Source organism: Callithrix jacchus, chromosome 17 (genome assembly GCF_049354715.1).
Source record: "Callithrix jacchus isolate 240 chromosome 17, calJac240_pri, whole genome shotgun sequence".
NCBI lineage: Eukaryota > Metazoa > Chordata > Mammalia > Primates > Cebidae > Callithrix > Callithrix jacchus.
In genome coordinates, this window is record NC_133518.1 from 81,065,020 (window position 1) to 81,204,081 (window position 139,062).

The 139,062-nt window shown below is 51.1% G+C and overlaps 3 protein-coding genes across 3 annotated transcripts; 1 reads left to right on the forward strand and 2 right to left on the reverse strand.

The window, feature by feature from the left end:
- Positions 1-12,322: 12,322 nt before the first annotated feature.
- On the forward strand, positions 12,323-71,425 carry MUC4 (mucin 4, cell surface associated). The gene is made up of 24 exons (XM_078354845.1): positions 12,323-12,510; positions 41,370-41,522; positions 42,524-42,657; positions 44,921-45,085; positions 47,210-47,365; positions 48,412-48,542; positions 50,141-50,229; positions 51,527-51,706; positions 51,855-51,983; positions 52,692-52,811; positions 53,157-53,365; positions 53,815-53,905; positions 54,554-54,721; positions 55,199-55,300; positions 55,665-55,898; positions 56,946-57,083; positions 59,154-59,335; positions 60,715-60,874; positions 61,784-61,963; positions 62,410-62,483; positions 67,273-67,337; positions 67,421-67,647; positions 69,724-69,886; positions 70,716-71,425. The coding sequence occupies exons 1-24, from the start codon at positions 12,387-12,389 to the stop codon at positions 70,909-70,911; spliced, it is 3,570 nt and encodes a 1,189-aa protein (XP_078210971.1). The 5' UTR covers positions 12,323-12,386; the 3' UTR covers positions 70,912-71,425.
- A 15,971-nt stretch (positions 71,426-87,396) lies between these two features.
- Positions 87,397-97,482, reverse strand: MUC20 (mucin 20, cell surface associated). The gene is made up of 4 exons (XM_035278251.3): positions 97,345-97,482; positions 94,593-95,870; positions 91,259-91,350; positions 87,397-88,080 (listed from the first exon to the last, which is right to left on the reverse strand). Exons 1-4 carry the CDS (start codon positions 97,418-97,420, stop codon positions 88,012-88,014), a joined length of 1,515 nt encoding a protein of 504 aa, XP_035134142.1. The 5' UTR covers positions 97,421-97,482; the 3' UTR covers positions 87,397-88,011.
- Positions 97,483-114,025: 16,543 nt separating this feature from the next.
- Positions 114,026-133,659, reverse strand: LOC103788931 (uncharacterized). The gene is made up of 4 exons (XM_008984120.5): positions 133,580-133,659; positions 116,732-116,866; positions 116,182-116,276; positions 114,026-114,433 (listed from the first exon to the last, which is right to left on the reverse strand). Exons 1-4 carry the CDS (start codon positions 133,629-133,631, stop codon positions 114,356-114,358), a joined length of 360 nt encoding a protein of 119 aa, XP_008982368.1. The 5' UTR covers positions 133,632-133,659; the 3' UTR covers positions 114,026-114,355.
- Between the last annotated feature and the right edge of the window lie 5,403 nt (positions 133,660-139,062).

The window sequence follows — 139,062 nt, forward strand, 5'->3', positions numbered from 1 at the left end:
GGCTACACCTGGGGTAAAGAGGAAAAGCCAGCAGCCTGCGCCCGCTGGGCTGGGTGTGCTGTGGCTCGGATGTTGGGAGACAAGTTTTCATTGGTTTCCCTCATTTCTGCAAGTCTCAGGAGCAGATGCGCTGCCGGCCTTTTGATCTGGACTCTCTGGTCAAGGATGTTTATCTAGTGAAAGGCTTGGCGGACGGCGTCAGTGTCCCCCTCTGGGGCAGAAGGAGATCTGCTTGCTGTTCTATGGAATGAAGACAGCATGTACCACCGGGAGAAAGAAAGGCTGGGCAGGCCCCGCTGAGAGACCTCGGCGAGGCAAACCCACCACGTCATTCAGTCCACGTAGCTGCCTCTGCGTGGCCCCGTGGGGTTTGAGGAGCGAAGGGCACTGATGTGAAGAGGAAGTTCATTCGCACCGAACAGCGCGTGCTGTGAGTCCTGGAGCCCTCGGCTCTGACCCGGGGTCTCTTGTCTTCTGCCAGTGTCCACTCAACCATGGCAGGCTCGCTTGACAGCCTGCAGGTGGGGGAAAGCTCAGGCCTTCCCAGATCTTGATAACAGGAGGTGGACGTGAAGCGATGGTGTTCAGGCTGACCCAGGAGGGAGCTGCGGGGGAGAAGAGGCTGGGCCCCAGGCACCCATGGGTCTGTGCGAGAGAAACCCAGGGCAGGAAGGCGGGTAAGGAAGTCAAGGTTTGCCTGGCTTAGAAACAGCCCTGACAACTCCCCCAGCAAGAGTCTCCTCTTCCCCGAAGAAGGAAACCTCGGGGAGGAATCCCTGGAGCAATGTGAGGAAGGGCCTCCTCCGGGCAAGCAGGTGCCTCCAGGGCTTCCTGAGGGGCAGGTAGGCGACAGCGAGGCTGGCAAGGCAGGGCCAGGGGAAGCTGGAAGTGTCTGGCCAAGGGCCAAGGCTGCTGCTGCAGAAGCCCCCTCTCCTGAGACGAGGACTTGCCCTTCTGGTTCCCACTCACCTCCTTCATTCCCCATGAGCTCAAGGTTCCCCATTTCAAGTAGAAAACAGCTGTCCCCAGAAAACCGCCAAACACGAGAGCCTCTGCACAGCTCCTCCACAGCCCCCACCCAGCACACAAGATGGGGGCCCTGAGCTCTTCTCAGAAACGTTCCTCCTTCCCGAGGCCGCCTCAGCAGCACCTGAACTGCAGCCACGTTCCCAAAGGACTGCAGCCACGTTCCCAAAGGACTGCAGCCACATGCACAAAGGACTGCAGCCACGTTCCCAAAGAACTCCAGCCACGTTCCCAAAGGACTGCAGCCACGTTCCCAAAGGACTGCAGCCACGTTCCCAAAGGACTGCAGCCACGTACACAAAGGACTGCAGCCACGTTCCCAAAGGACTGCAGCCACGTTCCCAAAGGACTGCAGCCACATGCACAAAGGACTCCAGCCACGTTCCCAAAGGACTCCAGCCACGTTCCCAAAGGACTGCAGCCACGTTCCCAAAGAACTCCAGCCACGTTCCCAAAGGACTGCAGCCACGTTCCCAAAGGACTGCAGCCACGTTCCCAAAGGACTGCAGCCACGTACACAAAGGACTGCAGCCACGTTCCCAAAGGACTGCAGCCACGTTCCCAAAGGACTGCAGCCACATGCACAAAGGACTCCAGCCACGTTCCCAAAGGACTCCAGCCACGTTCCCAAAGGACTGCAGCCACGTTCCCAAAGAACTCCAGCCACGTTCCCAAAGGACTGCAGCCACGTTCCCAAAGGACTGCAGCCACATGCACAAAGGACTGCAGCCACATTCCCAAAGGACTGCAGCCACGTACACAAAGGACTGCAGCCACGTTCCCAAAGGACTGCAGCCACGTTCCCAAAGAATTCCAGCCACGTTCCCAAAGGACTGCAGCCAGGTACACAAAGGACTGCAGCCACATACACAAAGGACTGCAGCCACGTTCCCAAAGGACTGCAGCCACGTACACAAAGGACTGCAGCCACGTACACAAAGGACTGCAGCCACATACACAAAGGACTGCAGCCACGTTCCCAAAGGACTGCAGCCACATACACAAAGGACTGCAGCCACGTACACAAAGGACTGCAGCCACGTTCCCAAAGGACTGCAGCCAGGTACACAAAGGACTGCAGCCACATACACAAAGGACTGCAGCCACATACACAAAGGACTGCAGCCACGTTCCCAAAGGACTGCAGCCACATACACAAAGGACTGCAGCCACGTTCCCAAAGGACTGCAGCCACATACACAAAGGACTGCAGCCACGTACACAAAGGACTGCAGCCACGTTCCCAAAGGACTGCAGCCAGGTACACAAAGGACTGCAGCCACATACACAAAGGACTGCAGCCACGTTCCCAAAGGACTGCAGCCACGTACACAAAGGACTCCAGCCACGTTCCCAAAGGACTCCAGCCACATTCCCAAAGGACTGCAGCCACGTTCCCAAAGAACTCCAGCCACGTTCCCAAAGAACTCCAGCCACGTTCCCAAAGGACTGCAGCCACATGCACAAAGGACTGCAGCCACATTCCCAAAGGACTGCAGCCACGTACACAAAGGACTGCAGCCACGTTCCCAAAGGACTGCAGCCACGTTCCCAAAGAATTCCAGCCACGTTCCCAAAGGACTGCAGCCAGGTACACAAAGGACTGCAGCCACATACACAAAGGACTGCAGCCACGTTCCCAAAGGACTGCAGCCACGTACACAAAGGACTGCAGCCACGTTCCCAAAGGACTGCAGCCACGTACACAAAGGACTCCAGCCACGTTCCCAAAGGACTCCAGCCACATTCCCAAAGGACTGCAGCCACGTTCCCAAAGGACTCCAGCCACGTACACAAAGGACCGCAGCCACGTTCCCAAAGGACTGCAGCCACATTCCCAAAGGACTGCAGCCATGTACACAAAGGACTCCAGCCACGTTCCCAAAGGACTGCAGCCACGTACACAAAGAACTCCAGCCACGTTCCCAAAGGACTGAAGCCACGTTCCCAAAGGACTGCAGCCACGTACACAAAGGACTGCAGCCACGTTCCCAAAGGACTCCAGCCACGTTCCCAAAGGACTGCAGCCACGTACACAAAGAACTCCAGACACGTTCCCAAAGGACTCCAGCCACGTTCCCAAAGGACTGCAGCCACGTACACAAAGAACTCCAGCCACGTTCCCAAAGGACTGCAGCCACGTTCCCAAAGGACTGCAGCCACATACACAAAGGACTCCAGCCACGTTCCCAAAGGACTGCAGCCACATACACAAAGGACTCCAGCCACGTTCCCAAAGGACTGCAGCCACATACACAAAGGACTCCAGCCACGTTCCCAAAGGACTCCAGCCACGTTCCCAAAGGACTCCAGCCACGTACACAAAGGACTGCAGCCACGTTCCCAAAGGACTCCAGCCACGTTCCCAAAGGACTGCAGCCACGTACACAAAGGACTCCAGCCACGTACACAAAGGACTGCAGCCACGTTCCCAAAGGACTGAAGCCACCTTCCCAAAGGACTGCAGCCACGTTCCCAAAGGACTCCAGCCAGGTTCCCAAAGAACTCCAGCCACATTCCCAAAGGACTCCAGCCACATTCCCAAAGGACTGCAGCCACGTTCCCAAAGGACTGCAGCCACATACACAAAGGACTCCAGCCACGTACACAAAGGGCTCCAGCCACGTTCCCAAAGGACTCCAGCCACCTTCCCAAAGGACTCCAGCCAGGTTCCCAAAGAACTCCAGCCACGTTCCCAAAGGACTGCAGCCACGTACACAAAAGACTCCAGCCACATTCCCAAAGAATTCCAGCCACGTTCCCAAAGGACTGCAGCCACCTTCCCAAAGGACTCCAGCCAGGTACACAAAGGACTCTAGCCACGTTCCCAAAGGACTCCAGCCACCTTCCCAAAGGACTCTAGCCACGTTCCCAAAGGACTGCAGCCACATACACAAAGGACTCCAGCCACCTTCCCAAAGGACTCCAGCCACGTTCCCAAAGGACTCCAGCCACGTTCCCAAAGGACTCCAGCCACGTTCCCAAAGGACTGCAGCCACATACACAAAGGACTCCAGCCACCTTCCCAAAGGACTCCAGCCACGTTCCCAAAGGACTCCAGCCACGTTCCCAAAGGACTCCAGCCACGTTCCCAAAGGACTGCAGCCACCTTCCCAAAGGACTCCAGCCATGTACACAAAAGACTCCAGCCACGTTCACAAAGGACTCCAGCCACATTCCCAAAGGACCCAACCATGTTCCCAAAGGACTCCAGCCACCTTTCCAAAGGACTCCAGCCACGTTCCCAAAGGACTCCAGCCACCTTTCCAAAGGACTCCAGCCACCTTTCCAAAGGACTCCAGCCACGTTCCCAAAGGACTCCAGCCACCTTCCCAAAGGACTCTAGCCACGTTCCCAAAGGACTCCAGCCAGGTACACAAAGGACTCCAGCCACGTTCCCAAAGGACTCCAGCCACCTTCCCAAAGGACTCTAGCCACGTTCCCAAAGGACTCCAGCCAGGTACACAAAGGACTCCAGCCACGTTCCCAAAGGACTCCAGCCACCTTCCCAAAGGACTCTAGCCACGTTCCCAAAGGACTGCAGCCACATACACAAAGGACTCCAGCCATGTACACAAAAGACTCCAGCCACGTTCGCAAAGGACTCCAGCCACATTCCCAAAGGACCCAACCATGTTCCCAAAGGACTCCAGCCACCTTTCCAAAGGACTCCAGCCACGTTCCCAAAGGACTCCAGCCACCTTTCCAAAGGACTCCAGCCACCTTTCCAAAGGACTCTAGCCATATTCCCAAAGGACTCCAGCCATGTACACAAAGGACTCCAGCCACGTTCCCAAAGGACTGCAGCCACGTTTCCTGGAATTCTGGTGAGTCAGCACCAACACGTGTCACCGTGCTCACAGCGCTATGCAGGTGGCTCATGGAACACGCGCCCTGCCAAAGGGGCCCTGGTTTCGAAGCTTCATTTATTCTTGTTACTGTGCCCTCCATGCCCTGGCCTGGGCTGAGTTCATGGCTGTAGGCTCTTGTCTGCCTCATGGAGGCAGGTGTGGCCCGTGCCATCTGGGCCCTGCGTTTCTGCTTTCTCTACTTTTCTATGGCCCTCCTGGGCTGGGGAGAGGATGGTTTCAGCATGGGCCTGATGAAGCACAGCTGGGGGCTCCTGGGACTGCCCTCTGCCCAGGACAACTATCTTCCCGTTCCCTGGGGGCTCTGCGCTCTCCGTGGTTCCTGAGTTCAGGGTCTGGTCCGCACGCCTGGACCCCGCTGTCCATTTGCTCAGCACTCCCCTCCTGCCCTCCCCACCTCCTCCTTGCCTTCCTCTCCCTCTGTAGGCGTCTGTTGAAAGACCGTACCTCAGGTCCTGAGAAGGATAAAGTCAGTCATTGTGTTTTAAATGCGCTGATCATTTATGTAGAAACACAGACTCACATACAGATAAAAACACGTGAGTTTTAAGTTTTGCCTCCTGCTTCTGCAGAGGGCTGGTGGGGAAAGAAGGAGAGGCTTGAATCGAAGAGCGAGAATTTGGGTTTCCTGTTTCTAATACTTTAGGCAAAGTGCGGTGATCTTTACTGTGACAGCAGAGGGGGTGCGGTGTCTTTCCCACACCAGGTTCCTCTGAAAGCTGGGTTTATAGGCTGAGTGTCAACACCCTGTTTCTTTGGAGAGCCGCACTCAGGCGCCTCTGCTGGTAGGGCCCGCCTCCTGGCAGAGGGGCCAGAATAACTGAGGGTAGGTGGCCTAATTGTCGTCACGTGACCGGGGTTTGGAGGTTAGTGGCCCATACGTGTTAAAGGGCATCAGACATTCAGACTCCCCAGGCAATGATGGCTTATGAATGTTTTCAAAGCATTCTTTTTGAAAGCGAATCTCAGCTTTCAAAAAGCTGTGATTCACACCTGTAATCCCAGCTGTAATCACACTGTAATCGCAGTGGCTCACACCTGTAATCCCAGCACTTTGAGAGGCCAAGGTGGGTGGATCACTTGAGGTCAGGAGTTTGAGACCAGCCTGGCCAACATGGTGAAACCTCATCTCTACTAAAAATGCAAAAATGAGCTGTGTGTGGAGGCACTTGCCTGTAACTTCAGGTACTCGGGAGGCTGAGGCAGGAGAATTGCTTGAACTCAGGAGGCAGAGAGATTGTGCCGCTGCACTCCAGCCTGGGCAACAGAGCAAGACTCTGTGCCAAAAAAATTAAAAATAAATAAATAAATAAACCAGCCTGGGCAACAAAGTGAGATCCTATCTCTATAAGAAATAAAATACTTTTTTTTTTTTAAAAAGTGAATCTTACATTTAGATAAGGCTAATATAGTAACTGTGCTGTATGTAATAAATGCTGATATAACTTCACAATATATTGATCACTAGGTAATGTGTATCATTATTATCACGTGGATATTGGAGCCTACATTGAACTCTTCTCACACAGTCAGCTTGCATGCGGGTCTGCAGGCGTTGACAACCTGGAGAGCTGGTCTAGCTGGGAATACGTGGAAAGCCCTATAACCCAGGACCCCTGCTTCTTTGCCCTGGTGTGTTACGCCCGGCAGTGGGCTGATTCAACCTCATTATTCTTCTGAAAACCGCATTCTCTCAAACACGCTTGTCTCCTCATCTGGTAACCACAGGGCTTGAAGAACTTACCCCCTTGCAGAACTGCTGCATGAAACAACTCATCTGCATGTGAGAAACACCAACTCACCTGACCCAGCCAGTTTGCGAGGACCCTTGAGGGGACAGCAGCCTCCTAAGCCCTGTGGCCAGGCCCAACCCCCTCACCACGTCTCCCTTCCAGAATCAGTGATCTGCCCTTCCATCCAGAACCCCAGACTCTCCTTCCAAATAGTTTCTTTCTCTTCCCATGCCCGCGTTCCCGGGCGGAGGGTGGGGAGGGAAGAACTAACATTTGCTGAGAACCCACGATGCACTAAGCTGATAGGAATGACATCCCCTCTCCCGGCTGTGCAGATGTGGAGACTGAGGCTCAGCTAGGAAGGGCTTCCCCACAGTGACTCCAAAGCTCCTGCTCTTTCCCCAGCACCCACCCTGGCTCCTACAGCGCAGCTGCAGCCCCTCTCACACCGTGCTCCTCCAGCAGGAAACCAGGGGAACAAGGCGAGAGGCTGCCCAAAGGCTCGCCTCCTAGGCCTCACCAGATTCTGGCAGCTTATGCTGTCCCTGGCTTCTTGGATGCAAAGCCGCCTCCGGACCTCGGAGGCTGAGCTTTCATTTCAGTGACAATGTCCATGAAATGGAGCCTTATTCATCATCCTCCTCCTGCCCCCTCCTCCAGCTCCAGGAAGTGTGAGTGAGAAGTGGGGGCGGAGGACTGAGAACATTCCAGGTGCACCTGCGGAAGCAGGTTCAAGGGGGTGGGGCCTGGGAAGAGGTCCCTTTTTCACTAAAGGGAGAGTCTGGCATGGTGCGGGCTGAAGAAGAAGTGTCCAGGTCTAGTTCCTCCCCACCTGGAGGGCACACGGGGGTCACGGGCGGGTGAGGAGCGGGTGGACACACCTGTCTGTGGAATGCTTGAGGTCGAGGTGGGGTACAGTTATTTTTAGATATACTGTCCTCTCTCCCTCCCCTCTCCCACCCTTACCCTCTTCTCTGTTTACAGAAGGAAACTAGGGAGTGTGACGCCTTCCAGTCAGTAGCAAGTTCACCTTCAAGAGTGCAGGACTGAGATCATGGAGGCAGGTGTGGCCAGCACCGCCTGGGACCTGATCTTCTGCCCTCTAGGCAGGGGAGCAGTGGTCTTAACATGGGCCTGATGAGGCACAGCTGGGGGCTCCTGAGGCTGCCATCTGCCCGGCTTCATGACCTAGGGAGTTAGATTGGGGGATAGTCAAGCTGGTCCCTTGGTCACACAGCCTGGCTCCTGACTCAGTGGTGACGAGAGCAGAGATTTGGGGCATTTCCAGGCCAGCCCAGGGTGACATGGGTACACCTGCTGGTTTTCTCAAATGGGTCATCATTCGGCAAGAAGCATCTATTGTAATGACCCATACACCTACCCTTCCCCAAATTTTCTTCAAGGAGGTTGTGCTGGGGTGAATAATTGTCCCCCAAGATTCATGTCCCTCAGACATGATGAGGTTATTAGTTCAGTTAAACTGAGGCAGAGCCTAATCCGGTGACTGGCATCCTTATAAGAGAAGACGGAGACACTCGCACAGGGGAGATGGCCACAAAACATGATGGAGGCAGAGGGGAGACGGCCACGTGACGTGATGGAGGCAGAGGGGAGATGGCCACAAGACGTGATAAAGGCAGAGGGGAGACAGCCACGTGACATGATGGAGGCACAGGGGAGATGGCCACGAGACGTGATGGAGGCAGAGGGGAGACGGCCACATAACATGATGGAGGCGGAGGGGAGATGGCCACGTGACGTGATGGAGGCAGAGGGGAGACGGCCATGTGACATGGTGGAGGCATGGGGAGATGGCCACTTGGCATGATGGAGGCAGAGGGGAGATGGCTACACAATATGATGGAGGCAGAGGGGAGATGGTCTGTTTTCCCACCCACCTGCAGGATCCTTAATCCACCCCTCATTTTTAGGCCACCTGAGTAATTATTCTGTTCTGTTGTGGGCTTTGCCTCCACCATTAGACCATCAACATTAAAAGAGTTAATTGACCACAAGTGTCCAAAAAAGTGCCCAACATCCTGGACAGAGCGAGCTCACGTTCATGGACTTCCGACTGTAGGATAAGGAGGGTCAGAGCCGCCGATCAGAACACAGCTGCCCTGCTTCCACGTCCAGGAAATGAGCATAAACACAGAGGGCACTTTGGGTACAAAGCCTCTCATCTGGGCGTTACCTGTAGCAGGAGTGACCGAGAATAACCATGTCCGAGTTAGTTCAGATACGATGGCAGTCAATGCAATATCACGTGGCCTTTAGAAAAGTGCGAATGAGGCCGGGCGCAGGGCTCACACCTGTAATCCCAGCACTTTGAGGGGCCAAGGCGGGCAGATCACAAGGTCAGGAGTTCGAGACCAGCCTGACCAACATGCTCAAACCCCATCTCTACTAAAAATACAAAAAATTTAGCCAGGTGTGGTGGTGGGTGCCTGTAATCCCACCTACTCGGGAGGCTGAGGCAGGAGAATCACTTGAACCCAGGAGGTGGAGGTTGCAGTGAGCTGAGATCGCGCCACTGCACTCCAGCCTGGGTGACAGAACAGACTCCGTCTCAAAAAAAAAAAAAAAAGAAAAAGAAAGCAGAGCAGCAAGGCAGAGAGGATGTCGTGCGTGCTCAGCCCAGGTGATTGCCCTTCTTTTGCTTTGGGGCCAGGCAGAACAGAGCTGAAATGCCAGCTTTGTGGCTTATTGTGTGGCCCAGAAAACTGTGACCAGGGAGTTAGCATTCTCCAGTTTCCCTAGATCACCCGACCTGCCCGTGACTCAGTGACCACGGGCACACGTGTTCATCTCCTGGAACCTCAGCGTGCTCACAGGTGAGGTGGGCAGTGCTTTGGACTTCACGGGGTCTGGCACATGCACAGGGCCTGGCACTCCAGTGACCAACTTCTTGCTGGGTCACCGACTAGAGAACCCACAGCCTTTTCAGCCCAGACTTAGTAGGTAAATCAGACTTCATAAGCATCCAGCTTCCTGCCCTCTCTCAGCCTAGTTGTTCTAAGTCTGACCAGAGTTAGCTTTATTCACAGCACGAGGCATAAATGATATGGAGGTAACCAATTTTAGGGGACCCAAAAAGCTAGGGACTCCTACTTGGGTAGCTTAGAAAGGGAACCTCTCTTGGAGATCCTGACTTTGCTGCCCCAAATCCAGTGGTCTATTCAAGCCCAGTCCTGGAAGAGCTCATGATCTTATCCTTGCTCCAGTTCACTCACACCCCACATCCACACCAAGCTCTTTCTGCCTCCCATGGAATATAACTTACACCTCATTTCAGATTCATGCCCCCGGCAAAGCCAGCAGTATGTGGGCCTGGGAGGTTTTTCAGCCACATGGAACTAGAGAAGCCATTCATTTTGTCCCCCCATTCACCCCACTCTGTCCCCATCAGATGCCTTGGGAAGGGAGAAGGAAGGACAAATGGGTGTCCTGTGAGCCAACCCAGAGGAAGGAGGAATCATTTATCACAGAGACCGAGACGCATCCTCACTCTGGAAAATGGGCAAGGTGAGGGGAGCTGGAAAGCAGAAGGGAAACGGGCGTGGGCAGGGAAGAGGTGAACAGGAGTGCACACGCCCAGATCTCCAGGACCATGACATGCTCCTAATCGGGATCCTGAAAACTCAGAGGGGATGCAGGAAAGACCTGGGCCTGGAAATTCACTTCCCGACGCCTCCTCTTCCCTGGCTTGCCTCGTTGGTGTCTCCCTTCAGGGACGATGCCGGGGGGGGGGGGGGGGGGGGGCGGCGGGACGGGGGCGGAGGGAGGAACCACATTCCTCCACAGGTGTCCTAGCACTCCCAAAGCACCTCAGCACCTGTAGACTCATTCCCTCCCTACAACCTTTCAGGTAGGCACTATTGTCCCCATTTCACAGATGAACGAGGAAAACTCAGCTCGAAGAGGCTGTGACTTTGTGACTTGACTCAGTGGCAGAGCTGGGATCGAGCCCAGGTTTTGTAACGCCCTCTTGGAGTCTCCGGAGGCCGCTCTGCGCCTCTGGCCTTCCTGGCACTGGAAAGTGCTCAGCTGCCTGTGTTTGGTCAATACAATGCCCAGCTCCCAGTTTGGTCTCACCTGGAATGCTCCTTTCTCCCCTATAGATGGAAAAGTGTCGTTTGAAAGCGTCACCAAACAAAACCTATGGAAAGGTAATGGGGGACCATGAGCGAGAGCTGACAGAAAAATGATCACGAGCTGGGTGTGGTGGCTTACACCTGTAATCCCAGCACTTTGGGAGGGAGGTAGGCAGATTGCGAGGTCAGGAGTTCGAGACCAGTCTGGTCAACATGGTGAAAATACAAAAAAAATTAGCCAGGCACAGTGGCAGGTGCCTGTAAATCCCAGCTACTCGGGAAGCTGAGGCAGGGGAATGGCTTGGACTCCAGAGGCAGAGGTTGCGGTGAGCCAAGGTTGTGCCATTGCACTCCAGCCTCAGCGACAGAGCAAGACTATGTCTCCAAAACAAACCAGGAGCCACGCTGGCCTGGGTCTGCAGACTCCCTTCAGCAGTGCCCTCCTGCTGCCCTGTTCAGGTGCCCACAGGATGCGCCACAGCCCTCTTTACCTTTACAACTTTCTTGCTCCCAGGAAAGAACAGGGTCAGCTCATCCATCAAGAGCTGGAGGGACTGATGGGGACCATGCTCCTCTCCACAGTGTTGGCATTGTTACGGCCCAGGCTTTGACCTTGGGAAGTGGTCACAGGACCTCCACGACCCTTGGAGATGTCACTACAGTGTCCGCTGTGGACTCTCGCTGGACGAAGCTGGCTCCTCCTGGGAATGCAGAAACCCCGAGTGCTCATCCTGGGCTCCATGGTGTCTGGGAGCCTAAGGTCCCTGCTCTGCGACGAGTCACTCCACAGACACCCCACATTCAGGAATCAAGTCTTGAGGAACCAGAAGCAGAAATCACACTGGCAAAGAGGGGTACAGGGGTGTCCTGTTTCCCTTTCAGAGAGCTACACCTTTACGACCCTGCTTGGGGTCCCTGCCCCTCCTTGCCTGTCCTGTGACAGGTCAAATCCGGGTGAGCGGAGCCACTGGGTCTCCAGGAGCAACTCCACTTCCTCATAGGTGACAGCTGCTCCCTCCGCCCACTGCCCAGGCCAGATCCCTCTGGCTACTCTCCCAGAGGGTCCCAGGCTCCCTGCACCCCGGCTTTGGCTCCCTGTCTTGGAAAGAACTCTGCCATTTGGTTGGGGTCGACCATCTGTCTACACTGGGCAGACTTCTAGGCACACCACCCCCTTTGGTGCATTTCCGTTCCTGCCCCTCACCGGCATCGTCCCAGCTTCCCTGTTCCCTGGAGTCTCCTTAAATCTTACTCTTTCCCCCATTCATACACCCCCCAAGGTTGCTCCCTCTAGGGCCCTTTCTTCTCCATTCTCCCCAGCAGCCCAAATGTCTGGTGGGACGGGCAGCCCCTGGGAGGAAGGAGAGGGCCCAAAAATCCAACTAGGAGGGTGTGCCCTGTTCCCGTTCCCCCACGTTTCCTCCTGTCCCTCCCCCACTTGGCTCAGGCTGATGAGGAGCAGAGAAATGGGTGTATTGGTGTTTTCTTTCCTGGTGGGGGAGTGGGGTGGGGCTGAGGAAAGAAAAGGGTGATTGGCGTGGGGCCCCGCCCTCTTTTGTCCTCTTCCCGGGTCCTCTGGCCCCTTCAGGGAAATGCACCTGGTTCTGGCCAGCCGCCGGAGAAGACAGACTCAGTTCTGCTCCTCACACCACAGCTCCTAGGCCATGGGGCTTCCCCAGGGAGCCGGAGGGACTTTTGTTGGAACCAAGAGGGGGTCCTGCTGGAGGAGGGTCCCCTGGGTATCCCTGAGCTGCCTGTGTCTCTGCCTCCTTCCACACATGGTCCTGGGTAAGTGACGGGGAGGCTGGCTGCTGGGACCCTGTGGGGGAGCTGGGGGCTGTCAGAGACAGAGGCCGGGAGAGAGAGAAGAGCGGAAAGGGAGACAGAGAAGAGGAAGAGAAGAGAGAGAGAGATGAATGGGACACGATGGGGAGAAGGGGGAGAGAGACCCAGAGAGGGAGAGAAGAGGAAGAGAGCAGGGAGAGAGAACGAAGAGGGGAGGCTTGGCGCCGGGGCACAAGCCTTTAATCCCAGCACTTCAGGAGGCCAAGGCGGGTGGATCACTTGAGGCCAGGAGTTCAAGACAAGCCTGACCAACATGGTGAAACCCCATCGCTACTAAAAATACAAACATTAGCCAGGTGTGGTGGCGCACACCTGTAGTCCCAGCTACTCAGGAGGCTGAGGCAGAGAATTGCTTGAACCTGGGAGGGAGAGGTTGCGGTGAGCCGAGATGGAGCCACTGCACTCCAGCCTGGTGGCAGAGCAAGACTCCGTCTCAAACAAACAAACAGAGTGAGACTCCATCTCAAATAAATCAATTCAAATAAAAAAGAAGAGGGTGGGGAAGAGGAGGTGTGAATTGGCAGGTACAGGACAAGGTGTGAGCAGAAAGATGAGAATGCTTGAAAGACAGAAGAGAGGACAGAGCCAGAGAGAAGCCCGGCCAGGTCTGGAAGGGTCCCTGGGGGGAGCCCAGGCTTCCTCGTGGAGAGAAAGACAGGCAGAGCTGTAGCAAGAGGAAAAACGGTGCCAAGGAAAACAGGAAAGCTGGTGATGGACCTGGGAGAAAATCTCAGGTAAAGCCGCAGCGCGAGAGGGTGAGGCAAGGGAGAGACAGACGTACCGAAGCACAGAGGAGGTGACCAGGAGATGGCAGAACCGCAGGGAGCGGAGGAGAGAGGCCGCGGCCTGGAGGGCGGTGAGGAGGAGGCAGGGCTGGGAGGCCTGGGGGAGGCTGGCCACAGGCTTCTCACCTCTGAGCCTGGGGTTAGAGCCTCTGCTGGGGTCAGGCCTTGTGTGGGGCTCATAGCCCTGGCCTTGGCCTTGGCCCCCTCCATGCCTTCCATGCAGAGCCAGGGACGGGGGATGCAGGGCCTGCGGGGGACGTTTCCCTCTGGCGCCCCCCAGACCTCCTCCCAGCACTTCTCAGGCTGTCCCTCTGGCTTCAGGATCAAGCTTCCTGCTGTATTTCTGGGTGTCAGAGGCTTCTGGGGAGTGTGTGGGGTCCAGGAGAGCGTGAGGAGTCAGGAGTTAAGTCTCAGCGGCTGGGAAGCCTTTCGCTGAAGGAAAGCAGTTCTTGGGAGCATCTTTGCGGAGTTCCTTGGGAGTGAGTCAGAAGGCGAATGCCCTGTAACGGCCGCAAACGCTGCTGAAACGGACATTCCACCTTGAGGTTTTCCAGGACTCGGCTGAGCTCAAAGGGAACTACCACCACCTCCCTACCCTCCAGCACCCCCACCCCACCCCAGCCACACGCCCCGAGTGAATGCTCACCACATGCTGAGGAGGTGGAGGCCAGAAGGAGCCACCACATGCCCTTGCCCTGCAGTGGATTCCTCCATGGGAATCACGGCTCCCAGAGCAAGGCTGGGGGTTGGGGCACCAGGCAGGCGGCTTGGATGTAGGAGCCCCAGTGCCAAGTCTTTGCCATGAACTGTTCTGGCCCCTGTGACCAGGCCCTGCCCTGAGACTCCCCAGGCCCCCGGTCCCCTGTGCAAAAAGCAGTGGTGAGTCAGGCAAGGTGCCTCACACCTGTGATCCCAGCACTTTGAGAGGCCAAGGCAGCCAGATCCCGATGTCAGGAGTTCAAGACCAGCCTGACCAACAAGGTGAAAACCCGTCTCTACTAAAAATACTAAAAAATTAGCTGGGTGTGGTGGCAGGCACCTGTAATCCCAGCTACTCCGGAAGCTGAGTTAGGAGAATCTCTTGAACCTGGGAGGTGGAGGTTGCAGTGAGCCGTGATCGCACCACTGCACTCCAGCCTGGATGACAGAATGGGATTCCGTCTCCAAAAAAAAAAAAAGGAAAAGCAGTGGTGAATGGGTTGACCTCCTGACCCCTACGTTCTTGAGTTTCAGAATCTGTGATTTTAAGCTGACTCCAAATGTGTTAGGTGCCAGCTGGACACTCAGCCCCATGTGAGGGTCATCAAACTCCACAGGGGCCAGGCAGCAGGGTCTGTCACGAGAAGCCCAGAGGGACAAGTCCTGGGGTAGGGGTAAGACCTGGAGAAGGAGTGAAGGACTCTAAATGTGGAAGGGCATCTCCGTGACAACCCGAAGAAGCTATAGGCACACCCTGGAGTGCGGAGCCCTTCGAGTTAAGGGGACCAAGTGGAGCTGGTCCAGGAGCAGAGGTGGTGTGGCTGGAAGGTGGCATCTACACATCTGACGGGGCATTACCAGAGCATTGGCAGGAAAAGCAGTCACCAAGGGCCAACGGGCAGCCTCCACGCCTCAGGGCAGCTTCTGGGGATGGGCAGCCACCAGCCCCTGCACTTTTGACTCCCTGAGGGGCTGGCAGATGGTCTCCCTGTATTTGTCTCTTTGCAGACTTGCTGGCAGGCTGGGTCACACCGAAGCCCAAGGTCACAGGGAAAGCCCAGGGTGTCCACAGAGCAGCCGCCACAATGAGGGCTTCCTTAAGGAACAGCCCTGGCTCGCAAGGGTTAAAGGATTAGGCGCAGCGGGACAGAGGTGGGCTGGACAAGGACAGACGGAACTTGGTGTCTACTGGTTGCTGGAGGCAGGAATGACTCAGAAGGAAGCTGGGTCGTGATTCCACGCCCCAGGGAAAGGCAGCTGGGTCGAAATAAGCCTTGGTCTCCAATACTATCAGTGGCCCTGTAACCCAGGTGCCACCACCCCTGCAGCCACGGGGAGGTGACAGGCTGGAGCAGGTGCAGGGCAGGGGAGGAGACGCTGGTCACAGCACACCTTGAGGGGAAGGGTCTCTACGGGCTCCTCCTCTGAGAACCCCCAGTCTGTCTGCCAGTCTGGGAGAGGCCACCTCAACTTGCCACCTAGGACACCAAAACTGTCCACAGACCCTTCTGCCCCTCCGGGAAGCCCGCTGTGCTCCAGGACACTGAGAGACAAGAGGTCCTGCTAAGAAAATCAGCCAAATTCCGCCGAGGACCAGCAAGGTGCAAAGTGAGGAGCAGGAGCTGAAACTCAGAGGCCCAGTGTCAGCGGCGCCCTCAGCAGCCGGGGAACCCAGCAGCGGACATCCCTCAGGCTCTTCGTCAGCAATCTCAGCCCAAAAGGAAGGGTGTCATGAGAATGAACGAGGCAGCATCTGGTGTGAAGTAGAAAAGCCATAGGGGGCCAGGCGCGGGGGCTCACGCCTGTAATCTCAGCACTTTGGGAGGCCGAGGCAGGCAAATCACCTGAGGTCAGGAGTTTGAGGCTAGCCTGGCCAATGTGGTGAAACCCGTCTTACTAAAAACACAAAAAAGCTGGGTGTAGTGGCAGGTGCCTGTAATCCCAGCTACTCAGGAGGTTGAGGCAGTAGAAGCACTTGAACCCAGGAGGCAGCGGTTTCGGCCAGCAGAGATGGTGCCACTGCACTCCAGCCTGGGATGAGAGTTAGGAAGGAAGGAAGGAAGGAAAGAAAGGAAAAGAAAAGAAAAGGAAAGAGAAAAGCCAAGGCATACCATAGAGACCTGTTTGAGAGAGAGGCCTGGGCAGATGGGGGAAGGAGAGTGGTGGAACCCTGCTTGGCGTGGGCACTGTGTGGGTGCCGGGTACATTCCTTCATCTAAAGATTCTTGTGCCTCTAAAAAGCCACCCCATGCCTGCTGTGGGTTTGTAAGGGCTGGCTTGGTGTATTCAGAATGTGGCTCACTGCATGAACTGACCCCCGAATGCCAATCTTGGCCATAGAGCAGGGGCTCGCTGCGGCTGATGGCACACTTCACCACTCCCCGCCTGCCAGTCCCTCCACGCCCTTGGTTTCTGGGCTCAGCTTCAGAGACAGAGGCTGGCCTGGCAATGTTTGGTGTGCAAGTGTCTTCATTGCCGAGGCAGGACAAGAAGTGGCTGGCCTTTTACATGTTCAAACGAGTGGTTTCGCCGCTGCGTCTGTTTTCCGGCATCATGGTGCTGTTAAGTGCTTAAAATACACACAGTGTGGCTCCCAGAGCCACTTCTCTGAAGGCCAGGACAGAGACCCGACAGCCTGTCTCTCCCCCTCGTTTCAACCTTCTACCTCAAACATACATCCTTCTATTAGGCTGAGCTCACGCCCCAGCACGTTCCGAGGAAGTCAAAGTGAACTGAATCTGTTGGCACTTAATAGGGGTTTAGTTGTTGTTGTTGCTTGTTTTGGGGTTTGTATGTGTGATTGTTTATTGAGACAGAGTCTCACTCTGTTGCCCAGGCTGGAGTACAGTGGCGTGATCTCGGCTCACTGCAGCCTCCGCCTCCCGGGTTCACGTGACGCTCCTGCCTCGGTCTCCCGAGTAGCTGGGGTTACAGGCACCCACCACCATGCCTGGCTAATTTTTGTATTGTTGGTAGAGATGGGGTTTCACCATGTTGGTCAGGCTGGTCTCAAACTCCTGGCCTCAAGTGATCTGCCCACCTCAGTTCCCAGAGAGCTGGAATGACAGGCGTGGGCCATGGCATCCGGCCCTGCTCCATAGAGGTTTAAATACTTTTCCACCCCTTCCCTTGAGACTCTGAAGAGGCCTCAGGAACAGGCATTTGTGTTGTACGTGAGGCCCTGCCGCGGCAGCCCTGCTCAGAGGAAGGGCACTGGCCTGTGTTGCAGGCAGCTCCGTCCCCACGTGCGCACATTTAAGGACCGAGGACACATCTCCTCTCTGTGTAGATAACCCGACCCTGCCCAGGTTGCACCGCAGGCAGCTCCGTCCCCACGTGTGCACATTTAAGGACCGAGGACACATCTCCTCTCTGTGTAGATAACCCGACCCTGCCCAGGTTGCACCGCAGGCAGCTCCGTCCCCACGTGTGCACATTTAAGGACCGAGGACACATCTCCTCTCTGTGTAGATAACCCAACCCTGCCCAGGTTGCACTGCAGGCAGCTCCGTCCCCACGTGCGCACATTTAAGGACCGAGGACACATCTCCTCTCTGTGTAGATAACCCGACCCTGCCCAGGTTGCACTGCAGGCAGCTCCGTCCCCACGTGTGCACATTTAAGGACCGAGGACACATCTCCTCTCTGTGTAGATAGCCCTACCCCGCCCAGGTTGCACTGCAGGCAGCTCCATCCCCACGTGTGCACATTTAAGGACCGAGGACACATCTCCTCTCTGTGTAGATAACCCGACCCCGCCCAGGTTGCACCGCAGGCAGCTCCGTCCCCACGTGTGCACATTTAAGGACCAAGGAGACATCTCCTCTCTGTGTAGATAGCCCTACCCCGCCCAGGTTGCACCGCAGTTTGGGTTCCAAGAGTCCAGTTGCCAGTGGGTTCGGGGGAATTTGGAACAAGAAAGAGCCTAGACTTTAGAGTTATTCATTTGCTTGCAGAATTTCTACTCATGCCAGCTGCTCTGCACACGAACATGACTAAGTCATGGTTCCTGCTTTTCAAAGCTCTCTAAGTTAAGGGACTTGTTTAAGGTCATAGGACCCATAAGTGAGGCAGCTGGGACTAGAATCCAGGTCTCCTGACTCAGTGCAGCACACAACCTTCCAGCAATCTCCAAACCAGCCCAGCCCACCAGTGGAGGGAAGAACAGAAGCACTCACACACCCTGCTGAGACAGTCATTCATTCATTCCGTCACTCATGCATTCATTCACACATTTATTAACCATTTAGGAAATGCCTACCTTGAGTCCCTGGCATTGTTCTGGGACAGTGCTGAATGTGCACAGTGAAGAATGAAACAGACGTGGCCCAGTCTTTCGGCGCTGAAATCCTGGGGCAGACAGACATTAAGTAATTACAGAAATGTTCCCACCTGCACACGTGGAAAATGCAGCGTGGAAATGCGCAGGAGGTGGAAGCCGCATTTGGACTACAGAGGAGGGGACTGCATGTGCATGGACAAGTCAGGAAGACCTCTGGGAGAGGTGCTGTGTCGGTGAGTGAGGCCTGAGGCTGAGGAGAGCCAGATGGAGAAGGCGCCAGGCCTGAGCAGGCAGAGGAGGAGCACATGGAGAGGCAGGAAAGAGACAGGCAGGTGTGAGATTGTACAGGGCCTTGCAAGCTGTGGAATAGATTACGGATTTTATTCTATTTTATTTGTATTTTTGAGACAGAGTCACTGTGTCACCCAGGCTGGAGTACAGTGGTGTGATCTTGGCTTACTGCAACCTCTGGCTTCCAGGTTCAAGAGGTTCTCCTGCCTCAGCCTCCCAAGTGGCTGGGATTACACGCATGCACCACCATGCTCTGCTAACTTTTGTATTTTTAGTAGAGATGGGGTTTCGCCATGTTGCCCAGGCTGGTCTCGAGCTCCTGACCTCAAGTGATCTGCCCATTTCAGCCTCCCAAAGTGCTGGGCTTACAGGCATGAGCCACTGCAGCTGGCCTAGAGTATGGATTTTGAGTAAAATGGACAGACAAGGCCAGGTGTTGTGGCTCAAGCCTGTAATCCCAGCACTCTGGGAAGCTGAAGTGGGCAGATCATCACTTTAGGTCAGGAGTTCGAGACCAGCCTGGCCAACATGGCGAAACCCCATTTCTACTAAAAATTAAAAAATTAGCCAGGCGTGGTGGTGTATGCCTGTGATCCCAGTTGGAATCAGGCGATTCTCCTGCCTCAGTGTCCCGAGTAGATGGAATTTCAGGCGTGAGCCACCACACCCAGCCTCAGGTTGCCTGTTTCTCCTGTGACTGCCACGGTAGTTCTGGGGCCAGGAGAGGCCAGTGAGATGGCTGTAGCCTGAGAGGTGTAACCAGCACTGTGGCAGATAGCCCAGCTCCTGAGGACAGCCCTAGGCTAGGAGGGTGTGGCCGCCTCAGGCGGGAGCCAGGAGAGACGGGCGCCAACAGCAAGACGCGGAGCCTGGAGATGGAAGTTCTGAGAAGGAGGCACTGGGGGAAGACAGTTGAGGTGGGCTGGTGTGCTGTGGTCAGAGCCGGGTTTTGGCGCTCCTGGCTTGGTGCTGGAGCTTCTGTGGCAATCACCAGAGTGGCTGGGTGCTGCCACCCCAGATCTGACAGAAATGAGGTCAAATGGCCTGTGGGGATATCCATGGCGAGGAAGTGCCTGCTGACAGGCACCCCAGTGTCTGCACACCTCCGGATGGCCACGGCCCGGGTAGGGGGAGTGTTCTCCTCAAGGCCATCTTTATGGTTGGGCGCCTCCCTTGGGCTTACACTGCCCGAGGCGGCCAGGCAAGGGGCCCCAGCAGCCAGGGAGTAATGCCAGGAAAGTGGAACACTGTGGGCAATACAGTCGATGGGTCCCTCACCCCCTGTTCCAGGAAAAACTCAAAATAAACAGACCAGATGCCAGGAACAGACCTCAGCCCACACGCACGCAAAGCCGCAGGCTTCGTGGTTTCCTCAGGGAGTGCCGTCACCCATCTTGGAATGTGTCCCGCCATCACCACTCATGCTGCCACCACTCCTTCTCCCAAGCCAGCAGCACACCTGTCACCTTGTCACACCTGCGGAGTCACCAGAGGGCCACCTGGGGAAAACCATGCCTGCTGTCAGTCATCCTTGACATCCCTGGAGCCCTAAGAGACGTGAGCAGCTGGGGACATCCCTGGAGTCCTAAGCGACGTGAGCAGCTGGGGACATCCCTTGAGCCTTAAGAGACGTGAGCAGCTGGGGACATCCCTGGAGCCCTAAGAGACGTGAGCAGCTGGGACATCCCTGGAGCCCTAAGAGATGTGAGCAGCTGGGGACATCCCTGGAGCCCTAAGAGACATGAGCAGCTGGGACATCCCTGGAGCCCTAAGCGACGTGAGCAGCTGGGGACATCCCTTAAGCCTTAAGAGACGTGAGCAGCTGGGAACATCCCTGGAGCCCTAAGAGACGTGAGAAGCTGGGGACATCCCTTGAGCCTTAAGAGACGTGAGCAGCTGGGACATCCCTGGAGCCCTAAGAGATGTGAGCAGCTGGGGACATCTCCTGCCTGACTCGGTTCGGGAGAGAAAATAACAACCATGATGGGAGGTCTCTGGCTGACGTGAGGCTGAGTCTCGATGGAGAGCTCGAGGACTCAGGTTCGAGGACTGTCTCTACCTCAGTGCCAGCTCCAGCGCTCTCCTCATCCCTGGATGGAGCCTCCTCCTCTGAGGAACATCTTAAAAACTATCCATTTCACTCTGTGTCACACTGTGTCTTCTCACAGTGATCTTGTCACCTTAAGGGGTCAACAGCCTTCACAGCTCTCTCTGACATCATCCCAAAAGGATAAACCAGGAACACTGGCAAGAATATCCCAGTGTGGGCCAGGGGCGGTGGCTCACACCTGTAATCCCAGCACTTTGGGAGGCCGAGGCCGGTGGATCACAAGGTCAGGAGTTCGAGACAAGCCTGGCCAATACGGTGAAACCGTTTCCACGAAAAAAAAAAACATAAAAATTAGCTGGGCTTGGTGGCTGATGCCTGTAGTCCTACCTACTCAGAAGGCTGAGGCAGGAGAATTGCTTGAACCCGGGAGGAGGAGGCTGCAATGAGCTGAGATCACCACACTGCCCTTGGGTGACAGAGTGAGACTCCATCTCAAAAAAAAAAAAAAAAAAAAGAAATCCCAATGTCACAGCATTCACCCCCGAGAATGTGCCTGACCTGGCCTTAGGCTGGGATCCCTCTGCAGGCGGCAGTCCAAGAATTTGGGGTGGGTCAGTCACTATCTCACCACTGTTGCCTCAGCTCTCCATCCCAGCTCGCAGCCTCAGAGCCGAGGCTCTTACCTCAAGCCCCCAGCCCCGCTACTTCCAAGGTGTATAGTATCACTCGGACTCTTCAAATCTCTATTTCCTCACCTGTGAAATGAGACACTATTAACAAGATAAGCTGTAAAGCACCATACGAACATAGCCATGAAGATTTTTATTATTCATAGAGTCACAGTGTGCCTAGGAGGGAAGTAGAAAAGGAATCCCGCGTCTCTGGGTCTGTTCATCTCAAAGTCAGTTGACAGCAACTTGGAGTTAATTAAACTCCGGAGTTTAATTAACAAGGTCCGGTAGGAAGCAGGCGAATTTGTTAACCAAAACCACTAAAGGTGAAGCAGCCAGATTTCTACTGAAAGTAGCAGCTTTAATTTTCAGAGGGGAAAGCACGGGTTTAGAAAGGAGAATCTGGATAAGGAAGTCATGTAAAAATTGGGCTGAGTCTTGTGCCCGCGTGTCTTGTTCTGGTGGCTCTTTCAGGTCCCGGTCCGTCTGGACCTCAGGCTGACATTATTTTGATAATGGCTGGATTTGAATGAGCTGTCTTGAAGCAATTTCTGGAATATTGCAGCTGGATTTCCAGATGTGGCTTGTCTCTTTCAAGATTAGCCCCTGAAACTTTCAGGAAGATACATAATTAGCTCCTTGCATCCAGTTAGATGACTGGAAGGGAGTGTATATGCACAGTGAGAAAAGGGAGGGGCGTGGAGCGTATTTTAAGGCAGAGGAAAAAGGCCTTTGCAGTTGCCTCAAGGTTGTATTTAGAAACCCAAGAGAAAGGGGAAAAGGTTTAAAATGTATGTTGAAGTTAAGCTGCCGGCTACAAAACTGAAGACAATGTCCCCCACAGAAACTGTAGAAACGCCTCAGTGTGGCAGTATCTTGTTGCAGAGCAGACAGACACACTGGAAGGACTCTGCTCAGTCACAACCAGAGGAAGCTCATGCTCACCCAGTGGCCTCCCTCTGAGGACACACACCTCAGGACTCTGACCTCCTGCATCTATGTCACAGTGGCAATGCCAGTCACTCGCCTCCAACGACGAGACCCATGTCCCCAGGACCTACACAGGCACCTTCCAGGGTGGGCAATGCAGGACATTTTCCAAAGTAATTCAAGCTAGGAAGACAACAGCAGAAACTCTCCCTCCTGGTCCCCACGGGGGTGCGATGGAGGCTGAGAGCAGGGGTGTGGAGCCAGAGTCAGCAGGAGCAGTGGAGGCAGCAGCAGTGGTCGGATTGATGGGGAGGATGTGGCAAAGCGAACAAGAGGACGTGATGGGGTAAACACTTGGGAGGAATAGCAACTACTACCAACTACGACACTGGGGACAAGGAGAAAGAAATCGAGGCGGACCCAGAGCTTTCTGGCCTGGATGTCTGGGACTGTTGATGGAACTGACAATAGGAAGGCTGGAGGGCAAGTTTGACGTGGATGTGTTGCATAAGTGAGGCAGGAGATCCTGGAGAGGGGAGTCTGGCATCTGGGTGGGAAGTCAGGAAGAAGTACAGATTTGTAAGGCAGAAGAGTAGGTGCAGTGTGGCCAGAGAGGGAGGGGCGGCAAGAGAGGGAAAGGGCTGGAGGCGACGCCATCTGGGCACGGAGTAGGGAGGGAGGCGGGATGGGGCGTGGAGGGCCAGGGACAGTGGACGGTGGAGCAGGACCCTTTAGCTCAATGAGGAGGAGGCTGGGTGACGGACGGCATGGGGCTGCTGGCCAGGGGGAGAACATTGAGGTGGGCACTCAAACACATCTGTCCAATACATGAATGATGAATGGATGGGGCTGAATTTACAAGACGAGTGGGGACTGGAGAAAATTGTTTTTGCACTTGGGGAGGAGATTCTGGTAGCTCTGAGGAAAACAGCTTGAGCAAAGTGACTGAGGTGGGGCAGAGTGAGCAGTGCGTAGGGAAGAAGAGGCAGTGAGGGGAAGGCCCTTTGTCACCGCACTGGAGGGCAAAACAAAAGACTGGGACAAGGAGGACACAAGACCGACAAGAGACTTGTTTTAGGCCCAGAGACACCTGAACATGTTCACAGTGAAAGAGAAGGAGAAAGGCAGAAAGCACCTGAGACAGACAGAGGCCGAGGAGTGAGCCATCCGGGCAGGAGGGAGCCACAGGGCCCTGGGGAGGGCGTGGAGAAGGTTCTGGACATCGAAGGAGAGGAAGTGGCATAGCTTTGGTCCTTTCAGTGACGTAGAAAATGGAATGTCATGGGGAGAGAGGAGAGACCTGTTTCTCTCCAATACCAACACTTAAATTTCCCAGCTGTCTGCTCTGCAGGTTTAAGCATTTGGCCAGAGTGAGAACAGTAAGTTTCAGTTTTCTGACGGATGGAACCTGAAGGGCCTGGCTTGCATGCTGGTGAAAGTCAAGGTCAGTTCATTCTACCCAACACTTGAGCATCAAGAACAAGGCTATGAATACTTTTTAGAATAAAACTTGCTCGAGGCTCCACATTTCTATGCCTTACAACTTCAGCAAGATGATTTTAGCTTACAAACATTGTTAAGAGTAGATACTATCATTTTATTTTAAGGGCAGTGTTTCTTAACGTGTGATCCATAGACTACCTCTATCAGAATCACTCTGGGCATGTGTTAAAATGCTGTGCACCCTATCTTTTGAGAACCACTTTTATTTTATTTATTTATTTTTTCCAGGCTATTGCCCAGGCTGGTCTCAAATTCCTGGCCTCAAGCCATCCTCCAACCTCCGCCTGTCAGTGCTGGGATTATAGGCGTGAGCTACCATGCCCCGCTGAGAACCACTTTCTTACCAAAAATCATTCGCTATGTTCTCTCCACCCACTAGAATTTCTTTCTTTCTTTTCTTTTTTCCTTTTTTTAGACAGTCTTGCTCTGTCACCCAGGCTGGAGTGCAGTGGTGTGACCTTGGCTCACTGCAAACTCTGCCTCCTGGGATAAGTGATTCTTCTGCCTCAGCCTCCTCCTAAGTAGCTGGGACTACAGGTGCGCACCACACACTAAATTTCATTGCAGAAAGATTGTACCAATGTACAGACCTGCTGGCAGAGTGCAAGGCCGTGCCTGTTGCCCCGTATCCCCTGTCTGTGCACAAAGGGGCATGATCCAGGACAGGCCCCAGCCCTGCGCTGCTGCTCTTTGCTTTGTAGCACCAACTGAAAACCTTGCTAAACACGGCTGTGTCCTGGTAGTCCTCCTTTTAAATCTTTATTTAGAGAACTTGCTCATCTTGAGCCGAGTTGATGAACAGTTTCCTGCTGCCTGGAATAGAAGGGCAATCGAGTCACTTCATGTGGAGGACATAGGTTTATTGTCTAGGGAAGAAGGCACAGTCAAAATCTCTCAATGTGTTGGGCTTGTGAGAAGGAAGAGATTAGTGTTCATGACGACAAACTACGGTTACTGCATTTGTCTTTCACCATATTTAAACAGTAGACCTTAAGCTGCTCCTCCAACGGATTCATCATTCAGCTATTTAGGAAAACAGTTTGCAGATAACTCAATCTACTAAACTTGAGTAGGTTATTCCTAGGTAAGAAACAATGTGTTCAAGTATGACATCGTCTTTCCTCTCTTCCTATTAGCACCCTTTCTTTCTCTTGCCTGATTGCCCTGGCCAGAACTTCCAATACTATGGTCAATAGGAGTGGTAAGAGAGGGCATCCTTGTCTCATGCTGGTTTTCAAAGGGAATGCTTCCAGCTTTTGCCCATTCAGTATGATATTGGCTGTGGGTTTGTCATAAATAGCTCTTATTATTTTGAGGTATGTTCCATCAATACGTAGTTTATTGAGAATTTTTAACATGAAGGGATGCTGAATTTTATCAAAGGCCTTTTCTGCATCTATTGAGATAATCGTGTGGTTTTTGACATTGGTTCTTTTTATGTGATGGATTACATTTATTAATTTGCATATGTTGAGCCAGCCTTGCATCCCAGGGATGAAGCTGACTTGATCGTGGTGGATAAGCTTTTTGATGTGCTGTTGGGTTCAGTTTGCCAGTATTTTACTGAGGATTTTCACATTGATGGTTATCAGGGATATGGACCTGAAGTTCTGTGTGTTTTTTTGTTCTGTCTCTTTCCGATTTTGGTATCAGGATGATGCTGGCCTCATAAAAGGAGTTAGGGAGAAGTCCTTCCTTTTCAATTATTTGGAATAGTTTCTGAAGGAATGGTACCAGCTCCTCTTTGTTCCTCTGGTAGAATTCAGCTGTGAATCTGTTTGGTTCTGGACTCTTTTGGCTGGTAGGCTCTGTATTACTGCCTCAATTTCAGAACTTGTTATTGGTCTATTCAGGGATTTGACTTCTTGGTCTAATCTTGGGAGGGTGTAGGTGTTCAGGAGCTTATCAGTTTCTTCTAGATTTTCTAGTTTATTTGCGTAGAAGTGTTTATAGTATTCTCTGATGGTGGTTTGTATTTCTGTTGGGTCAGTGGTATATCCCCTTTATCATTTTTTATTGTGTCTATTTGAGTCTTCTCTCTTTTCTTCTTTACTAGTCTAGCTAGTGGTCTATTTTATTAATGTTTAAAAAAAACAGCTCCGGGATTTGTTAATTTTTTGAAGGGATTTTCATGTCTCTATCTCCTTAGTTCCATTCTGATCTTAGTTATTTCTTGTCTTCTGCTAGTTTTTGAATTTGTTTGCCCTTCTCTAGTTCTTTTAATTGCAATGTTAGGGTGTCAATTTGAGATCCTTCTAGTTTTCTGATGTGGGCATTTAATGCTATAAATTTCTGTCTAAGCACAGTTTTACCTGTGTCCCATAGATTCTGGTATGTTGCCTCTTTGTTCTCATTGGTTTCAGAGAACTTCTTGATTTCTGCCTTGATTTTATTATTTACCCAGGAGACATTCAGGAACAAGTTGTTCAATTTCCTTGTAGTTGTGTGGTTTTGAGTGAGTTGTTTTTGTTTTTGTTTTGTTTTTGAGACAGGGTCTCACTCTGTCACCAGGCTGGAGTGCAGTGGCACGATATGAGCTCACTGCAACCTCCAACTCCTGGATTCCAGGAGAATCGTTCAAGCGATTCTCCTGCCTCAGCCTCCCGAGTAGATGGGATTACAGGTGCGTGCCACCACAACTGGCTAATTTTTGTATTTTTAGTAAAGATGGGGTTTCACTCTGTTGGCCAGGATGGTCTCAATCTCCTGGCCTCGTGATCCACCCACCTCAACCTCCCAAAGTGTTGGGATTACAGGCGTGAACCACCACACCCAGCCCTTGAGTGAGTTTCTTAATCCTGAGTTCTAATTTGATTGCACTGTGTCTGAGAGACTGTTATGATTTCAGTTCTTTTGCATTTGCTGAGGAGCGTTTTACTTCCAATTATGTGGTTGATTTTGGAGTGAGCGCCAGATGGCACTGAGAAGAATGTATATTCTGTTTTTTTGCGGTGGAGAGTTCTATAGATGTCTATTAGGTCCACTTGATCCAGAACAGAGTTCAAGTCCTGAATATCCTTGTTAATTTTCTGTCTTGTTGATCTAACATTGGCCATGGGGTATTAAAGTCTCTCACTATTATTGTGTGGGAGTCTAAGTATCTTTGTAGGTCTCTGAAAATTTGTTATGTGAATCTGGATGCTCTTGTATTGAGTGCATATATATTTAGGATGGTTAGCTTCTCTTGTTGAATTGATCCCTTTGCCATTATGTAATGCCCTTCTTTGTCTTTTAAAATTTTTGTTGGTTTAAAGTCTGTTTTGTCAGAGACTGGGATTTCAACCCTTTCTTTTTACTGGTTTCTATTTGCTTGAAATTTTCTTCCATTCCTTTATTTTGAATCTACGTGCGTCTTTGCACATGAGATGGGTCTCTTGAATACAGCACATTGATGGGTCTTGATCTTTATCCAGTTTGCCAGTTTGTTTCTTTTAATTGGGGCATTTAGCCCATTTATTAAGGTTAATATTGTTATGTATTAATTTCATCCATCATCATGATGCTAGCTAGTTATTTTGGACACTAGTTGATGCTATTTCTTCTTAATGTCATGGGTCTTTATATTTTCATGTGTTTTGCAGTGACTGGTACCAATTTTTCCTTTCCACATTTAGTGCTTCCTTCAGGAGCGCTTGCAAGGCAGGCTGTTGCTGACAAATTCCCTCAGCATTTGCTTGTCTGGAAGGGATTTTATTTTTCCTTTGCTCATGAAGCTTAGTTTGCCCAGATATGAAATTTTGAGTTGAAAATTCTTTTCTTTCTTTCTTTTTTTTTTTTGAGATAGAGTCTCACTCTGTTACACAGGCAGGAGTGCAATGGCACGATCTCGGGTCACTGCAACCTCCACCTCCCTGGTTCAAGCAATTTTCTGCCTCAGCTTCCCAATTAGCTGGGATTACAGGCACATACCACCACGCCCATAATTTTAGTAGCCAAAATCTACTGAAAATACAAAAATATATAATTTTTTTTTTCTTTGAAACAGAGTCTTGCTTTGTCGCCAGACTGGAGTGCAGTGGCACGATCTCGGCTCACTGGAAACTCCATCTTCCAGATTCAAGCAATTCTCCTGCCTCAGCTTCCCAGGTAGCTGAAACTACAGGTGCATGCCACCACACCCAGCTAATTTTTTGTATTTTTAGTAGAGACGGGGTTTCACCATGTTGGCCAGGATGGTCTTGATCTCTTGACCTCATGATCCACCCGCCTCGGCCTCCCAAAGTGGTGGGATTACAGGCTTGAGCCACTTGCCCGGCCCAATTTTGGTATTTTTTGTAGAGACAGGATTTCATCATATTGGCCAGGCTGGTCTCAAACTCCTGACCTCGTGATCCACCCACCTTGGCCTCCTAATGTGCTGGGATTACAGGTGTGAGCCCCTGTGTCTGACCTGAAAATTATTTTCTTTAAGAATGTTGTGTATTGGCCTCCACTCTGTTCTGGCTTGTAGGGTTTCCTCTGAGAGATCTGCCGTTAGTTTTATGGGCTTCCCTTTGTAGGTGACCTGGCCTTTCTCTCTGGCTGCCATTAACATTTTTTCCTTTATTTCAACCTTGGAGAATCTGATTATGTGTCTTAGGTTGATCTTCTCATGGAGTATCTTAGTGGGGTTCTCTGTATTTCCTGAATTTGAATGTTGGCCTGTCTTGCTGGGTTGAGGAAGTTCTCCTGGATAATATCCTGAAGTGTTTTCCAACTTGGTTCCATTCTCCCTGTCTCTTTCAGATACTCCAATCAGTCATAGGTCTTTTTACATAGTCCCATGTTTCTCAGTGGTTTTATTCATCCTTTTCATTCTTTTTTTCTCTGATCTTATCTGCCTGCCTTATTTCAGCAAGATGGTATTCCATCTCTGATATTCTTTCTTCCACTTGATTGATTTGGCTATTGATACTTGTGTATGCTTCACGAAGCTCTCGTGCTGTTTTTCAGTTCCATTAGGTCATTTATGTTCCTCCATAAACATATTCTAGTTAGCAGTTCCTGTATCCTTTTATCAAGGTTTTTAGCTTCTTTGCACTGGGGTAGAACATTCCCCTTTACCTAAGCAAAATTTGTTATTACCCACCTTCTGAAGCCTACTTCTGTCAGTTCATCCATCTCATCCTCCGTCCAGTTCCGTGCCATTGCTGAGCAGCTGCTGCAACCATTTGGAGGAGAAAGGCACTGCGGCCTGTTGTGTCTTCAGCGTTTGTTGCTGCTGTTGTTGATTCTTTCTCAACTTCATGAGTTTGTCTCATTTAGATCTTTGAGGCTGCTGACCCTTGGATAAGGCTTTTGTGGGGCTTTTTTTTTTTTGTCGATGCTGTCGTCACTGCTTTCTGTTTGTTTTTCTTTCAGTAGTCAGGTCCCTCTTCTGTAGGGCTGCTGCAGTTTACGGGGGTTCACTTCAGGCCCTATTCATCTGGTTCGCTCTCCTGCATCTGAATATGTCACTTGAGGAGGCTGGAAAACAGTAAAGCTGGGTGTCTCCTCCTTCCTCTGGGATCTCTGACCTTGAGGGGCACTGAGCTGATGCCAGTAGAAACACTCCTGTATAGGGTGTCTGACAACTCCTCTTGGGGGCTCTCACCCAGTTGGGTAGCACGGGAAGCAGGACCCATTTAACCATGCGCTTTGGCTGTGCCTTGGTGGAGGGGATGTGCTGTGCTGGAGCCCACTCATCTGGGCTGCCCAGATTCCCTAGAGGTAGCAGGAGGAAAGACTAAATCTGCTGGTCCACAGAGACTGTGACTGTCTTTTTTTTTTTTTTTTTGAGACAGAATTTCACTCTTGTTGCCTAGGCTGGAGTGCTGGAGTGCAATGGTGTGATCTTGGCTCACAACAACCTCTACCTCCTGGGTTCAAGCAATTCTCCTGCCTCGGCCTCCCAAGTAGCTGGGCATGTGCCACTATGCCCGGCTAATTTTTTGTATTTTTAGTAGAGACAGAGCTTCTCCAAGTTGGTCAGGCTGGTCTTGAACTCCTGACCTCAGGTGATCCGCCCGCTTCGACCTCCCAAAGTGCTGGAATTACAGGCGTGAGCACAGCACCCGGCGAGACTGTCTTATTCTTTATTGCAGATTTTTTTCTTCAAGCTTTCCTCCAGGCAAGTCTCTAAACCACTGACGTGGAGCAGGTTTTATTGATCAGGCCTGACCCTGGGGCTCATATAGCAGCCATGTTAACTGGCCACCCTGATGCAGGCTGTGCTATGGGTCTGAATGTTTCCTTCCCTACAGGTGCGATTTAGTCTCCATGGCAGGGACACTGCCTTCATCTTTTTGTACCTCTCAGGGCTATTTTAAGGAGAGGAGTATTTGGCAACTTGAGCAAGAAAGACCGGCTACTTCAAATCACATCAAATATATGAAAACTCAATTTTATTTCTAAATGCCTTGAAAACAGATTGATGACACCTTTTCATTTGAAAAGGACATCCACATTACAGGATTTTAAAAACAACTAATTTATGTCATTGACAAATGTTCTTTTGAGGTCCTGAAGGTGTACAGCAGAGCCCTCAACCAGATGGCTGGTAACTCTGCAGAATATCAACCTTATTTCCACTCTGGGTGTTTTGAATTTGACTAATTGCCAAAAATCTTCTTCTGATTAAGAGTTTTAAGTTTGCCTAGTGTCACCTTGGAGAAAACAGCTCTGTTCAATGAAGGAGCAGTGCCTTGGCCTTGATGTTCATATTCCTTAATGGAATATCACCTCTTGATACAGGGAAAAGAGGTTTTCAATAAATAACAAAATACCACAAAATTGTTGTAGCTGAGTTTATTGTATCATAATAACTGTATAGGAAAAAGTAAGAAATGGCGTTGTTATTGGGCTTTTTCTTTTTTTTGAAACATGACCTGACTTTGTCGCCCAGGCTGGAGTGTAGTAATGTGAACTCAGCTCACTGCATCCTCCACCTCCTGGGCTCAAGGCATCCTCCCACCTCAGCCTCCCTAGTAGCTGGGACCACAGGCACGAACCACTTGTATTTTTTTTTTTTTTTTGGTAGAGTTGGGGTTTCATCATGTTACCTAGGCTAGTCTTGAACTCTGGGACTCAGGCGGTCCACCCACTTCAGCCTCCAAAAGTGCTGAGATTACAGGAATGAGCCACCATACCCAGCCAGCTCTGTTGTTTTTTAATAAACATTTTACTGTTTGTGGACAAACTTCACAAAAAGCTAAAAATTTTTGTAGAAAAACTTTAATACAAACTGCCCAATCTAATGTAAAATATAAAATGAAACTAGATTGTTATCAATGAATCTCTATTGTGCCTATCTCCTTATCAATGTGCCTAGACTCTTGTTCAGACCATCTGGCAAAAGGGCCACCTTTGTTATATCTTCCTGGGCCCCTTCCTCTGTGAAAGAAAAACATTAAAAATTATGCTATGACTGCAAAGACTAGCAATCAAAGCTGAATTCATTATTACTTGGATTTTTTTTTCTTGTAATTGTAAAATAAACTAACATGAAAACATTTTCTGGGCTCTAAAATGTACCGGGGGTCACCATCCCTGTGGCTTCTGGGCCTCGCCATTCCCTCAGCCGTGCTGGCCATGACAAAGTGGGGCACCCTGAGAAGCTGCTCTCCAGTGCTTGTCCTGAGCTCAGCCACCATCCTCCCCATGTGATTTTGAAAACAGAACAGAATTCACTCTCACTTCAGTTAAAAAGAAAAAGGGTTGCGGGAAGAAGTTCTGATTGTAAGTAGAGGGAACCAGCAAGCAACAAAGAGACCTGCAAAGATCATCCACAGGGAAACCAAAATGAAAGAAAAATAATTACATGTGTGAATATAAGGCAGGGACGCTTCTGCCCCACCTCCCCCCACCAAAAATACCATTATTCCAGAGAAGAGGGAGTGTCACTTTCTCTTGAGTCTTCATAAATTCTCTTCCATAATTGGGTGTGCACTCTCCATTACTTTATGCAGAATGAACAGAGCTGTCTGAGCAAACGCCAATAGGATATGGATTCAGGCAGGCAGCACATTCACACAGACAAGCTCGCAGCTTTTCCCTCTCTCTGTCCCGCTGGGGCAGCAATGTTCCTGGGCTTTTCAGGTTGGAAATAGAGAGAGAGGAGGGGGAAAAAGAGAATCACAAGTGAAAACTTTGAGAGGATGGGATTAGGAGATGGGTTGAGAAGAAAAACTGAGAGGAGTGAGTACAACACTAAGGAGAAGAAAAGATGACGATGAAGAAGGAATCAAGCTACTCATCTACTGGGCAGTGTTTGAAAAATATGTGTATAGGACATAAGGGTAATTTCATTTTTTAAATGCATGATACGTGTGTATTTTAGTTAAACATTTTTGTGAGACTGAAACACATGAATCTTGGCTTTTAAGCTTCATAAGGGGAAAGTACAAGGTGCACTCAATCAGTAATTCCATTATATTTCTTCCAGAACAAGCTGGAAATGGTGGCTCATGCCTCTAATCCCAGAACCTTGGGAGGCTGAGGCAGGAGGATTCCTTGAGCCCTGGAGTTCAAGACCAACCTGGGCAACATAACAAGACCTCATCTCTACAATAAAAGGATTAGCTACGCATGCTGGCATATGCTTGTGGTCCTAGCTACTTGGGAGGTTGAATTGTGAGGACTGCTCGAGTCCTATAGGTCAAGGTGCAGTGAGCCCTGAGTACCCCACTGCACTTCAGCCTGGGTGGCAGAGCAAGATCCTATCTCAAAAAACAAAACAAAGCAAAATCTTTGGAGGCAAACATAATGGAGACAGAATGTTGGCATATGTTATTTATTGCAATATTCATTATCAGTACGTGCCTGCAGGCGAAATTCTTAGCTATGTTTAAATAACTAAATGTTTACATTCATCACTTTGTTGCCTGGTGAAACAGAGGGCTTCAGGTAAGAAATAGTTGTGTAATAAACCTTCAGTTTCACTGAGCTTAAACTCATCTCATGAAGTTTTTCTGTCTTCTATTCAAAGGAACGACAGCGCTGCTTCCCTCATCCTTTTCAAGCAGACATAGTTCTACAAAGAGCAATCCTTACGAGACATCTCCTTCCGGTGAAACAACCACCTCATCCCATTCCAATGTGAGAAACACATTCTTGATGACATCACAGGTGCCAAAAATGACAACGCCCACAGACTCCACTCCAGGAAGCACAGAGGAAACATCAACAACTGGAAGTGAAAACACTGCCCTAGTCACCTCAGCAGGCTCGATAACAGCTACACTAGAGGGACAATCAACAGCAACTTCTTTAAGAACCTCTAATCAGGGAATATCAGCTTCATCTCAGAACCACCAGACTCATGGCACGGAGAGCACCAGAGAAGCTCAAACCAGCACCCTCACACAGGGAACTACATCAACTCCTTCCTCTTCCCCAGGTGTACTGAATGTGACAGGCACTGTTCCTCAGGAGACATCCCCTCCGGATGAAATGACCACCTCATTCCCCTTCAGTGTCAGCAACACACTCAAATTGACATCAAAGATTATGACAATGACCACCTTTGCAGAGTCCACTGTTAATAATACTGAGGAGACAATGCCTGTTACCGAAAGTCTTAGGCCAGTCACTTCAGCAGTCTCCATAAAAGGTGAGCCAGAAGGACAATCACCAGAAAATTCCTCAAGATCCACTCTCCAGGACACAAGGGCTTTTTCTCAGAACCGCCAGACTCAGAGCCTGGAGAGCAGCAGAGAATCTCTAACCGCCACCCTCACACAGATGCCCACATCCACTGTTTTTTACTCCCCAGGAGGACATAATGCGACATGGACTGTTCCTCAGGAGACATCTACTCCAGGGGAAACAACCACCTCATCACCCTCCAGTTTCAGCAACGCACCTGTGGTGACATCAAAGGGTACAACAATGACGACCTCCACAGACCCCACCCTTGGAAACACAGGGGAGACATCAACACCGCTTACTGGAAGTCTTATGCCAGTCACCTCAGCAGTCTCAATAACAGCTGGGCCAGAAGGACAATCACCAGCAACTTCCTTAAGGACCTCTACTCAGGACACCTCAGCTTTTTCTCAGAAACACCAGTCTCCGAGCACGGAGACCACTAGAGACGCTCAAAGCAGCACCCTCTCCCAGAGAACCATGTCAACTCTTTCCTCTTCCCCAAGTGTACTGAATGTGACAGACGCTGTTCCTCAGGAGACATCCCCTCCGGATGAAATGACCACCTCATTCCCCTTCAGTGTCAGCAACACACCCATAATGAAATCAAAGACTATAACAGTGACAACCCTCACAGAGTCCACTTCTAATATCACTGAGGAGACATCAACCCCTAGAACTAGAAGTCCCACTCCAGTCCCTTCAGCAGCCTCCATAACAGCTGAGCCAGAGGGACAATGGACAGCGGCTTCCTCGAGGATCTCTATCTGGGACACATCAGCTTCTTCTCAGAACTACCAGACTCAGAGCACAGAGACCACGAGGGAATCTCAAAGGAGCACCCTCACACAGATGATCACATCAACTCCTTCCTCCTCCCCAAGTGCACACAATGTGACAGGGACTGTTTCTCAGGACACATCTCCTCCAGGTGAAACAGCTGCCTCATCCCTCTCTAGTGTCACGAACATACCCGTGATGGTATCAAAGACTATAACAATGGCAGCCTCCACAGACTCCACTCTTGGAAACACAGCAGAGACATCAACTGCACTTCCTGAAAGTCTTATGCCCGTCACCTCAGCCTCCTCAGTAACAGCTGAGCCAGAAGGACAATCCACAGCAATTTCATCAAGGACCTCCACACCGGACACGTCGGCTTCTTCTCGCACGGAGACCACCAGAGAGTCTCAAACCGGCACCCGCCCACAGATGTCCACATCAACTCCTTCCTCCTCCCCGAGTACACACAATGTGACAGGGACTGTTCCTCAGGACACATCTCTTCCAGGTGAAACAGCTGCCTCATTCCTTTCTAGTGTCACGATGACATCAAGGATTATACCAATGACAACCTCCACAGACTCCACTGTTGGAAACGCAGGGGACACAGCAACACCACTTACTGGAAATCTGATGCCCGTCACCTCAGCCTCCTCAGTAACAGCTGAGCCAGAAGGACAATCCACAGCAATTTCATCAAGGACCTCTGCCTCGGACACTACAGGTTTTTCTCAGAACCACCAGAGCCAGAGCATGGAGACCACCATAGCGTCTGATACAGACACCCTCACACAGAGGCCTGTGTTAAGTCTTTCCTCTTCCCCAGGTGTACCCAAGGTGACAGGCACTGTTCCTCAGGAGACAGCCCCTCCAGATGAAATGACCACCTCATTCCCCTCCAGTGTCAGCAACACACTCATGATGACATCAGCAATGCCATCCTCCACAGACTCTACTCTTGGAAGCGCAGAGGAGACATCAACACCTGGAACTAAAATTCCTTCCGCAATCACCTCGCCAGCCTCCGTAACAGCTGAGCCAGAAGGGCCGTCACCAGCAACTGCCACAAGGTTCTCTACCCAGGACCCAGCAGCTTTTTCTCAGAGCCACCAGACTCAGAGCATGGAGTCCACCAGAGACTCTCAAACCAGTGTCCTCACACAGCGAACCACATCAACTCTTTCCCCTTCCCCAAGTGTACTCAATGTGACAGAGAGTGTGTCTTGGGAGACATCCCCTCCAGATGAAATGACCACCTCATCCCCATACGGTGTCACCAACACACCCATGATGACATCAAAGACTATAACAATGACAACATCTACTGAATCCACTCTTGGAAACCCAGAGGAGACATCAACACCTGGAACTAAAAGTTCTACCTCAGTGAGCTTAGCAGTGTCAATAACAGCTGAACCAGAAGGACACTCACAAACAACTTCTTCGAGGACCTCTATCCAGGACACATCAGCTTCCTCTCAGAACCACCAGATTCAGAGCACAGAGACCACTAGAGAGTCTCAAACCAGCACCTTCACACAGATGTCCACATCAACTCTTTCATCCTCCCCAAGTGTACACAATGTGGCCACAACAGTTTCTCAGGACACATTTCCTCCAGATGAAACAACTGCCTCATTCCTCTCTAGTGTCACGGACGCATCCACGGTGACATCAAAGGTTATAACAATGGCAGCCTCCACAGACACCACTCTTGGAAGCACAGCAGAGATATCAACACCACTTACTGGAGATCTTATGCGGGTCACCTCTGCAGCCTCAGTAACAGCTGAACCAGAAGGACAATCATCGGCAACTTTTCCAAGGTCCTCCAGCCAGGACACAACAGCTTTTTCTCAGAACCACCAGACTCAAAGCACGAACACCAGAGACTCTCAAATCAGCACCCTCACAGGAGTGCCAACATCAACTCTTTTAACTTCACCCAGTAGACACACTCTGACAGGAAGATATTCTCAGCAGACATCCCCTCCTGATGAAATGACCACCTCATCCCCCTCCAGTATCACCAACACACTCACGATGACATCAAGGGTTATAGCAAGGACAACCTCCACAGACTCCACTCTTGGAAACACAGGGGAGACATCCGTACCTGTTACAGGAAGTCTTATGCCAGTCACCTCAGTAGCCTCAATAACAGTCGAACCAGAAGGAGAATCCTCTGCAACTTTCTCAAGGACTTCTCAGTACACAACAGCTTTTCCTCAGAACCAGCAGACTCAGAGCGTGGGGACCACCAGAGGACCTCAGATCAACACCCTCACACTGGTTGCATCAACTGTTTTATCCTCACCAAGTGGACTCACTCTGAGTGGAACAGTTTCTCAGGAGACACTCCCTTATGCTGAAACAACCACTTCGTCCCCTTCCAGTGTCAGCAGCGCATTCCTGGTAACATCAGAGGTGTCCCGAATGCCAACCTCCGCAGCTTCTACTCTTGGAAACACAGAGGAGACAGCGCGATCTGTAAGGGGAACGACTTCTGCCATCACTTCTCAAGTTTCAACCAGATGGTGGTCAGACACCCTGTCAACAGCACTCTCCCCGAGTTCTTTACCTCCAAAACTACCCCCAGCTTTCCACACCCACCCGAGTGAGGGTGCAGAGACCACAGGACGGCCTCATGAAAGGAGCTCAGTCTCTCCAGGTGTGTCTCATGAGACGTTTACTCCACATGAAACAACACTGACTTCCAGCGAAGGCCTCACAACTTGGTTACCAAAAGAGCTGCCCTCAACACCAACAAGTGTTGCCACTATGCTGGTCACAGGAAGTCCATCTACGTGGACAACTGGCACTATTCCAGGAGTCCCTTCTGAGGTCTCAACAATAGGGGAACCAGGGCAGCCCACCACACGCCCCTCCCATAGCACAGCTCTCCCAGAAACAACAGGGGCAAGTGCCCAGACACAATGGACACAAGAAATGGGGACCACTGGAGAGGTTCTTGTCCACAGCCCAAGATACAGTGTGACCCAGATGACAAAAGCAGCCACATCGCCCCCTTCCTCACCGATGCTGGATGGACACACACCACCACAAAGTACAACGGCACCGTCAACATATCCTCCAACAACACACCCTGTGAGCACCTCTCCTCGGAGACCGTCGGCTGTTTCCCACAGAGGTCACACTCCAGCCTCGAAGACCACACGAGAATCCCAAACCACGAGGTCCGTCTCCCCCGTGACTGACAGCCTCAAGACAGCCACCACCCCAGCTTCTTCCTTCACAGCCAGCGGACACTCGCCCTCAGAAACTGTTCCTCAGGACGCATCCGCCGTCAGTGCAGCAACAACCTTCACCCCAGCCCCCTCCAGGGACGGTCACAGGCCCCAGGCCCCAGCCACAGCACCGCAGGCAGCACCCGGCAGCCCTGACGCCACCCTGGGGCCCTCAGGAGGCACATCGCTTTCCATCACAGGCACCATTCCTCCGGCCACCTCTGCGGTGTCAACACCAGTGGATGCAGAAGGACGATGGACATCAGCCTCTGCCAGCACGTCACCCAGCACAGCACCCGCTATGACCCAACCCCACCAGGCTCGGGGCACAGAGGCCTCCGGAGAAACACAGACCAGCCAACCGGCCTCCTCAGGGTCAGGCCCCATCCCAGCTGGCACAGCTACCCCTTCCTCATCCAGGACAAGTGGCACAACACCTTCAGGAAGCCACGGAATGTCCACCTCAGGGGAGACCACGCGGTTCTCACCAAGACCCTCCAGGGACACTCACATCCCCCAGTCAACAAGCGAATTGCCGTCCCCCTCAGCCAGTCCGGACGTCACTCGGGCATGCACCATCCTGGCAAGCATGGGAACGGGGTCCCCCTCAGCCAGTCACGGTGCCAGCCCAGCAAGCGCAGGAACGGGGTCCCCCTCAGCCAGTCCTGACGCCACCCCAGCAAGTGCAGGAACGGGGTCCCCCTCAGACAGTCACGGTGCCAGCCCAGCAAGCGCGGGAACAGGGTCCCCCTCAGCCAGTCCTGACGTCACCCGGGCAAGCGCGGGAACGGGGTCCCCCTCAGACAGTCACAGTGCCACCCCAGCAAGCGCGGGAACGGGGTCCCCCTCAGCCAGTCACAGTGCCACCCCGGCAAGCGCGGGAACGGGGTCCCCCTCAGCCAGTCACAGTGCCACCCCGGCAAGCGCGGGAACGGGGTCCCCCTCAGACAGTCCTGACATCACCCTGGCAAGCGCGGGAACGGGGTCCCCCTCAGCCAGTCCTGACGCCACCCCGGCAAGCGCGGGAACGGGGTCCCCCTCAGCCAGTCACAGTGCCACCCCGGCAAGCGCGGGAACGGGGTCCCCCTCAGACAGTCCTGACATCACCCTGGCAAGCGCGGGAACGGGGTCCCCCTCAGACAGTCCTGACGCCACCCTGGCAAGCGCGGGAACGGGGTCCCCCTCAGACAGTCACAGTGCCACCCCGGCAAGCGCGGGAACGGAGTCCCCCTCAGCCAGTCACAGTGCCACCCCGGCAAGCGCGGGAACGGGGTCCCCCTCAGACAGTCCTGACGTCACCCTGGCAAGCGCGGGAACGGGCTCCCCCTCAGCCAGTCCTGATGCCACCCCGGCAAGCGCGGGAACGGGGTCCCCCTCAGACAGTCACAGTGCCACCCCAGCAAGCGCGGGAACGGGGTCCCCCTCAGCCAGTCACAGTGCCACCCCGGCAAGCGCGGGAACGGGGTCCCCCTCAGACAGTCCTGACATCACCCTGGCAAGCGCGGGAACGGGGTCCCCCTCAGACAGTCCTGACGTCACCCTGGCAAGCGCGGGAACGGGGTCCCCCTCAGACAGTCCTGACGCCACCCTGGCAAGCGCGGGAACGGGGTCCCCCTCAGACAGTCACAGTGCCACCCCGGCAAGCGCGGGAACGGGGTCCCCCTCAGACAGTCCTGACGTCACCCTGGCAAGCGCGGGAACGGGGTCCCCCTCAGCCAGTCCTGATGCCACCCCGGCAAGCGTGGGAACGGGGTCCCCCTCAGCCAGTCCTGACTTCACCCCGGCAAGCGTGGGAACGGGGTCCCCCTCAGACAGTCCTGACGCCACCCCGGCAAGCGTGGGAACGGGGTCCCCCTCAGCCAGTCCTGACTTCACCCCGGCAAGCGTGGGAACGGGGTCCCCCTCAGACAGTCCTGACGCCACCCCGGCAAGCGTGGGAACGGGGTCCCCCTCAGACAGTCACGGTGCCACCCCGGCAAGTGCGGGAACGGGGTCCCCCTCAGCCAGTCCTGAAGCCACCCTGGCAAGCGCGGGAACGGGGTCCCCCTCAGACAGTCCTGACGCCACCCCGGCAAGCGTGGGAACGGGGTCCCCCTCAGCCAGTCCTGACTTCACCCCGGCAAGCGTGGGAACGGGGTCCCCCTCAGACAGTCCTGACGCCACCCCGGCAAGCGTGGGAACGGGGTCCCCCTCAGCCAGTCCTGACTTCACCCCGGCAAGCGTGGGAACGGGGTCCCCCTCAGACAGTCCTGACGCCACCCCGGCAAGCGTGGGAACGGGGTCCCCCTCAGACAGTCACGGTGCCACCCCGGCAAGTGCGGGAACGGGGTCCCCCTCAGCCAGTCCTGAAGCCACCCTGGCAAGCGCGGGAACGGGGTCCCCCTCAGCCAGTCCTGACGTCACCCCGGCAAGCGTGGGAACGGGGTCCCCCTCAGACAGTCCTGACGCCACCCCGGCAAGCGTGGGAACGGGGTCCCCCTCAGCCAGTCCTGACTTCACCCCGGCAAGCGTGGGAACGGGGTCCCCCTCAGACAGTCCTGACTTCACCCCGGCAAGCGTGGGAACGGGGTCCCCCTCAGACAGTCCTGACGCCACCCCGGCAAGTGCGGGAACGGGGTCCCCCTCAGCCAGTCCTGAAGCCACCCTGGCAAGCGCGGGAACGGGGTCCCCCTCAGCCAGTCCTGACGTCACCCCGGCAAGCGTGGGAACGGGGTCCCCCTCAGACAGTCACGGTGCCACCCCGGCAAGTGCGGGAACGGGGTCCCCCTCAGCCAGTCCTGACGTCACCCCGGCAAGCGTGGGAACGGGGTCCCCCTCAGCCAGTCCTGACACCACCCCGGCAAGCGTGGGAACGGGGTCCCCCTCAGACAGTCACGGTGCCACCCCGGCAAGTGCGGGAACGGGGTCCCCCTCAGACAGTCCTGACGTCACCCCGGCAAGCGTGGGAACGGGGTCCCCCTCAGCCAGTCCTGACACCACCCCGGCAAGTGCGGGAACGGGGTCCCCCTCAGACAGTCACAGTGCCACCCCGGCAAGCGTGGGAACGGGGTCCCCCTCAGCCAGTCACAGTGCCACCCCGGCAAGCGTGGGAACGGGGTCCCCCTCAGCCAGTCCTGACACCACCCCGGAAAGCGTGGGAACGGGGTCCCCCTCAGACAGTCACCGTGCCAGCCCGGCAAGCGCGGGAACGGAGTCCCCCTCAGCCAGTCCTGCGGCCACTCCCAGCCCCACCGCCCGGTCCACAGGCCACGCGGCCCCTCTTGCTGTCACCAGCACCGCCTCGGCACCCACAGTGTCCTCGGGCGCAGCTCGGAAGACGGAAGCACCTGGTAGCGGCCCCCTTCCTTGCCTTCGTCTCTCCCACTGACCCCCCTAGGTTCAATCCAGCCTGAGTGCTTGCCAGCACTGGTGAATTACCTGGTGGGGCCGGGTTAGGGCCCACAGAGGAGGAGGCGATGGGTGTGGGGGTGACAGGCCACCCTCCTCCCTGCCCCCGTAGAAAACTGCTTCTGTCACAGGCCGGGCATGGTGGCTCACGTCTGTAATCCCAGCACTTTGGGAGGCCAAGGCGGGTGGATCACGAGGTCAGGAGTTCGAGACCAACCTGGCCAACATGGTGAAACCCTGTCTCTACTAAAAATATAAACATTAGCAGGGCGTGGTGGTGGGCGCCTGTAATCCCAGCTACTCGGGAGGCTGAGGCAGGAGAAGCTTGAACCTGGAGGGCAGAGGGTACAGTGAGCGGAGATCGCACCATTGCACTCCAGCCTGGGTGACAGGGCAAGACTCCATCTCAAAGAGAAAAACCTCTTATGTGGAGAGTGCCTTGGACGTGACCAGTAGACAGATGGACAAGGAGGTTTCTAGCTCTCTTCCAGCTCCTGATTTCTCTGAATCTCTCTAACTCTGCTGTTCTACTGTAAGAGCCACCCCTGCCTTCTCTGTTCACATGTCCAGGAATGATGACACCCTCCCTGAAGACCGACACTGGGAGAAGCACGGCCGCATCACTGCCCCCAACAACCTCCCGAACCATCACCTCCGCCATTCCCAACACTTCCACAGACACCCGATCCACAGCTGCCCCCGTCCCCATCCCGTCTGAGAAAGGTGAGTCATGCTGTAGAGGTGTGCCCCATGCCTTTTGAGGGGTGACATAACTAAAGGTTGCTTCTCAGCCTGCTGGCCCATGGTCTCTGCGCTCTTGGGTGGGAAGGGCCTTACCGAGGACAGGGAGACAGCATCAGAGTCGCTGCTGAGGGCTGGCTTTGTGCCTGGAGCTAGAGACAGAGAAATGACCCTAGTGCCATTCAGCAAGGGGCAGATCACTATCTGGTAGAGGCAGTTAGAGGATTAATCCCAGGGCATAAGCACACACAATGGAAAACGCCTCAGGGCAGGGAGGAGGGCGGGAACAGCTGGAAGGAAGGTGTGGAAGGCATGGCAGGTCCTGCATGGGGAGGGGAGCCCCAAAGCATTTGGGGTTGCTGAAAATGAGAAGAAGAGGAGCAAAGTGCGGCTGGCATGCGGGAATCCTGGAGGTAAGGAGCGCCAGGGAGGACTCCTGCATTTTACAAATGGCACCCTGTGGCTGGAGTGGTCAGATTTGCAGGGTGAGGAGGCCAGGAAAGCCTGCGGGATTCCAGGCAGGACCAGGGGAGGGCGCCAAGGAGTCAGCAGCTGTGAGAATTGTTTGGGACAGGGTTTCTCAAACTGGAGCCTAAGGACCTCTAGGGCGGCCTAGGCTAAATTCGAGGGTCTTTAAGTTTCTCTGGAGAAATGCCATCTTAGGAAACAAGTCTCGTTTCCTGAAAAGGACTTGCAGTTTCTCATCTTCACTGTGTTCGGGACTACGGTAAGAGACAGAATCTGACAGCAGGACCTGTTTTTCTCCAAGCTGGGGAAGGATGCCAGGCACAGTGTAGGGAGTAAAATGACGGCGTGCGCTCAACGCGGGTGGAGAGGGAGCAAGAACCCTGGATGGCTGGCTGGCAGGGCCTCTGGGGCCATCGGGGTGGAGAGGGCAGGTGCGGGGCAGCGTGGGGGGGTCTCTGGGATCCCTTCCAGCCCAGGCCCACTTGGACGTCCTGCTCTTCTTTGTCCTGGCCCAGGAGTTTCCCTCCTCCCCTACGGGTCGGGCGCTGGGGACCTGGAGTTCGTCAGGAGGACTGTGGACTTCACCTCCCCACTCTTCAAGCCCCTGACTGGCTTTCCCCTCGGCTCTTCTCTCCGGGATTCTCTCTATGTGAGTTCACTGAGGCCGCACAGCCTGAGCTCCCTGGGCCCGCTTCTCTCTCCAGCTTCAGGATGGAACCCAGGAACTGGGAGTGGAAGCAGCCTTGGCTGGGCCTCTAGTTTCGTTCACCTCCACAGCCTTCTTACTGTCAGGCCTCTGGCCGAGTAACACGGGGAGCCAGGCGAAGGCTGCCCACCTGCAGGCCCGGCCCCCAGCTCACCGCTACTTCTGCGGGGCCTTCTTATGAGTAAAAAGCTAAGCTTGGGAAACTTGACTGTTCCTGTCGTTTCCATGTTCTGTGATTAGTCTCTGGCCCCCGGGTCTCTGTCTCCTGGAGCAGTTGGAAGGGCAGTCCTGGCTCCTGCACCCCACAGGGAGGAGGCTGAGAGGAATACACCATCAGAGGGCGACTCAATGATGGAGAGAGGGCTGCACCCCCCACGCCCCGAGGGATGAGCGATGGAGAGACACTCCACCCCCTGAGTGATGGGGAGAGAGCTCCACCCCCTGAGTGATAGAGAGAGATCTCCACCCACTGAGCAATGGAGAGAGACACTCCACCCCCTGAGTGATGGAGAGAGACACTCCACCCCCTGAGTGATGGAGAGAGATCTCCACCCCCTGAGTGATGGAGAGAGAGCTCCACACCCTGAGTGATGGAGAGAGATCTCCACCCCCTGAGAGATGGAGAGAGATCTCCACCCCGTGAGTGATGGAGAGAGAGCTCCACACCCTGAGAGATGGAGAGAGATCTCCACCCCCTGAGTGATGGAGAGAGACACTCCACCCCCTGAGTGATGGAGAGAGATCTCCACCCCCTGAGTGATGGAGAGAGATCTCCACCCACTGAGCGATGGAGAGAGACACTCCACCCCCTGAGTGATGGAGAGAGACACTCCACCCCCTGAGTGATGGAGAGAGACACTCCACCCCCTGAGTGATGGAGAGAGATCTCCACCCCTTGAGTGATGGAGAGAGATACTCCACCCCCTGAGAGATGGAGAGAGACACTCCACCCCCTGAGAGATGGAGAGAGACACTCCACCCCCTGAGTGATGGAGAGAGATCTCCACCCCCTGAGTGATGGAGAGAGAGCTCCACCCACTGAGAGATGGAGAGAGACACTCCATCCCCGGAGTGTTGGAGAGAGACACTCCATCCCCTGAGTGATGGAAAGAGAGCTCCACCCCCTGAGTGATGGAGAGAGAGAGCTCCACCCCCTGAGCGATGGAGAGAGATCTCCACCCCCTGAGTGATGGAGAGAGACACTCCATCCCCTGAGTGATGGAGAGAGAGGTCCACCCCCTGAGTGATGGAGAGGGATCTCCACCCACTGAGTGATGGAGAGAGAGAGCTCCACCCCCTGAGCAATGGAGAGAGATCTCCACCCCCTGAGTGATGGAGAGAGACACTCCATCCCCTGAGTGATGGAGAGAGAGCTCCACCCACTGAGAGATGGAGAGAGACACTCCATCCCCTGAGTGATGGAGAGAGAGGTCCACCCCCTGAGTGATGGAGAGGGATCTCCACCCACTGAGTGATGGAGAGAGAGAGCTCCACCCCCTGAGCGATTGAGACAGAGATCTCTACCCCCTGAGAGATGGAGAGACATCTCCACCCGCTGAGTGATGGAGAGAGAGAGAGAGATCTCCACCCCCCGAGAGATGGAGAGAGATCTCCACCCCCTGAACAATGGAGAGAAGTCTCCACCCCCTGAGCCATGGAGAGAGAGATCTCCACCCCCTGAGCCATGGAGAGAGAGATCTCCACCCTCTGAGTGATGGAGAGAGAGGTCTCCACCCCCTGAGCAATGGAAACAGAGATCTCCACCCCCTGAGTGATGGAGAGAAGGATTTCCACCCCATGAGTGATGGTGAGAGATCTTCACCCCATGACTGATGGAGAGAGGTTTCTACCCCTGAGAAATGGGGAGGGGGTCTCTACCCCCTGAGCCTCATCTGATGTGTCACAAGCTTCAGGATGGGGCCCAGAGGACTGGCCAAGAGAGGTGTGCCTGTGAGGGGGCTGGTCCACAGCCAGGGGTCTGTACTGAAGCAGGACCAAGCCTACCACCTGAGGACCCAAGGGATGGCCCATACGGAAAGATCTCTCCTGAAATCAGGACATAGGAGATGACTTCCAGGGGTTGTTAGTCTCTAAAGCTCCACCCAGAGAGGTCCCTGGGGGTCGGCTTCTGAGGAGCTGGGCCAAGGCTGGGGCGTTTCCTCCCCACCTCCCTCCCTGAATGCTCACACAAAACCCTTGTGCTCAGTTCACAGACAACGGCCAGATCATCTTCCCAGAGTCAGACTACCAGATTTTCTCCTACCCAAACCCGCTCCCAACAGGCTTCACAGGCTGGGAGACTGTGGCCCTGGTGGCTCCGTTCTGGGATGATGCTGATTTCTCCGACGGTCGAGGGACCGTATTTTACCGGGTGAGCCTCTCAAAGCCTGGCAGTCAGGATCCCCCAGCAGCTGGCAGGGGAGGCAAAGAGCTGTGTGGAAGGCTTTGTCAGAGTTACTGCTGCCACAGCCAGGAGGCTTAAATATGGCTGTGGAAGGAAGCAGGCAAGGGATATCAAGCTGACTCAGGAATACCCCAACCCAATCATGAGAAGACCTGCAGGTGTCGGGGTCGGGGCTAACAGTGCAGCATTTGATTGTGAAATCAGGCTGCAGGGTATTGATCCTAACAGGAGGGAGTCCAGTAGGGCCTGTCCTGGGCTCCTGGACTGGGTTAGTAACGCCAAGCAGGGGAAGCCTGTGACGAAAGCCACTGTGGCAAGCGTGGACTGTGCCCCTGCCACGGGCTCCAAGATGGAGAGAACCGCGTGGACTGTGCCCCTGCCACGGGCTCCAAGATGGAGAGAACCGCGTGGACTGTGCCCCTGCCACGGGCTCCAAGATGGAGAGAACCGCGTGGACTGTGCCCCTGCCACGGGCTCCAAGATGGAGAGAACCACGTGGACTGTGCCCCTGCCACGGGCTCCAAGATGGAGAGAACCGCGTGGACTGTGCCCCTGCCACGGGCTCCAAGATGGAGAGAACCATGTGGACTGTGCCCCTGCCACGGGCTCCAAGATGGAGAGAACCGCGTGGACTGTGCCCCTGCCACGGGCTCCAAGATGGAGAGAACCGCGTGGACTGTGCCCCTGCCACGGGCTCCAAGATGGAGAGAACCGCGTGGACTGTGCCCCTGCCACGGGCTCCAAGATGGAGAGAACCGTGTGGACTGTGCCCCTGCCACGGGCTCCAAGATGGAGAGAACCGCGTGGACTGTGCCCCTGCCACGGGCAGGGCAGTGTAAAGGCTCCAAGATGGAGAGAACCGCGTGGACTGTGCCCCTGCCATGGGCAGGGCAGTGTAAAGGCTCCGAGATGGAGAGAACCGTGTGGACTGTGCCCCTGCCACGGGCTCCAAGATGGAGAGAACCACGTGGACTGTGCCCCTGCCACGGGCTCCAAGATGGAGAGAACCGTGTGGACTGTGCCCCTGCCACGGGCTCCAAGATGGAGAGAACCGCGTGGACTGTGCCCCTGCCACGGGCAGGGCAGTGTAAAGGCTCCAAGATGGAGAGAACCGCGTGGACTGTGCCCCTGCCATGGGCAGGGCAGTGTAAAGGCTCCGAGATGGAGAGAACCGCGTGGACTGTGCCCCTGCCACGGGCTCCAAGATGGAGAGAACCGCGTGGACTGTGCCCCTGCCACGGGCTCCAAGATGGAGAGAACCACGTGGACTGTGCCCCTGCCACGGGCTCCAAGATGGAGAGAACCGTGTGGACTGTGCCCCTGCCACGGGCTCCAAGATGGAGAGAACCGCGTGGACTGTGCCCCTGCCACGGGCAGGGCAGTGTAAAGGCTCCAAGATGGAGAGAACCACGTGGACTGTGCCCCTGCCATGGGCAGGGCAGTGTAAAGGCTCCGAGATGGAGAGAACCGTGTGGACTGTGCCCCTGCCACGGGCTCCAAGATGGAGAGAACCGTGTGGACTGTGCCCCTGCCACGGGCAGAGCAGTGTAAAGGCTCCAAGATGGAGAGAACCACGTGGACTGTGCCCCTGCCACGGGCTCCAAGATGGAGAGAACCGTGTGGACTGTGCCCCTGCCACGGGCTCCAAGATGGAGAGAACCGTGTGGACTATGCCCTTGCCATGGGCAGGGCAGTGTAAAGGCTCCAAGATGGAGAGAACCGCGTGGACTGTGCCCCTGCCGTGGGCTCCAAGATGGAGAGAACCGCGCCTGTCCTCAAGCAGCTCAGATTAGGCATGGGAGGTGAAAGAGGGCCCGAGTGGCTCTGCCCTCTGGGACAGTTTGAGTTCAAGTCCAGAGGTCTTGGATGTCATGGCCAGGACCCTGCATCCCACATGCTGCAGGCCTTCCTGCAGCCCAGGTTTGAATTGAACTTCACTTCAGAAGAGCTCATGGTAAAAACGCAGGCCTGGGACAGGGGAGGGTAGGCCATGTGGGTGGGCTAAAGTGGGCAGGATCCCCAGGCAGAAGGAAGTCCATGGGTGGGAGTGGGACCCTCGTTGGCTTGTTCTCATCAGCTCTCCTTTCCTAGGAATATGAGACGCTCTACGGTGAACACAACCCACTAGTCCTGCAGGCTGAGTCTTGGATTAGAAAGATTACAAACAACGGGGACTACAAGGCCAGGTGGACCCTAAAGGTCACGTGGGTCAGTGCCCACGCCTATCCTGCCCAGTGGAGCCTCGGGGTGAGTAGATCCGTGGACAGCTCCCTGGGAACCATCTGGGAGTCAGACATCCTCAAATTCTAGGCAGAGGCTACTCTTCCGAAGCCCTCTCTGGCTCTAGGAAAGACTGCTAATTACAGCAAGCCCACCCCACCCTGCTTACCGCCACCACTGTTGGCCGAGCACTCACCGTGGCCTGCCTCGGCCCTTTGCCTATTTGACCTCTCAGCAAACCAGGTGTCATTAGGTTGAAACACAGTAGGTGGCATTTCTGTAAGTCAAAAATGTCTGGCTATTGGCAATTTCACGTGGCTCAATCTGGGATTCTTATCCACATTATAGGGTGGAGGCCGACCGTGGTCAGAGAGATTAATAACTTGCTCAGTCACGAAGCAGATGGCAGAGCCAGGCCTGCAGTGGAGGTTCTTCTGACTCCAGCCTCTGGCTCTTAAGCACAAAGCCATTCAGTTTTGACATGGGGCTCCTGGCGCCCTCCCCTCTGTCCTCCCTCTGCGGACCCCGCTCTTGTAGTCACAAAGTTCTTCCTCATGCCTGGCCTAAAGTCACTCATTTCTTCATTCACTCAACAGAAGTTCACCGGTCACCTCCGGCGGACAAGGCGTGTGCCTTCAGCAAACCCCAGTGTCACCTGAGCCAGTCATCCATGCTGTTCAGGTGGAGGGGACAATTTGGGCAATGTCCTTAAATGTCCCCCAGGCAGCTAATTAAGTCCCCTCTCGAGCTCTCTGGTATCTTGGCTCAGCGATCAGGTTCTGGTAGCTTCCTCTTATAAAGACTTATCTAACTGAATTATAACCCAGAACCCTTTATCTCCCCTCCTGGAAGATAGTCACAAAAAGGCAAATACACCGTGGTAAGTGCTTTCCCACCCAGGGTGATGCTGCCCTAGCTGACCAGAAACTTGCCCGCCTTTTGGGGCCCATGCCTTTGCTGTGGGCAGACCTGGAACAGGTGATGTGCACGTCAGAGCAGCGCTGTGGGACGGGTGGGAGGACGTAAGAGAGGAGACCCCGGTCACTCACCGGCATCCCTGTGTTTGCTCCCAGACCAACACCTACCAGGCCATCCTCTCCACGGACGGAAGCAGGTCCTATGCCCTGTTTCTCTACCAGAGCGGTGGGATGCAGTGGGACGCGGCCCGGCACGCAGGCAGCCCGGTGCTCATGGGCTTCTCCAGGTAGGATGGGAGGGGCTGTCCGCACTGAGCAGATGGCAAGAGGGGTGCAGAGCGGGGTTTCACTGCACACACATGCCCATCCTGGGCCGGGCATAAACCCACCTGGCTGATGCTTCTGACTCACTCTGGCTGCTGCTTCACATGAAAAGATCACCCATTTGTCCATCATTCCCTTTCCCATCTGAGTCCCCGTCATTGTAATAATTCCAGAGCTCTGGCTTCCCTGATTTCCGCTGACATCAGCTGGCCTCTCTTAACTTCTCAGATATCACGATAGCAACATGCAAGGCTGATTGCACTAACACTTCGTGGACATTGTTGCATTTGCTTCTCACGACCCCCCATGAGGCAGACACTATTTATTATCCACATTCTACGGATCGGGCCACTGAGCTACAAATAGACTAGCAATTTGCCTCAAGTCCCAGAGCTGGGAAGTGGCAACATGGAGGTTTGAACCCAGACGTCTGAGGCTAGAATCTGCCTTCCTGACTTCCTGAGAATTACTCACTCACCCAGGGGGCACCCGAAAGCTTAAACGAAGCCGGTGGTGAGGGGAGAGAAGAAGCAGGGGGCCGTGGGTGGTTGGAATGTGGATTCCCCTGTCTCGTGGAGGAGGCTCTCTCCGACGTGACGGTGCCCACTTCTGCTCCCTGCTTCTGTTCCCACAGGCTGGTGTGTGGCAGTCGGTGTGAAGGTCACATGTCTCTTGTTCTTGATCATTGCAGCGCATGTTCTTCCCTTACAACAAGTGTGTTCAGGTCACCCCTTTAGTCACACTGCTGTCGCTAGTTTTTGGTGTGCTATGAAGGAGTAAGGAGTGGAAGTGCCCAACTACCTGGGATGTCACATGGTCCACGTACGCCCGAGGAAGGTGCCACGCAGGGGTGCACCATCCCACTTGTGTCAGGGAGGAGGAAAAGCCCAGGCACCCAGGGTGGGGCTGCAGGCAGCCGTTCCGGGCTTTCCTCCTCCCCGAGCCGCGCTCAGACCCCACACCTGCAGACGGTGATGGAGATGGTGCTGGTGGTGGTGGCAGCAGCTGTTGTATTGAGGCCCCACTCAGTTCTGAGCGATTCGCAGGTGTTACTGCATTTAATCCCCACAATACTGCAAGGTAGGTGCTACTGTAATCCCTCTACACGACGTGAAAACTAAGACTCAGAGACGGTCAGTGTGGGGATCAGCAGTTGAATCCATCCCTGTCTAACTCCAGAGACTGGCTCTTAGCATCACAATACACTGTCCCTACAGACTGTCCCTCTCCAATCCCTCTGTTTAAGGGAAACAAACAGAAAGGAGGCCTGAACTCTGTTGTTTCCACACCCATCTCATGACCAAGCTGACCTGCCACTTCCTTGCAGCTGGTGATCAGATGTAGAATCGGTTAGAGCCTCCCACCTCTGCCCATCCATCTTGTCCCCTCTCCTGCTCAGTGCTGGGACTCAACAATGGGGGTCGGATGACCAGCTGACCCACTGACTGCCTAGCTGGTTGGCCAGCTGCTGACCAGCTAGCCGGAGTGAATGGTTGCCTTGCAACCAGGAGGCAAGGGCCTGTTCCTGGCAGAGGCCTGAGCATCTTTCCTTTGCCTGCAGCGGAGATGGCTATTTTGAAAACAGCCCACTGATGTCCCAGCCAGTGTGGGAGAAGTATCGCCCCGACAGGCTCCTGAATTCCAACTTAGGTAAAAGTGCCACCTTATCACACCTGAGCTGGTCTCAAGCCCTGGTTTGTCCTCCAGCCCATATGCCATCACAGTCCTAGAGGGCAGCTCCCGGGCATCACCACCATCTTGAAGGGTGTCCCCCACACAGTCCAACCTCCTACAGGTCTAAGTGGGACATGGCACTGCCCAGGGAGCAGCTGGCATCTTCTGCACCCCTGGACACAGCACAGTCTCAGAGGGGGCTACATCTCCTCCCTCGGATGTACCAACCCAAGAGGGCTCTCGGGGGGCCCAGCTCCTGGAAGTGAGGACAGGGCCTTGTGGGAGGTGGGATGTAAATGGGTAGAATGGCCAGTACTCCCAAGTGTCCTGTCCAGAGCTGGATTAAGAACACAGGGGGATCCCTTAAGAAAATCTACTGCTGGGAATGGACAGTACTCCCAAGTGTCCTGTCCAGAGCTGGAATGAGAACCCAGGGGAGATCCCTTAAGAAAATCTACTGCTGGGCAAGATGGTTCATGCCTGTAATCCCGGCACTTTGGGAGGTCGAGGTGGCAGATCACTTGAGGTCAGGAGTTCGAGACCAGCCTGGGCAACAGGGTGAAACCTGCTAAAAACACACAAATTAGCCAGGCGTTGTGGTGCACACCTGTAATCCCAGCTACTCAGCAGGCTGAGGCAGGACAATCTTTTGAACCTGGGAGAGGAGGTTGCAGTGAGCCGAGATCACATTACTGCACTCCAGCCTGGATGACAGAGCAGGACTCTATCTCAAAAAGAGAGAATCTACCAAGAGTCCAGAGGTCTGACATTCATTATCATCATTGATTGAGCACCTGCCGTGTGGTAGACACTATGCTAACAGCCAGAAACATTTTTAAAAGGAAAAAGACCAACTATGTTTGCTCTCAAAGAGCTTTCATGCAGGTAAAAGGGGCAAACGATGGCACCTGCTCCATGACTCTGTCACGTCCAGCGGCCGCAATGGGAAAGAAATCAGTTTCCAAAATGTGATAGGACAAAGGACATTTTCACCCTGGCAGCAGCCCCGTGAGTTGCGAAGTGTAAATCCACTTCTATTTGTTCTCTGGCAACCACGTCTGGTAATCAGAAACAGGTGCTAAATCAGTGATGGGCACTGGGGGAGGAATCGTTGCCCGTCTGAATTGGGTCCCAACCCTTGAAGGTGTCCAAAGAGGTGAGAAGTGGCACGGGGGTGCATTTGTGAGTTTTCGTTGACCCTAAAGCTAAGACAGGGCCTCCAGCCCCAAGCCCTGGGATAAGCCCTTTTTTCCTCCCCATCCCCCAACCCCAGGCCTCCGAGGGCTGCAGTTCTACAGGCTACACAGGGAAGAAAGGCCCAACTACCGTCTCATGTGCCTGCAGTGGCTGAGGAGCCAGCCTCAGTGGCCCAGCTGGGGTTGGAACCAGGTCTCCTGCCCTTGTTCCTGGCAGCAGGGACGATGGGACTTACGATTCCGACCCGTCAGCATAGGTGACACTTCCTTCCTGTCCCCCACAAGCCCACCCACCATCCTCTCTGCTCATGCCCTCAGCCTCTTCCCAGAAACAACCCCCTGCTTGTTCCCGGCCCACCCCTGGCAGCCCCAGCCTGGGCCTGAGCACGACTGGACTTGTTTCAGGTCGGTGGGCCCCCGGCAGCAGGCAGCTCTGCAGCTTCACCTCCTGGCGAGGAGGCGTGTGCTGCAGCTACGGGCCCTGGGGAGAGCTTCGTGAAGGCTGGCACGTGCAGAGTCCTCGGCAGTTTGGTGGTGAGTCCTCTCAGCCCCACCTTCCCAGCCAAGCAGGGGATCCTCAGGATGAAGCCTCTGTCCTCATTCCCTTCCCAGACCCTTCCCCATCTGGGCCTCCATTTCCTGATCTTGTAAAGTTAGGAAGCTTCCAACATCCTCACCAGCTGACATTCGGGGATGAATGAGCTGAGTGCCTCTTTCCCCATCTCCACCTGGCCCCGTAGCCCCAGGCCAGAGTGGAGTCATCTTTCCAGGCAAGAAGAGAGCACATAGTCTGACCCTGTCCCTGTAGACCCAGATGAGCAGGCTGTTTGGGGGAAGACTGAGAGTCAGCTCCCATAGAGACCCTCCAACAGAGCTGGAGAACACAGGGACGAGGGGTCACGGTGGTCTGTGTCCTCTCGTTCTCTCACCCGTCCCATGGCAGTTTCCACAGTTCCTGGACTGTCAGCCGCACCCTCCCCACTCCCAGCATGTTGAGGGCGGTGGTTCTTGGCTCTCCACCCTCAAGAAAGGAAATGTGCTTAGCTCCTACCATGTGCTCTGCTGCACAGTCCCCCAATGCCTGCAAAAGAGACAGCGCCCTGTCCACCGCACAAGGTCAATGAGAAGGGCCATGCTGCATTCCAAAGCCATGCTCTTCAGCAACACCGTCCTGCCCTGCCACGCTCTCCAGCTGGGATCTCCAGGTCCTCGGCCTCCCCGACTCACTGCTCTTCTCCACAGCCCAGGAACTGGAGCCGCAGAGCTGGTGCTGCCGCTGGAATGACAAGCCCTACCTCTGTGCCCTGTACCAGCAGAGGCGGCCCCGAGTAGGCTGCGCTGCATACAGGCCACCACGGCCCGGTGAGGGTCAGGGCCAGGCTCAGGCAGAGCATCTGGGGAGGGGAGCTTCTGGGCCTCCGGGATGACGTCTGAATGAGGAGTAGGGGCAGAGCTGTGGCCACAAGGGAAAGATGGAGAGGGTGCCAGTGATGGGGCTGATGGCAAATGGAGGCCCTTTGTACCTGGTGCTGGAGAAGGAGTGAGAATGGGGGGCACGAAAGTGCAGGGGCCTTGAGGGGAGGATTCGATGAGAACATCTCCCCAGCTGGAGTCCACCTGGACAAGTGCCCTATCTGACTGCAGTGAGGAATCTCAGCCCAACCCATGGTGTGTCATGCTGATGTGGTATCTCTTTTTTCCTTCCAGCCTGGATGATCGGGGACCCCCACATCACCACCTTAGACGGTGTGAATTACACCTTCAATGGGCTGGGGGACTTCCTGCTGGTCCAGGCCCAGGACGGGAACTCCTCCTTCCAGCTGCAGGGCCGCACCGCCCAGACCGCCTCAGCCCAGGCCACCAACTTCGTTGCCTTTGCTGCTCAGTACCGCTCCAGCAGCCTGGGCCCCGTCACGGTTCGTGAGGGGCACCTGGGACCTCCTGCATTTCACCCACAGGCATTTCACCTTCAGCCGGATATTGAGGCCCAGGAGAAGGAAGAGGAGAAAGAAGGGGAAGCCGGGCAGGAGGGAGGGAGGTCACATTCCACCCTCACAGCTGTCCCCGAGTAAATCCTGGGGGTGGCAGGATGAGGTTTCTGGCACCACGGTTTCCCAGCTGTTTGGTTTCAAAGAAACTACTTAACTTGGTTTCTTCTAGTCGGAATGGGGATAATAACGTTACCTGCCTCACAGGCTGCTGTGGGAGTTGAAGGGGATCATCTGAAAACCAGGCCTGGTGCAGAGCACACAGTGGCTGCAGCCTCCAGCCCCTTCCTCCCAGCCCCAGGCACTCTCCCCTATGCTTTCCTGGGCATCTGCTGCACCTGCGGGTCGGCCTCAGCTCCCCTCCCATCTCCTTGCAGGTTCAGTGGCTCCTTGAGCCTCACGACAGAATCCGTGTTCTGCTTGACAACCAGAATGTGACGTTTGAGCCTGACCACGAAGACGATGGAGGTAGGGTGGGAGCAGGGTTGAGAGGGAGGCTGGGATGTAGGGTGGGAGGGGGGATGGGAGGTAGGGTGGGAGGGGAGCTGGGAGGGAGGCTGGGATGTAGGGTGGGAGGGGAGCTGGGAGGTAGGGTGGGAGGGAGGCTGGGATGTAGGGTGGGAGGGGAGCTGGGAGGTAGGGTGGGAGCGGGGTTGAGAGGGAGGCTGGGATGTAGGGTGGGAGGGGGGATGGGAGGTAGGGTGGGAGGGGGGCTGGGAGGGAGAGCTGGGAGGTAGGGTGGGAGGGGGGCTGGGAGGGAGAGCTGGGAGGTAGGGTGGGAGGGGAGATGGGAGGGAGAGCTGGGAGGTAGGGTGGAAGCGGGGTTGAGAGGGGGGCTGGGAGGTAGGGTGGGAAGGGGGATGGGAGGGCGACTCCGGCGTGGTGGCTGTCCTCTCCCGAGCCCCCCAGAAGCAGCGAGCTGCGCGGGGAGCCGAGTGCGGACAGCCTTTCCTGGGAGTCGGGCCTGAGCTCCGCGGCCTCCCTTCTCCCGCCTCCAGTGCGGAGCCCTCCGGGTGTCAGCCTCGGGGGAGGGAGGTGGTGTGGCCCGGCTGGAAGGTGTCTGGCAGGTCTGCGTGTCGGATCTGGTGTCCTTTCAGCTGCCTCCCTGTGTTCCAGGCCCAGAGACGGTCAGCGCCCCCGGAGTCCTCCTGAGCCACAGCGGCCACGAGGTCTCGGCCAGCTTCGACGGCTCTGCCACGGTCTCGGTGACGGCGCTCTCCAGCATCCTCCACGCCTCCGCCAGCCTCCCGCAGGAGTATTGGAACCTCACCGAGGGCCTCCTGGGTGAGGGCGGCTCAGACCTGCCTCTGTGGCTCTGCGGCAGCAGGAGGTCGATTCCCGAAGGCTTCCCTTTCCCGGCCTCCTCGGAGCAGAACCCTCGGGGCACGGAGCGGGCCTAGGGGAGGGACTTCTCCAGCCTCCGATAAGTCTCCCTTCCTGCCCTCCTCCCGCTCTAAGGGAGCATCAGGGGTGTGCTCCAGGGAGGCGGGGGTGGCGGCCGCTGCCGTCCTTCCTCCTTTCTTCTTGCCTCCCACATCCTTCCTGTCCTCCTGTATCTCTGCCAGTGTTTCCCGCCGACCCTCCCTAAGCAGAGGGGCAGCGCATGAAGGCCCGGTCCTCCGGGTTCCCCTGGAGGCCTGACAGCAGGTGCAAAGGCAGAGGCTGCCAGGTCCTGGCTGCTCCTCCCTGCATCCCCCGATGCTCGAGGGGAAGGGGACAGCCGAATGCCCAGCGTGGCCAACCTCCCACTCTGTCCCTCAGGGATCTGGAATAACAATCCGGAGGACGACTTCAGGATGCCCAATGGCTCCACCATTCCCCCAAGTAGCTCTGAGGCCACGCTTTTCCACTATGGAATGACCTGTGAGTCTGGGCAGAGTCCTGGGGCAGATAGGGCAGATGGGGCAGGCCAGGTAGAGGGGAGCTGGTATGTTTATGTCGTCTCCCTCGGGCCTGTAGGAAGCAGACCATCCTTCGTAAGGTCTGAGGAATCTATGCTATCCTAGGTCTGTCCCCTCCACTGCCATCCCACCTGTATCTCTACCTGGAGGAGAGAAGGGCGGGGTGGAGGGTCCTCTCATTGCAGCATGCGTTTCCAGACTCAAGCTGGAAACTGCTCTGGCTCTGCACTCCCACAGCCCCCCAAAGTGAGGGGTAGGGGTGGACACAGACAACATGAGGCTGAGTGCACACCTGATACACGACCATAGAGCCCTGTGTGTTACAGGGGAGATCAACGGGACAGGCCTCCTTGGCAAGAGGAATGACCAGCTGCCCTCCAACTTCACCCCTGTTTTCTATGACCAACTGCGAACAAACAGCTCCTCGGATCAAGATTTGATCTCCAGCTGCAACGGAGATAGATCCTGCATCTATGACGCCCTGGCCACGCGCAACACAAGCATTGGACATCACACGCTGGCGCTCCATAAAACCTACGAGCGGGTGAACGCCACCTTCAGTAAGTGGCCCAACGCCCCAGGAGGCCTTTTCAGAGCTGGGAGCTGTGAGGAGCAGCCTTCCGTGACCCTGCTGGACCCTGCGCAACTGCATTCACGGAGCAGATTCTTCCTCTGCTCAAATCCTCCACTGACTTCCCGGCTCTCTCCATCCTTACCGTGGCCTTAGGCCTGTTCAGTCTGGTCCCGCCGCTTCTTAGAGGTCTTCTCATGCTATACCCGCTCCCTGCTCCCTCCACTGCAGCCCCGCGGGCCCCTCTGTGTCCTTCAGACACACCAGGCTTCACACATGCTGTTCTCTCGCCTGGACAGTCACATGCTTGCCCCCTCCCCCTCACCTCCTTTATGCCAATGTCCCCTTCCCAGCGAGGCCTCTCTTGGCCACCCTAAAATGTCACATTCGCCCACACTTCCTGTTTGCCTTCCCCACTTCATTCTTCTCACCTTAGCATTTATAGTGACTCAGCATATTTTATACTTTTCACAGGTTTCTCTTTTATTATTCATTAACGACTGTATCCTCACTACGCAGACAGTGCCAGCCGCTTAGCTCAATATTTGTTAAATGCCCGAATGGATGGATGGGTGAACAAACTGTAATGGAAATGCCAGGGCTCCAAGAAACAGACCCATGAAAAGCTTCCCTCCCTCTGTATTTCTGGACAAATGCAATGTCCGTTTAGACATTCCCCTCCAGGTTTTCAGCCCTTTGCCAAAGGCACAACTCTGTGATGATCTAAACAAGCGTGCTCTGTAATTCACTTTTTGCCACACCCGGCATAGCACTGTGTTCAGGAAAGAATATGAAAGGAAACTCTTTTTGAGGAGGTGGGGGAGAGAAAGAGAGCTGAAGATTTGGATAGGTGGGCAGCACAGTCCCAGCCTGCTGTTCATCGGTCTGAGAGCAGGTACCCAGAATAGTTCCTTCTTCCAGAGGTGGGTCCCAGTCCTGGGAATGCCTCACGTATATTGTAGTTGAGAAGGAGAGGAGGCTGATGAAGCAGGAGACTGTCCCACCTCGGAACCCCCATCCCCTCTTTGTCTTTCAGATCAGTACCCACCCTCCATCGAGGGTCGCCATGTGGTTGAAGCCTACAAGGGGCAGACCGTGCTGATTCAGTACACCAGCAATGCTGAGAATGTCACCTTCATGCTCAGAGACAATTGTACTGACTTGAAGCTCTTCGGTAAGAATGTTTGACTGGGGAAAGTGGGGAGGTGGGTAGGGAATGAGGTCGGAATCAAACTTTGGGATTTCTGCATCGCTATACCCAGCAAAACTTCCTGTCACTTGCTCATTTGAATATCCAGGACTGGCATTTCTTTGGAATGATACCTATAACTCAAATAGGTGCCCCCCAAGCCAGGTGCAGTGACTCATGCCTGCAATACCCGCACTTTGGGAGGCTGAGGCAGGTGGATCACCTGAGGTCAGGAGTTTGAGACCAGCCTGGCCAACATAGTGAAACCCTGTCTCTACTAAAAATACAAAAATTAGCCAGACATGGTGGTACATGCCTGTAATCTCAGCTGCCCGGGAGGCTGAGACAGGAGAATCGCTTGAACCTGGGAAGCTGAGGTTATGGTGAGCCAAGATCACGCCATTGCACTCCAGCCTGGGCAACAAGAATGAAACTCCATCTCAAAAAAAAAAAAACAAAAAAACAAAAAAACAAAAAACAGGTGGCCCCCAGTAAGTAGTAATGACAGGCTTATGGTGAATTTGGCCAGATAGGTAGAGTGACTCTGGGCACATAGGACAGATTCAAGGCTGGGCACAGTGGCTCACACCTGTCCTCACACCTAGCACTTTGGGAGGCCACGGTGGGTGGATCACCTGAGGTCAGGAGTTTGAGACCAGCCTGGCCAACATGGTGAAAGCCCTTCTGTACTAAAAATATAAAAGATAGCCAGGCGTAGTGGCAGGCGCCTGTAATCCCAGTTACTTGGGAGGCTGAGGCAAGAGAATCACTTGAGCCCGGGAGGCAGATGTTGCCGTGAGCCGAGATCGAGTCACTGTACTCCAGCCTGAGCAACAGAGCAAGATTCTGTCTCAATAAAAAGGAACTAATTCAGAGATTATTTAATCTCAATCTGATCATATGCAGTCATCTTTAATTATCCTTATGCATTCACCAAATTATTAGAAAATCAAGTGCAACAGTTTAAAATTACCAGTTACAACATTTTTATATCTATTAAAGGAAGGATCTAATGTAGGAAAATTTAAAGAAATATAAAAATACTTTTGTTTACTACCTTTCTTGCTCTTTTTGTCTGTGGTAACCATGTTAACCTAGCTGTGTCTCTCCTCGTCTGGTTTCCTGGATAGGACCCAGTAAGGCGTCACGGGTCCCTCTCTGTAAAGGTGTTAGAGACTCCAAGACCTGCATCCATGATCAGGGCCAAAGGGTCTCAAAGAATAGGGGATGCCGCTCTCTGTCTGTTGCCAGCACTAATTCTGCGGTGGCTGTTCTTGGCTAAACCAAAGCCCCCAGGGAGCGTGTTCTGCGTTCCCTTTGCCTCAGGAGGGTGCCTGAGTTCCTTCCTCTCTGTGTGTCAGAAGGGACTGCTCTGCCTGCATCCCCTTTGCCCCCCGTGTGTCCTCCCAGGTGTAAGACAATGGCACTGGGAGATTTTCTGCTCCACCGGTCCACCCTTGAAGAATGAGGGTCTGGAAATTACATTCATCTGTGACTTCCTTTCAATCTGCTGTTTTAAGGAGACTTTCGTATTTTCTTGAAAAATATAAATTTGATCAGAAGATATATCGCTGGAGGGGCTGTCTGGTCAAAGGTCCAGGAAGTGGGGGTGGGTGAGAAATCAGGGAAAAGTATGGGACTGCCATGAGACTGAAACCAGTTTGACTGGCAGCATAGCCTGGGGAGGTGTCTGGAGGACCCTGGCCTTTATCCTGCATCCCCCAGGAGGTCCCATCCTAGTGCAAGCCCAGGCGGGGCTGCCCTTTGGGGTTTCTTCAGGGGGAAACTGCTTTCCCCTCTGTGGAGTCCCCTGCTACAGTCAGTAAGTTGGGCTGGTGCTACCTCCTTCCAGCTGGGAGTTTGACCAGTATTACCCCCGCATACCAGCCTTGCTCAAAGAAAATGACCAGTGAGATCTGTCTGGGGCAGGGGAGGGTGGTCTGAGAGTGGGGGGGAAGCCCGCATCAGCAATCAGGGTGTTAGATGCCAGGATGCATCAGACCACGGAGCAGAGGAGTCTCCCAGCTCTCAATGATCTCATTTTCCCCCGGGCAGAGAATGGGACATTGCTGTGGACACCCAAGTCACTGAAGCCATTCTCTCTGGAGATTCTAGCAAGAAGTGCCAAGACTGGCTTGTCGTCTGCACTCCAGCCCAGGACCATGGTCTGCTACTGCAGTGCAAAGAGCCAGTGTTTGTACAACCAGACCAGCAGGGTAGGCAGCTCCTCCCTTGAGGTGAGTGTTGGGAGGAGGGTGGTTAGTGTCTGTGCTAAGGGGTGAGGAAATGGGAGTTGAAGGGATGCCGTGTTTCTGCCTCTCCTGGGCGTGTCTGTGTTGGGAGGTGGGTGGAGCTATGGTAGATGAGTGGAGCGGATACCAGTCTTAGGTCATAAACTCACCTGGGAAGAAAGAGAACTTTTTTTTTGAGACAGAGTTTTGGTCTGGTTGCCCAGGCTGGAGTGCAGTGGTGCAATCAGCTCACTGCAACCTCCGCCTCCTGGGTTCAAGCGATTCTCCTGTCTCCCCTCTTGAGTAGCTGAGACTACAGGGCCCGCCACCAGGGAGATTCCCTGAGTCGTTTCAGTAAGGGAGTTAGAAAGGGGAGTCTGGGAGCTTGGTGAACCACGGCCTTTGCTGGGCTGTTGTTCTGGTTGCTGCATTTTCTTACGGTGCTTAGCAGGGAGGCTCTGTCTTCCTGGCTCGGGAGTCAGCAAAGGAGGTCAAAACTTCAGCTTATATGAAATCCAGTTTGCAGGCCACATGGGAGGCTGAGGCAGGCAGATTGCTTGAGCTCAGGACTTCGAGACCAGCCTGGGCAATATGACCAGACCCCATGTCTACTAAAAATCAAAAAATTAGCTGGGCATGGTGGCACGTGCCTGTAATCCCAGCTTTTCGGGAGGCTGAGGCACAAGAATTGCTTTAACTCGGGAGGTGGACGTTGCAGTGAGCCGATATTGAAACACTACACTCCAGCGGGGCAACAGAATGCGACTCTGTCTCATAAAAAAAAAAAGAAAAATACAAAAAGTGGGCATAATAGAGCATGCCTGTAGTCCTGGCCCCTCCCTAGTGGGAGGATGGGAGGCGGGAGGATAGCTTTTGAGCCTGGAGGCGGAGGTTGCAGTGAGCAGAGATCAAGACACTGCACTCCAACCTGGGTGACAGAGTGAGACCCTGTCTCAAAATAAATAAATAAATTAGGAATCCAGTTTTCAAGCAATAGTAGAACATGCATACATACATACACGTACACACTCATTTCATTCATGCATTCAGTCAATCATTCATTCATCCCCTGTCTTACTCTAGAAAGGATTTTAGGCAAGGAGCTAGAATGCGAGAGGGAAGAGGCTGAGCTCCTGGTGCAGGACCAGTCAGGGGGTCAGCATAAACAATGACCCAGGGAGGCCGGATGGGCAGCACTGCCGTGTGGCTTTAAACAGGGCCTTGCAGCCCCCAGGCACGGTCAAGACGGTGCTCAGTAGGTGCTGGAGGAACTAAGACATGACTCGGTCCCCGGGTTCTCAAGCCAGAGGGATCCGTCAGAAACACCCAGAAGCCCTTACTACTTTGGCTTCCTGGCTACCCTGTGATCAGCAACCCTTCTCCAGGTGGCTAGCTGCAAGTGTGACAGGGGCACCTTCGGCCACTACTGCGAGCGCTCTGCGGACGCCTGTGAGGAGCCATGCTTTCCAAATGTCAGCTGCGTTCCTGGGAAGGGCTGCGAGGCCTGCCCTCCAGACCTGACCGGGGATGGGCGGCACTGTGCCGGTGAGCTGGGAACAGGGCCTGGAGGAGGGACATCTGGGGACAGGTGGTAGCTCAAGTGTGGTGACAGCCACAGGTAGTCTCTTTCTCTCCCTTTTCCAGCAAGCCTTAGAATGCTCAGTCTAGGTCAGTATGGGAAATGTAGGTAGGCTTGAAAAGGGGGTGGTAGGTGGTGTGGGGCTGAAGGAAAAGAGGTTGTACAGGCACAGGGGAGGGGATAGCACTCAGCATCCCTGAGACATTAATGGGGAAAACCCCAGGCAAAAGACCGAAGATGATCTGGTGAAAAGAGGAGACTTCAGTGGCCCGCGAACCGGGAAAGCTGGGTCCTCGGGCTCTCTAGGCGTCTTCAGAGACACGGGGCCCAGGTCTCTGCATCTCACAAATCAGGACATTTGTGGGTGCTGGCACAGGGATCCAGCAGTAAAGGTGCCTCATTTTCCCTTTGAGTCCTCCCAGCCATCTGTCCCTCCCGCTGATGAGGGAGGTCACAGGGAGGCCTTTACCAAGCCCCCTAAGGCACCCAAATAAAATCTAGAGATCACTGTGTCTTCAGAGCCAAGGCCAGAGTGGGTGGAACTGCAGCTTCTATAAAGGCAGAAAAGGAGATGGAAGTGAGAGGGGAGAGTATGAGGAAAGCTGGCTGGGGACCCTCATCTGCCAGCCTTCCGGGTCCTTTCTGAAGCAGAGGGTCTGAGAAACACTCCACTCCTGCTGCAGAAGTGGACGAATGCCTGCCTGGCTGAGGAAGGGGTTTCCCTGCAGAAATGCCTGGAAAAGGGGAGAAGGAGTGGCCCACAGCAGAACACTGCGGGAAAGAAACCAGGCCTGTCCCAGAGCAGGTTTCCACCGGCTGCTGGGCTCTCCCTCTGCTGCCTGCTGCTGCTGCTGACCTCCCTGCTCCCTCTGCAGCTCTGGGCAGCTCTTCCCTCTGTCGGAACCAGTCCTGCCCTGTGAATTACTGCTACAATCAAGGCCACTGCTATATCTCTGAGGCTCTGGGCTGCCGGCCCTCGTGCACCTGCCCCCCAGCCTTCACCGATAGCCGCTGCCTCCTGGCTGGAAACAACTTCACTCCGACTGTCCGCCTAGGTACCACCAGATGCCCTGCCACCCTCACCATTGCACTCTTCCCACCTTTGGGGATGATGGGGAAGCTCTGGGACACAGCACAGAGCTCCAGGTTTCTCTGGGATGGGGTAAGGTGTGGGCTGCGGGAGCTGGCGAGGGCAGCTGTCACGGCAAGGACCGTGGGCCTGTGGACCTTCTGAGGAAGGGTGGAGGCAGAGACCTCATGGCTGGCTCAGGGAGAAGACAGTCAGGGAGGCCCTAACCACAACTGAATGAGCACTAGGGTGAGGGTCACTTGTACTGATTTCTTCAGTGACCTTCTGTCACTGTGGAATGGAGTAGTCTCCCTGGGCCGACCCAACAAACTTCTTGGGTAAGTATGGGTAAACCATGGGGTGCTGATGAATTTCCTTCTCCCATCTGTGTAAACCATGGGGTGATGATGAATTTCCTTCTCCCATCTCCAGAACCTCCCTTAAGAGTCATCCAGCTCTTGCTCAGCGAAGAGGAAAATGCCTCCATGGCAGACATCAACGCCTCGGTCAGTGCTGCAGGCTGCACTCTGGGCGGGAAGGAGAGCTTGGGGTTCAGGCTAGGGCTGAGCCATCCCTGGGCATCCCTCATCTTGTCACGCATCTGGATTCAATTATCAGAGGAGGCCGGAGCCTCTTCCATGGGAGGTGCAGGGGGTTAGGAAGTGAGGAAGGCCCAGGACAGAAACCTCAGAAGGGGTTGGAGTCACCAACTCATCATGAGCAGAGGCCAGGGTCCCAGGTCACCCTGGCCTCTCCCTCTAAGAATCTCTCAGGACCTGTACTTATTGGGTGTTATCTGGAAGAAAATAAAGGGCATTTCACCTCCAGGGAGTCTTCCCTGACTTCCCAAAGAGAAATGGGGGCTGCATGTTGGCTCCCATGCCACACCTCAGTCACCTCCAGGGAGTCTTCCCTGACTTCCCAGAGGGAATGAGGACTGCGTCTTGACTCCCATGCCACACCTCAGTCACCTCCAGGGAGTCTTCCCTGACTTCCCAGAGGGAATGAGGACTGCGTCTTGGCTCCCATGCCACACCTCAGTCACCTCCAGGGAGTCTTCCCTGACTTCCCAGAGGGAATGAGGACTGCGTCTTGGCTCCCATGCCACACCTCAGTCACCTCCAGGGAGTCTTCCCTGACTTCCCAAAGAGAACTGGGGGCTCCGTCTTGGCTCCCATGCCACACCTCAGTCACCTCCAGGGAGTCTTCCCTGACTTCCCAGAGGGAATGAGGGCTGCGTCTTGACTCCCATGCCACACCTCAGTCACCTCCAGGGAGTCTTCCCTGACTTCCCAAAGAGAAATGGGGGCTCCGTCTTGGCTCCCATGCCACACCTCAGTCACCTCCAGGGAGTCTTCCCTGACTTCCCAAAGAGAAATGGGGGCTCCGTCTTGGCTCCCATGCCACACCTCAGTCACCTCCAGGGAGTCTTCCCTGACTTCCCAAAGAGAACTGGGGGCTCCGTCTTGGCTCCCATGCCACACCTCAGTCACCTCCAGGGAGTCTTCCCTGACTTCCCAGACGGAATGAGGGCTGCGTCTTGACTCCCATGCCACACCTCAGTCACCTCCAGGGAGTCTTCCCTGACTTCCCAAAGAGAAATGGGGGCTCCGTCTTGGCTCCCATGCCACACCTCAGTCACCTCCAGGGAGTCTTCCCTGACTTCCCAAAGAGAAATGGGGGCTCCGTCTTGGCTCCCATGCCACACCTCAGTCACCTCCAGGGAGTCTTCCCTGACTTCCCAGAGGGAATGAGGGCTGCGTCTTGACTCCCATGCCACACCTCAGTCACCTCCAGGGAGTCTTCCCTGACTTCCCAGAGGGAATGAGGGCTGTGTCTTGACTCCCATGCCACACCTCAGTCACCTCCAGGGAGTCTTCCCTGACTTCCCAAAGAGAAATGGGGGCTGCGTCTTGGCTCCCATGCCACACCTCAGTCACCTCCAGGGAGTCTTCCCTGACTTCCCAGAGGGAATGAGGGCTGCGTCTTGGCTCCCATGCCACACCTCAGTCACCTCCAGGGAGTCTTCCCTGACTTCCCAGAGGGAATGAGGGCTGCGTCTTGACTCCCATGCCACACCTCAGTCACCTCCAGGGAGTCTTCCCTGACTTCCCAGAGGGAATGAGGGCTGCGTCTTGACTCCCATGCCACACCTCAGTCACCTCCAGGGAGTCTTCCCTGACTTCCCAGAGGGAATGAGGGCTGCGTCTTGACTCCCATGCCACACCTCAGTCACCTCCAGGGAGTCTTCCCTGACTTCCCAGAGGGAATGAGGGCTGCGTCTTGACTCCCATGCCACACCTCAGTCACCTCCAGGGAGTCTTCCCTGACTTCCCAGAGGGAATGAGGGCTGCATGTTGGCTCCCATGCCACACCTCAGTCACCTCCAGGGAGTCTTCCCTGACTTCCCAGAGGGAATGAGGGCTGCGTGTTGGCTCTCATGCCACACCTCAGTCACCTCCAGGGAGTCTTCCCTGACTTCCCAGAGGGAATGAGGGCTGCGTGTTGGCTCCCATGCCACACCTCAGTCACCTCCAGGGAGTCTTCCCTGACTTCCCAGAGGGAATGAGGGCTGCGTGTTGGCTCCCGTGCCACACCTCAGTCACCTCCAGGGAGTCTTCCCTGACTTCCCAAAGAGAAATGGGGGCTCCGTCTTGGCTCCCATGCCACACCTCAGTCACCTCCAGGGAGTCTTCCCTGACTTCCCAGAGGGAATGGGGGCTGCGTGTTGGCTCCCATGCCACACCTCAGTCACCTCCAGGGAGTCTTCCCTGACTTCCCAGAGGGAATGAGGACTCCGTCTTGGCTCCCATGCCACACCTCAGTCACCTCCAGGGAGTCTTCCCTGACTTCCCAGAGGGAATGAGGGCTGCGTCTTGGCTCCCATGCCACACCTCAGTCACCTCCAGGGAGTCTTCCCTGACTTCCCAGAGGGAATGAGGACTGCGTCTTGACTCCCATGCCACACCTCAGTCACCTCCAGGGAGTCTTCCCTGACTTCCCAGAGGGAATGAGGGCTGCGTCTTGGCTCCCATGCCACACCTCAGTCACCTCCAGGGAGTCTTCCCTGACTTCCCAGAGGGAATGAGGGCTGCGTCTTGACTCCCATGCCACACCTCAGTCACCTCCAGGGAGTCTTCCCTGACTTCCCAGAGGGAATGAGGGCTGCGTCTTGGCTCCCATGCCACACCTCAGTCACCTCCAGGGAGTCTTCCCTGACTTCCCAGAGGGAATGAGGGCTGCGTCTTGACTCCCATGCCACACCTCAGTCACCTCCAGGGAGTCTTCCCTGACTTCCCAGAGGGAATGAGGGCTGCGTCTTGGCTCCCATGCCACACCTCAGTCACCTCCAGGGAGTCTTCCCTGACTTCCCAGAGGGAATGAGGGCTGCGTCTTGGCTCCCATGCCACACCTCAGTCACCTCCAGGGAGTCTTCCCTGACTTCCCAGAGGGAATGAGGGCTGCGTCTTGACTCCCATGCCACACCTCAGTCACCTCCAGGGAGTCTTCCCTGACTTCCCAGAGGGAATGAGGGCTGCGTCTTGGCTCCCATGCCACACCTCAGTCACCTCCAGGGAGTCTTCCCTGACTTCCCAGAGGGAATGAGGGCTGCGTCTTGGCTCCCATGCCACACCTCAGTCACCTCCAGGGAGTCTTCCCTGACTTCCCAAAGAGAACTGAGGGCTGCGTCTTGGCTCCCATGCCACACCTCAGTCACCTCCAGGGAGTCTTCCCTGACTTCCCAGAGGGAATGAGGGCTGCGTCTTGACTCCCATGCCACACCTCAGTCACCTCCAGGGAGTCTTCCCTGACTTCCCAGAGGGAATGAGGGCTGCGTGTTGGCTCCCATGCCACACCTCAGTCACCTCCAGGGAGTCTTCCCTGACTTCCCAGAGGGAACTGGGGGCTCCGTCTTGGCTCCCATGCCACACCTCAGTCACAGGCAAAGTAGCACAATTGCTGAGTTGTTACAGCTCTAGAATCCTGCACACCCAGATTCAAAACCCCTGCCCTGCCACTCACTAGAACAAGTGTACTAATTAGACACATTATAGAGCTGGTCATCTGTAAACACAGGGACAATATAGCACCTGAGTCAATAGGTTGTATCACCGTTTAAATGACAATGTGTGGCCGGGCCTGGTGGCTCAGGCCTGTAATCCCAGCACTTTGGGAGGCCAAGGCAGGCAGATCACGAGGTCAGGAACTCGAAACCAGCCTGGCCAACATGGTGAACCCCATTTCTACCAAAAATACAAAAATTAGCAGGGCACAGTGGTGTATGCCTGTAATCCCAGCTACTCAGGAGGCTGAGGCAGGAGAATCGCTTGAACCCAGGAGATGGAGGTTGCACTGAGCCGAGATCATGTCCCTGCACTGCAGCCTGGCAACAGAGCGAGACTCCATCTGAAAATAATATAACAATGCATGTAAAGCAGTATGGTGGCCGACACACAGGTATTCGAAAACTATTTTTGTTATTACTGCTGTTAGCGTGGCACTCCATGTAAAATCTGTTGCCATTTGTCACCTGCACCAGACTATGCACTCTGAATTTAGACTCCTCCTAAGTCACCTTGACACCTGCAGCACCTGACCAGCTCCTACTTCTGCCTAAACAATCGATGTCCAATATACTGGGGCAGGGGCCAAGAGTCGTGGACCAGAGGCAAGGAGGGGCCATGCACATCAGATTCTCCGCTTGTCATATGAGGCCTAGGATGGGGAGAGAATGGAAAACCCTCCCCTCACAAATATTAAACAAGGACCCGTGACCGTCACTGGACTAGGCTAGAGGGCGAGGATGCAGAGATAGGTGAGAAATGTATCCAGGTCCTGGGACTCACATTCAAGGAGGAAACAGGGGTGAATAAACGGATCAAGGCGGGAGAGGCTCTCCTCTGTGTATGGGGCCTCACCCACCCATGTCCCCATTCCCTCATCCTCTGCCCTAGGTGGCATACAGACTATGGGAGAGGCTCTCCTGTCTGTATGGGGCCTCACCCACCCATGCCCCCATTCCCTCATCCTCTGCCCTAGCTGGCATACAGACTATGGGAGAGGCTCTCCTCTCTGTATGGGGCCTCACCCACCCATGCCCCCATTCCCTCATCCTCTGCCCTAGGTGGCATACAGACTATGTGAGAGGCTCTCCTCTCTGTATGGGGCCTCACCCACCCATGCCCCCATTCCCTCATCCTCTGCCCTAGGTGGCATACAGACTGTGGGAGAGGCTCTCCTCTCTGTATGGGGCCTCACCCACCCATGCCCCCATTCCCTCATCCTCTGCCCTAGGTGGCGTACAGACTGCGGACCCTGCACGGGCAGGCCTTTCTCTACAACAGCGAAGTGAACCGAATGTAAGTGGGACGGTGACCCCTGAGCCCCCACGTCTTCTTCCTCACCGGCCCCCAGCCCCCCTCACCGTTGCCCTCCCATACAGCGATTCCCCAGCACCAGCCTCAGGAAGCCCCATGCAATACTGGACGGTCATGTCGCAGTTCCAGTACCGCCCTTGGGGCCCTGTCATCCACTTCCTGAACAACCAGCTGCTGGCCGCGGTGGTGGAGGCGTTCTTACACCAGCATGTTCCCCGGAGGAGTGAGGAGCCCAGGAACGACGTGGTCTTCCAGCCCCTCTCCAGGGAAGACGTGCGCGATGTGGCGGCCTGTGAGTCAGTCCATCCCGGGGACAGTGTGGGGTGACTGGGGGGGGCGGGTAAACCGAGGGTGCTTCAGCCCACACATGCAAGTTAATTTAGTTTTTCTTTGTTTGATTCTGAGAGAAAACGTGAACATTTTATCCATCCGCTTTTTAGATTCAAGAGCAGGAAGTGCTGCTAAGGCAGCCACGTGCCTGCGGTTTCACAGAGCGAGTGCTCCGGCCCAGCCTTGCTGACTGCCGCTGCTCAGGAAACAGCAGCAATTTGTTTTCATAAAATTGCTACTGGTTTTCTGAAAGTGCCATTGCACTTAAACCTACACAAGGGCATTCCCGTCATCTCTGCCCTCCAGCTGGTGGGTGTGAAGCTGGAGACTGGCCCGGAAATGATCTGCAAGCACCTTCCCCAGGCCTCACACCCCCACCTGAAAATGAGGTGGGATTTCTGAGCCCCGTTTCAGTGCTGACAGCCCAGCCCCTGTTCTCCCAGAACAGGAATGAGTTGGCAAGCTTGTCAGAGAAAGAAAAGAATAACGCACCCTATTTTCTGGATGGGGCAGAGAATAGAGCAGCGGCCATCCCAAACACAACAGAAACTGCTGTTTTACTCGGGTCCAGGAGCAAGCAAGAGCTTCTTCTAGAATCCAGGTTAAGCCCCCTCTCTCCTGGAGGAACAAGATGAAATCCCTTAGAACTGCTGTATGTTGGCGAGCTGGGGTAGCTCTGACTCTTCACGAAAACCTTGGCTGGGCACGGAGGCTCACGCCTGCAATCCCAGCACTTCGGGAGGCTAAGGCGAGTGGATCACCTGAGGTCAGGAGTTCGAGACCAGCCTGGCCAACATGGTGAAGCCCTGTCTCTAGTAAGAATACAAAAATTAGCCGGGCATGGTGGCATGCAGCTATAATCCCAGCTACTCAGGAGGCTGAGGCAAGAGAGTAACTTGAACCTGGGAGGCAAAGGTTGCAGTGAGCTGAAATTGTGCCACTGAACTCCAACCTGGCGACAGAGTGAGACTGTCTCAAAAAGAAAAAAAGACAACCTGTAATTTGTCTTTTCTTGAGACAGAGTTTCCCTCATCACCCAGGCTGGAGTGAAGTGGTGTGATCTTGGCTCACTGCAAACTCCACCCCCAGGTCCAAGTGATTCCCCTGCCTCAGCCTCCTGAGCAGCTGGAATTATAGGTGCCCACCACCACGCCCAGCTAATTTTTGTATTTTTAGTAGAGACTGGGTTTTACCATGTTGGCCAGGCTGGTCTTGAACTCCTGACCTCAGGTGATCCACCCTCCTTGGCCTCCTCTAGGATTACAGGCATGAGTCACGTGCCCAGCTGAAAACCTAAAATTTTTGTTATATAAGTATCATATGTTTACTGCAGAAACTGTAGGAAACAAACATTTAACAAAAAGAAGAGAGAAGAAAGAAAAACCTGTAATTCCCGTGCCCAGAGACAATATTTTGTGCATTTCCTTCTGAGCTTTCTTTTATGCCGAGGAACCTTCACACGGTGGCTTTTTACTGAAGGATCAAATCGTTCCTAATGTTTGGTAACCTCCTTCTTCAACAGTTGTGAACAGAGAATCTCATGTGCTGTGTCCATGTTCCCATTTCACATATTGCTTTATAATACATTTGAATATAGTGTCACATTTTAAAATACGTTATAATAACCATTTTCGTTTTTTGAGGGTTTACTGTGTGTCAGGCAGTGTACGGAGTATTGTGGACACGTTATCTCATTTAAATCTCACAGCAGCGTAAGTTCCTGTGCTTTTAGACATAAGGAAACTGAAGCTGCAGAGATAAGGAGTGTTCCCTGAATTACACAACTAGCTACCAGTGAGTTTGAGTTTCAACTCAGGTCTGGCCACCTTCAAAGCATTTCCATAGGAAACTGGCATCCCTTGGTAACGATCCGCAGTAGTTCATTTAACCAGACCCCACTTCTGAAACATTGTTGCATTTCCACCATGCTGATCCGAATGCCCAGGGACATACGTATCGTGCACTTCTCTAGTCGTTTCTCAGGAGGATTTTGTGTCCATCGGTTGCTTTCTGTGTTCACCTGTGTTCTTCCTGACAGTGAACGTGAGCATGCTGAGGACTTACTTCAAATGCAGTGGCTACGAGGGCTACAACCTGGTTTACGGCCCCCAGAGCGGCTTCACCTGTGTGTCCCCGTGCAGTAGGGGCTACTGTGACCACGGAGGCCAGTGCCAGCACCTGCCCAGTGGGCCCCGCTGCAGGTGCGTAGGGCCACGGCCAGGAGGCGGATGAGTGCTGGGGAACTCAAGCTGGGCAAGACCCTGCAAAGGCCCAGGAATTAGGATGGCTCCCTTTGAGATTGGAGAGAAACCAGAGACCAGGGAAGAGGGGACAGTGGAAGAAAGGAGGGTTGTGAGTGCCTGCTCTGTGTGGAGAATAAGGGCGCTATATTACCTCGGAGGCCCAAAGGAGCCACAGTTGGGTATTTAGAACCATTTTGAAGATGAGAAAATGGCAGCTGAGAGATAAGGAAACTGCCCCGGCACCCAGTCGGTTAAAAGCAGGGTATGGTTTCCAAAGCCAAACTTTTTTATTTTTTATTTGAGACTGAGTATCTCTCGGTTACCCAGGCTGGAGTGCAGTGGTGCATTCTCAGCTCACAGCAACCTCTGCCTCCCGGGTTCAAGCGATTCTTCTGCCTCCACCTCCCCAGTAGCTGAGATGATAGGTGCACGCCACCACACCTGGCTAACTTTTGTATTTTTAGTAGAGATGGGGGTTTCACCATATTGGTTCAGGCTGGTCTTGAACTCCCAACCTCAGGTGATCCACCCGCCTTGGCCTCCCAAAGTGCTGGGATTACAGGTGGGAACCACCATGCCCAGCCTAGACCCACATTTTAAAGCCCACACCTGCCTCCTTTGCCCAATGGTCTCTTCAGCATGACCTCAGGGCTGACTCAGTCTCTCTCTCCAGAGAGTGGGGCGAGCCCAGCCTCTCCTAGAGAACCTCCTCTGCCCCAGCAGGAGAAGAGAGGCTGGGAGGCTGAGCACCCACCTCTGACCACGCTGTCTCTCTCTCGGTCCCCAGCTGCGTGTCCTTCTCCATCTACACAGCCTGGGGTGAGCGCTGTGAGCACCTGAGCATGAAACTCAAAGCGTTCTTCGGGATCTTCTTTGGGGCCCTCAGTGCCCTCTTGCTGCTGGGGTTCGGGATGTTTGTGGTCCTGCACTTCTGGGGTTGCTCCAGGACCAGATTCTCCTACCCTCTGGACTCGGAAAGCTGAGGCCTCACCTTGAAGGGGCAGCTGTGACTAGGATACCTTAAGACCCACCCCGTCCTCACCACACACCTAAGATGCCATTGCTTTTGGGAGACTGGAAAAGGGAAGGTGACTGAAGACTACTGGGATTCTTCAAGGAGAATGAATACCGGGAATCAAGACAAGACTACGCCTTGTGGGTAGGCGCAGGGACACATGGGGAGGCCATAAGGATCCAGTGGCATGGATGGGTCCTCACACAGACACACCCACAGCCACAGGACACTGGCCTGTGCACGCACGCACACATGCACACATACACACATGTACACACACATGCATGTGCACATGCACACACATACGTGCAGGCACACACATACGCATGCACACACATGTGCGCGTGCAGACACGCGCACACACATACGCATACATGCACACACGCCAGATTTCATCATGCAGGGATGGCTCTAAGTTAACCAGAATGCTTCCGCACATAAAATTCTCTGGTTTACTTCTAATTAAAGTCTATTTAAATGAAGTCCCTCTGACTTTTTTTTGTGTTCAGAAGCAGGGATTCTATTTCTGATTTTCTTCTGGTGGCCAAAGGGCTGGGCACAGGCTTCTCCCAACAGAGGGTGCAGGGTGTGGAGGTGGTGTGTTGGGCAGGTGGTAGAGTAGTAGGGGCAGCTGGTCCAGCCCTGGTCAGCCCTTGGTTAGCCATGTTGGAAATCCTCCATTGCTCCCCCAACCTTGCTTCATGCTCCACATCATCTGCTTCTTCCCCCACCCAACACAGGCCAAAGTTTCACCCTCTAAGGAGGACAGAGATACCCCAAGAGGGAGTGCCCCAGACTGTCTCTCCCAGGACCCCTCCCCGCCTGCTTGTCTATCAATTTCACAAAGTTGTAAAAGGATAAATGCAGTTTTCCTGTCTGGTGGCTGTCCCCACGCCTGTCTTTCATGGAAGAGGGATTAAACCATTTTGGCTCCCTTTCCAGGAACCAACTCAAGAAACGTGCCACCCACCCACCCTTAGATCTGGAGGACCTGATCCCTAATATGCCTTCTCCGTCCTTTCCGGGACCCCAGATGGAGTGTTCTGAGGTTCTCCATCCCACAGCCCCTCAGCCCTACCCTGCCTCTACTAGTCCCCAGCAACCTGATCAGCTCCCGCATGATCCTCTCAGCAGGCAGGACTTCTACACCTATCTGGTGTAACAACTCCAACACAATTGGTCCACACTTCCTGCAAAACCTCATTCCAACTTCATGCAGAAACTAGGTAGCTGCCTCTTAGTTCTAAATCCCAAATCCCTGAAGACAGAATCTGATTGGTCCCATTTACATCAGTTGTTTATGCCTGGTCCAATAAAATGCAATCATGGGGTGAGAAAGGAGGTCACGTGGTGCAAAGTCAGTGTTCAAGCTTACTCTTGTGGGTGGGTAAGTGGTGTGAAGGAAGCACCCAAAGAAATATGATCTTTGATTGGGTGCGGTGGCTCACGCCTGTAATTCCAACACTTTGGAAGGCCAAGGCAGGCGGACCACTTGAGGCCAGGAGTTTGAGACCAGCCTGGCCAACATGGTGAAACCCTGTCTCTACTAAAATACAAAAATTAGCCAGGCATGGTGGTGCACACCTGTAATCCCAGCTACTCAGGAGGCAGAGGCAGGAGGATCTCTTGAATCTGGGAGGTAGAGGTTGCAGTGAGCTAAGATCACGCCACTGCACTCCAGCCTGGGCGGCAGAGCAAGCCTCTCTCTCTCTCTCTTTATATGTATATATATACGGCCTTTGTATTAGGGTTCTCCAGAGGGACAGGACTAATAGATGTGTATACGAAGGGGAGTTTATTAAGGAGTATTGACTCACATGATCATATGGTGAAGTTCCACAACAGGCTGTCTGCAAGCTAAGAAGTAAGGAAGCCGGTCTGAATCCCAAGACCTCAGAAGTAGGGAAGCCGATAGTGCAGCCTTCAGTCTGTGGCCGAGGGCCCAAGGGCCCCTGGCAAACCGCAGGTGTAAGTGCAAGAGTCCCACAGCTGAAGAACCTGGAGTCTGATGTTTGAGGGCAGGAAGCACCCAGCCTGGGAGGATGATGAGGCTGGAAGACTCAGCAAGAGGAACTCCTTCCATGTTCCTCTGCCTGCCTTACTCGAGGTATGCTGGCAACTGATTAGATTGTGGCTACCCAGATTCAGGGTGGGTCTGCCTCTCCCAGTCACTGATTCAAATATTAGCCTCCATTGGCAACAGCCTCACAGATACACCCAGGAGCAACACTTTGCCTCCTCAGTCCAATCAAGTTGACACTCACTATTAGCCATCACAGTCCTTGATCTGAGCAGACTCCAAACTGCCCACTTTATCTGGAGGAGGATTCCCCCAGTGGGCAAAGCCACCCTCTTATGTACAGAGCCGTAGCTCTACCACCATACTCCCCAAAGTGTAATGTAATGAAGTCTCCATACAAAACCACAGTCACAGCATTCATTTCTCAAGAATTAAGCACACAACACAGAGGGGTTCGCTGGTGAATTGTGCAAAATATTTAAGGAGAAAATACCTATTTTGTGCAATCTTTTCCAGAAGACAGAAGCAGGACTACCCCCTAAGTCATTGGTCAGTGTCACCCTAATACCGAAACCAAAGACGTTACCAGAAGACTATAGACCAGTATCTGTCACGAAGATGCAAAAATTAGCAACAAATATTAGCAAATCAAGTTCAACAATATATAAAAAGAATTATAGGCCATGACGGCCGGGCGTGGTGGCTCACACCTGTAATCCCAGCACTTTGGGAGGCCGAGGTGGGCAGATCATGAGGTCAGGAGATTGAGACCATCCTGGCCAACATGGTGAAAAATACAAAATTATCTGGGTGTGCTGTGGCATGCCTGTAGTCTCAGCTACTCGGGAGGCTGAGGCAGGAGAATCGCTTGAACTCAGGAGGCAGAGGTTGCAGTGAGCTGATATCGCGCCACTGCACTCCAGCCTGGCAACAGAGCGCGACATTGTCTCAAAAAAAATGAAAGAATTATAGGCCATTACCAAGAGGGATTTATCCCAGGTGTGCAAGACTGGTTCAATATTCAAAAATCAGCTAATACATCAACAGGCAAGAAGGAAAATGGCATGATCATATCAGTAGATGCAGGAAAAGCGTTTGACAAAATCCAGCCCCTGTTCATGATAAAAACTCTCAGTAAGTTAGAAATAAGAACTTCCTCAACTTGATAAAGAATATCTACAAAAACCTACAGCGGACATCATCCTTAACGGTGAGAAACGAGATGCTTTCCCCTAAGATTAGGAACAAGGCGAGGACGCCCCCTCTCACTATCGCTTTTCAACATCATACAGAGGTCTTGGCCAATGCAACAAGGCGAAACAGGGAGATAAAAGGCGTATAGAATAAAAAGGACGGAATAAAACTGTTTTTGTTCACAGGTGTCAAATCATCTATGTAAAAGAATCTAAGAGTTGACGAAAGGAAAAAACCCTGGAACAAAGAAGCAATTTCAGCCAAGTTTCGTGACGTAAGGACAGTGTCCCAAAGTTAACAGATTTCTTGTGTGCCAGCAAAGAATAGTGGAATTTAGAATTTAAAACATTTGAGCAAGATGGAAACAAAAAACGAAAAAATAACAATAAAATGTAAACTACATTACCATTTACATTAGCATCCCCCAAAATGAAATACTGAGACATAAATGTAAGAAAATATGTACAAGATCCTATGTGAGGAAAACTATAAAACTCCGACGAAAGGTTCAAGGATGAACTTCATAAATGGGAAGATATTCTATGTTCATGAATAGGAAGACTCGACGTTTTTTTTTTTTCATTAGAGACAGAGCCTCCCTCCGTCACCCAGGCTGGAGCGCAGTGGCATCATCTCAGCTCACTGCAACCTCCGCCTCCCATGTTCAAGTGATTCTCCTGCCTCAGCCTCCAGAGTAGCTGGGATTACAGGCGCCCACCATCACACCTGGCTAATTGTTTTGTATTTTCAGTAGAGACGGGGTCTTGACGTTTTGGCCAGGCTGGTCTCAAACTCCTGACCTCAGGTGATCCAACCGCCTCTGCCTCCCTAAGTGTTGGGATTACAGGTATGAGCCACTGCACCAGGCCAAAAGACTGAATATTATCAAGATAGCAGTTCTCAATATTAAGATAGCAGCAGATCCAGATAGCTAACTCGATCTACAGATTCTACGTAATAACCAATCTTCATCAAAATCCCAGCAAGTCATTTGTGGCTATTAGTAACCTGGGTCTAAATTTACGTGGAGAGGTAAAAGATCCAAAACGGTCAACTCAATATTGATGGGGAACAGTCACAGGACTAGTTCCGCCTGACTTCGAGGCTGACTCTAAAGCGTAATAATGAAAACAGCATGATACTGGCAAAAGAATAGACAAATAGATCAATGGAACAGGATAGAGAGCCCAGGGTATAAAGTGATATTTCTAATAGACCTGTATAAATGTGTCAACTGATCATTGACGAAGGAGCAGAGGCCACACAACAGAGCGCAGATCGTGTTTCCCAGAAATAGACGCTGGGACAACTGGACATCCACACACGGAAAAAAAATTAGACACAGACCTTACACGTTTCATAAAAACGCAAAATGAATCATAAACCTCAGTAAAATGCAAAACTGTAAGACTCCAGGAAGACAACAGGAGAAAACCTAAATGACCTTGGGTTTGGTGACGGCTTTTTAGATACAATACCCAGGGAATGATCCCTGAAGGAAACAACTGATGAGCCGAACTTCATTAACAGTAAAAACTTCTCTGTGAAACGCAACAGCTAGAGAAAGGAGTAGTTGCAGACGGGAGAAAATGTTTGCAAAAGTCACGTCTGATAAAAGACTGTTATCTAAAATATACAAAGAGCTGGGTGCAATGACTCACACCTGAAATCCCAGCACTTTGGGAGGCCAAGCGGGTGGATCAGTTGAGGTCAGGAGTTCAAGACCAGCCTGGACAACACAGTGAACCCCCGTGTCAACTAAAAACACAAAAATTAGCTGGGCGTGGTGGCACACGCCTGTAATCCCAGCTACTTGGGAGGCTGAGGCAGGCAAATTGTTTGAATCCAGGCGGTGGAGATTGCAGTGAGCTGAGACCATGCCACTGTACTCCAGCCTGGGTGACAGAGCAAGACTTTGTCTCAAATAATTAATTAATTATACAGATAACTCTTACAATTCAACAATAAGAAAATGAACAACCCGGTTTTTTTAATGGGCAGAAATAACACCCTGAACATACATGTCACTAAAGAAGATATTCGCATGGCACAAGAGCATCTAAAAAGACAGTCAGCATCATACGTCATTAGGGAATGGCAGACAACACGCTACCAATACGCGCCTATTAGAATAACCAAAATCGCCAGGCACAGTGGCTCATACCTGTGTTCCCAGCACTCTGGGAGGCTGAAGCGGGAGGATCACTTGAGCCCAGGAATTTGAGACCAGTCTGGGCAACAAAGCAAGACCCCATCTCTACAAAAAAATTTAAAAATTATGTGGGCATGATAGCACATGACTGCGGTCCCAGCTACTCTGGAGGCTGAGGTGGGAGGATCGCTTGAGCCCAGGAGATTGAGGTTGCAGTGAGCTGTGATCACACCACTGCACTCCAGCCTGGGCAACACAGTGAGACCCTCAAAAGAAAAGAATGACCAGAGTCTACAGCACTGAAAACTTCCAATGCTGCTCAGGACATGGAGCGACAGGAACACTCCTTCACTGCTGGTGGGAGGGCAAAACGCTACAACCACTTTGGAAGGCAATGGGCAGTTTCTTACAAAAATGAAACCATTCTCTTACTACCCAGTCTAGCAATCACACTCGGGGGTATTTACCCAAAGGGACGGAAAACTTTTTTGTCCACACAAAAACCTGTACGTGGATGTTTATAGCAGCCTTATTCATAATTGCCAAAACTTGGAAGCAACCACGATGTCCTTCAGCAGGGGACGTACGGAACACTCAGACGACGGAATAGTGTTCAGCGCTAAAATGACAAACTATACAGCCACAAAAAGCCATACAGAAAACTGCAATGCATGTTGCCATGTGAAAGAAGGCAATCTGAAAAGGCTACTTACCTTATGATTCCCATCACATGACGTTCTGGAAAGGGCAAAATTATGGAGACAGTAAAAAGATCCGTGGTTGCCAGGGCTTAGGGCTGAACAGGTGGAGCACAGAGGAGGTTTAGGGCACTGAAAATACTTGTTTTTCTATATGATGCTACAATGGCAGAAACATATTTTATTTTGTTTTGTTTTATTTTTTGAGACGGAGCCTCGCTCTGTCACCCAGGCTGGAGTGCAGCGGCATGACCTTGGCTCACTGCAACCTCCGCCTCCTGGGTTCAAGTGATTCTCCTGCCTCAGCCTCCCAAGTAGCTGGGATTATAGGCGCGCGACACCATGCTCAGCCAATTTTTGTATTTTTAGTAGAGTCAGGGTTTTACCATGTTGCCCAGGTTTTCTTGAACTCCTGACCTCAAGAGATCTGCCTACCTCAACCTCCCAAATTGCTGGGATTACAGGCATGAGCCACCGCGCCCGGCCAGCAGATACACTGTTGAATGGAGAATGTCCGACGCCAAAAGTGAACTGTAGACGCTGGACCTTGAGTGATGAGGATAGGTTGCTGTGGATGCATCGGCTGTCACAAATGTACCCCCTCTGGCGCAGGATGTTGATGGTGGGGGAGGCTGTGCGTGCGCAGATGGTGTGTGGCAGGGGGTATATGGGAACTTTCTGTATCTCCCACTCTGGAAAATTTTGCTGTGAACCTAAAACTGCTCTAAAAAAAGTAAATTTTATTGTTTAAAAGATGATTTTTAAATTAATATACTTAAATTTTTAAAAGAATAAAGCACACATGGCACTAAGGGGGCAGCTTGGGAGCCAAGCACCCGTCAGTTGCGAGGAAGAGAGGCCCGTAGGCACGTGGAGCTGGTGAGACTGCCCTCACCTGGCCAGCAGAATCCCAAGTCCATGAGGGCTTTGACGTGTGACTCAAGGTCAGAGACAGCAGAAGGTCCAAACGTGACAATTCATCCGATACCCCCAAGGACTCACCCATGCGCAGTTAGATATATGACTGCTGTAGGCACTGTGCGCCATCAACCGTGGGGAAGGAAAACCAGGAAGAGCAAAAGCAAAGTGGCAAACGGGAAGCAGGCCCGCCCCAAACCCAAGGTCCCTCCTCCCCCGTCCATCTTCAGACACAGCTTCCCCTGCTGCCACTGTGCAATGGAGGAAGCAGGAGGACGGAGTTCGTGTGTTCTCCGGAAGCAGACAAGAGATGCAGTGCCTGGGAGAATGATGGAGGCTTGCTACCGCTGAAGGAGCCCTGCAGATTGGAGAGAAAAGAGGAGGTGGGGAGCCTGGTGGGAGAGGATACATGAAAAGTTGGGCTTTCTAGGCCAGGCACGGTGGCTCACGCCTATAATCCCAGCACTTTGGGAGACCGAGGCAGGTGGATCACCTGAAGTCAGGAGTTTGAGACCAGCCTGACCAGCACGATGAAACCCCATCTCTACCAAAAATATAAAAAACTAGCCAGGGGTGGTGACGCACGCCTGTAGTCCCAGCTACTCAGGAGGCTGAGTCAGGAGGGTCCCTTGAACCTGGGAGGCAGAGGTTGCAGTGAGCCAAGATGGTGCCACTACACTCCAGCCTGGGCGACAGAGTGAGACTCCGGCTTAAAAAAAAATAAACTAATAAAAGTAAGGCTGTCTGATTCAGCAAATGAAAATACAGGAGGCCAGCTTAAATTTCAGATTAACCACAAATAACTGGTTTAGTATAAAGACATCCCATGAACCATTTCGGACGTTCCTGTGTTTTTAAGTGTCCGTCATTTATCCAAGGTTCTAATTTAACTGGACGTCCTGTGTTTTCTTGGTGAACCCAGTCAAAGCTGCTGAGGCCCTGACTGTGAGGGAGGAGGAGACATCACAGGAAGGGAGAGGGCACCGGGGAACACCCTCCTCTAGCTGGACAGGGAGCTGCCCCTTCATGAGTGGGACAGTTAGAAGGACATGGGCACATGGGCCGGGCGCAGTGGCTCAAGCCTGTAATCCCACCACTTTGGGAGGCCAGGGCGGGTGGATCATGAGGTCATGAGATCGAGACCATCCTGGTCAAAATGGTGAAACCCAGTCTCTACTAAAGATACAAAAAATTAGCTGGGCACGGTGGCGCGTGCCTGTAATCCCAGCTACTCGGGAGGCTGAGGCAGGAGAAGTACCTGAACCCAGGAGGCGGAGGTTGCGGTGAGCCGAGATCGCGCCATTGCACTCCAGCCTGGGTAACAAGAGTGAAACTCCGTCTCAAAAAAAAAAAAAAAGAAGGACATGGGCACAACCATGCGTTTTCCTCAGCGTACTCCCTGGTTCTGAGTGCTCTGGATTCTGTCACTTTGGGCCTGGAATGAAAGAACTGACTGGCTCTTCTCCAGGGTGCCAGGCATGAGTTTGCTTGGCAGAGAGAAGAGCGCGGACCCCTGTCTCCTGCTCTTCCTGGTGGCAGGCAGCTGGAACACCTTCAGTGGGCTCAGCAGTGGCCATCTGGGACAAAGCGCGACCAGAGACACAGATTCCCTTGCCCCTTCTTCCCTGACCTTGAAGGAGCCTTCCAGAAATTCCCCACAGGCTGAAGTCAGGGGCTTAATGACCAGGATGATGAGTAATAGGTAACTGGCGTGATATGCCCCTTCAAGCATTTACTGGCACCAGAAAGTGGTGTGCCGCCCACTCATGAAGGTATGGGGCGTGCCCATGGAATGTACGTCCATTCACTGCTTTGTATAATTTGGTGGCCAGTCCCCTCACAAAGGATGAAGGCAGGACTGGCTGTGGCCGAAGCTTCAGATGAGGTCTCTGGGCAGAAAAGTTCCACCTCATGCTGTCTTCATTGCTGTGGAGTTTCACCAACTCACAGTTCACGCAGAGCCGCCGGGGACTTCAGACGGGCTGTCTTGTTAGGACTACGCTTCCATTTGTCTTTATAAAACGTGACAGTTTTACCTCACATGCACCCCTTTGGAATCTTCAATCTCTGGAGAGTTTTCTCTGGGTGCTTTTGGCTCCTGCTGCTTTGGTAACATTACTCCTGGTAAGGTTGACCATTTCCAGGAATACACACACACACACACACACACACCACACACACCACACACACCACACACACACCACACACACACACAACCACACACACACACACACACAACCACACACACCACACACACACACCACACACCACACACACCACACACACACACCACACACACCACACACACACCACACACACACCACACACACACCACACACACCACACACCACACACACACACCACACACACACACCACACACACACACCACACACACCACACACACCACACACACACCACACACCACACACACACACCACACACACCACACACACACCACACACCACACACACACCACACACACACACCACACACACCACACACACCACACACACACCACACACCACACACACCACACACACACCACACACCACACACACACACCACACACCACACACACACACCACACACACCACACACACACCACACACACCACACACACACCACACACACACCACACACACACCACACACACCACACACACACACCACACACACACACCACACACACACACCACACACACACCACACACCACACACACACACCACACACCACACACACACACCACACACACCACACACACACACCACACACACCACACACACACCACACACACACCACACACACACCACACACACCACACACCACACACACACACCACACACACACACCACACACACACACCACACACACCACACACACACACCACACACCACACACACACCACACACCACACACACACCACACACCACACACACACACCACACACCACACACACACCACACACCACACACACACACCACACACACACCACACACCACACACAACCACACACACCACACAACCACACACACCACACACACACCACACACACACACCACACACACCACACACACCACACACCACACACACACCACACACACACACCACACACACCACACACACCACACACACACACCACACACCACACACACCACACACACCACACACCACACACACACCACACACACACACCACACACACCACACACACCACACACACACACCACACACCACACACACCACACACACACCACACACACACCACACACACCACACACACACACCACACACACACACAACCACACACACACCACACACACACAACCACACACACCACACACCACACACCACACACGCACACACCACACACACACCACACACCACACACACCACACACAACACACACACAACACACACAACACACACCACACACACACACCACACACACACCACACACACACCACACACACACACCACACACACCACACACCACACACCACACACACACCACACACACCACACACACACACCACACACACACCACACACACCACACACCACACACACACCACACACACACACCACACACACCACACACACACAGACCACACACCCACACAGCACACACACAACACACACAACACACACACAACCACACACACACTACACACACACAACACACACCCCACACACACACAGACCACACACCCACACAGCACACACACAACACACACACAACACACACACAACCACACACACCACACACACACCACACACACACACCACACACACATACCACACACACACACCACACACACACCACACACACACCACACACACAACCACACACACCACACACACACACACAACCACACACACCACACACACACCACACACACACACAACCACACACACCACACACACACACACACACCACACACACCACACACACATACCACACACACACACCACACACACACCACACACACACCACACACACACCACACACACACCACACACACCACACACACACACACCACACACACACACACCACACACCACACACACCACACACACACCACACACACACACACCACACACCACACACACACCACACACACACACACACACCACACACACACACATTCTTTCTTCCTCTTCATTGGCCCCGCTACATGCAATCATAATTATACACTTTAGTTCCCAAATGCTTCTAAGTCGTTTTGTTGTTGTTGTTTTTTGTTTGAGCAGAGTCTCGCTCAGCTGACCAGGCTGGAGTGCAATGGTGCGATCTCAGCTCACTGAGACCCCCGCCTCCCAGGTTCAAGCAATTCTCCTGCCTCAGCCTCCTGAGTAGCTGGGATTACAGCCACATGCCACCGTGCCCAGCTAATTTTTCTATTTTTAGTAGGGACAGGGTTTCACTATGTTGCCCAGGTTGGTCTCAAACTCCTGGCCTCAAGCAATCGGCCCCCCTCGGCCTCTTGAAGTGCTGGGATTATAGGCGTGCGCCGCTGCACTCAGCCACTCGTTTGTATATTCCTTATTTTACAGATTTTTAAAGGTAGTCAAATTTCACACATTTTTGACTTCCAAAAATAACAATAATCAGCGTTGTATGTACATGCCTGTCCTCGTATCAGTAATTAAGATTACATGAACCCCTGTATTTGGTAGCACCAATTTGAGGAGGTACAAAGCAAGAGAAGAAAAACTAGTCTGGGCGCAGTGGCTCAAGCCTGTAATCCCAGCACTTTGGGAGGCCGAGGCAGGTGGATCACGAGGCCAAGAGATCGAGACCATCCTGGTCAACATGGTGAAACCCCGTCTCTACTAAAAATACAAAAAAATTAGCTGGGCACGGTGGCGCACGCCTGTAGTCCCAGCTACTCGGGAGGCTGAGGCAGGAGAATTGCTTGAACCCGGGAGGCAAAGGTTGCAGTGAGCCGAGATCACACCATTGCACTCCAGCCTGGGCAACAGAGTGAGACTTCGTCTAAAAAAAAAACCAAAAAACAAAAATTAGCTGGGCATGGTGGCACGCGCCTGTAGTCCCAGCTACTCGGGAGGCTGAGGCAGGAGAATTGCCTGAACCCAGGAGGCGGAGGTTGCGGTGAGCCGAGATCGCGCCATTGCACTCCAGCCTGGGTAACAAGAGCGAAACTCCGTCTCAAAAACAAAACAAAACAAAACAAAAACTAAGAATTGGGTTTATGTAACAGTGGTGTTATTGTCACTTTCGTAAACTGCTCTTCATCCATCCCTAATTATAGTGCAGCTTCATAACAATTATATCATTACATTTACATTTTGTTTGACTTCAATACCAACTGCCATTTTCTTAACTTTCAGAGCTCACTGCAAGTTTTGGGGCCACCTGCTCACGTGGCCCGCCATTCGTCTCGGTCACTCAGCCAACACATCAGCGCCCTCATGTGGAGGGCTCCATGCTAGCTTCTGTGAAGACTGGCGAAGACTGGCGGCTGCTTGTCCCAGTAACAAACTTGTAAATAAAATAAGCACTTTATAATACAGCATGTTCCGAGTTAGAAACACAAGTAAAGAGATCAGGAAATCAGTGCCTCTGCAGGGAATCTGACAAAGTCATGGAGAGGTGCCATCTGAACTGGGCTTTGAGGAATGAATAGGAGTTTTCCAAGGGGAGGGACAAGGGGGACGAATCACGATGGGCAGAAACTCCAAATGAAAGCAGGTGTGCCTGGGGTTGGCGAGGTGCCCCCTGTGGAAGGAGCATAGAATCTGGAAGATGGGGTCACAGAACCTGGAACTAAGGAAGTTGGCTGAGGCCAAATCTTGAAGGCCCTTGCACACCAAGGTGGGGATTTCATCCTGGAGGTGGGAAGAGGAGTAGCTTTGATTTGGGAGAGAAAAGCTCTAGAGATAGTGTAAAAGGCAGCTTGGAGTTTAAAAAAATGTTAAATTCCGTTTTAAGAAAATAAGAGAAGATAAAATAATATTTCATGAACTTCTCTCCATCTTAATAAATACGTTTCAACAAAACTTCTAGATTACGCAAAGTAACACTATAATGTTTAACCAAAGTGTCACATGGGAGATTTTAGGTTATTTGTGTTTCGTTTTGTCTTTTTCATCTATTGGTTGTTATAAACAGGCACAGATGCTTAATTATTCCTTAAGGTAAACCACTAATGAAACTGCTGAATTAAAGGTATGTACATTTTTCAGGCTTTAAATGAATGAGTTAAATTGTCCTCCAGAAAGGCTGCACCAATTTCATTCCCACTAGGAGTGTCTGAGATGCCCCTTCGCCCAGCACCCAGCATAGATCGGTACGAGACGCACGGTAAGCACTATCTCACTGTATTAATTGACCTGTTTCTGCTGAAGTCAAACCTTCTTTCTCACGGTGGGGTGGTGGCGGGAGGAGAGGACGCTTGCGTTTCTTCTTTTGTGAACTGCCTGCTGCAATTTATTCATTTTTCTGCTGGTGTGTCTGCCTTTTTTCCCTGCTCTCTAAGAGTTCTCTGTATAGTAAAGGCATCCTGTTGTTGCTCTGTGAGGTGTAAGTCACTTTCAGTTTGTTATTTCTGCACGTCTAACTTTAATCCCTGGGAGAAGAAACAGATTTGAATCCTCCATGGCACACAGCTCAGTCTCTCTTCTGCGGCAGGTACTCAACAGATGTGCCAAGATGAGTGGGTTATTTTTGTCCAAGCTACTTTATGAAACCCATTCTGCCCTACTCCAGAAATGAAGGGACCAGTCGAACATTCACACTCCCCTTGCTCACAGCAATGTCAATGTTGTCTCCTTGTTCTTTCATTCATCCAACAAATGTTTCCTGAGCCCCTGATATGTGCCAGGTGCCATTCTGGGCACGAGGGTTACCATAATGGGCAAAATCTTTCATTGTAGTTGAGGGACTCAGATAATATGTATGATGTTCAATCGTGATCAGCGCTATAATGTACATCAAAATACAGAAGGGGAGGCCAGTGGCTCACGCCTCTAAAACCAGCACTTTGGGAGGCCGAGGCAGGTGGATCATAAGGCCAGGAGCTCGAGACCAGCCTGGACAACATAGTGAAACCCCATCTCTGCTAAAAATACAAAAAATTAGCTGGGCACGGTGGTGCACGCCTGTAATCCCAGCTACTCAGGAGGCTGAGACATGAGAATTGCTTGAACCAAGGAGGCGGAAGTTGCAGTGAACCAAGATCGTGCCATTGCACTCCAGCCAGGGTGACAGAGCGAGACTCCATCTCAAAAATAACAATAATAATAATACAGGAGGGGAGACTGAATCTGTAAGCTGTAAGGTCATGGTAGACCTCACTGAGAAGGGAAATGAAGGTGGGGGTGGAGGGTTGGCCAAGGGGACACCCAGAGGAGGAGGCTTCTGAGCAGACTGAATGATGTGCAGAAAGGTCCCAAGGCAAGAGCAGGCTCGGTGCATTCAAGGACAAGAAGGGCTGCAGTACAGAGAGCAAACGAAGTGGGCGGGAGGGTGCAGGTCACGCACGGCTCTGCAGCCCTTATCGGAACTCTGCTTTTCCTCTGAGTGAAATGGGAGGATTGGGGCAAAGATGTGGTGTGGTCTGCCTTATGTTGCAGAAGGACAGCCCTGGCTGACACACTGGGGCTAGACTGGGGCGGAGGCAGAGGTGGAAACAGGGAGACTGGCAGTAGTCCAGGTGAGAGATGCTGGCATCGTGGACCATCTCAGTGGCAGCAGCAGGGATGCTGAGGAGGGACCACATTCTGGGCACAGTGTGATGGCAGTCGAGCCAGCAGAATTTCCCAGTGCAAAATGTGAGAGAAAGAGAGGAATATAGAACAGTGCCGAGGATGTCGGCTTGAGCAAGTGAAGGGTGCAACTGACATTAACCGAGAGGGCGAAGATGCAGGTGGGGCAGGTGCAGAGGAAAAGATCAGAACTTCGAGTTCAGAAAAGTGGAGGCCGGCCCGGCACGGTGGCTCACACCCGTAATCCCAGCACTTTGGGAGGCTGAAGTGGGTGGATCACGAAGTCAGGAGCTCAAGACCAGCCTGGCCAAGATGGTGAAACCCTGTCTCTATTAAAAATACAAAAAAAAAAATAGCTGGGCATGGTGGCGGGCACCTGTAATCCCAGGAGGCTGAGGCAGAGAATTGTTTGAACTCAGGAGGCAGAAGCTGCAGTGAGCCAAGATTGCGCCACTGCACTCTAGCTTGGACGACAGAGGGAGACTCTGTCTCAAAAAAAAAAAAAAGAAAAAAGAAAAGAAAGAAATGGTGACTGTAAGGTATGTATTTATTAACATCCAAGTGGAGAGGGTGAGTAAAAATTCAATACACAGTATACACTAATAATAGCTGTGTATAAGGCTGGGCACAGTGGCTCATGCCTGTAATCCCAGCACTTTGGGAGGCTGAGGCGGGAGGATTCCTTGAACTCAGCAGATTGAGACAAACCTGGGCAACATGGGAAAGTCCCGTCTCTACAGAAAAATACAAAAGTTAGCCAGGTGTGGTGCAACTCTGTGGTCCCAGCTACTCGGGAGGCTGAGGTGGGAGGATCACCCAAGCATGGGAGGTCGAGGCTGCAGTGAGCTGTGGCAGCACCACTCCACTGCAGTTGGGTGACAGAGTGAGGCCCTGTCTCAATTTGAAAAAATAAATTGTTGGCCAGGTGCAGTGGCTCACGCCGGTAATCTCAGCACCTTGGGAGGCCAAGACAGGCGGATCACCTGAGGTCAAGAGTTTGAGACCAGCCTGACCAACATGGAGAAACGCCATCTCTACTAAAAGTAAAAAAAATTAGCTGGATGTGATGGTGCATGCCTGTAGTCCCAGCAACTCGGGAGGCTGAGGCAGGAGAACCACTTGAATCAGAGAGGCAGAGGTTGCCGTGACCCAAGATCATGCCACTGCACTCCATGCTGGGCAACAAGAGTGAAACTTCATCTCAAAAAATAATAATAAAATAAAATAAACTTGTGTATAAGAGGTGGGATTATAGACAACTTTTTCTTTCTCTTCTTCCTACTTCTTACTTTGCTTGGTCTTTGGAATTTTTAAAAATTTTGAAATCATAAGCAAGTTTTGCTTTTATTTCATTTTATCTTTATTCATTTATTTTTTGGGTCTCACCTTGTCACCGGAGTGCAGAGGCGTGATCTCAGCTGACTGCAATCTCCATCTCCCGGGTTCAAGTGATCCTCCCACCTCAGTCGCGAGAGTACCTGGGATACAGGTGTGCGCCATTACACCCAGCTAATTTGTGTATTTTTGTAGAGACAGAGTTTCACCATGTTACCCAGGCCAGTCTCAGACTCCTGAGCTCAAGCGATCCGCCCAGCTCAGCCTTCCAAAGTCCTGGGATTACAGGCATGAGCCACTGCACCTGGCCAAGTTTTATAATAAAAAGTAAACCACATTTAATTTTAAAACATAGTAACACGTACGTTATAAGACATGAGAGGAATAATCAAGTATCGCAGACTTTCTTTTGAATCTGCTTGTGTCCAGAACTTGAAATTCAGGTCAATTCCACAGTCTCTGCGTCCTTACCACAGGCTCGATGCCCTGCCAGCTCAAGGGATACTGAGGTGAACAGAGGTGGCCTCTGCCCTGCTGTCACTCACTGTTCCACTGGCTCCAGGCCAGTCTCACTAAATGCTTAATCAAAGTCCAAAGCAAGACCTGGGGCATTGGAAGGAAGGAGGGAGCCATGAGCACATTCACAACCCCTAGACTGTAAAGATGGCGAGAGCACACAAGTCAACGGACAGCTGGGTCATACTGAGTGAAGGTTAAGGCAGGAAGCACGCAGATGGGTGATCAGGTCTCTCTTTACTGAAACACAGAACATGTGCCAAGGTGAGTCCAAGGACACCTCTGGGAACAGGTGAAGCCCCCCTCCCCACACATATACTCCACTATACGGGAGCTAGGGTCCTGTTACCACATCTGGGGTGAGGGGCTTGGGCCGGCTGCCCTTCATGAGAAACTTCTGGGTGCCTCTCCACACAGCAATGCAGCTCCAGTCTGCTGGTAGGGGCCCAGGCCGTGGGCAGCCCCCTCTTTTGGCATATGAAACATGCCTGGTTGCAGCTGATGTCCGCTAGCCTCTCCTGATGCGCAGTAAGGAGACTTGGAGGAGAGGCACGTGGGCGTGGAGTTCGCGGCGGACCTGGAGAGCAAGGGAGCCAGGCGGTCCTTTCAGACCATCTGCCCGTGAGCTCACCACAGGCAGAGGACAGGAAGGGACAGTGGGCAGAGCGCGTGAGGAGGACGGCAACCCTCCCCGGGCCTCCCACACGCTAGACTCAGGCTGGGGGCTTCACACACGATGTCATCAAAACTTCACAGCAACCTTATAAAGCAGGTGTTATGACCCTCATATTGTAAGGGACGAAAGTCGCAACGAATCACTCATCCAACGCCACACAGTTAGGAACTAGAATTCACACCCAAATCTGGCTGGTTCCAAAGTCCATTGTCCAATCCCTGAGCCCAAACTGTCAGCTGTCCCCAGACAAGAACTGACACCCAACCTCCACATGGCCTGGTGCCTGCGCCTCAGCTACCGGGCCTGTTCCGGTGTCTTTCCGATTCCTGAAATCATTTCGGGGGTTCAGACCTGACATTCAAACCTGGCTTCCTGGCTGGGCACGGGGGCTCACACCCATAATCCCATCACTTTGGGAAGCCGAGGCAGGTGGATTTCCTGAAGTCAGGAGTTCAAGACCAGCCTGGCCAACATGGCAAGGCCCTGTCTCTACTAAAAATACAAAAATTAGCCAGGTGTGGTGGTGGGCACCTCCAATCCCAGCTACTCAGGAGGCCAAGGCAGGACAATCACTTGAACCCGGGAGACGGAGGTTGCAGTGAGCCAAGATCACAGCATCGCACTTCAGCCCGGACGACAGAGCGAGACTGTCTCAAAGCAATAAATAAAAGGAAAGAAAACCGGCCTCCCTCTTCAACAGGGGTCCACACGTGCTCCTTTGGTTACTGTGTGCCGAGGCCACCTGGCATCAAACCCCCATGCCATGTTCAGGGAGCTCCTCCATGACAGTGGGAGTTATGATGGGCCTCGCTGCCACGGAGAGAACGTCAGGGATGCCCATATCCCCTCTTCCCAGCCCCTGGCAACTGGGTGTGCACTATGGGAGCACAAGAGCTAAGCTCAGCCTATCGAATATTCCCACTCAGGACTGGCTCTGACAGGTGACCCCGAGACAAAAAGGCAGCAAGAACCCATGTGAAATCATGTGCATGGGCAGCATGATGCCCGTCAGCTGTGGCAGCATCCAATAGTGACTGACTGGCAAGAATGACCATGTCCCAGCCAGCGTGTTCCCACCACCATCTGACCGGCAAGAGTGACCGTGTCCCAGCCAGCATGTTCCTGCCATCTGACCAGCAAGAGTGACCGTGTCCCAGCCAGCGTGTTCCCGCCACCATCTGACCAGCAAGAGTGACCATGTCCCAGCCAGCGTGTTCCCACCATCTGACCAGCAAGAGTGACCGTGTCCCAGCCAGCGTGTTCCCGCCACCATCTGACCAGCAAGAGTGACCATGTCCCAGCCAGCGTGTTCCCACCATCTGACCGGCAAGAGTGACCATGTCCCAGCCAGCGTGTTCCCACCATCTGACCGGCAAGAGTGACCATGTCCCAGCCAGCGTGTTCCCACCATCTGACCGGCAAGAGTGACCATGTCCCAGCCAGCGTGTTCCCGCCACCATCTGACCAGCAAGAGTGACCATGTCCCAGCCAGCGTGTTCCCACCATCTGACCGGCAAGAGTGACCATGTCCCAGGCAGTGTGTTCCCGCCACCATCTGACCGGCAAGAGTGACCATGTCCCAGCCAGCGTGTTCCCACCATCTGACCAGCAAGAGTGACCATGTCCCAGCCAGCGTGTTCCTGCTGTCTGGCCCCAGAGCCCCTGGGGGTCCTCCTGCCTATTTCCCAAGCCTGCTGTCCTGGCATTCCTTTGATTCTATGCACTCAGACCCTGCCAACAAATCCCCCTTTTACTCATGACAGACAGAGGTCTTCTTTTGCCTGCAACAACGGGTCCCACTCTCAACGGACATATCTTGCTTCTGTCTGCTAAGGGCAATCATTTCACTGTCCAGCCTGGCTATGAATTCTGCACCTGGCATAAGACCCCCCCACAATATCTCTGCCAGGATTACCCTTGCAAGGGATGACAGTAAGCCTGAGCCACTGATAAGCACTGTAGCACCCATGGACTGTGAGAGGTGCTAAACGCAAGCTCTGGGTACTGCAAGGGCACCGTCAAAGAGGCCACCACGTTAGGCTCTATACTGGGCCTGTTTTCCGTGGTCACATCTGTGAGCAGAGCTCATGCTCCCTCTGCTGCTTTGTACCGCACGGTGGGAGAACCATCCATGCCTCAGAGAGGCCTCAGTGAAATCTGCACTGAGCTGGCCCGGTCTAACCCTCCAGCAAGCCGCACCATCCCCAGACGCCCTGACCCAGAATTTCACCCTTGGAAGTCCTGTCCTGCGGGTTTTAGGAGAATTTTCCCGACTTGTATAACTCCATCCCAATCTCCGTCCCCATCTGGAGTGTACATCTATGGGCTTTTTCTTCTGCTTCACCTCCCGCTTTCCTTGGGGCTCATCCTTCCTCTGTGGGACCCTGATTGGGTTGTCAGTCAGTTTTTTGGTTTGTTTTTTAATTGCTTTCTTCTTTTAGTGGGAAGCAGACACAGGGTGGGAGGCAGTGCGACACCTCCTGGTGAGAACCAGGATAAGTGGCCCTTCCAGGCTAAGGAGACCTTTCCTTCCCTGGGTGACATGAAAATTTGGGGAGGGAAGTGCCTCGTGAATCTAGGGCTAACAAGGCCGCCTTTTCATATGCATGAAGAAAGACTGAAGAATAAAGGGAGTACAGCTGAGGCAGGGAGAGAAAGAAAATCCCCACGGCCACATCTGAGCTGCAGGGTCCAGCCATAACTGAAGGTGGAAGAGACTCTTCCAGGTTTCTCAGAGCTTGCCTGTTTTTTGTATAAAATGCTATAACTTGGGTTTCTGCCACTTGCAACCAAGAGTCCTGCCTACCGTCCCTCCGTATCACTGACCATCTCCTCAGGGGCCAGAAGGCCAAGCTTCCAAGGACCGGAAGAAGTTGGGGTTGCGGGAGTCGCGTGTTCACATTGCAGAGAAGGAAATGAGGAGCTCGGAGAAGGCCGGCAGAAGCCAGCCAGGCAGGGGCCTCCTTCCCAAGCCTCCTTCTCTGTAAGAGCGAGCTCCCTTCCATGTGCAGTGGTTGCTCTTTTGTGCCCCGCAGACGTTTCCTGCACCCCTGCCAACCTCACACCTTCCTCTACTCACCTGCTGCATCAGCCTCTCTGCCACTCTGGGATTAGTGAGGTCTTCCAGGGAGGCCACACTCAGCCGCAGGAGGAGGAAACCTACGTTTTCACCTGCAGATGGAGGACAGTAAGATGAAATTGGGGCCAGGTGTGGTGGCTCACGCCTGTTGTCCCAGCTACTCAGGAGGCTCAGGTGGGAGGATCACCTGAGCCCTGGAGGTGGAGGTTGCAGTGAGCCGAGATCGTGCCAGGCTACTCAACTCCAGCCTGGGTGACAGAGTGAGACTGCCACTAAAAAAAAAAAAAAAGAAAAAGAAAAGGAAGATGAAAATTGGTGGTGTCAGTTTAGGGATCAAGACACGCTTCATCCTGCCCAGCTTCCCCACCCTCACCGCTCACGTGGCATTCTCAGGCATAAATGCGTCTGTATTCCTACAGATTCTACATTTACTTTCTATAAAAAGAAAAGGATTCCTCTGGGACCATTAGGGCCACCACAGCATCCACCCAAGAAGAGGGAAAGAAATAGTGGCTTAGGGCACCGCTTACATTTATAGAATTCAAAAGAGCAGTGTGAGGAAGGGGAAACGAGCGTGGATCTAGAATGTTCTCAAGGCCAGGAGGTCCTAGACAGAGCTATGGGAAAAGAGCCCAGCCACGGAGGGTGCTGGAGAGAGGCTGGCTCTCTGAGGGGTGCCCTCGGCCAGGTTGAAGTTGGTGGGAGGCTGACGAGGTCCAAACCCACTGTCCTGGACTAGCAGCTCTGCAGGAAACTTCGGCCACTGAGGCCTGATCCGCTCAGCTCCACCTGCCACCTTGAAGTCATTTCTTCCTATCACAATACTATTAGAATTGATCTAGCAATTGCACTTCCGGAAGCTTATTCTACAGAAAATGACGCTCACGTGAGAAAGGTACTATTTACTGTTAGTCATCATCAAACACCAGAAACAACGTAAGGACCCGTCCATACGGAACCGGTTAAGCCAGTGATGGTAAAACAGAATGGAATCAAGAAAGAAGAGCTCTGGGAAAGACAGGGAGACGGAGGCGCTGTCAGCGGGGTAAAATTTCAGTTACGCAGGATGAGTCGGTGCCAGCGCCCTCTGTCCAACACTGGGCTGTAGGTAACAATCCCGTATTGCAGCAGTTAAGGGGGCAGATCACATGGTAAGTGTGTAAACCACAAGAAAGACAATTTTACTGACTGGTCAATAAAACTAAGAGAATAGGGTTGGGCGCGGTGGCTCAGGCCTGTGATCCCAGCACTTTGGGAGGCTGAGGTGGGCAGATCACAAGGTCAGGAGTTCAAGACCAGCCTGACCAACATGGCAAAACCCCATCTCTACTAATAATCCAAAAATTAGCCAGGCATGGTGGCGGGCACCTGTAATCCCAGCTACTCAGGAGGCTGAGGCAGGAGAATCACTTGAACCCGGGAGGGGGAGGCTGCAGTGAGCTGAGATCATCCCACTGCACTCTAGACTGGGCAACTGAGTGAGACTCCATCTCAAATAAATTAATTAATTAATAAAAAATAAGAGAATAAAATCAGTCGAAGAGACAAAACACGAGGCCATAAATAGGGACTTAAAATACAAAGTAAATGAAAACCTTTTCTTCTGAGTTTATCATTTGCTCCCCTGGCACAAAAAAACAAGGATGAAATAGACACATACACTTGCTTCCGTATGCACATTTCATGGGCAGAAAATTACATACAAGAAAGAGTCCCAGCTGGGCGTGGTGGCTCATGCCTGTAATCCCAGTACTTTGAGAGGCCAAGGCAGGCAGATCACCTAAGGTCAGGAGTTTGAGACCAGCCTGACCAAAATGGTGAAACCCCATCTCTACTAAAAATAAAAAAAATTAGCCAGGCATGGTGGCACACGCCTGTAATCCCAGCTCCTTGGGAGGCTCAGGCATGAGAATTGCTTGAACCAGGGGGCAGAGGTTGCAGTGAGCCAAGGTCGTGCCACTGCACTGTAAATTGTGCAATAAGAGTGAAACTCCGTCTCAAAACAAAAAAAGAAAAAGAAAGAATCCCACAGGTTACATGTGTGAAGAGAACTGGGTGGGGGATAGCCAGGGAGGAAGACATTTTATGCTGTACTTTTCGGTACCTTTCAGTCTCACATATGAATGTGTTATCTAATCAACAAATAACAGAGGAGAGTATTTTTCTTTCCAGAGCAGTTTAGCTGCCGTCTCTAACCCTGTCAGCTGGGGTCGTGTTACCACCTCACAAGGCTGCTGGAAGGTTAAGTAGAGGAGAGAGCATATGCAGAGCTGGCGGCATCAGAGAGAACCTTCAGCTGGTGCCAACGCTCATGGGTGTGAAACGTTTTTATGTCACCCTGCCTACAACACAAAAGATACTCAACAATATCTTTATTTATTGAGTGGTTGTGATTAACATTTGTATTCCCACCTCCTCCAGAAAAGTGGGAACAAGCTGTGGACACAGAGATGAGGCCCAAGGACAGAGTGACGGGAGGTGCAGGTGGAGGCTGCAGGCCGGAAGCTGGACTGACCAGGCAGCCTCTGGCAACGAGTCCTCCCCTGAGGAGTCCCCGTTGCCTGAGAGATAGAGCTTTCAACTCCCATACCTTCACCACGTTTATTTGTTTTATTATTATGATTATTTTGATATGGAATTTCACTCTTGTCACCCAGGCCAGAGTGCAGTGGTGTGATCTCAGCTCACTGTAACCTCCACCTCCTGGGTTCAAGCAGTTCGCCTGCCTCAGCCTCCTGAGTAGCTGGAATTACAGGCATGTGCTACTATACCTGGCTAATTTTTGTATTTTTAATATAGACGGGGTTTCACCATGTTGACCAGGCTGGTCTCGAACTCCTAACCTTAGGTGGTCACCCCCCTCGGCCTCCCAAAGTGCTGAGATTACAGGCATGAGCCGCCGCACCCAGCCCGTATGTATTTATTTTAAGTCACTATCTATGGCATAAATCCTAGGAAATGCATCCAGAGGGCCCCACTTTCATGGGGTCCCAGCCTGTCAGAGAGTAGCAGCTTGGGCCTGATGCCTGCGTGCTGCTCCTCTGTGGCGCAACGGCTGGAATAGAAGCTTCCAGAGCTGCTCAACAGTGAACTTCACAGAAGTTCAGAGCTGGAAAGGACTTCAGTGCCCATCCCAAGCCTCTCCAACTACAGGTGGAGAAACTGAGGCCCAGAGAGGGAGAGGGACTTGGTCAGGGCCGCTCGGGCTGTTAAGGGCAGAGCTGAGATGGCAAACCATGTCTCCAGACTTCCATCTCCACGCTCTCCACACACTGCCTCCATCTGCCTTTTCCTGATTTAGCCAAGAACCACTGGAAGACCAGGGGCCACCTACCTGCGCTGACGTTTGTGGTCTGCCCCGTCCGGGCAGTGGGGGACATGGCTGTCAGGGGCTCCATCGGGGTCTTGGCTGAGGTGCTGCTGGTTCCTGGGCTGCTGCTGGCTGTAGTCGGATGGATAGAAGGAAGAGGGTCCCTGCTGGTGGGGAAGGGCCCCTTGGCTGTGAAGTCCATGGTGGTCTCTGACGGGGTGAAGTTCTGGGTGGTGGCTGCCTCCGAGGGGCTGTAGGCTGATGCGGAGGCCCCAGCAGAGGACGTCGTTTTGTCCACTGCTGACCCGGCCTCTGTGGAAACTGAAGCTGCCCCGGAGACTCTGACATAACTAGGTGTCTCAGCAGAGAGGGCTGAGGGCTCATCCAAAGGATTCCCGCTGACTGTTGTCAAGGCCCTGGGTGCCATCACTTCTCTTTCTGTGGCACTCTTGGTGGGGAGTAGGGTCTTAACCGTGGCATCAGGTGTGGCTGACTCTGTGGCGCTGGCTGTTGACGGGGTCTCAGCGGAGGCCGTGGCCTCCGTGACGTGTGGTTCTGTGGCAGTGGAGTCGGGCAGAGCTGGTGGATGCAAGGTGGGCGAGTCCTTCACTGCTGCTGTGGAGATGTGGTCTGTGTCTCGGGCCCCAGCGATGATGGAAGTGGCTGTTTCTATTTCTGGGATGCTGCAGTTGATAACCTCCATGTGGGTGACGGCCACCAGCGCTTCGGTGAGGACAGTGACGTCAGATGCGGGGGTCCATGAGGTGGTGATGGCTGGCCGGGAGCCGTGGGAAGAGGCGCTGCTCCCTGAGGACAGGCCCTCCGCTTCTGCGGAGCCGTGAGCCAGCGGCAACAGGGCAACAGTGAGTGTCTTTGCCTCTTCAGAGCTGTCATCGGTGCACAGGGTGTCAAAGACGATGTCCTCAGGATCACGGCCTGTGACGGTCTCAAGGGTGGTCGTTCCAGCTCCCTCGGGGCTGCCCCTGGTGACTGACGTCTCCAGGGAGGTGGCGATGACCACCACGAAGTCGGGAGGTACGATTTTTGTGACGATCCTGGTCTCTGTTGCAGGGGAAATGGTCTCGATTCCCCTGGTCTCTGCTACCGGAATGGGGCCGGCTGGGTCTGAGGTCCTTGAAGAGGTCTGGGGGCTCCGCGTTTGAGATTCTGAAGCAGCGTGGCTGGGTGCTGAGGTCTCAGTGAGGCCAGGGGTCTGGAGCGCTCCCTCTGAGCTGGGCCCGGCCCCTGCAGTCATCTCAGGTGCTTCTGTCATCGCATTTTCTGGGCTGCTGGTGCCAGGGCCTGTGGTGGTTAAGACTGACTCGGTGACTTCACGCAAGCGACTGTGTTTATACCCTGCGCACCTCTGGGAGGAGGGTGGGGACGGGCAGTGCTGTTACCTCGTTTTTCATCTGCATAAGCAAAGAAGGACAACCCACTTGGGGCCAGCAAGCCCCGGGATCCTGTGGTTCTCGGCCTGCGGCTTTGAGAAGGGATGTGTGGGGCCAGTGTCCGCCTTCCAGGGTGAGCCAAGAAGACAGAGCAGTGGCCAGGACTCGAGGAGCTTCTGAACCTGTGCCACCTTCCCGGGACACTTTTCTCATCCACCATACGCTTCCCCATGGAAGCAGAGTGACGGGGAGGAGCCGCCAGAGGCAGGGTGGGGAGCGCTGCTCGGAAGCCACAGAGCAGGCAGAGTCTTTGAGGCTCCGGCAAGTGAATCAGAGCACTCTCCGCCCTGCCGGGCCAAGAACCACAGGGCGGGAGCAGGAGAGCCACAGAAACTGGCCAGGCATTTCCCACATGACACACGGAGCCAGCTCAGGCAAAACCTAACTTTTCATTTATCTTTTATTTTTTATCTATTTATTTTTTTGAGATGAAGTTTCATTCTTTTTGAGCAGGCTGGAGTGCAGTGACGCAATCACGGCTCACCGCAACCTCCACCTCCTGGGTTCAGGTGATTCTCCCGCCTCAGCCTCCCAAGTAGCTGGCATTACAGGCACGCGCCACCATGGCCGGCTAATTTTTGCATTTTTAGTACAGATGGGGTTTCACCGGGTTGGTCAGGCTGGTCTCGAATTCCAGACCTCAGGTGATCCACATGCCCCGGCCTCTAAAAGTGCTGGGATTACAAGCGTTAGCCTCTGCCCCTGACCAAAAGCTAACATTTGAGAAAGGGGCTCCTGGCGCTTCTGCCTAGAGCAGAGGCCTGTTTCTTTAACTGGCCTGGAGGCCATAGGAACAGAGGGCTCTTTTTTAAAAAATGTATGTGATTAGTTTGACACAAGTATCAGTCACAGATCAGTGTTAGTTCCCGTCTTTCTCAGAAGCCCTGCCTCTCAGCATTCACCCTTCCCCAGCAGTCTGTGACAGTCGACCTTTTCGCACGAAATCTGTATTTTGAAGGAGATCCATGCTAGGTAATAAACTTCGAGGAGTTAGAATGTTGTTAAGCCGCATTCTTCAGCTGTCTGCAAAATGATGACCAGCCGGCCCCTCCCTGCACCCCGCTTCCTCGCCCACATTCTAACAGCAACCCCGTGCAATGGCAGCGTCACGGTTTATTTGTGTGTGCTGCGGCGCCATGCACGCTTACACTGATACAAACCAATTATTTGCACACTCTGAACAGTAATAGCACTTTATGTGTAGCACTGTGGCTCATTCTAATCATCCTGAGAGCCTACCCTGCCCAGGAAAGGCTGCCCATACTGAAATTCACTCCCGGAGCCCCACTAGGGAAGAAGCCCACCAGGAAGTCTGGCCTCCTTACCTGCAGCACTCCCAGAGACCCCAGCCTCCCAGCAGAAAAAGAAAAGGGGCAGAACCAGACCCCAGAGAGAGCCCATCCTAGCCAGGGCGCTGCCTGTCTCCGCAGACGGCCGGCCGCTTTTTCCTGCTTCCTTAAACCGGAGAGGAGGGGCAGCCTCCTGCCCAGGTGTGTGACTGGGGAGTTTCCGAGACGTAGCCAGATGATCAGAAACGTACAGGCAGGTTGGGGCTGTCAGCAAGCTAACCCCCCCTGCCTTCCTTGCCCAGTAATTTCTCCTCTGAAATTTGATTTGAAGATATGAAATCACTAGGTTCCTGTTGTTTTTGGTTTTGGGGTTTTTTTTTGAGATGGAGTCTCGCTCTGTTGCCCAGACTGGAGTGCACAGTAGTGAGATCTCAGCTCACTGAAACCTCTGCCTCCTGGGTTCAAGCGATTCTCCTGCCTCAGCCTCCCAAGTAGCTGGGATTACAGATGCCTGCCACCACGCCTGGCTAATTTTGGTATATCTACAAAATGTCACCATGTTGGCCAGGCTGTTCTCAACCTCCTGACCTGAGCGATTGCCTGCTTTGGCCTCCAAAAATGCTGGGATTACAGGCATGAGCCACCGGGCCCAGCATGGGCACATTTACCCCTCCGTCTTGCAGCTGGGAAGGCCCAGTGTCTCACCACCAGCCCCTCCTGCGCCTGGAGCTTGGGTTCCTGAGCAGCTCTATAACCCAGGGCAAATTAAAGAGCTATTCTAAACCTTAATTTCCTGCTCTGTCAAAGGGACAATCCCTACCTCACCAGGCTTTGTTGTGAGGATTACATGAGATGGTAAAGCTCTTACAACGTGCCTGCGACAGTTGATGCTCATCAAAAATACGTATATCTTAGGTGCTCAGTGCCTGAGTGAGAGCCCTCACATCCAAGCACTGGGGAGAAGAGACGGCTTCCCCTGTGGGACAAGACTCCAGTTTATAACACCCTTCCATCTTCATCATCCCTTGATTCTGTATCCCAGCCAGATCCAGGACCATGTTCGTCCCCCAGCCAGGCTGAAGGTACGGGGGTGGGGAAGAGACCGGCTGGGAAGAGGGAAAAGGCGAGTGTGCTCATTGGAGTCTCGGCCCAGGAAGAGAGGACGCAGGAGGGTGATGGCTCATTGGAGTCTCAGGGCCCAGGAAGAGAGGACACGGGAGGGTGATGGCTCATTGGAGACTCAGGGCCTAGGAAGAGAGGACGCGGGAGGGTGATGGCTCATTGGAGACTCAGGGCCTAGGAAGAGGACGCGGGAGGGTGATGGCTCACTGGAGACTCAGGGCCCAGGAAGAGGACGTGGGAGGGTGATGGCTCACTGGAGTCTCAGGGCCTAGGAAGAGAGGACGCAGGAGGGTGATGGCTCATTGGAGTCTCAGGGCCTAGGAAGAGAGGACGCGGGAGGGTGATGGCTCAGTGGAGACTCAGGGCCCAGGAAGAGGACGCGGGAGGGTGATGGTTCATTGGAGACTCAGGGCCTAGGAAGAGAGGACGCGGGAGGGTGATGGCTCAGTGGAGACTCAGGGCCCAGGAAGAGGACGCGGGAGGGTGATGGCTCAGTGGAGACTCAGGGCCCAGGAAGAGGACGCGGGAGGGTGATGGCTCAGTGGAGACTCAGGGCCCAGGAAGAGGACGTGGGAGGGTGATGGCTCATTGGAGTCTCAGGGCCCAGGAAGAGGACGCGGGAGGGTGATGGCTCAGTGGAGACTCAGGGCCTAGGAAGAGGACGCGGGAGGGTGATGGCTCACTGGAGTCTCAGGGCCCAGGAAGAGAGGACGCGGGAGGGTGATGGCTCATTGGAGTCTCAGGGCCCAGGAAGAGAGGACGCGGGAGGGTGATGGCTCATTGGAGTCTCAGGGCCCAGGAAGAGGACGCGGGAGGGTGATGGCTCATTGGAGTCTCAGGGCCCAGGAAGAGGACGCGGGAGGGTGATGGCTCAGCGAGGCTGGAGATTCAGCCATGAGAAGGGAAATGACGCTCACTAACATAATTCCAAACACCCTAGAGAAGAATCTTACCCCCTCAGTGTGCCGAGGACATGAACAGTTATGGCCACTGGCAAGTGGCCAGACAAGACAGCTTGGGAATTTCAGGGCAGGAGGCCTGAGGAAAGCAGCTCTGGGGTAGAAGAAAGCCTGTTGTATCTGCCTCAGGGACTCACATCTCAGAACCGGAAAGAACTTTAAAACTAGGCCGGGCACAGTGGCTCACGCCTGTAATCCCAGCACTTTGGGAGGCCAAAGTGGGCAGATCACCTGAGGCCAGGAGTTCAAGACCAGTCTGGCCAAGATGGCAAAACCCCATCTCTATTAAAAATACAACAAGTAGCTGGCATGGTGGTGCGGGCCTGTAATCTTTGCTACCCGGGAGGCTGAGGCAGGAGAATTGCTTCAACTTGGGAGGAGGTTGCAGTGAGCTGAGATGGTTCCACTGTACTTCAGCCAAGGCGACAGAGCGAGACTCTGTCTCAAAAAAGAAAAGGAAAAAAAACATCGGAAGGTCCAGGTTCCATTTCCATCTGTCTCCTTAACACGACCCAGGAGCTGTGTTAAGGTTATTTGCCCTCTCTGGGCAAATATGAACTGCAAGGTACTTTTGGCCCTGTGATCTGCGGTTCTGCATTGGGTGTGTTACTGTCTTCCAAAACTTTCCCCTGCCCTGGGCTGTGCTGCTGGGAAGAAGGAGGCCACGGGAGGAGGAGGACTCCCCAGAAGAGGCTGAAGGAATCCATAGAGGACAAAATCCAGCACTTGGGGTCACGATCTTGGACGCCATTGATCTGCAGGCTGAGCACCCGCCACTCAGCCCCAGCTCTTTGCTTATCAAATGAGACAAGGACTTCCCCTGGGAGGTGCCAGGTGGGGACGGGAGGCAGGGGCCATAGCAGGGACTGGATTCTCTAGTGGCTGTGATCCAGGGTGAGGCTTACCCCAAGAGAAGACAGAGAAGGGGCCAAGCAAGAATGCAGCTCCTTCCAGCCACCCGCGAGCCCTCTCAGCCCCACCCTGGCAGGGATACGGGCTTCCTCATTCCAGCAGCAGAAAAGTCCACAGGCCAAGGTTAACCTGCAGCCGGAGCCATTCAAATTGTCTTTTTCACCCCAGCTGGGACTCGCCCCTCCACTTCCTTTTTCTCTTTGTCACTGGAATGATCAATAGCTCACTCCAGCCTGCTGCAGATGAGGACGTGAGGATTTCCTTTCCTGGAAAGGACGCCTGGCTGAAAGCTTCCCTGGATTTGCTGAATTTTGTCTGGACCATTTTCCTTGATATTTGGGGAAATTTCCAAGCCTGGGCAGATGACTGTTGGCAGTGGGGGCCGTAACAGTCTTATGCAGACGTACTCCAAGTGCCTGGAGCAGTGTCTGGCATGTAGAAGGTATTCCACACATGTGTGCTAATTAATGAACTAGCTAGTAAAAGAGATCCCAGCCTTCACAGAACACTTTCCAGGTGAAGAGAGACAGCAAACTGTGAATCCTGAATAGCTGAGTCAGGTTTCAGTTAATTTAGAAAATTTACCTTGCCAAGGTTGAGGACTCGCATCCACGACACTGCCTCAGAAGGTCCTGACAACATGTGCCCAGGGCAGTGAAAGCATAGCTTGGTTTTATACATTTTAGGGAGACAGGAGACATCAATCAACATATGTCTGGTAAGATGAACACTGGTTCAGTCTGCAAAGGCGGGACACCTCAGAGCGAAGCAGGGAAGGGGCTTCTGGGTCTAGGTAGGTAAGAGAAAAATGGTTGGATTCTTTTGAGTTTCTGATTAGCTTCTCCAAAGGAGGAACTCAGATATGCATTTATCTCAATGAGCAGAGGGGTGACTTTGAATAGAATGGGGGGCCGGTTTGCCCTGAGCAGTCCTCAGCTTGACTTTTCCCTTTAGTTTAGTGATTTTGGGGGCCCCAAGACATTTTCCTTTCATATTTCTACCCTTTTCTTTTCAAAATCTTTTGGAGAAAGCATTTTAGGAGAAAATGAGTCTCTCATCTCAGGTTTCATCTGATCTCTATGGTTAGGATAGTTTATTCCTAGACCAGTGGGTCCCAAGTTCTTAGGGAGGTTCATATTTAGAAGGTTGTGAAGTCTCATGTCCTATGAAGGAAGAGAGAAAACAAACAAATAAATGAAAGAACCATCCTGGAAAATCGATATAGGCCACATTACTCTGAAGTCCATACATCAGTAGGCAGGTATGAAAGTGGCACATGCATGTAAATAGGTTGCTATTATTTCTTCTGAAGCTTAAGCTTCAGTTCACAGGGCTTTACAAAAGCACAGTTTAGTTTTCAGTGACTCAAAATGAAGAAAAATGGGGAAAAACAAATTAAAAAATTGAAAAGATTATTTTGAAGACTTGTAGCCAAAAAAATTAAAATCTGGTTCAAACTGTAGAAAATAATAAAAATTTTAAAAAATTAGTTAAGATTAGAATCTAACAACAGGGGTAGTTTTTAAAACAGAATTTTTGTCTCTCCAGTTTCTCATTTTTACCGAACACAAATCACGGTAGGACTGATTTCCTTTATTACACTTGGCCTGACTACCTGTATGCAATGCAGGAAGAATAGTCATTTTTTTACATAGGCTTTTAAGTTGGCTTTGATGGAACTTTGTTCCATAGAAGGAATCTCAGAAAGCACTTGTTTAAAGCTGATCCCTGCCATGGATTTGTACCATCAAATACCAAGGAGCTGTGTGAATTTCTCTCCTCTTGAGGCCCCAAGATAAAACTTGAGGCTCCTGGCTTGTCAGAAAGTGACATTCTTTACTTACCACAGGTCAAGAACCCTGCACAGGGACTGTGTAGACGGAGTATGAGGCCAGTTTTCCCAAGGGGCTTTTATTGGCTCCATAAACCAAGTTTAATTCCTTAAAGGAAAGCATACCATTCCATTCAAAGCCTTGGTAGAATAATCAGTTTCTCCAATTGTGTCCTGTTACAAATAAAAATAGATTCTTATTGCATTTATGCAAATAACTATTGCAATAAATTAAGAGTGCTCACAAGTAGTTTCCAAATTCTGAAGAAATCAGGCAGAGAGAAACAAATCTGCTCTAAATTTTGTTCACAGGAGTATAACTTGTTAGAAGCTATCAATAGGTCAAAAGAAAAAACTCTTTTGACTCTGAAAAAACAAAACAAAGGATCAACAATGTTTTAAGCAAAAAGCCAAAAAGATTACTTCAGTCTACTATAAGTCCAGTCCATGCAGTTAATTCCTATTCTGCTTGACATTCATGAACATTTCAGCTCTCCATGAGTCCCAAAAGTTTTTCCTCTATTCTGATGTCACAGTCTACAAAGTTATCAGAAACCTGCACTCAAGAGCACCTGTTAGAGTTTTATAGCTGATTATAAAACCACCTTCTATACTTTTTTTTTTTTTTTTAGATGGAGTTTTACTCTGTTGCCCAGGCTGGAGTGTAATGGTGTGATCTCAGCTCACTGCAACTTCTGCCACCTGGGTTCAAGTGATTCTCCTGTCTCAGCCTCCCCAGTAGCTTGAATTACAGGCGTCTGCCACCATGCCTGGCTAATTTTTGTAGTTTTAGTAGAGACAGGGTTTTGCCATCTTGGCCAGGCTGGTCTTGAACTTCTGACCTTGTGATCCACCCACCTTGGCCTCTCAAAGTGCTGGGATTACTGGCATGAACCCCCATGCCCAGCTATAAAACCACCTTCTAAAGAGGACCAAAACAAGACAATTGTCCATGGATGACAAAAAGTTTTAGGGCCGCCATAGTTAAAGACACAATTGACAATGAAATTTGTTACCTCTTTGGCACACAATAATTTAACATAACAATTATTACTTATAATGTACACAAAGTCATATCAGAATTATAGGATATGAATAAAGTACTTGCAACATTAAGTTATTAAATTATAGTAGTTTCCCATAATTTTGGAACACATACCAATAACATATTTATAAAAATACAGTCCAAAGAAAACCAAATACAACTTCATATTTGACAATGCTTTCTGTATAATTCTTATGCCAAATTATGTCATTTTTGTACTTTAGGGAACCCAGTATCTTGAATGATTAGGACAAAAAAATACATAATTTATAATTTGATGTTTGACAATTTTGTCAGATATCAAAGGTTCAAAACACTTGATATCACAGGTCACTGTAAAATAAGTCACTCATTTGTGATAGCTCAAGGATTAAAAAAAAAAAAAAAGACAAAAGCCTTCAGTGTTTGGGAGAGGAGACTTAATTTTTCAAACAATAAGCCCTAATTTTAAAAAACAGCAGGAAACTAAATTTGTTTTTCAAAATTTTAAAAACAATCTATAAAATTTTAATCTTGACAATAACATATAACTTCCAAACGCCTTTTATAACCTTAAGGAGTTAATGCTTTAAGAAAAATTTGTTAATCTTGCATGTTCTTCCCATGTACCCCAAAACCTAAAATGCAATTTAAAAAAAAAATGACAAAAAAAAATTTGTCAGTCTGATACAGGGGCCCATCTGCTGGTCTTGCATCAGTGTGCCTTAGACATTGATGATTAATTTACAGAGAAACTCAACTGATTTTGTCTCTCAAAATTGGCCCCTACTATCTCACATGCCCACCTCTTCCATGATAGTTCCTGGGCCTTGAGGCGTCGAAACACTTTAATTTCTGGCCCCGTGTCTCAGGATGCAGTTTATTTAGCGTTTTCTACCAGGCCTGAAGATGAGGCTTTAATTGCTGTCAGTGTTTAAGATTAGCCGGAGTTGGTGTCCTTTTTAGACCCAGGAGTCAAAGTCCTATAACTTAATGTTGCAAATACTTTAAAAGCACATACAGAAAGATACGTGGATGTAATATCTATTTAAGAAAACTTTTTAATCTCATTTTTTTCCCTAAGCAAATCAAAACAATAATAATGGCAATTATTGTGAGAAACCATAAAATCTGGCCAGTTGCCAAAAGGCAAAAGAAAAGCTCTTCTGCACTGCAAAGAATATTATAATGAAAGAAAACATTTCCATTAGACCTTTAGGAAAACACTGTGAGCATCAGGCCATAACAAACAGAACTGAAGGAGAGCTGCCTGGGAGGCGGTAACACTCTCGGGGTGGGCCCATCGGTGGGCCCCCAGCCACCTTCTGCACTGGGCTTTCCTAGTCGTCCCAGAGCTGATTCAGGTGCACCACCAAGGTGGAAACGCACCAGGCTAACCCCGCTGACCCCACCCCTGGCCCCGGCACCCCCACACCCACAGAGCCCGCCCCCTCCAAGGAGGAGAGGAGGCAGGGGAGGGAGGGAGGCAGGGAAGGGAGGAAGGAACGTGGTGGGGGTGGGAAAGATCCACTGGGCCACCAGCACTGTGGGACCGATGCTAGGTGGAATCCTCCAGGTGAACTGCACAGACCCCACCCATTTACCTCTTGACAGTTTCACACTCTCTTGCTCACTCTCTCTTTTAGAAGCTCTTTTACAGGTTTATTTTTCTAGTTCCCTCTCTCTCTCTCTCTCTCTCTATATATATATATAGTAATTTCTTGTTAATATTTTGCCAATTGTTAGTGACAAAATTAAGTTTCAACATTCCCTGCCCAAAAGGACCCTGAAGACCTAGACCAGCTTATTTTCCTGCATGTTTTCCCAGTGGGCTGCATTGCTATTGTCCCACTGGGGACCTTGGGTGGGAAATTTCTGATCCTCTGTAGGAATGTTTTGGCTGGGGTCACATTCCTAGGCTCCCATAGCAGCTCTATGGGTCATACCTCTTCCTTCCCCCAGAAGAGGGAAAGAGAAGTTCTGAATATCTTTTTTTTGGCTCTATCTAGTGTTTTCCCCATTTTTAGGGTAAGGTTCAATTTCCCTTACTGGCAATTTCTCTCCTCCCCTACTATCGGAGGTTTGTATTCCTGACCACGAATACTTCACCACTGCCCCACAAAGGCTTTCCTTGCCTTGGTATGTTCTAACCAAGGAATAATTTACCGCCCCCGACCACAGCTTTTCTTACCTCGGCCCCCACCACCGAGGAAATACTTTACTGGATCCTTCAGTGTCTCCTTCTTGGCCTGTGCACAGAGCTTCTTCACTGCCCGGTATGCATAGGCCTGTTTTGTTTTTCTGTGTTGCTGAGAGGCCAGGCTTGTTTCTCACATCAGGTAGGTCTCGATTCCTTACCAACAGGGCTGTTGCAATGAAGCAGCAGGACGAGAGACGGCCCGAGACCACCCAGAGGAGAAGGACGAATCCCAGGCAAGCCCCCAGAATTGTTATAAGCAAAACTTTGATGCCACAAAAGAAGTAGCACTTGAAGATAAATCCTCTCAGCAAGGCAGTTTACTTCTATAGAAGGGTGTGTCTCACGGAGGAGCAATGGTGGCTGCACGCTTGGATGAGGGTGGGGGAAGGGGTACTTATGCCTGACAGGGGTCACCCCTACTGCTGTGTTGTTCCCCTATTGGTTAGGGTTAGACCACACAAGCTAGACTAATCCCGATTGGCTATTTTCAAGAGAGCAGGGGTCTGAGCTGGAGTGGCAGGGTGGGTGTTTTGGAGGGAAGGGTGGTTATGGGCGGGTCAGAGCAGGTAGTGACAGGTGACCTAGGTCAAAGAAGGTGACCAGAACAGGTGATTGGAGCAGGTGACCGGGATGAGTCAGGATGGAGCTGGGGGCCGGGGAACAGATGTGAACCACTGATTAGAGCCGGTGGAGAAGTTGTTGGAACTACAAGGAAGTTAAACTTTAAAATAGAGAATTGAAGAATAAGAGCTGGACATGCTGATTCTTTGAAGAGAAACTTGGGGTTCACTATAACATTTTGGTTTGGATTTGTTTCCCTTTCTTTTGCAACTGCAAGGAATTTTACCCAAATTAGAGAGTCTTTGTTACCCATAATTTGGAATTCTCATTTGGATTTGAGCAAGTCAGGTAGAGTTGGTCAGACCTGATTGTAAGGTCTGACTGTGCCAAGGATGGCATGGTGACCCCCGTGACCTGCAGGTACACCTCTGGGGGGCCTTCCAGAATTAGAAAACCTGAAGTAGCTGGAATATCATGAAAAACAGCAGGACGGTCAATGCCGGCAGCGCCTGAGGAACCTCAGACCTTCTCTTCTGCCTCTTGTTCCGGCTTCAGTTGACAAGGCCATTGCACTTTGTAACCAATCTTGGCCAACCTCATGACTCCACAGGCTACGACCCCCTCCAGCTTGCAGAAAACCTCCCCAAACTGTAACTTTTATAACTTTCCACTGCCTTCCCCACAACTTATAAATCTAACTCCTATCCCACCGCCCTTCGCTACTCTTCTTGGACTCAGCCCACCCACGTCCAGGTGAATAAAATAAACCACGTTGCTCAGGCAAAGCCTGTTTGGGGGGGGGGGTCTCTTCATTCAGAGCACGTGCATTTTAACACTGATGAGAGAAAGACCAGAACAAACAACAGAAAAAAAAACCAACAATATAGTCACTGAGTGCTCTCATGGAAGGAGAAATTAAGACCAACTGTTGTTAAACTTTAAGACAAAACCCCAGTTCAGCTGCTTACCTAGGGATGAGTCTCAGGCTGAAGGCTGCTCTCTACCATCCTAAAAAGACTCCAACTTGTCTTCCCTGCTGAGAGGTTCAAGCTGAAGCCCCGTAGAGGAGTTGCTGCCTTCCATCATCATGGACGCAGGAAATCGTGCCTTCCTTGCTGGAAGCAAGTAAAACTCCAAAAACAGGGGAGTTGTACAGCAAAATAAACTTTAGATCACGACCAAATTTTGGGAGATCAGACATTCTTTGGAGGGGGTGCTCCCAGACCTCAGCAAATTGTCCCATTGGTTTGAACCATAAGGTTAACTCATGCAGGTACCAAGCACCAACAGACTTGTCAAAGGTCAGGGGCATCTCCACTCAGAATCCCTTTATGGTTACCAAAATGTGAACCCCAAATATCTGAGATAGGTCTCAGTCAATTTAGAAACTTTATTTTGCCAAGGTTGAGGACGCACACCCGTCACGCAGCCTCAGGAGGTCCTGATGACCTGGGCCCAAGGTAGGCGGGGCACAGCCTGGGTTCATACATTTTAGGGAGACACGAGACATCAATCAATATATGTAAGAGGAACATTGGTTCAGCCTGGAAAAGGAGGGACAACTCCAAGCAAAGGTGGGACAACTGGAAGCCAGTAGCAGGCTTCCAGGTCGCAGGTAGAGAAGAGACACAGGGCTGCATTCTTCCGAGTGTCTGATCAGCCTCTCCAAAGGAGGCAGTTAAATATGCGTTTATCTCGGTGAGCAGAGGGGTGACTTTGGACAGAACGGGAGGCAGGTCTGCCCGAAGCGGTTCCCAGCTTGACTTTTCCCTTCAGCTTAGTGACTTTGGGGCCCCAAGATTTATTTTCCTTTCACAAAACAATAAATGTAATATGTAAGTGAATTATTGAAAGGTGAAAACTATGGAAAAAAATAAAAAAAGGAGAAAGAATCATGAACACTGACATGGGCTGGGGGGTGCCAGCTGCAGTACTAAAGAGCACGTGAGATTTTTCCTCTGAGCAACTTTGAGTCATTGCTCAGATCTCATGCTGATACATAAAACCCCAATCAAGGGTCAGATGGGGCGCTTGGGTCTCTGTCTCAAAAACAAATAAACAAATAAATGCATACATAAAGTTATAGAGCAGGCATGAAAGGAAGTACACTTGGAAGAGAGTCACGTGAGCAACCTGAGAGACCCAAGCATTTATTTGTTTATTTGTTTTTGAGACAGAGTCTTGCTCTATTGCCCAGGCTGGAGTGCCGTGGTACAATCCCAGTTCACTGCAGCCTCCGTCTCTGGGATTCAAGCGATTCTCCTGTCTTAGCCTCCCAAGCAGCTGGAATTACAGGTGCACACCACCACGCCTGGCTAATTTTTTTTATTTTTATTTTTAGTAAAGATGGGGTTTCACCATGTTAGCCAAGCTGGTCCTGAACTTCTGACCTCAGGTGATCTGCCCGCCTCAGCCTCCCAAAGTGCTGGGATTATAGGTGTGAGCCACCCGGCCCAGACCCAGCCAACTTCTTAATACACTTCCACTTCTGCTCTAAAACATGCCTTGGTCTCCCACTCTGCCTTATGCCCCTCAGACAAATTCTTTCCTTCCTGGAGGCAAGAAGTGAGTTGCTGCAGACCCATAGGGATACCCTGCTGCTAACAGTTTCAGAAGGATCTCCCTGGCTGCTGTGTTGAAAATAGGGGAAACGCAGGGAGTTAGGAGGCTTTTGTCCATGTTTAAGTGAGAGATGGAGGTGATTCTGGATGTATTTTGAAAGAAGAGCTGACACGGTATCTTTCCAAATCAGCATGAGGTGTAAAAGAAAGAGGAATAAAGAGTAACGACAAACTTCACAGCCTGAACAGCTGGAAAGGGAGCTGTCCCCAGCTCTGTCTGGGCCCTGCGACCCCACAGGTATTTGGAAGAGCCCCCTCCTCACTCCCGTCCCATGAAACCAGGGCGTGTGTAGGGACAAATCTGACTGCTGGGGACAAGGGCATGGAGTAAAGCACAGAGCACTGGCCTGCTCAGGGCCGGGTAGAAATGCTGCTTCTGTAGACAAAACATAAAGTTCAAAGGCCCCAACCCCAACCATCTGAATGGACACCCTCCTCGGCCAGGGCACTCCGAACGTAACCTGAAAGATTGGTTCTGGCCGTGATGGGAAGTGGCCCTGGGGGGCGTGTGCGGAGATGGACACGCCTCATGATGCCCTCTGCCCTTGAAAATGCAGGAAACGTCACCAGCACCTGAAGAAATGTCACCAGCGTTTCACATCAACACAGACCCGAAGAAACGTCACCAGCATTTCACATCAACACAGACCCGAAGAAACGTCACCAGCATTTCACATCAACACAGACCCGAAGAAACGTCACCAGCATTTCACATCAACACAGACCCGAAGAAACGTCACCAGCATTTCACATCAACACAGACCTGAAGTCTGATAAGAAGCATTTACCTCTTTTCTCTCTGAGGCCTGCTACCTGGAGGCTTCATCTGCCTGACAAAACTTTGGTCTCCACAACTTCTTATCATAACCCAGACTCCCTCCTATTGATAATTTTCAGCCAATTGCCAATCAGAAAAATCTTTGTTTGTTTTTGTTTTTTTGAGGAGGAGTTTCACTCTTGTTACCCAGGCTGGAGTGCAATGGCACAATCTCGGCTCACCGCAACCTCCGCCTCCTGGGTTCAGGCAATTCTCCTGCCTCAGCCTCCGGAGTAGCTGGGATTACAGGCACACATCACCATGCCCAGCTAATTTTTTGTATTTTTAGTAGAGACGGGGTTTCACCATGTTGACCAGGATGGTCTCGATCTCTTGACCTCGTGATCCACCCACCTCGGCCTCCCAGAGTGCTGGGATTACAGGCGTGAGCCACCGCGCCCGGCCCAGAAAATTCTAAGTCTACCTGGGACCTGGAAGCACCCGCTTTGAGCTGTCCCACCTTTCTGGACTGAACCAGTGTATATCTGTCATGTATTTGATTGGTGTCTCATGTCTCTCTAAAATATATAAACCCCAGATGTGCCCCGACCCCCTTAGACACATGTTCTCAGGACCTCCTGAGGGCTGTGTCTCAGGCTGTGGTCGCTCACATTTGGTTCAGAATAAATCTGTTCATATATTCTACAGAGTTTGGCTCTGTTCATGGACACTTGGTAAAATGTCCCTGAAATACAAGGTTATGGATCTGCTGTACCCTGGCTCCTCAGGCCACCACAAAGTCGCTCTGGATTCACTGGGTGGAAAACCTTCCTCTTTCAACCTGGGCCCAGTGGTTGGAGGCCTGTAGATTAGCTGAGACAAAACAGATTAACAGGAGGAAAGATTGAACATATTTACACACGCACCTGAGAGGTGCTCAGTAATGAGTAACTCACCGAGTACCCAGAAATAAAGGTGTGTTTACCAAACGTAACATCAGGGAAGGGTAGGGCTTCGGTGGGAAGCACGGAAGCTTGCACTGGGCTAATGGCAGTGGCCAGTATGTCTCCAAGGCAGCCGAACTGGCAGGGAACTGCCGTGGCCTCTGCGTTTTGGGGAGGCTCTGCTTTAGTCAGGAAAGGACAATTCAGACAAGATTTCTTCCTGCATCTTCTGTATCTCAAATGTTTTCGCATTTCTTTATTTGTTTGTTTGTTTAAGACAAAATCTCACTCTGTTGCCCACGCTGGAGTGCAATGGCTCGGTCTCGGCTCACTGCGACCTCCACTTCCTGGATTCAAGTGATTCTTCTGCCTCAGCCTATAAAGTGGCTGGGATTACAAGTCTGTGACACCACACCTGGCTAATGTTTATATTTTTAGTAGAGACGGGGTTTCACCATGTTGATCAGGCTGGTCTTGAACTCCTGGCCTCAAGTGATCCACCCACCTTGGCCTCCCAAAGTGCTGGGATTACAGGTGTGAGCCACCGCGCCCGGCCAGTTTTCACTTTAAAATGATCTTTAATACCAACTCTTGGGTCTGAATGGGCCTCCACTGGTTTCAAATGTTGAGCATGCACAGATTATGTGGATGAGAACTGGCCAGGCAGGATTACAGACACAGATGTGGTCAGAATCACCTAAGTTGGCCGGGTGCCATGGCTCATGCCTGTAATCCCAACACTTTGGGAGGCCGAGGTGGATGGATCGCCTGAGGTTAGGAGTTCGAGACCAGCCTGGCCAACATAGTGAAACCCTATCTCGGCCAGGTGTGGTGGCTCATGCCTGTAATTCCAGCACTTTGGAAGGCCAAGGCGAGCATATCACCTGAGGTCAGGGTCAGGAGTTCCAGACCAGCCTGGCCAACATGGTGAATCCCCATCTTGAAAAAAAAAGAAAGAAAGAAACCCTATCTCTACTGAAAATACAAAAAAAGAAATAGCTGGGTATGGTGACAGGTACCTGTAATCCCAGCCACTTGGGAGACTGAGGCAGGATAATCACTTGAACCGGGAGGCAGAGGTTGCAGTGAGCTGAGATTGCACCGTTGCACTCCAGCCTGGGCAACAAGAGCAAAACTCCATCTCAAAAAGAAAAAAAAGAAGAAGAATCACCTAAATTTGCAAGGCCCCGAGAGCAGGTGCTCTCCACACCGAGGCTTATTTCCTCCGGTTGCAGAAGAGGAAGCACCAGGGAGCCCAGTATTCTTTGGCTCACTCACTTCTTTCATTATGTGTAACCTACATAGTATAAACTATGGGCCGGGCACGGTGGCTCACATCTGTAGTCCCAGCACTTTGGGAAGCCGAGGCGGGTGGATCACGAGGTCAAGAGATCGAGACCATCCTGGTCAACATGGTGAAACCCCATCTCTACTAAAAACACAAAAAATTAGCTGGGCACTGTGGCGCGTGCCTGTAATCCCAGCTACTCGGGAGGCCGAGGAAGGAGAATTGCCTGAACCCAGGAGGCAGAGGTTGCAGTAAGCCGAGATCACGCCATTGCACTCCAGCCTGGGTAACAAGAACGAAACTCCGTCTCAAAAAAATAAATAAATAAATAAATAAATAAACTATGTCCATCTTAAGTAGCGTATAACCTGATGGATTTTTACATATGTAATGTGTATATGCCCCAGATGTATACAACACTCAGGTCAAGATTCAGAATGTGCTCAGCGCCTCAGCAGATCCTTGTGTTCCCTTCCGGTCAGGCCCCACTTGCTGCCACAGAATGTAACAATCATTCTTGGTTTTTAGAGAAAGGGTCTGGCTCTGTCTCCGAAGCCGGAGTGCAGTGAATGGTTTCATCATGGTTCCCTGCAGCCTCTGCTTCCCAGGTTCGAGCAACCCTCCCATTTCAGTGTAACCACCATTCTGACCTCTATCGCCATAGATGAGTTCTGCCTGTCTTTGAATTTCATATAGATGCTCTTTTGTGTCTGGATTGTTTGTTGACACTACGTCTGTGAGACTCAGCCATGTGCTGTTTAAGTATTTTTTTTTTTTTTTTTACAGACTACATCTTTGCCAGATACTTGACTTTAAAGGGATTGTAACTGTTGGGGCCATGCCTGTCAATTATTTCTTAGAACTAGTGTTTACTAATTACTGGATAATATTTGGCAGAGGTTATAAAATTGTCCTGTTTATTAAAAAATATTGCTATAGAACTTCAGAACTTATTTCTATCTAAATGTAAAGCCCTGTATGATTACTACAGTGTATCATAATATGTTATATATTTTCAAATAGCTAGAAGTAAAGAGAATAGATCTTCCCACAACAAAGAAATGATAAATGTTTGAGATGATAGATATGCTAATGACTGTGATCTGGTCACTATACATTGTATCTATTGAAACATCATGATGTTTAAGTATTTTACTTCATCTGTTTTTGTCTTTGGGTAGTATTCCATTGCATAAATGTAACACAATTTATTTGTCCATTTTCCTATTGCTGGGCATTTGGATTATTTTGGTTTTCACTATTTTGAATAAAGCTGCTATGAACGTTCTTGCATGTATCTTGGGTGGTCCCAACTTACAATGATTTGACTTAAAATTTTTTTGACTTTACGATGGGCTTATCAGAGGCTTACATGTTTCTGACTTACCACTTGTTTATCGGGACATAACCCCTTCCTAAGACGAGGAACCGAGGAACATCTGTATGTATCCAGAATCCTGTGCAGCAACTCGTAACTCATGAGGAATGGGAGCCGACAGATTCATTCCCAGGACAGACGGTTCTCAGATACATCTCAGAAAGCTTCTTAGAAGATCGTACAGGATCAAGCAACCAGCCAGCCAGAGCAGGGGCCAACTGGATAACACATCTCTGCACGGGCTCTCCCTCTGTCCCTGTTCTAACCTTGCTCTCCTTTTCCTAACCTTGCTCTGAGATTATGTTCCAAAATAAATTATTCAGAGAAATGGAGCTAAAGCTGACCCATTAGCCAATGGCTGCGTCCTGCGCTGACCGGGCTTCTGTGCTATAAACATTTACTGAGAAACCAGCGTTCCTTTGGGGAAAATGGTCATTCCATTCAGCTGCAGCATAGGAAGGGGGTGGGGCAGGGGATTAGCAGGAGATAAGACCAGAAATGTGCACTGGGGCCCTGTTGGGGACTGCGCCAAGCGTAGGCGTTCAGCCTTTCTTCTGTAGATGATGGGAAGCCAGTTCCAGTGGTGGGTTTGAGCAGGAAACCAGCAGTACCAGAGCTCTGCTTGGGCGGAGGCCAGCAAGGGAAGAGTTAGGGCGAGAGGACCAGGTAGGAGGCTGTGACCTAGGGCTTCAGCAGTGGGACTAGAAGGGGATGGATATGAACGATATTACAAAGTAAAACTAGAGAGACTTGGCAACTTGCAGAGAGAAGCAGAAGATGACCCTGAGGCCTGGAGTCCAGGAAGCCAAGGACAGGGAAACCATCCACAGAAACAGGAAAGAGTAGAAAGGGTAGCTGTGGAAGGGAAAGTGATTGGTTCATCAGACCCCACAGCCCCTGGAAGCCCCCTCCTCAATCTCGGAAATCCCATGCACCCCAGGAGACTGCCAGAGGCTCATCTGGGCTCACTGGAGAAAGGTCGGCCGCCTCTCCTTTCATTTCTGGGGAGAGGAAGCCTGAACATAAGGCCTGGACTACGGGCTCAGACCAGAATATTTCCGGACTTAAGGGCGGTAGTGTGGAGCCCGGGAAGGAATATTGAGGAGACAGCACAAATTACTTAGCTAAAGGGATGCTGGGTTTTTATTTTCTACTTTCAAGAAATGTTTGCTATAGTAATTGCAACCATCACAAAACAATGAATAAAAACGTGAGCCAAACGTTTCATAACTTGTATCACTGATTCTACACACATTTAAATGTGTTCATGACAGCTGTAGATTTCAGTTTTGCTCTGGCTAAACCAATGCAGAAGTACACAGGATGCGAGCTGAGAGACAAGCACACCTGGCCCAGCAATTCTGGCCTCAGCCAGCCACGCTGGGGACGGATGACCTCTGCTCCATGGATCCTGCTGGCTCGGTGTGCAGAAGGGGCCTCAGGAGCGGCATCAGGCTTTCTTCTTGATCCCCTCTATGGCCATGGAGAACGGCATTCCTGGGAGGCCGGTTTGGAGAAGCCGCTGAACCTAAGTGAGCAGGAAGCGAAGTTCTCTTCCCACCTGTGCTGTGTTTCCAAATCACAGCTGCCTCGTGGGGAACAGTCACCAGGAGCCAGGCCCTCTCCACGTCTGATCTCAATCAATCCTCCCTCGTGGGGCCGCTCACCAGGAGCCAGGCCCTCTCCACGCCTGACCTCAATCAATCCTCCCTCGTGGGGCCACTCACCAGGAGCCAGGCCCTCTCCACGCCTGACCTCAATCAATCCTCCCTTGTGGGGCCACTCACCAGGAGCCAGGCCCTCTCCACGCCTGACCTCAATCAATCCTCCCTTGTGGGGCCACTCACCAGGAGCCAGGCCCTCTCCACGCCTGACCTCAATCAATCCTCCCTCGTGGGGCCACTAACCAGGAGCCAGGCCCTCTCTATGCCTGAGCTCAATCAATCCTCCCTATGCCCCTATCAGGCAAGCTCTAGGAGACACATGAGGAAACTGAGGCTCAGAAAGGCTGAGAAAGTGGCTTGAGGTCACCCAGGCAGTAAGCGGTAGAGCTAGGAGTTGAACTCAAGTCCATCTGACTATCAAGCCCACCCTCTTTCCATTGCACTATCTGCTTTTCTTTCTGCCCAAAGTCATAATATGCCAGGATGTGGGCCAAGGCCTCTCCTCCAGTGCTGGGCAGAGGGCTCTGGACAGATCTTGAGGCCAAGATGTTATCCCGTGTAATGTAATGCCTACATGACCTTGGTGAATATCTACCCTTTAGGAAACAGGATGCCTGAGGTCAGAACCTCTCCTTAGCTGGTGATCAAACCAGCTAAGACTGGTGGAATCCAAGATGGCAGCTCACCTGACCTCTAACTTCATTATAATCTAATTTCCATGCTAAATCACACTTCCACTGGCACCATAACAGTAATCAAGCACTGTGACAATGCTGGGGGGGGGAAAAACATAAAAAAACAGATAGGAAGGTGGCACTCGGTTTTGAAAACTTCTCCACCCAGACCCAGAAAACACAATTCCTCCCTTTGCTTTTTTTATTTTAATTTTTGTAGAGATGAGGGTCTCATTACGTTGACCAGGCTGGTCTCGAACTCCTGGTCTCAAGCAATCCTCTCATCTTGGCCTCCCAAAGTGCTGGGTTTATAGGAGTAAGCCATTGGCACGTGGCCACTCCTCCTCTTGCTTTTAATGCTCAGCCCCCTTTCTATATCTGCGACTTCCCAGAGTCTCACAAGCAGAAATGGTGATTTGCGAGCCAAGCGCTCACTTCTCAGTTCCACAGCCACCAAATAAAGCCTGTACTGCTTGACCCTCACTTTCCGTTTCACATATTGGCTTCATGGCACCAAACAGGGAAAGACCCCATTTCAGGGGGAGTGGCTTTGTTAGTAACAAGGACACAGAAGGAAAGAAGAGGATGGAGGATGACCTATGGCAGAGGTCAGCAAACTACAGTCTATGGGGCAAATCTGGCCACTGCCTGTGTCTGTACGACTCATAGGCTAAGAATGTTTTCTGTGTTGTTAGATGGCAGGAGAAAAACAAAAAAGAATAATGTTTTGTGACACATGAAAAGTAGATGAGGTTCAAATTTCAGTGTCCACAGACAGCAATCCTGGCTCCTATCCCTAAAACCATCATTGCAGTGGAGCTCTGCCATAGCGAAGGCCCCTTTCTCCCTCTGGTTCCCTGACTTTGGGGTCTGGAGGCCACAAAGGCAAGGAGTAGGCTGCCATCCACCCCTTCTTGGAGAGCTTCCAGGGAGCTTACCATGCTCTGCACCCAGTCTAGACGGCTCCTAGCAGGGCTGGGTGGGTTCTCCATCCTCAGCACCATCTGCAGCCCCATCTTGGTCATCTGAGAAGCTGAAAGAAACACAAGGTGAAGGCTCCTGTCATCATTTCTGCCTCCCACACCCACTGCTGCTGCCCAGCATCCCCGGCATCTCTCTGCAGACTCCTGTCTCCCCTCAAAAGTCTACCTGCTGCCAGTCAAGAGGCATCCATACTGCAAGAAGAGAGAACGTTAAGTGGACCCCAGCCACCTCTTTCTCCTCTTCTCTACCACAGACAGCTTAACCTCTCTCTGTGGAACCTGGAAAAGTAGCTCAGAGAGGAGTAGCAGGTGGCAAGGAACATCAGGAAACAAAGCTAGAAGGAACGCGTAGGCACCTTTGACCTGATCTCAGGATTGTCAGGGGCCTTCGGAACCATCCAGGGCACGTCCCAGCTTTGGCCTGACATGCAGGCAAAGGGCTCGCCTCTGCCAACCACAGCATGCAGCTTTGCTGTAGGTGGAAACAAGCCTACATGTGAGTTACCAGGGTTGCAGAGGAGACTGTAGTCTGGGCAGCAGTCTGGTACCACATGGCAGAATTCATCACAGTAGCAACCTCCCCTCTTGCAGTGGTGATCTGTTCCAAGACAGCAAAGGCGCTGGGGTTGGGAGCAGCTGCCTGGAGAACAAGGAACATTTTTTAAAAATAGACTAAAATTAGACAGGTGTGGTGGTACATGCCTATAGTCCCAGCTACCCAGGGGGCTGAGGTAGGAGGAGCACTTGAGCCCAGAAGCTGGAAGCTGAAATGAGCCATGATCACACCACTGCACTTCAGCCTAGGTGACAGAGCAAGACCCTGTCTCAAAAAAAAGAAAAAGAAACAAAGAAAGAAAAGAAAAGATAGATTTAACAAATGGTGCTTGGACAACTGGATAAGCACATGCAAGAGAATGCATTTGGACCCCTACCTCACACCGTATACAAATATTAACTCAAAATGTACCAAAGACCTAAATGTAAGAGCTGAAACTGGCCAGTCATGGTGGCTCACACCTGTAATCTTAACACTTTGAGAGACAAAGACAGGCAGATCACTTGAGGCCAGGAGTTCAAGACCAGCCTGGCCAACATGGTAAAACTCCATCTCTACTAATAATACAAAAATTAGCTGAGCGTGGTGGTGAGCACAACAGTCCCAGCTACTTGGGAGGCTAAGGCAGGAGAATTGCTTGAACCCAGGAGGTGAAGGTTGCTGTGAGCCAAGATTGCACAACTGCACTCCAGCCTGGACAACAGAGCAAGACTCTATTTCAAAAAAATAAAAATAAACAGGGGTAGCTGGCAAGATAGCCAAACAGGAACAGCTACAGCCTGTAGCTCCCAGCGAGATCAACACAGAAGGCAGGTGATTTCTGCATTTCCAGCTGAGGTAGCCAGACCATCTCAATGGGACTGGTTAGAGAGTGGGAGCTGCCCATGGAGGGTGAGCCAAAGCAGGGTGGGGTGTCACCTCATCCCAAAAGTGTAAGGGGTAGGGAACTCCCTCCCCTAGCCAAGGGAAGTCATGAGGGACTGTGCCACAAGGAACAGTGCACTCCAGCCCAGATACTATGCTTCTACCATGGTCTTTGCAACTCACAAACCAGGAGATTCCCTCAGGTGCATACGCCACCAGTGTCCTGGGTTTCAAGCACAAAACTGGGTGGCCGTTGGGCAGACACTGATCTAGCTGCAGGAGTTTCCTTTCATACCCCAGTGGTGCCTGGAATGCCAGCAAGACAGAACTGTTGACTCCCCTGGAAAGGAGGCTGAAGCCAGGGAGCCAAGTGGTCTAGCTCAGCAGATCCCCTCGCTGCCAGCACAGAAGTCTGAAGTCAACCTGGGACACTTGAGCGTGGTGTGGGGAGGGGCATCTGCCATTACTGAAGCTTGAGTAGGCGCTTTTCCCCTCACAGTGTAAACAAGGCCATCGGAAGTTTGAACTGGGTGCAGTCCACCACAGCACCTCAAAGCCATTGTAGCCAGACTGCCTCTCTAGATTCCTTTTTTCTGGGCAGGGCTTCTCTGAAATAAAGTCAGCAGCCCCAGTCATGGGCTTACAGGTAAAATTCCCATCTCCCTGGGACAGAGCACCTGGGGGAAGGGGCAGCTGTGGGCACAGCTTCAGCAGACTTAAACGTTCCATGGATCTGAAGACAGTAGTGGATCTCCCAGCACAGCACTCAAGCTCTGCTAAGGGATAGACTGCCTCCTCAGGTAGGTCCCTGAGTCCCATGCCTCCTGACTGGGAGACACCTCCCAGCAGGGGTCGACAGACACCTCATACAAGAGAGCTCCAGCTGTCATCTGGTGGGTGGGTCCCCCAGAGGGGGACAAACCTTCCAGAAGAAGGGACAGGCAGCAATCTTTGCTGTTCTGCAGCCTCTGCTGGTGATACCCAGGCAAACAGGGTCTGGAGTGGACCTTCAGCAAACTCCAGCAGGCCTGCAGCAGAGACCTGACTGTTAGAAGCAAAACCGACAAACAAAAAGGAACAACATCAACATCAACAAAAAGGACGTCCACACAGAAACTCCATCCAGAGGTCACCAACATCGAAGACAAAGGTAGATAAATCCATGAAGATGTGAAAAAAACAGTGCAAAATGACTGAAAATTCCAAAAACCAGAACACCTCTCTGCAAAGGATCAAACTCCTCACCAGCAAGGGAACAAAACTGGACAGAGAATGAGTTTTATGAGTTGACAGAAGTAGGCCTCAGAAGGTGAGTAACAAACTCCTCTGAGCTAAAGGAGCATGGGTTCTAAGCCAGTGCTAAAAACCTTGAAAAAAGGTTAGAGGAATTGCTAACTAGAATAACCAGTTTACAGAAGAACATAAATGACCTGATGGAGCTGAAAAACACAGGAAGAGAACTTCATGAAGCAGACACAAGTATCAATAGGCGAATAGATCAAGTGGGAGAAAGGATTTCAGAGATTGGGGATCAACTTAATGAAATAAAGCATGAAGACAAGATTAGAGAAAAAACAGGGAAAGGAATGAACAAAGCCTTGAAGAAATATGGGGCTATGTGAAAAGACCAAACCTACGTTTGATTGGAGCACCTGAGAGTGACAGGAGAGTGGAACCCAGCTGGAAAACATCCTTCAGGACATTATCTAGGAGAACTTCTCCAACCTAGCAAGACAGGCCAACATTCAAATTCAGGAAATATAGAGAACACCACAAAGATACTCCTTGAGAAGAGCAGCCCCAAGATATATAATTGTCAGATTCACCAGGGTTGAAATGAAGGAAAAACCGCTAAGGGCAGCCAGAGAGAAAAGTCGGGTTGCCCAGAAAGGGAAGCCCATCAGACTGACAGTGGATCTCTTGGCAGAAATCCTACAAGCCAGAAGAGAGTGGAGGCCAATGTTCAACATTCTTAACGAAAATAATTTTCAACCCAGAATTTCATATCCTGCCAAACTAAGCTTCATAAGCAACAGAGAAATAAAATTATTTATGGACAAGCAAATGCCGAGAGATTTTGTCACCACCAGGCCTGCCTTACAAGAGCTCCTGGAGGAAGCACTAAACACGGAAAGGAAAAAGTGTTACCAGCCGATGCAAAAACATATCAAATTGTAAACACCAATGACACTATGAAGAAACTGCATCAACTAACAAGCAAAATAACCAAGTATCATCATAATGACAGGATCAAATTCACACATAACAATATTAACCTTAAATGTAAATGGGCTAAATGCCCCAATTAAAAGACACAGACTGGCAAATTGGATAAAGAGTCAAGACCCATCAGTGTGCTGTATTCAGGAGACCCATCTCATGTGCAAAGACACACATAAGCTCAAAATAAAGGGACGAAGGAAAATTTACCAAGCAAAAGGAAAGGAAAAAAAAGCAGGGGCTGCAATTCTAGTCTCCAATAAAACAGACTTTAAACCAACAAAGATCAAAAAAGATGAAGAAGACCATTACATAACGGTAAAGGGGTCAATGCAACAAGAAGAGCTAACCATCCTGAATATATATGTACCCAATATAGGAGCACCCAGATTCATAAAGCAAGTTCTTAGAGACCTACGAAGAGACTCAGACTCCCACACAATAATAGTGGGACACTTTAACACCCCACTGTCAATATTAGACAGATTAATGAGACACAAAATTAACAAGGATATCCAGGACTTGAACTCAGCTCTGGACCAAGTGGACCTGATAGACATTTACAAAACTCTCCACCCCAAATCAACAAAACATACATTTTTCTCAGCACCACATCACACTTATTCTACAATTGACCACATAATTGGAAGTAAAACACTCCTCAGCAAATGCAAAAGAATGAAAATCATAACAAACAGTCTCTCAGACCACAGTGCAATCAAATTAGAACTCAGGATTAAGAAACTCACTCAAAACCGCACAATGACATGGAAACTGAACAACCTGCTCCTGAGTGACTACTGGGTAAATAACAAAACTAAGGCAGAAATAAATAAGTTCTTTGAAACCAATGAGAACAACGACACAATGTACCCAAATCTCTGGGACACAGCTGAAGCAGTGTTTAGAGGGAAATTTGTAGCACTAAATGCCCACTGGAGAAAGCAGGAAGGATCTCAACGGAACACTCTAACATTGCAATTAAAAGAACAGGAGAAGCAAGAGCAAACCAACTCAAAAGCTAACAGAAGACCAGAAATAACAAAGATCAGAGCAGAACTGAAGGAGATAGAGATACGAAAAGCCCTTCAAAAAAAAAAAATCAATAAATTCAGGAGCTGGATTTTTTTGAAAAGATTAATAAAATAGGTAGACCACTAGCCAGACTAATAGAGAAGAAAAGAGAAAAGAATCAAATAGACACAATAAAAAAATGATAAAGGGGATATCACCACAGATCCCACAGAAATACAAGCATCAGAGAATACTGTAAACACTTCTACACAAATAAACTAGAAAATCTAGAGAAAAATTGATAAATTCCTCAACACATACACCTTCCCAAGACTAAACCAGGAAGAAGTCAAATCCCTGAATAGATCAATAAGAAGTTCTGAAATTGAGGCAGTAATTAATAGCCTACCAACCAAATTTACCAAGCAAATGGATTCACAGCCGAATTCTACCAGAGGTACAAAGAGGAGCTGGTATCATTCCTTCTGAAATATTCCAAACAATAGAAAAAGAGGGAATCCTCCCTAACTCATTTTATGAGGCCAGCATCATCCTGATACTAAAACCTGGCAGAGACTCACACAAAAAAAAGAAAATTTCAGGCCAATATCCCTGATGAACATCAATGCGAAAATCCTCAGTAAAATACTGGCAAACCAAATCCAGCCGCACATCAAAAAGCTTAGCCACCACAATCGAGTTGGCCTCACCCCTGGGATGCAAGTCTGGTTCAACATTAAGTCTGTGAGAAACCGGTTGTCCATAAACCTTCAGACTTCAGAGGACTGTTTAAACAATGCCAAGCAACGGCTGGCTGAAGGTCTCTATTCCCATATGGTTTTCAGGTTTGAGTTCTTTTCCAAGAATAAATAAAACTTACTGTTCTCAACCGAAAGAGCATTTGTATGCAGCATTTTCTTATTAAGCAGTACAACATTTCTTTTTAAAATTGACATACATTTCACCTGTCACATTGCATGTTTCTGGTCATTTGTACGTTTGCAATATTTCTTATTTACAGTTATTTTTTCACCCAGTCCCTCTTGTGTCAGTCATACCAGGGAACATGCTGGCAGATGCACCTAGAGGCATTCCTTAACTGTCTTCATCATACAGAGAAAGCTATGGCTAATCCTTTCCAGCTTACGATGCATGCACGTGAACACACATTCTGCTACTATTGTCTTATTTGTCTCTCATCTGTTTCACTTTTCCCCACCTGCTCATATTGATCAGCTATTCCTCATATTCATTTGGGGGTTGTATTTCTATTTGGTAATTAGGCTTAGATCAAATTATATGTCTGTCTTCATTGTCATTCCTTTAACCTCAATTTGGACAAATCAATAAATGTAATCCATTACATAAACAGAACCAATGACAAAAGCCACATGATTAGCTCAATAGATGCAGAAAAGGCCTTCAATAAAATTAAACACTCCTTCATGCTAAAAACTCTCAACAAATTAAGTATTGATAGAACGTATCTCAAAATAGTAAGAGCGACTTATGACAAACCCACAGCCAATATCATACTGAATGGGCAAGAGCTGGAAACATTCCTTTTGAAAACTAGCACAAGACAAGGATGCCCTCTCTTACCACTTCTTTCTTTTTTTTTTTTTTTTGAGCCGGAGTTTCGCTCTTGTTACCCAGGCTGGAGTGCAATGGCGCAATCTTGGCTCACTGCAACCTCCGCCTCCTGGGTTCAGGCAATTCTCCTGCCTCAGCCTCCCGAGTAGCTGGGATTACAGGCACACACCACCGTGCCCAGCTAATTTTTTTTGTATTTTTAGTAGAGACGGGGTTTCACCATGTTGACCAGGATGGTCTCAATCTCTTGACCTTGTAATCCACCCGCCTCGGCCTCCCAAAGTGCTGGGATTACAGGCTTGAGCCACCATGCCTGGCCATCTCACCACTTCTATTCAACATAGTATTGGAAGTTCTGGCCAGGGCAATCAGGCAAGAGAAAGAAATAAAGCGTATTCAAATAGGAAAAGGGGACATCAAACTGTCTCTGTTTGCAGATGACATGACTGTATATTTAGAAAACCCCATCATCTCAACCCCAAATCTTCTTACGTCAGCAATAATAGACAAACAGAGAGCCAAATCATGAGTGAGCAATTGCTACAAAGAGAATAAAATACCTAGGAATACAACTTACAAGGGACGTGAAGGACCTCTTCAAGGAGAACTACAAACCACTGCTCAAGGAAATAATAGAGGACACTAGTGGATGGGAAAACCTTCCATGCTCATGGATAAGAAAAATCAATATTGTGGAAAAGGCCATGCTACCCAAAATATTTATAGATTCAATGCTACCATCATCAAGCTATCATTGACTGTCTTCACAGAATTAGAAAAAACTACTTTATATTTTATGTGGAACCAAAAAAGACCCTGTGTAGCCAAGACAATCCTAAGCAAAAAGAATAAAGCAGGAGGCATCACGCTACCTGACTTCAAACTATACTACAAGGCTACAGTAATCAAAACAACATGGTACTGGTACCAAAATAGATATATAGACCAATGGAACAGAACAGAGGCCTCAAAAATAACACTACACATTTACAACCATCTGATCTTTGACAAACCTGACAAAAACAAGTAATGGGGAAAGGATTCCCTATTTAATAAATGGTGTTGGGAAAACTGGCTAGCCATGTGCAGAAAACTAAAACTGAACCCCTTCCTTACACCTTTGACAAAGACTTCCTGACTAAAACACCAAAAGCAATGGCAACAAAAGCCAAAATTGACAAATGGGATCTAATTAAAGTCAAGAGCTTCTGTACAGCGAAAGAAACTATCATCAGAGTGAACAGGCAACCTACAGAATGGGAGAAAATTTTTGCAATCTACCCATCTGACAAAGGGCTAATACCCAGAATCTACAAAGAACTTAAATCTACAAGAAAAAAACAAACGACTAGGCACAGTTGCTCATGCCTGTAATCCCAGCATTTTGGGAGGACAAGGTGGGTGGATTACAATACAGGAGTTTGAGACCAGCCTGGCCAATATGGGGAAACCCCATCTCTACTAAGAATACAAAGATTAGCCGGGAGTGGTGGTGGGCACCTGTAGCCTCAGCTACTTGGGAGGCTGAGGTCAAAGAATCGCTTGAACCCAGGAGGCAGAGGTTGCAGTGAGCTGAGGTTGCACCATTGCACTCAGCCTGGGTGACAAAGCAAGACTCTGTCTCAAAAAAAAAAAAAATCAAAAAGTGGACAATGGATATAACACACTTCTCAAAAGAAGGCACTGATGTGGCCAATAACCATATGGAAAAAAGCTCATCACCACTACTCACTAGAGAGATGCAAATCAAAACCACAATGAGACACCATCTCATGCCAGTTAGAATGGCGGTCATTAAAAAGTCAGGAAACGCAGATGCTGGAGAGGACGTGGAGAAACGGGAACACTTTTACACCGTTGGTGGGAGTGTAAATTAGTTCAACCATTGTGGAAGACAGTGTGGCAATTCCTCAAGGATCTAGAACTAGAAATACCATTGACCCATCAATCCTTTACTGGGTATATACCCATAGGATTATAAATCATTCTATTATAGAGACACATGCACATGTATGTTCACTGCAGCACTCCTCACAATAGCCAAGACTTGGAACCATCCCAAATGCCCATCAATGATACAGTAGATGAAGAAAATGTGGCATATATACACCATGGAATACTATGCAGCCATAAAAAAGGATGAGTTCATGTCCTTTGCAAGGACATGGATGAATCTGGAAACCATCATTCTCAGCAAAGTAACACAGGAACAGAAAACCAAACACTGCATGTTCTCACTCATAAGTGGGTGTTGAACAATGAGAACACATAGACACAGGGAGGGGAGCATCACACACTGGGGCCTGTTGGGGAGTGGGGGGCTAGGGGAGAGACAGCATTAGGAGAAATACCTAATGTAGATGACAGGTTGATGGGTGCAGAAACCACCATGGCAGGTGTATACCTATGTAACAAACCTGCACATTCTGCACATGTACCCAGAACTTAAAGTATAATAAAGGAGTAATAGCTAAAAATAAAATAAGTCAACCAAATTTAAAACTAGACAAAGGATTTAAATAGACATTTCTCCAGAGAAGATATTCAAGTGGCCAGTAAGCATGAAAGATGCTCACCAGCCTTAATCACAAGGAAATGCAAATCCAAACCACAGTAGATACCACCTCACATCCGTTAGGACGGCTAAGGTAAAAAATCAAACACAAGTGTTGATGAGGATGTGAGAAGTTGGAGACCTCATACACTACTGGTGGAACTGCAGAATGGTACAGCCACTTTGGAAAACCATGTGGGGAGGTGAGGTGGCAGCAGAAAAGAACAAAAACAAGAGAGAAAAAAAGAAAAACAATTTGACAGTTTCTCAGAATGTTAAACACAGTTGCCACAGGATGCAGCAGCCCTACTTCTGAGTGTGTATTTAGGAAAATGTAAAACACGTGTTCACAGGAAAACCTATAAATGAATGTTCGTAGCACTGTTATTCGTAATAGCCAAATAGCAGGAACAATTCAGATGCACCTCAACGGATGAACTGACAAAATCTGGTATATCCATGCAATGGAATATTATTCGGCCACAAAAAGGAATGGAGTACAGATCCACGCTACAGCAACAGTGAAACTTGAAAACATGCTGAGTGACAGAAGCCACTCACAAAAGGCCATGCATTGTATTATTTCATTTATATGAAAAGTTTAGAATAGACAAATCCATCAGGATAGAAAGTATATTCGTGGTCGCTAGGGGCTGGTGAGACGTAGGGAATAGGAGTGACTGCTCATTGGCACACAGTTTATTTGGGGGGTGACAAACGTTCTGAAATTAGACACAGGTGGTTGGGTGTGGTGCTCACACCTGTTATCCCAGCATTTTGGGAGGCCGTGGCAGCTGGCATTTGAGGTCAGGAGTTCTAGACCAGCCTAGCCAACATGGCAAAACCCCATCTCCACCAAAAAGTACCAAAAAATAAATAAATAAAATAAAATAAGACAGCAGTGATGGATGTGCAGCTAAAACCCACTGAATTGTACAGAGTTAATTGTGCAAAAGGTACCTCAACTGATGAACTGACAAAATCTGGTATATCCATGCAATGGAATATTATTCGACCACAAAAAGGAATGCAGTACAGATCCACGCTACAGCAACAGTGAAACTTGAAAACATGCTGAGTGACAGAAGCCACTCACTTAGATAAAAAAGCTCTATTATCTCTCAATAGAGCTGCTGTTAAGAGGAAGGTCTCCAGGAGCCCAGCTTACAAAATGGTTCTGCCAGCTCCACCCCCGGCCATTTCCCCAAAGTGCTTAGCTCAGCTGTGATCTGGTCTTGGTCATTCCCTCCAAGGTAAGGGGGTGCATCTTCGTTAAGAGTCGAGGCTGCTGCACGGCGGCTCACGCCTGTAATCCCAGCATTTTGGGAGGCCGAGGTGGGTGGATCACGAGGTCAGGAGTTCAAGACCAGCCTGGCCAACATGGTGAAACCTTGTCTCTACTAAAAATACAAAAATTACCCAGGCATGGTGGCGGGCGCCTGTAATCCCAGCTACTTGGGAGGCTGAGGCAAGAGAATCGCTTGAACCCGGCGGTGGAGGTTTCAGTGAGCTGAGATGGTGCCACTGCACTCTAGCCTGGGCAACAGAGTAAGACTTCATCTCAAAAAAGAAAGAGTCAAGGCATGGGGCAAAGAAGGTATTGGCAGGAGGGACTACGGCCCATTACTTGGCAAGTCTATGGCTTCGGTGAGAAGCGGACCCAGGTGTTCTCACCGCAGGACTCTCAATGCTGTTCAACTGCTTTACCTTGACCTTCCACATTGCTTCCTATTAGGTTAACACCTGACTGTTTAGGGCTTTGTTTAGAGATAAACTCGAAGGCCTTTCAAAGTTGACAAGATCAACAGGGAGCAGGCCTCTAATCCCCATGGGCCTGGGTGTGGTGAGCCAGTCTGTTGTGGAAACAGGGCCAGCAGGTGTCTGGTGGAAGGGAAGCAGTGGTCTGGGAGGTCAAGACTGACGGTGAGGATGGGCGGGCTGGGACCACAGCCTCTGAGTCTAGCCTGGCTCCTGCCTCCTGTTGGGCTCCGGAGCGTCCTGCAAGTGATCAGCTTCCCTTCTCATGTTGTCCCTCTTCCCCAGATCCTGGTCCTGTATCAGGTTGTCACTGAGACCGGGGATCAACCAGAAAGGGCTGAAGCAGAAACAGAGCCCCAGGAACCATCAGACTAAGCTTGCAAACCATCTGTGAGTCTGAGAGCCTCAGACATATTTTAACGGGATGACGCTGAATGAAACAGAATAGGATAGGCCCACATACGCTGCATGTAAAAGTAAATGGAGTTCTTTCTGAAGCTTTTGTTGGTTTTTACACACATGGATGCATTTACTGGGTAAAAGTATAACATGTATTTATTCATGTGAATTGGGCCAGAAACGTGTGAAAGCCACTGATCTAGACAGATGTCCTCATTGCGTAGACGAGGGGAGAGCCCTTTTCCGGTGGTCATGCTTCAGTTGTTGACACAGCTGGGAGTCAAACCAGCAATCCTGACTTCTTCCTGCTTTCCCACCACGTTATGCTCAGGATCCTCACTCAGAAAGCCTCTTGTTGCACGTGCTACCGAGCCCTGCTGTTCTCCAAACACCCTACCTTCTCCTGCCTCTGAGCCTTGCTCAAGCTGTTCCCTCTGCTTGGAAGGCTCTCCCCTCCCGTATCCATTAGAAGAAAATATTCTTGGCCAGGCACAGTGGCTCACGCCTATAATCCCAGCATTTTGGGAGGCCAAGGTGGGCAGATCACCTGAAGTTGGGAGTCCAAGATCAGCCCGACCAACATGGAGAAACTCCATCTCTAGTAAAAGTACAAAATTAGCCACGCGTGGTGGCGCGTGCCTGTAGTCCCAGCTACTCAGGAGGCTGAGGTAGGAGAATCGCTTGAACCCCGGAGGCGGAAGTTGCGGTGAGCCAAGATCGTGCCACTGCACTCCAGACTGGGTAACAAGCGTGAAACTCCATCTCAAACAAAACAAAAAATAGAAGAAAATATTTTTACACTTCAAGGCAACATTTAAACCCAGCTTCCCCCAGGGTGCCGAGGAGCTAGCTCATTTTGATGAAAATGATAAATGAAGTATCAAGTCTTTATCCAGGCTTCACATCCAAGCCAAACAGTTGACAAGAGAAATATCTTCAGCTAATATATGCAGAAGGAACAGCAGAAAAGCACGACCGGGCAACCCCTCATGAAAATGGATCTAAGCACAAATGACGAGTGGACAGAACTTTGACAACGGGTGCAGTAACTGGAGAAGCAAGCTTACCACCAGAAAAAGGGGAACAGCTTCCAGGCACAGCAGGAGGTGCCATCTACGGATTCTTCCTTCCAAAGAAATCTCCAGTCCTGATCTCATCTCAACTACCGGATTTCAGGAAAGACAGGGGCAGACGGACATCCCCAAAGACCCGATCTGCAAACCGGAAGGTAGGCTATGCTGCAGGACACAGTGCCTGATGTGCTCAGCGATTAAAAGACGTGGAAAAGATGGCGCTGATCTGGGTACAGATTGAAAGACATTTAAGAATATACCAGTTAAATGCGTGTGTGTGTCTTGTTTGGGTTTTGGCTTGAATAAGCCAGCCGTAAAAAGGCTTCTTTTCTTTCCTTCTTTCTTTTTCTTTCTTTCTTCTTTTTTTCCTTCCTTCCTGCCTTCCTTCTTATTTTATTTTATTTTTTTGAGACGTGGTCTCCCTGGGTCGAGCAGACTGCAGTGCAGTGGTACAGTCATGGGTTGCTGCATCCTCAGCCTCTGGGGCTCAGGCCACTTTCCCACTTCAGCCTTCTGAATAGCTGGGACTACAGGTGTGCACAACACACTTGGCTAATTTAAAAAAAACAATTTGTAGAGACCGAGTCTTGCTATTGTCCTCAGGCTGGTCTCAAACTCCTCAGCTCAAGTGATCCTCCCACCTTGACCTCCCGAAGTGCTGGGACTACAGGCATCAGCCACCACGCTCAGCCTTTTTTTTCTTTTTCCTTTCTACTTTGCAGCTGAAAAAAAAAGATATTTTTGACAAATGGGGGAAATATTAACACTGATAGGTATTAAACAATAGTAAGTGGTTGTTTTATTTGTTTGTTTTTGTTTTAGAGAAGGAGTCTCGCTCTGTTGCCCAGGCTGGAGTGCAATGGCACGGTCTCGGCTCACTGCAACCTCCATCTCCCAGGTTCAAGTGATTCTCCTGCCTCAGCCTCCTGACTAGTTGGGATTACAGGCACCTGCCACCATGCCCAGCTAATTCTTGTATTTTTAGGAGAGACGGGGATTTTGCCACGTTGGCCAGGCTGGTCTCAGATTCCTGGCTTCAGGTGATCTGTCCACTCCAGCCTCCCAAAGTGTTGGGATTACAGTGCAGCCACATTTGTTTTAGCTCTAATAAGGTTTTGTGGTTTTATATATATATATAAATGTATATATATATTTTTTTGAGACAGAGTTTCACTCTTGTTACCCAGGCTGGAGTGCAATGGCGCGATCTCGGCTCACCACAACCTCCGCCTCCTGGGTTCAGGCAATTCTCCTGCCTCAGCCTCCTGAGTAGCTGGGATTACAGGCATGCACCACCATGCCCAGCTAATTTTTTGTATTTTTAGTAGAGATGGGGTTTCACCATGTTGACCAGGATGGTCTTGTTCTCTTGACCTCGTGATCCACCCGCCTCGGCCTCCCAAAGTGCTGGGATTACAGGCTTGAGCCACCGCGCCCAGCCTGTTATATTTTTTAAATATGGGGGATAAGAGCTTGAGCTGGGCACGGTGGCTCACACCTGTAATCCCAGCACTTTGGGAGGCCAAGGCTGGAGGATCACCTGAGGTCTGCAGTTGGAGACTGGCCTGGGCAACATGGTGAAACCCCATCACTACTAAAAATACAAAAAATTAGCCGGGCATGGTGGCGCATGCCTGTAATTCCAGCTATTTGGGAGGCTGAGGCAGGAGAATCGCTTGAACTCGGGAGGCGAAGGTCGCAGTGAGCCGAGATTGCGCCATTGCACTTCAGCCTGGGCAACAAGAGTGAAACTGCATCTCAAAAAAAAAAAAAGCTTGAGCACAAGGCTGGCGACTTTGAAGCTGGTGCCAGCTGGTACCTTGGGTTCATTATTCTGTTCTCTCTACTTTTGTGTGTGTTTGAAGCTTTCCATAATAGTTTTTAAAACTAAATTCAATCCATTCCGAGAGGCCTTCCTACGTCCTCCCAGCTGAGATTTAACTTTTATTCTTACCTTAAAAGACACTGCTTTTAACTTCTCTCATTGCATTCCTCCCTGTCTGCCTCACTGCTATCAGCTTTCTTTCTGTAAGTAAGGTCTGTCTTCCCTACCTGCTTCTTAAAGGCAGGAAATGTGTCTGTATTTCTCATAACAATAATGCCAAATAATTTTTATTTAATTGAATACAAAAGATCTGGATTGGCTGGGCGCGGTGGCTCGTGCCTGTAATCCCAGCACTTTGGGAGGCCAAAGCAGGCAAATCACAACATCAGGAGATCGAGACCATCCTGGCTAACATGGTGAAACCCTGTCTCTATTAAAGTCCAAAAAAATTAGCCGGGCATGGTGGGCTAATCCCAGCTTAGGCAGGAGACTTGTTTGAACCCGGGAGGCAGAGGTTGCAGTGAGCCGAGATCACGCCACTGCACTCCAGCCTGGGCGACAGAACGAGACTTTGTCTCAAAAAACAAAAAAGTTCTGAACTGAACTTAGGATCATACTTGAACCTCCACAGTATCCATGGGCCGGGAGAGAATTTTTATTAACGGTCCTGACTGGTGCCATCAAAAAATGATAGCACAGTGGGGTGTGGTGGCTCACGCCTGTAATCCCTGCCCTCTGGGAGGCCGAGGTGGGAGGATTACTTGAGTTCAGGAGTTTGACATCAGCCTGGCCAACATGGTGAAACCCCATCTCTACAAAAAAAAAAAAAAAATTAGCCAGGTGTGGTGGTGTGCACCTGTAGTCCCAGCTACTTGGGAGGCTCAGGCAGGAGAATTGCTTGAACCCAGGAGGTGGAGGTTGTAGTGAGCCGAGATTTCGCCACTGCACTCCAGGCTGGGCAAAAAGGTAAGACTGTTTCAAAAAAAAAAATTAAAAGAAAAAAATTAAATCAAGGACATGTGAAGAAAAAGAAAAGAAAAGAAATTATAGCACATTAAGGGAAAAGAAGTTCATTCCCATGATGACCAAGCACCAACTCACTGACTCACTGGCTCATGCATTCATTTGTTTTATTCTATCGAGTGAATAAAATGGCGCCATGGCGGATCATGCAGTCACATTCTGCTGTCCCACCCCATCCCCCAGAAAAACACCCGACAGGTCCTCAGTCTAGTAAGCAGAACGTCCTCATGCTCTATGGGAAATGCTGTGCCACAGGCAGGAGGAGAGAGCCACGGAGTTAGACAGGGACATAAGTCCCTCAGCAGGTGCCTTCCTGGTGAGGTGCTACCTTTGGTGGCTCCTTAGGACCATCCCAGTCTTCAGACCCTGAGGCTCACAGAAATGCCAAGCCGTGTTACCTGAAACAGGCCCAAACGGGGCTGGACGAAGAACCCACGGCTAATTTGGTGTCTCTCCAGAGTCGTACTCTTTATCTTGTTTGAGGCAGAGTCTCACTGTGTCACCCAGGCTGGAGTGCAGTGGCACGATCTCGGTTCACTGCAACCTCTGCCTCCCGGGTTCAAGGGATTCTCCTGCCTCAGCCTCTTGAGTAGGTGAGACTACAGGTGCCACCAAATTACTGGCTAATTTTTGGCATTTTTCTTTTTTAGTAGAGATGGGGTTTCACTGTGTTAGCCAGGATGGTCTTGATCTCCTGACCTCATGATCCGCTCACTTCAGCCTCCCAAAGTGCTGGGATTACAGGAATGAGCCACTGCGCCCAGCCCAGAGTAGTAGTCTTTAAATGTGTTTGAGAATTTGGTTGAGCAGGTGAGGGCTGTTGGGAAAGGTGAGGGAGGGGTACATTGGGCAGCCTCTTCCAGTCCTCCACGGCCCCAGTGAGCCTGCTCCAGCCCCAAACCTGCAAACCCCACTAAGCAAAACTGAAGTCCTCACTTACCCAAAAGTTCTTTTTACAAAGCAATTGAATAACATGTCTGTTGTTACTTAGCACACCCCTCCTGGTTTCCACCCCAACAAGAAGTACAGCCTTCTTTCCCCGCCCCAGACAGAATCTCCCTCTGCCGCCCAGGCTGGAGTGCAGTGGTGAGATATTGGCTCACTGCAACCTCCACCTCCCAGATTCAAGTGATTCCCCTGTCTCAGCCTCCCAAGTAGCTGAGACAAGGCCTACAGGTGTGCACCACCGCATCCGGCTAATTTTTGTATTTTTAATAGAGATGGGGTTTCACCATGTTGGCCAGGGTGGTCTTGAACTCCTGACCTCGTGATCTGCCCAAGTCAGCCTCTCAAAGTGCTGGGATTATAGATGTGAGCCACCACACCCGGCCAAGAAGAATACTCTTGCACCACATAATGATGTTTAGACCAATGAGGAACCATATATATGACGGCGGTCCCGTAAGAGTATAATAGGGCGTATGCAGAAACCCAGTAGATGCCACTTGATACTGGCATTGTGGGTCAAGCAGGGGAAATGACTGATAGTAACGGGACATTTGCTGGGACACTTGGCTTCTCATGTGGAAAACATACTTATAAATAAAAATACATATATTATCTAGGTTTATGTAAACTCTGTTTCATTGCCGTGTGAACTCTCTGGTGTTCATACAACAGTGAAACTGTCTGATGATGCGTTTCTTAGAATGAATCTCCATTATCATTACTATTACCTGACTATGTTCCTTCCAGTGACATCTACTTATCTCCCAAGAGAGCTCTGGTGCTCACGCCTGTAATCCAGACTTTGGGAGGCAGAGGTGGGCAGATCACCTGAAGTGAGGAGTTCAAGACCAGCGTGGCCAACACGGTGAAACCCCATCTCTATTCAAAATGCCAAAAATTAGCCAGGCATGGTGCTGTGCACCTGTAATCCCAGCTACTCGGGAGGCTGAGACAGGAGAATCGCTTGAACGCAGAAGGCGGAGGTTGCAGTGAACCGAGATCACGCCACTGCACTCGCGCCTGGTGGACAGAGCAAGACTCTGTTTCAAAAGAAAGAAAAAAAGAGAAGTTCTAGTAAATGCAATGTTATTCCCCCGTTGTATTTCCAGGGATGTTTTAATAAACCCGGTGGACTGGTGCCTGGCTACTGCCCAGTGAATCTGCCTACTAATCTGGATCTGGGTTCTTCACACCTACCTTACCTCCTGTCCCGCCCACCCCAGCTGCCCACGGTGCCCATGTTGCCCTCCATCTGAGGGAGCTTCCTCTGGATGCTCCATGCCTCCCCAACCAAAACAGGCCCTTCCAAGCTAATGACCCAAAGACATCTTACAGATATGAAGCTGGATACACAGAGAAGCCACATCAAGCATATAGTCAGTACTTAATAAGGGTCTGAATTAATGAATGCTAGACCACAGGAGGTGGGTCGTGTCACAGACAAAAGAGATTAATTGATTGAATGACTGAGAGACCAGAGGTGGAGGTCTCCTTGACCTCTAGCACAGATCAGCCTAGCTCCTCACCTGTCTTCACCCCAGGGCTCAGCCACAGCAGGAGGAGAAGCAGCAGCCACATGGCAGCAGGCACGAGCGGAGAGAGCAGTGTTTTGGGTCCAAGGCCCAGTCTTTAAATATCTGCCCATCCCAGCCAACCCATCTGGTTCCTCCCCAGCTGGGAGGAACCAGCTAACACCTGGGCAGTCGCTGACAGCAGGAGTGACGCAGGTATCCCAGCTGCTTGGAATAGCTCACTTAAGCAGGGATAATTTTCACGTCCTGGAAACTCCAGTCTCCCGGGGAAGAATCTGAAAAATCAGAGTGACAGAGCCACGTAGCTCAAGGAACTTTGGAGATTATCTTTTTTTTTTTTTTGAGACAGAGTCTTGCTCTGTCACCCAGGCTGGAATGCAGTGGTATGATCTCAGCTCACTGCAACCTCTGCCTTCTGGGTTCAAGGGATTGTCCTGCCTCAGCCTCCCCAGTAGCTGGGATTACAGCCCAAGGAAGGACTAGTATCTAGAAAACATTTTTTTAAAGTCTAAAAATTAAACAGTAACAAAACAAAACAATCCAATTAGAACATGAGCAAAAGATACAAAGCAACATTTCACGGAAAAAGCTATATAGATGGCAAATAAACACATGAAAAAATGTTTGATATCATGAGGGAAATGCCCATTTAAACCATAAGGTATCACTACACGTTAGAATCACCAAACTATGGCTGAGCACTGTGACTCATGCCTGTAATCCCAGCACTTTGGGAGGCCAGGGCAGGTGGATCACATGAGGTCAGGAGTTCAAGACCAGCCTGACCAACATGGTGAAACCCGGTCTCTACTAAAAATACCAAATAAGCCTGGTGTATAAAACCGCAGCGCACACGATTGTGTACAGTATGTAATACTTGATAATAAATATGTTACTGGTTCGTGTATTCACACTATACTTTTGATCGATATTTTAGAGTATACTCCTTCTATCTATAAAACAAATTAAGTAAACTAGCAGGCCCTTCAGAAAGTATTTTATAAGAAGGCATTGCTGTCCTGGTGATGACAGCGCCATATGTGTCATTGCCCCTGAAGATCTTCCAGAGAGACAAAACGCGGAGGTGGAAGACAGTGGCACTGGTGATCCTGACCCTGTGCAGATCTAGGCTAATGTGTGTGCTCGTGTCTTAGTTTTGAACAAAAAAGATTGAAAAGTTAAAATACTAAGTTTATAAAGTTAAAAAGTTACACTAAACTAAGGTTAACTTATTGATAAGTGTACAATGTTCGTAAGGCTACAGTAGTCTACCATAACGTCCTAGGACTTTACAGTCACTGACGACCCACCCACTGACTCCCCCAGTGCAACTTCCAGTTCTGCAAGCTCCATTCATGGGAAGTGCCCAATACAAGTGTAACATTGAAAAAATCTTTTACATCATATATATAGTTTTTAGACAGTCTCTCTCTGTTGCCCAGGCTGGAGTACAATGGCATGATCTCAGCTCACTGCAACCTCTGCCTCATGGGTTCAAGCGATTCTCCTGTCTCAGCTTCCTGAGTAGCTGGGATTACAGGTGCACGCCACCACACCCAGCTAAGTTTTTTGTATTTTTAGTAGAGACCGGGTTTCACTGTGTTGGTCAGGCTGGTCTCTAACTCCTGACCTCAAGTGATTAGCCAGCCTCGGCCTCCCCCAAAGTGCTGAGATTACAGGCGGAAACCACCATGCTTGGCCCCATATAATATATATATATTTTTTTGAGACAGAGTTTCGCTCTTGTTACCCAGGCTGGAGTGCAATGGCACGATCTCGGCTCACCGCAACCTCTGCCTCCTGGGTTCAAGCAATTCTCCTGCCTCAGCCTCCTGAGTAGCTGGGATTACAGTTGTGCGCCACCATGCCCAGCTAATTTTTTGTATTTTTAGTGCAGATGAGGTTTCACCATGTTGACCAGGATGGTCTCGATCTCTTGACCTCATGATCCACCCGCCTCGGCCTCCCAAAGTGCTGGGATTACAGGCGTGAGCCACCGCGCCTGGCCCCATTTTTTTAAGACAGGGCCAACTTGTGTAGTAGACTATATCATCTAGGTTTGCTTGTAAATACACTCTGTGCTGTCCACACAGTGATGAAATCACCTGATGACACATTTCTCAGCATAGATTCCCATTGTTAAGCAGTGCATGGCTCTATTTTCTCCCAGTCTGTAGCTTGTCTTTTCATTTTTTATTTTATTTTAGTTTTTTAGAGAGTCTTGCTCTGCTGCCCATGTGGGAGTGCAGTGACATGATCTCCGCTCACCACAACTTTGCCTCCCAGGTTCAAGAGATTCTTGTGCCTCAGCCTCCTGAGTAGCTGGCATTACAGGCTTATTCTACCAGGCCTGGCTAATTTTTGTATTTTTAGTAAAGATAAGGCTTTGCCATGTTGTCCAGGCTGGTCTTGAACTCTTGGCCTCAAGTGATCTCCCCACCTTGGCCTTCCGAAGTGCTGGGATTATAGGCGTGAGCCAATGGTCCCCACCTTTTCATATTTTAAACAGAGTATTTTACAGGAAGAAGTTTATATTTCAATGAAGTCCAATCTATCAATTTTTCCTTTTATGGGTGGTGATTTTGGTGTCAAACCTAGTCACTCGTTGGCTAGCTACAAATCCTGAGATTTTTCCTATGTTCTCACTAAAAGTTTTATAATTTTAAGTTTTCCACTTAAGTCTGTGACCCATTTTGAGTTAATGTTTGTATAAGTTTAAGACTTGCATTAAGGCTCATTTTTTGCCTATAACTATCCAATCACCCCAACATCATTTGTGGAAAATAGATTTCTCAAGGATCTAGAAATAGAAATACCATTTGACCCAGCAATCCTGTTACTGGGTATATACCCAAAGGATTATAAATCATTCTATTATAAAGAGACATGCACATGTATTGTGGTGTTCACAATAGCAAAGACGTAGAACCAATCCAAATGCCCATCAATGATAGACTGGATAAAGAAAATGTGGCACATATACACCATGGAATACTATGCAGCCATAAAAAATGATGAGTTCATGTCCTTTGCAGGGACATGGATGAAACTGGAAGCTGTCATTTGCAGCAAACTGACACAAGAACAGAAAACCAAACACCGCATGTTCTCACTCATGAGTGGGTGTTGAACAATGAGAATACATGAACACAGGGAGGGGACCATCACACACCAGGGCCTTGGGGGATGGAGAGCTAGGGCAGGAATAGCAGGCGGTGGGGGGACTGGGGAGGGATAGCATTAGGAGAAATACATAATGTGGTGATGGATGCAGCAAACCACCATGGCATGTGTATACCTATGTAACAAACCTGCATGAGCTGCACATGTACCTCAGAATTTAAAGTATAATAAATAAATTTAAAATAAATAAATAAGAAAATACTTTTTTCCATTGAATTGCTTTTGTATTTTTGTTAAAAAAAATCAGCTGGGCATATTTATGCATCTATTTCTGGGTCCTCTATTCTGTTTCATTGATCTATGTGTCTTCTCTTCATCAATACCATACAGTCCATGATTATACTGTAGATGTATAGTAAGTCGTGAAATTGGGTAGACTGATTCCTCCCACTTTATTCTACTTCAAAATTGTTTTAGTTTTTCTAGTTCCTTCACCTTTTCACATGTTTTAGAACAATCTTGTTTATATATACAACAACATATTGCTGGGATTTTGACAGGTATTGCATTAAATCTGTATATCAATTTGGAGAGAATTGACAACTTTACTATGTTGAGTCTTCCAATCCATGAACATGGTATGTCTCGCCATTCATTTAGATCTTTGATTTGTAGTTTTTATCATATACATTTTGTATATTTTGTTTGACTTACACTTATGTGCTTCATTTTTTTGTTGTTTAGTGATGGTAAATGGCACTGTATTTTTAATTTTGGTGTCCACATGTTCATTGCTCATATATAGAAATGCAATTGATTTTGTATTTTTATCTTATATCCTGCAACCTTGCTGAACTCAGCTATTAGTTATAGGAGAGTTTTTAAAATAGGTTCCTTGGGATTTTCTGGATAATCATTTCATGTACAAATAGAGATCATTTTATTTCTTTTTCTTACTTTATTAGACTAACTAGAACCTGCAGCACTATGTTGAGTAAGAGTGGTGAGAGTGGACGTCATTCCCAATTCCCTTATTTCCAGTCTCAGGGGAAAGCTTGCAGCCTTTGTCGTTAAGAAGAGTGTTGGGTGTCGGTGTAATATTCGTTTTATAGTGAGCTCCTCTTCAGCAGGAATTACTTAATATACGAGTACCTCAGGCCATGCATTGTGGAGATTCGTGTTTGCAGAGGACAGTGCAGGAGCTGGATGGACTGGAGGGGCTGAGCAGAGGCAAACAGAGTGCTGTGGAGGTTATCATGCTGACTTTATCTTTGGGTTTTTCACAGAGTAGATGCACAGGCAGGGGTGATTCTGTTAGGTTGGTACAAAGGTAGTTGCTGGCCGGGCGCAGTGGCTCAAGCCAGTAATCCCAGCACTTTGGGAGGCCGAGGCGGGTGGATCACGAGGTCAACAGATCAAGACCATCCTGGTCAACATGGTGAAACCCCATCTCTACTAAAAACACAAAAAATTAGCTGGGCACTGTGGCGCGTGCCTGTAATCCCAGCTACTCAGGAGGCTGAGGCAGGAGAATTGCCTGAACCCAGGAGGCAGAGGTTGCGGTGAGCCGAGATCGCGCCATTGCACTCCAGCCTGAGTAACAAGAGTGAAACTCCGTCTCAAAAAAAAAAAAAAAAAAAAAAAAGGTAGTTTCTGTTTTTGCAATTAAAATTTATGGCAAAAATTGCAATTACCCTTATGCCAACCTAATAATTTACCTAGAGGACTCTCTCCACAAAGCCCAGGACACTTGGCCCACTACTATATTACCACCCCAGGGTTCTTTCCTATAGTTTTCTTGTTCGTCCTTCAATTATGTGCAATATTCCCAACGCAAAGATTCTTCCAATATCCTCTCCCCCTTTATCTAAACCAGATTGTCATGAGTTTCCGTCAGCTGCATCAAAAAGAGTCACGACTCTTACCAGCAGGTTAATTTTACTACCTTTTTTGTTGTTTTTAAGGAAACCTTTAAGAGGAAAAACAAATGCACCTCATGTAGAGAGACAGGAAAAGTTGTTATATTGAGTCTAAAATCTAGGTCCCTGAGCTAGAAGGCACCCTCGGATTCAGTGGTCTTGGAAGTAAGACAGTGCCTGGTAATCAAGAAGGTAAGAAATTCTAGTATCTCCTGAGGGAAGAATTGAGGAGAAGAGAAGTGAGGGAGGACAGTGGAAAGGAAGATGGGGCCAGAATGTGTAGGGCCTTTTTGGCCATGCCAAGGAGCATCAGGGAATATCTGAGCAGTCTTAAATAGATCAAACGGCAATTCTGAAAAAAAAAAAAAAAAAAAAAAAAAAATCCTTCTATCCAGGGTGTAGAGAATGAGTTGTAATTGGCAAGATAGGGGACAT

Excerpts from the sequence above, each read along its gene's own strand:
- MUC4 (XM_078354845.1), top strand. The coding sequence starts at position 12,387 with ATGGGGCTTCCCCAGGGAGCCGGAGGGACTTTTGTTGGAACCAAGAGG. Across the intron at positions 59,336-60,714 it reads TAGGCAGCTCCTCCCTTGAG|GTGGCTAGCTGCAAGTGTGA; the intron begins GTGAGTGTTGGG and ends ACCCTTCTCCAG. Across the intron at positions 62,484-67,272 it reads TGGCAGACATCAACGCCTCG|GTGGCGTACAGACTGCGGAC; the intron begins GTCAGTGCTGCA and ends CCTCTGCCCTAG.
- MUC20 (XM_035278251.3), bottom strand. The coding sequence starts at position 97,420 with ATGGGCTCTCTCTGGGGTCTGGTTCTGCCCCTTTTCTTTTTCTGCTGG. Across the intron at positions 95,871-97,344 it reads GGTCTCTGGGAGTGCTGCAG|GCCCTGGCACCAGCAGCCCA; the intron begins GTAAGGAGGCCA and ends TAACCACCACAG. Across the intron at positions 91,351-94,592 it reads GACCACAAACGTCAGCGCAG|GTGAAAACGTAGGTTTCCTC; the intron begins GTAGGTGGCCCC and ends CTCCATCTGCAG.
- LOC103788931 (XM_008984120.5), bottom strand. The coding sequence starts at position 133,631 with ATGTGGCTGCTGCTTCTCCTCCTGCTGTGGCTGAGCCCTGGGGTGAAG. Across the intron at positions 116,867-133,579 it reads GAGCCCTGGGGTGAAGACAG|GCAGCTGCTCCCAACCCCAG; the intron begins GTGAGGAGCTAG and ends CTTGTTCTCCAG. Across the intron at positions 114,434-116,181 it reads TAGACTGGGTGCAGAGCATG|GTTCAGCGGCTTCTCCAAAC; the intron begins GTAAGCTCCCTG and ends CTGCTCACTTAG.